General features: G+C 40.2%; 5 protein-coding genes across 8 annotated transcripts in view; 4 read left to right on the top strand and 1 right to left on the bottom strand.

Moving 5' to 3' along the window:
• The window catches only part of LOC139659353 (stress-associated endoplasmic reticulum protein 1), a 6,278-nt gene extending 3,462 nt beyond the window's left edge, over positions 1-2,816 (top strand). Inside the window, exon 3 of the mRNA XM_071537591.1 lies at positions 1,701-2,816. Coding sequence (XP_071393692.1) covers positions 1,701-1,741 — 41 coding nt within the window. The 3' untranslated portion in view covers positions 1,742-2,816. The remainder of the gene's footprint in view (positions 1-1,700) is intronic.
• A 3,073-nt stretch (positions 2,817-5,889) lies between these two features.
• LOC139659352 (dnaJ homolog subfamily B member 6-like) lies at positions 5,890-27,346 on the top strand. Its single transcript, XM_071537590.1, has 10 exons — positions 5,890-6,021; positions 9,872-9,978; positions 13,234-13,343; positions 17,001-17,066; positions 17,217-17,327; positions 18,141-18,287; positions 18,486-18,681; positions 21,592-21,662; positions 25,195-25,347; positions 25,798-27,346. Exons 2-10 carry the CDS (start codon positions 9,914-9,916, stop codon positions 25,863-25,865), a joined length of 987 nt encoding a protein of 328 aa, XP_071393691.1. The 5' UTR covers positions 5,890-6,021; positions 9,872-9,913; the 3' UTR covers positions 25,866-27,346.
• A 14,857-nt stretch (positions 27,347-42,203) lies between these two features.
• LOC139659359 (potassium voltage-gated channel subfamily B member 2-like) lies at positions 42,204-78,266 on the top strand. The gene is made up of 2 exons (XM_071537602.1): positions 42,204-42,788; positions 76,221-78,266. Exons 1-2 carry the CDS (start codon positions 42,204-42,206, stop codon positions 78,264-78,266), a joined length of 2,631 nt encoding a protein of 876 aa, XP_071393703.1.
• A 6,459-nt stretch (positions 78,267-84,725) lies between these two features.
• blvra (biliverdin reductase A) lies at positions 84,726-108,286 on the bottom strand. 3 transcript variants are annotated; one of them, XM_071537598.1, is made up of 8 exons: positions 108,165-108,286; positions 107,832-107,906; positions 99,663-99,782; positions 97,702-97,821; positions 96,400-96,497; positions 94,407-94,514; positions 90,772-90,940; positions 84,726-86,220 (listed from the first exon to the last, which is right to left on the bottom strand). In XM_071537598.1, the coding sequence occupies exons 3-8, from the start codon at positions 99,779-99,781 to the stop codon at positions 85,965-85,967; spliced, it is 870 nt and encodes a 289-aa protein (XP_071393699.1). In that variant the 5' UTR covers position 99,782; positions 107,832-107,906; positions 108,165-108,286; the 3' UTR covers positions 84,726-85,964. The 3 variants fall into 3 exon arrangements, with proteins under 3 accessions (XP_071393699.1, XP_071393700.1, XP_071393701.1); XM_071537599.1 differs by having other exon boundaries at positions 107,832-107,903; positions 108,165-108,276; XM_071537600.1 differs by lacking the exon at positions 107,832-107,906 and having other exon boundaries at positions 108,165-108,237.
• A 119-nt stretch (positions 108,287-108,405) lies between these two features.
• Positions 108,406-130,911, top strand: coa1 (cytochrome C oxidase assembly factor 1). Of its 2 annotated transcripts, none has more exons than XM_071537604.1 (5): positions 108,406-108,524; positions 122,311-122,416; positions 128,020-128,171; positions 128,517-128,593; positions 129,575-130,910. In XM_071537604.1, the coding sequence occupies exons 2-5, from the start codon at positions 122,323-122,325 to the stop codon at positions 129,741-129,743; spliced, it is 492 nt and encodes a 163-aa protein (XP_071393705.1). In that variant the 5' UTR covers positions 108,406-108,524; positions 122,311-122,322; the 3' UTR covers positions 129,744-130,910. The 2 variants fall into 2 exon arrangements, with proteins under 2 accessions (XP_071393705.1, XP_071393704.1); XM_071537603.1 differs by lacking the exon at positions 108,406-108,524 and adding an exon at positions 111,723-111,842 and having other exon boundaries at positions 129,575-130,911.
• Positions 130,912-144,179: the final 13,268 nt, after the last annotated feature.

The following is a 144,179-nucleotide window of genomic DNA, read 5'->3' as shown; positions in this document are numbered from 1 at the left end:
CATTTTCAGAATTGGAGCCACTGCAAAAACAGTTGGCCATGGCAGCCATGCCTCTCCTCCATTACCAGCAAATGGGTTTTCCTGTATATGGAAGTGAAAAATACAATATGTCTCCACCTATTTTAAGGTGGCCGAGGAATACAGTAGTACTGAGGAAAACCTCATAAACAGGTCATCATGTAATGGTAAACTCAGTGTTATTGTGTAAAGAAATACAATGAAATTGCTAATTTAGGAGAACTGAGAACATTGCCATTTTACTATGTATGATGATAAGACATATAAAGTATATATAAAGTGCCGTTGTCGTATTTCTGCATCATTGTATTACTTTACATAATATTGAATGCACCATTCAATGATGATCTGAACAGTTAATGACGTTTTTCTTAACACTTGTTGTATTCCTTGGCCATAAAGTAGGTGTAGACATTTTTTCAGTCCTATAATGGTCAGTTCAGCAAATAAACAGAAAACCCATTTGCTGGTAATGAAAATAAAAACAATAAGAAAATAAAATTGTGGCCACAGCTGATCAACACCATTTTTGTGATGTGTTGTGCTTTTACGCAAATCTGAAAGAATTGGCCTATTTCTGGCCTATTTGGCCTGACATGGGCCCATTTTCAAAGTGAGGACCAACCAAAATGCTCCAGAACCGAAGCACTAGTCCTCACAAATGTACTAATGCAACTTTTCTCTGTTTGTCTGTCTAGTTGGTGGCTAGGCAGTGTGGTAGAATGTGGCCCACTTGTTAGTTTTTTCCTGCGTTGATATACTTAATCTGCCAAGGTACACGTGTATTTTCTGCCTCTGTGTTTACTTTTCACCACATGTGACCAGCTTAGCTCAGTCTGGGTAAGGACAGGTTATGAAAAGTGTGGTGTACTTGCGACAGCTTGGAACATTTAAAGGTTGTTATTGGCTTACCAGCTGTGGTCAGATGTTGAATGAGATTTTTGTTTGGCTTTCATCTTGGGTCAGATCATCTCTTTGGCTTTATTTATTGTGTGTGGTCTACTTTGACATGTTGGCACTTTACCCCAGCCATCTGGTCCTCCACTGCTCTCCTTTGACCCAGCAGAAGGTTTTGGTCGGAGGATGTCAAGTCATGGTGGTCAGGCAACAATATAAAGCTAATTAAGCTTCCTAATCAAGTACAGCAGTTCAAATTTTTCACATTAGTATACATTAGTGAATAGAGCTCTCTGTAAAAGAGTAATCTACAACAGTGATTCTCGACCATTTTCATATCAAGGACCCCTAATTTAGTCCACATTAGAGCCACGGACCCCCATTTGACCAGATTTTGTCTCTCAGACCCAAATCTAAGAATATCTTTATTGTTAGATATGATTTTGTCCAGAATCTCATGACTATCTGTATTGTAGGTAGAGAGATAACAGTGAAACTATGATCAAAATAGTCATTCTTCAGCATTCTCTAATTGTGTTAACTTCTTGTAAATTAAATAATGGTGATTTTTAACAATTAATGAATTTGCTGGGGACCCCCTGGAACCCCCCCCCCCCCAGTCACCTGTTGGTTGTATGTGTGTGTATTTTCCCAGGAATGCATTGAGGTTGTTCTCGCATTGGCCTTCTAGTAAAATGTCCCTTCATTTGGATTCCTGGAATTTTTGGTGTGTAGTGCATATCTCTTTATCCCTCCTCCTAACATTATTTTGTTTCTCTACACAGCCATCTTCCAGATCATCCAGAGTATCCGGATGGGCATGTAGTATGAAGGCCATCCATTCCGCTGAGTATCCGGTCATCCTTCTGTCTGTCTGACCCATGCTGAATCTCCTCCCTCCTGGATCAAGACGCCTCCTTCCCAACTTCACATTCCGGGCCAAGGACAACCAGCCACTGGCTTGCACTTTTCATCTTGTTTTTTTGTTTTTTTTTCTGCTGTGACCTTCATTTTATTCTTTCTATGGTATCTTGTTTTTCTTTTTTTTTTAAACAAATTCTTTAACCTCCAGGCTATTCCTACTCTGTGCCTTAAATGATCCAGGTAACGCCTCATCCCAGCACTAAAGACCAAGCCATACACACTACATTCCAATAACTGTTCTATCCATCTTTAGCTCAGCCACCTTGTGAAATCATTCCTTGGCTTTATTTTTTGCCTTAATTTTATTTAGTTGCACTCTTGTTAAGTACCATTACATTTGCCATAGCTGTACAATTTCCTCATTTTCCCTACCAGATTGATTCAATATTGATTTTTGCCTTTCTTTTTTTTTTTTTGCAAAGAAGCCAAACCAAAAGCATTTAGTGATAATTTGACGAGAATGTGGTTCAGAAACAACACAGCTGTCTTTGTGCAATTCACAGCCAGACACAATTGTCATGCCAAGATAATGAGGCAAAAGCCGAGCATATTGGGATGTTGTAGGAAGTATCTTATTTATTAATTTTGTGTTGTTGTTTAATTACGTACTGTCAATCTATTTCTTATTTTTCTTTTATGGCAGATCAACTTCTTACTGATTCTTTTCACTGTCAATAACCATTTGGTTCATGCTCTATAGGAAATGTATTCAATAGATCATATGTCATGGTCATCATGGTCATCATGGTTAAGAAATGATCTAAAGTTGTCCCTTCTTAAATTGCAAGCCACGATGACTTGTGATATTTGAATAACACCCACTCTTTGTGCCCTCACCCTGTTTTAGGGTTACTCAGAGGATGCATATATATTTTTCTTTATTTAAAGAACAAAATGGATGGTAATGACTTAGTGTAATCTATGTACAAAATCTGCTGGCAATGCAATGGAAACAAATAAAAAAAATTGTCTTTCAATACATAGTTAACTCGTGAAGATATCTGTGGGTTGGGAAAACTTGCAGTGCAGTGCGGCACATGCAAGCAGGCCTCTTCACCAATACACAAGATATGATACTGTCACCCCAATGTAAGACAAGTGTTGTGGAATCCTGCCTCCCGTACAACGCTGCCCCCTGTTGTAGTATCATATTGTAGCCGGCAAGTGTCATCTGTACACAAAGACACACAAAGGCACCAGTGAGTATACTGCAGGCTTGCTGCACAAAGATGTACCCCATGGACACAGCGGCCGTAAAGAATATAACCAGTAAAAGTATGTTAGGCAAGGCAAAGCAGCTTTATTTGTATAGCATATTTCATACACTGAGGCAATTCAAAGTGCTTTACAGAGTAATAAAAAATACAGTAAAGGTAAAAAAAATGTGCAATTAAAAAGTGCAAAAGAAGTAAACTAGTACAGTTCAAATCAAGTGAAATCGAAAGATAAAACAAGACAGTGCAAGAGGATTAGAAAAGTGAAAAGTGCATTAAAATCACATTTAAAAGAAAAATAAAAAAAATATAAATAAATATTACAGTAAGTCTGTAAGTCTGTATAAGCTATTTAAAGGTAAAGAGTCCAAAAGTGTATTTTGAATTACAGTTCAAAAACAAAATTCCATTTCATATGATTAATGTGATAGATTGTCCTAAATATAACAGGTTGTAGAAATGGGTTCATGTTTATTAATACAAAAAATTGAATAATATACAATCTTTAGACAATACATGACTTTACAAATAAGTAGGCCATTATATACATGAGGCAAAACTGGGTAACCTAAATGTAATTCAGTTTAATCAGTATCATTCAGCAACAGCATTATACTTTCTATGCCTGTTCATTATTTATGAATTTATTGATAACTGGAGGCCTTGCATTCCTGTATGATTTCACTGAAACAGTCAACATATACACTCCAATCCTCAAGCAGAGCATATCAGTGCTGTGTGTATCACATTAAGCACTGACAATAAAGATGAACAAATTTACTTAGCCAACCAAATATAGTGAGAATAGAAAATCACAAAAAAAGAAGTAAATAGTGTAATCAAATATATGATTCTTCATATGGTGATTTCATTGAGCTGTAAGTGTTTTCTACAAAGCTGAATCCAGAGCTGACGTTTTTCTAAATGACTTACTGGTTTGGATAATGGTAAAATATAGGCAATATTCCCCTCTAAAAACTCCAGTTGCTTGATGTGCCCCAAGCAGATATTTTAGCCATAGACAAGGCTACTCAAAACTTTGTGTTATGCGGTTACCCAGCCCACACACCTGCCCACGTGGGGTGACATGTTCACTTGTGATTGGTGGAGATTACCCCCCCTGCTCTAGTCATGAGCCTATGAAGACGCTTTTAGTTTGTTAAATCAACAAATACCCACTGGAGGAAGTATCGGCAGGGCTAGAATTAGTGGATTATCATATTTTCCAATTTCCATGACCGGAAATTGAAACGATCCTTCTGGCCAGACCCGAACAATGCATCTGAAAACCAGACAGTCCGGTCGAAAACCGGGCCTCTGGCGACCTAGTGCCAGTTTGACCTTCAATAAATTTTTGTAAAGATTATTTTTCACACAGTTTGCTTTATTGAGCAGCATGAGACCAGGACTTTCCCTTAACTTCACTTGTAAATCCCAATATGTGTTTACATCTTTGTGTTTTGTTCCCTTCCATGACTTTCCCCATCTAAACGTCACTGCTTTCTCCTTATATCGGGTTAATGAAAGTATTTTGCCAGTCCACTCCCCTTAGTTAGTTAAAATTCTTGAGACAATAGGAAAGCTGAGAGGGGTACAGAGTAGGGGAGACCATCAGAGAAGGTTCTGGTGGGACTGAAGCCTAGACCAGCAGCAGTAGGCCTGCATGTAGTCTCAAAGATGGGGCCTTAACCACTGGTGGCCCACCGCTATCTCTGGACATGAAAATGTTTGTCTACCCTGAATGATAATGGGTTCAATCCACTCTCTACGCTGCAGGGACAATCACAGAGGGTGAAACTATGTAAGGGGCAGCCCTAATGGCCACTGAACAGATATAGTGCTGATATGCCATGTGGTGTTGTGATAATTGCCTAAATGCTTAAACCTGCAATAACCAGCTAGAGTTCCCAGCAGGTACGTTTAGCTTAGCTATTAGCATTTATCCTTCTATTTGTCCTTCATAGGCCTCCATAGTGCAGTGGCTTTGCTGTGTGTTACTTAATGTGTTGCCGTTTCTGTCACCCTCTAGTGGTCAGAAAACTGAAACTGACTATAATTTGATGTCCAGTCATGAAAATGTGTGTATCTCCTGATGTGAAACAAGTTGGTAATGTGGCATGGAAGAAATTAACTTTTGGTGAAAATCTGACATGTGGAACTGGCATGTATTGACAGTTGCATAGCGCTGGCAGAAGTATGCACTCTACTGAGTGCTATCTAGTTAGGAATTGTGAAGCCAGCTACTACAAACATACCCTATGTTGAACTTGCTTCATGACATAAGGCAGTAATTAAAATATCATTTTATTGGATTTACCAAAGAATTTTACTATTTCACAATAAAGTGGGATGCAGTGCATGCATTCCAAATTTCCTTGCAATTTGCCTTTAATTTGCCAGACCTCTAACTCTCTATTGAAAGGCGGAAATATTCTCAAGGTATGCATTATGAACGGCAGTAAACAAACGTGTAAAGGCTGGATGGGAGAGTGATGATAGCTGACTCAGTCCATAATCCACTGGAACAGTAAAATTATTACCTAGCCTACGAGGTGGGATAAAACTGCTTCACAGGCGTTCATTTCTTTGGAATTTGCAGTTCCCAGTTTGGCATACAGGGACACATTATAAATTAGGCTGGTAATGTCACTACTGTAACATTGTGTTGTTTTGGGAGAACATATCTAAAAAAAAAAAACTAAAAAAAAAAGTCCTGTATTGACCGGCATTGACATCAGACATCTACCGTCCCGTCCCTGTCCAATGAGGTTTTATCCCTGCGCCAGCCGGTGGACCAGGGAAGAGGAACTCACTGTAACAGGACGTTGCGTCAAATCTACAACAACCTCCAGACGGCTGAGCATAAACACAACTGATTAGCATCTTTAGCTTCTTCCTCAGCCTAAAAAACGGAGTTTTGTCTATCCTAAATATCACACCAGACCACGGGAAATTGGACTGCAATCGGGTAAGAGTATTTGACAGCATTGCTGGTGTCATGGTGTTTACTGCTGTGCGAAGCTAACGCTCCTTATCGAGGTTGGCGAGCCAGCTATTTTCGTTAGCTAAGTTAGCAAGCTAACATTAGCTACCGTCTTACAAACAAAAACAACGACATCATATTTGACTTAGCTAGCCTGTGTTACTTCTTTGGACTTGTCAGCCTGACCAGCAACATCGCTGGATCGAGATATGTCAGTTGTAAGATTAGTCTCTGTCTGACTAACGTTACTCAGTGTATGAATGGAGAACACATTAACGGTAGCTGCTTAGCAGCAGGCATTCAGGATCACTCAGACCCAAGTTGGCAAACTAGCCAGCTATATAATCAGGTAAGCTTGATACTAAAAATACGGAAATGATTATCAGAAGCAGTACCACACATTAAAACGTGGTATACTCCAGTGGTTTGCAGTTATGGTCCATAGAGGCCCAACAGTCTGCAGGTTTTCATTCCAACCAAACCCTTCAGCAGCTGATTTCACTGATTAGTTCTTCCTCTCTGGTAGAAGGTGTATTAATAAGTTAAATGAGCTGTTGTAGTGTTTGTTTGTAATAAAAACCCACGGACTCTTGGGCCTCGTGGCACATGGCTGATAACCCCTGGTATAGGCATATAGGCCTACTGGTTGGACAAGATAAAAAAAAAAGTCTGAAAGCGTCGCTGTGTATAGAGAGATGAACCTATTGTCCACGGTCGGTCATGTGTTCTGCTGTTCCTTTGCACTGCATGTGAGGTCCTCCTGTACTACTAGCCTACATGGGTCAGTACTGTGCTTCTGTGTCAGTCTGTTAGAGGTCTGTTCTGCAGCATGTGTGTCGGTATGTACTGTACTACTTTGTTAATCTGTTAGAGGTCTGTTGTCCTGTGTCAGTATACTGTATTACTATGTTAGAGGACAAAACGCGCACTGTCCAAAACAGTTTTTTAAACACTGAATGTTAGATATTTAGTATTAGACAAAAAGGCTCCTAAGGAAACAGATGTTGATCATTAATTTATTAAAGTCACAATTAAATGAAAAATAATTTGTTCACCTAATTTTCCACCTATTTAACAATAGGCATATTTTTTTGATATCAAAATCCCATTACTTGTTCTACTTTTAGTGGTACCAGTAGGCGTACATAAGAAATTCCAACCAATAAAACCATCACAGATTTTTGAACATCATTATTTGATTCAAAAGTGGGCTGGCCGATGGTGTAAACCAATGGGATATTTGTTAGGGAGAGAAAGGCAGTTAATAAAACTAGTATTTTACCGATTCCAGTGGCATTTTCGATTCTTCTTATCAATCCGATTCTTAATCGATTCCCCTGTCGATTCCTACTGCACAAATTGTCAGGGGTAAAAGACTTAAGTGGAGTTAACTTTGTTTTATTACTCAATAAAGACATTGCTGTGTAGAGTTAGTTTTGTCTCAGAATATTTGGCATAGTGCCTTAGCTGAAAGAACACAATACAAGAAGTGAAAATAAATTCAAGTAATTGAATTCCCATTTGTATTTACCATTTTATTGGGTTGTAGCGTGCTCTTCTGGTAATAACAATACTTTGAAGGCAGCGTCAACTTGCTACTGGTGTGACGGTTGGCGCAGTGCAGAAAATCTAGGAAATAATGAGGTAAATATTGGACTTTTCAACCCACTGTGCAATTTGGCTTCAGAACACTTAGTTATACTGCACAAGCTGTTTGGATTAAGTTTATGGTCCTTTTTTTTGTCATTTTTGTAACTGTAAAGAAGCAGTATCTATTATTGTTTGCGATTGACAGCATACAGAAATGGTCAGAAAAGTTGTTACACAGCTATTCAAGCAGCATCCAGCTGCTCAACATTCTTAATGATTGATAAGAGGTAGAGATGCACCAATACCATTTTTTGAGAACCAATCTGAGTACCGAGTACTTGAACAATGACAGGCCTAAATTACAAAAAAAAAAAAAATAGCACAGCATATGGTAGGCTCGAGGATAGCCTTTCATTAAGGACTAAACAGAGAACGGATAAAGAATAATGCCAATATGCCTTATAAAACTGCCTATAGCCAAGACATCTTCTAAAAAAGGTACTACTAATAATATTAAATGTTGTAGGCTAATAAAACAAGTTATGGGCCGTGAGCTACTTGAGTGTGAGGAAACGGTTCTTCACGAACAGCAGCATTTCACATTTCACACAGCTACTTGGCTGCGCCCCTTTCGAAAATAATAATGATAATCAAAAAAATAATAGCCGGAATAACATAGGCTAGAGGTTATAGTGTCTCTCTTTACAGCGCATACAAACAGGCTGAATAATGCGGTAGCCTATGCCTCAGAGTGACTGACTAAGTAGGGCTGGTTCACGATACCCAGCCCTACCTATTTCACTGTAGAGGTTTACATAATTTCCTGAATTTCCCTAAGGGGATCAATCAAGTGCTGTCTTATACCTCCAGGTTAGCGGGAGCGCTGCTCAATACACAAATACAGGGCCAAAGCCGTAAGCTCCAACAGTGGAATCCAAAAAGCGAACTGCCATTCTCTCCCTAATGGATATCCCATTGGTTTACATCACTGGCTAGTCTTGAATGATCCCTCCCCCATGTTATGTCCCGCCCCAACATCCTGTTGCAACCAGATCACTGAAGCAAGATGCTCTTAAAATGCCATTTCATTGTGAAAGAAAGTTATGCAACACCCAATCCCATGGCAAAAGTGTAATTGCCCCCTCAGGCATTAACAACTTTTTTCTGAAGGTCCTCAGGAGTTACTTTTGAATGTGTCTCTAGAACCAAGTGAGATGACTAAGAAAGAACATGCTTACTTACAGCAGTAGTTGCAGGGGACAGTAAGGGATTAAGTTCTTTGACTGGTTGAGGGACGTATTACCAGGATTTATTTTGTGTCTTCTAGTGCACAGGTGTTTTTTAAACCCTTATTTAACCCCTTGCACCATGACTTCCCCTGAAATAGCTTAGAATAAACAAATTTTCCCCATACTGTAATAGCACATGCATATTCTGTATCTACTCGTTTTGTTTCTTTGAAGCTATAGCACACTTGTATTGAGTCAAATTTTCAATCTCAAGACAGCATTTTTTTTATGGCTGTGCCATTAAATGGAAAAAACAAGGGTCAATAATCTGACTAGCAGCCGGGGCTTGTGGACAACACAAAGTTGTGTAAGAAAGAACACACTCTGAGTTACAGGAACATCCTAACAGAGTAGTTGCAGTGGAGTTACTTACATACATTCCCACCTGGGAGCTGCCCATCACAACCAGTTATGTGCCCATACATTTTCACTTTCCAAAGGGTTTTCCTGGATTAAAATGTCTCATTGGAGGACCAGATAATGTCATACACTAATTGGTTGCATTTTGGTCTTGTTGGTGTCATCTAATTGGTTGCATATTGGTGGTGGTGGTGTAATCGTTTATATTTACAAAAGAAAAGAAAAATAAAGCTATTTTTATGGTACGGAGTACCCATTGGGTCCTATTAGGGTGACTGGAAGCCTGTATGTAGGCTTTTCTTGCTAAATGTTTTTGGAGTCAATATTAACATTTTTCCCCATGGTCCCAAAAAGTCACAGTGAGAAGTTCTATATGAGGCATCTGCTGCTGATTTTTCTGCTTAGCCAATTACCCAGTTATGGTGTTGATGCACACTGTTTTTTGGTTTTAAACCCATGATACTAACCTGGCTGGTAGAATTGGCAGACCTGCAAGCCACATCCAGTCCATCTGCAATATTGTCTTTTGGCTGCTGGCTGTTTGTAATTTCAAGCTGTGCGTAAGCCTAATAATTTGCTCTGTCTATTCCTTTCAGGTTTACCAGGCTCATTGAAGTTTTCCCCCTCATCCACTCATCATGGTGGAGTACTACCAGATATTAGGTGTGCAACGAGATGCGTCTGCAGAAGACATAAAGAAAGCGTGAGTAGCAAGACACTTCACTTCAAGACCCCATCACTTTTCAGCTGGTGCTTCATCTAGTGATCTAAATCTTTCCCTTTCTGTTGATAAACTGTTCCCTTCTTTTAAAATTCTAACACATTGTTTTGGTGTTCTGAAACTATTTAGCACAAAGCTGGGACTATTTAGCTGGGAATAGGAGTTATGCCCAACTTAGTTTCGCATTCTGTTAAAACAGATTTAATAGTTTCCGGTTCAGTTTCGCTTTACCGAAAGCTGTGTGGATATAGCATTGTTGTATTCATGGTGTCTTCGGGAGCTGCTAAGATGAGCATTTCTGATGTACATCGTATATGCAGGTTGATCTTCAAGACTCCCACGACCAAACTGCCTCTGCAACTATGAGGGTAGCTGTCTACTAGCTAGCCGCCTAGCTATCTCGCCAGGTCACTACCTAACACTGTTGTTAAGAGAGTCTCACCCCCTACAAGTTTATGATTAATTATTGCTACTAGTCCATACCCGGGGATGCACGTGCCACAACTCCGCGCAGACTTGCCAAAAATGTGATTATGTAGGCATACATAGCAATAATTAATCAGAAACTTGCTGGGGTGAGACTGTGATGCCCTAGGTTATCCAGGTGTGCATGAATACATTTTCAACCATGTTGCCTTTAAAATATCTTCTTCCATTCTCTTTAACTCCATTTCCGGCCGTTCAAACCCATCCCATTTCCTTATATGGTGGACACACCTTACCTTAATGGCGTCATCCAGTGAGGAAGTGGCAAGACCGGCCTCGGCGTCTGTATTGTACTGGAGGATCTGATTGTGCTTTCACAAGCAGGAAAAATTGTAATCTGTGTTTCCAAGTGCGAGGACTTTATCCGAGAGGAAATTGACTTTGGTATCGCAGATTCTAGCGTTAACGCTGTCTGCCCGTCCCGGGCCGGATCACGGCACTCTGACTGTCTGACTGTTCCTGCGAGTTTGTGAGTAGGCCAACTCTCTCTTTTCCATTTGTTCCTTGTGCAACAGGCTATATATATTGGAACCCGCGGGAGGCTACCGGAACAAGGAACTGTGTTTTGTTTTTTGATACAGTGATTACCTTTTGTGTGGAGTAAGGGAAAACCCGTTCAGGATTGTTTTGCTGGGAAGAACTGAACTGAATTACAAGCTGAACAGAGAAATGTACTTGGTGTTTTGGAATCCCGGAGTTATTTCTTTTTGTGTGGAGTGTGGGAAATCCTGTTCTGCATTATTTTGTGGGGATGAATTGTATTATAAACTGAACCAAGAACAGTTTTTCTTAAATGCTGGAATTAATTCTTTCGTTTGGAATGTGGAAAATCCCGTTCTGGATTTTGCTGGGATGAAATGAAATATTAACTGGGGTTTCAGTGTTTCCCACAGAATTCAAATCTATTTGTGGTGGTAGGTGGGTTGGCAGGGGCGTGGCTATTATCAATAAAGCCAGTTACTGCCGTTACCTGGATGGCTGAAAAATTATCTGATGTACTTCATTTTAAATAGTTCCATTTGTCAAACAAATAAGTACTTTGTGGCAAAGATAACATAACTTAAAAATATAAACAGTGCTACACTGTTCTGTTTGTTGCTTGCTTTTGTCTACAAGGTACAGAAGAATAGAAATGAGGCCCCTTTTACAGAGAAATCTGCTTTTCTGCCCCTCTGCCCTGCTACATCTCTCTGTGCTGTCAGTTTCACCTGTATCTTTGCATCTTAAATTACTAGCCTTTGACATTATTAGCTACTCTGTTTTACAGTTTAGCAGCTCCTCTGATCCAGACTGTCCTGCTCAGGACGAGTCCTTTTCCTTCTTTGAAATTATTTTTCAACATTAATCTGGATTGAGGGAGCAAACATTCAGTCAGAATTAAAAAGTTAATATTAACGTTATCAGTCCTCTCAGTGGATACTGACTAGCAGCTATACGGCGTGCTAATCTCAGAAACCCAGCTATATTCTGAGTAATGTTAACTGTTAGTTCTTCTTTTCAGGAATTCAGCCGGCTGTCTTAGCATGGAAAAAAAAAAGATCCCTCAAGCCCGCGTGTGCAATAGGAGGCGCAGGGAGAGAGAGACAATTAGGGGCTGAGCGAATCAATGCACTACACAGAGTTCTACAATTAAATAGTGAAAAAAAACAAAAAAACATTGTGGCGGTCAGTGCTGATATTGTGGCAGGCTGCCACAAAGTTGTCTATGTATGGGAAACCCTGGGTTTTGTTTTCTTTGTATATATTCTTGCTGACCGGAGGGTGGAAAAACCTGTGTTGGATTATTTTTGTTCAAAGGACCTGGACTGAACTAAATACGGTGTTGTGCACATTTTTTGTCGACAATGTAATTCCCTGGCTGAAACTTAGTCTCATTGTACTGTGTTTTCTTTATTCTGTTTTGGTGTATCAAGTGGTTGTCTGAAAAAGTGTTCATTATCCAAATTTTTTACCCAGTACTCATTAGTGTACATGAATGTTGTGTTGCTGATGTCTATTCATGTGCCCTGTGTAGGATTTGACTTTTTCTTTTTCCCTTTTTTACTTCGAGTGAATCAAACAAACTTTGTCAGGCTGAGGCCTGGCTGGCACCCCAAACAAACCAGTCAAACCGCTACAAGATTCTCTTAACAAAAGTGTTAGGTAGTGAGCCGGCTAGCTAGTAGACAGCTACCTTCATAGCCGCAGATGTATGATGAATCGTATAGCTTAGTTTAAGGGTTAGGGTTAGGGACCGTTTGGTCGTGGGAGTCACCTGCATATATACATCGGAAATACTCATCTTTGGCAGCTCCCGAAGACACTGTGAATAAAACGATGCCATATCCACACATAGCTGGTACATTGTACAACTACTTTTCCTTAGATTTCAACAGTTAGCAAATCACTGTTTACACTCTTTCCGTTTCCTTTTAGTTGCTTTTGAGTATAACTAATTCTGACTCATGTAGTCACTCGCAGCTGGTACATGCATCAAGCAAGTCATGTGACGCTAGGGATGTCACGAGAACTGATACTTCGGTACCAAGTCGATGCCAAAATTCGGAAAATGTGAAGGTACTTGTTTTTTGGTACTGGAGATGTGATTCTTCCGGAACTGACAGGGGCAGCATATACGCCTGCAAGTGTTCTAGTCTGACGTTAACCGCAAAAGGAAGAAGAAGGAACGCCTACCGTTTTAAGCACACCTTTTTAATTTTCACAGTAGAGCCTTTCTGAAACTGCCCTTCCCTTCCCTCTTTTCCCCTCTAGGTACAGAAAACTAGCGCTGAAGTGGCACCCGGACAAAAATCCAGAGAACAAGGAGGAGGCTGAGAAGAAATTCAAGGAGCTGTCAGAGGCTTATGAAGTCCTGTCGGATGGTTGGTATTACGACATAATGAGTACTAGAAGGCAGGGCTGGAAATCAACACAAGCCACCAGCAAAATATTACAAAATTTTACACTGATAGTAACGCTTAAATGGGGGCTTAAAGTACTCGTCAGGAGTATGGCTACAGTATTTTGGACAAGCTATAATCTGGATTTATGCTGCTGGGTAAAACAGCTGTACAGTAGGGTTGGGCGATTGAACAAATTAGGCATGGGACGATATGAAAATTTCATGTCACAATTATCCTGGCCAAAATAATTGAGATTCACGATATTATCCCGATAATCATCAAAATATGCTTAAAACTCTTAAAATGGCACTAAAACATACTGGAATCACTTACCTTACATTTTGTTAAGAAACAAATATTTTTATTGCATCATAGGACACATCTTTTTTTTTGTGAACATCCCATTTCGCCCACACTTATCCCTGCATTCACGCACATCATAAACTCCTCACTTACCACGGGTGTGTTCCCTACTGCTTTTAAGCAAGCTCGGGTTACCCCGCTGCTAAAGAAACCTACTCTCAACCCATCTCAGGTTGAAAATTACAGGCCGGTTTCACTCCTCACCTTCCTTTCCAAGACACTTGAGCGCACAGTCTTTAATCAAGTCTCTGAATTCCTTTCTGAGAACTATCTGTATGATCATAACCAGTCTGGCTTCAAACGCGGACACTCTACCGAGACTGCGCTCTTGTCTGTAGTGGAAACACTGCGATCAGCTAGAGCTGCTGTCAGTCCTCTGTTCTAATATTGCTAGACCTTTCGGCCGCCTTTGACAGAGTTAACCACCAAATCCTCCTCTCCACACTTGCTGAGCTTGGCTTCTCAGGATTTGCTCTCTGCTGGTTTGAATCCTACCTCTCAGGGAGATCTTTTAGAGTGTCTTGGAGAGGGGAAGTGTCTAAATCCCACTGCTTGTCCACAGGGGTACCTCAAGGTAGAGGTCTTCACGGGTCTACCCTAGGATCCGAGACCCGACCCGGGACCCGTACGGGTTCGGGTCCACGTTTTATTATGGTCAATCGGGTCCGGGTCGGGTCCCATTCTATTACCGCGGGTCCCGGGTCTGTTTATCATTATGTGTAATACCCGAGTGGATCCGAGAAGACCCGTGATCAGCGCTGATCACGTGACGAGACGAGAAACGCATAGAAGTGCTGTGTAACTTGCGTGAGTTGTAGGCTATTGTAGGCTACGTAGCTGCTAGATTCCATTATGGAGTCTCACTGTCATCTACTGGACAAACTGTAGAACGGCACAACTTGGCAAGTTTTTCTGTTATTTTGATCTCCTTTTATTAGGCTACCATATGTTGTAGGCTATCCGACATGATAAACGTTTTTAGCAGTAGAACAGCATTTTTACCGGGTTTGTTGGGTCCATAAAATAGACCCGAGACCCCCGGGTCTATGTTGTCTCTCTCCTCTCGGACATGCACCGGGTCGGGTCTGTAATATCTCGGGCAAAAACGGGTCGGTGTATATATATATATTTATAAAAATTATCGGGTCCAAACGGATCTCGGAACGAATTTCCCAGGTCCATTAGGGTTTGAAGACCTCTACCTCAAGGGTCAGTGCTTGGACCCCTTCTCTTTTCAATATACACCACTTCACTTGGTGCAGTCATCTGCTCACATGGTTTCTCATACCATTCATATGCTGACGACACCCAGCTCTTCTTATCGTTCCCGCCAGACGACCCCACAGTCTCGGCACGGATATCGGCACGCCTCGTCGATATCTCGGTATGGATGAAGGAACGCCACCTTCAGCTTAACCTGTCAAAGACTGAGCTCCTTGTCATCCCAGCCAGTCCCTCTGTACAACAACAGATCAGTATCCAGCTCGAATCAGCTCAGCTCATTCCCACAAAGTCTGCCAGAAACTTGGGTGTCATGATTGATGACCAACTAACCTTTAAGGAGCATGTTGCTTCTGTTGCTTGGTCATGTCGATTTGCCCTGTGTCTGGACCATAGACTGTAAAAAAAAAAAAAGATGGACGTAGTGCAGGGCTTCTCAAACTCCGGACCAAGGTCCAGATCTGGACAGGCGACGTGTCAATCACTCGGAAAACAACCCCGTTTTATAACCATTACATCCCGTTAATGACGCAATTATTTTGAAAATCGCCATATGGACACATTAGAAGACGTGAAATTAGCTACTGAGACCATAACCTCTTGAAAATTAAAAAAAATTGATTGACTTTATATTTTGAGTGAGAAGTTGGGTTGTGGTCCCATTGACTTGCATGAAGTTGGGCTGGATTTTGAGTCTTTTTGGAGCCAGCATCTAGCAGATGATAGAGGAATTGCAGCTTTCAGCCACTTCCTTATTGGCTTCAAAATTCAGAGGTTTTGGCCGCTTGGTCTGGGCACAAGCCTATCCACGACTGATTCACTGACGTAATTAATTTCTCACACCAACCGATCGGTTGGTGTTAGTTGTCAGTTATCAAAATCTTTGACCAATCACAGTAGCAAAGCAGATTGATGTAATCTGGAAACGCCTCAGAGCTAACAACAATCATGGCGGCTTTCAGTTCCAAGCTTTTACCTGTTTTAACTCAATGCCATTATGTTTTTTTTTTAAGTCTCTGTAGGCCTTAAAAAACTCTGCTTCAGATCCGTCTGGGCCATTCGCCTTGACTGTTGGGAATGTTTTTATAGCTTCATTAATTTCTTCTATAGCAAAACTGGAATCTAAATCAGCCTTAGCGGTGTCACGTAGCTTTGGCATGTCAGTGGAATCTGGGAAGTGATCTATTTCGACGTCAGAAACCTTACATTTAGATATATACAGATGTGCATAAAACTCCCTAAAGCAGTCATTAATATCTTTAGGGTTGCTTAAAATTTCGCCAGAGGGAGACTGAATTTTGAATATATTAACCTGGTTGATCAGAATAGTATTGTATTCATTATTTAGTTTAAAAATACAGTGTAGGTCTTTCATGGACAGGGAGGATATGTCGGACTCCTCCAGTGCTGGAAGCTGTAGCTCTATCTCACCCACGTTTATGCCTTTCCCTCTTCGGGAAAGGTTGTGTTGGGAAGGTCTAGAGAGGATTCATACATGCTCAGCTAGAATGCAACTGATTCAGTTTAAGGTCATGCATAGACTTCACTATTGCTAAAGCTAAACTTAAAATGTATCCCTAGGTATCCAAAGTATGTGATAGATGCACATACTTTGGAACATTAGCACGTACATTCTGGTTTTGCACAAAGATTTCTGCATTTTGGACTGATATTTTAATTGGTAGGCTCAAATTGATGATATAGAGAAATTTCAGAAGATCAGGGGCCCAATTATTGATCACATAAATAGTGCAGACTAATAGGTCCCTCCCTGCTCCATGGAATTTTTACAGGCCTGAAATTACTGAATACAATTCATCAATACATTTCTGTATTATCAACACCTAAGACAATATTATTCTATCAAAACATACAAATTATACATTATTGTAGATTAATTCTAAGGACACAAATACTTGTTGCATCTCCTGTGGCTGTTGTGGCTTTGACCCTTGCACTTCTTACTCCTTACTAATCCTTGTATTTCTTACTGGTAAGTTGTATTATTTATATTTTTCTTCTGCATTAACCTTTCTCACCTTTCTCTTCCAGCCAGCAAAAGGAGTATATATGACCGCTATGGAAAAGAAGGATTGACAGGGGGAAATGGAGGAAGAGGTAAATTGTTGCTTTATGTTCAAAACTGGCCAAAACATTCAGCCCCTTAAATAATTTCTTAGGAAAGCCATATTTTTGAGCATTCATGTTTTCAATTCATGAAGCGGATTTACAGTACAGGTTTTCACTGACATGGTGTTAATATTTCAGGAAGCCATTTCCACAATGGAGACCACTTCCATGAAACATTCACATTCCGCAACCCAGAAGACGTGTTCAGGGAGTTCTTCGGCGGCAGAGACCCATTTGCAGATTTCTTTGGTAAGTTTTTTCCTTTCCAACTGGTAGTCATTTTTGTTCATTATTCTTCCATCCTCAATCAAGAGTGGTCCTATGTAGCTCAGCTGATGCGTGGCAGTGGCCTGCCAGTGTTCAGGGTTTGATTGTCCATCTGTCACGCACAATATCTCGGTTGCCACTGATTGGATTTTGAGGAAACTTCAGGGAATGTTGCGAGTCATTGTTTTGTTCTGGCATTTTCAAAATTACACTGATTGGCCTAAGGGGGGCACTACAGTGTTTTTGTACTTGTTGGATTTTGCCAAACCTTGGGAAATGATGCATCTCACCATTACATTATCACATTTTCAAAATTACACTGATTAGCTCAAGGGGGACACTGCATCATTTTTTTTGCTCATCAATGTCCGGTACAATATCTCAAGACACCACTCATCTGATTTTGACAAAACTTTGGGAAATGATCCATCTCACTGCTGCATTCCAGCAGTCAAAATTACATTGACTGGCCTAATGAGGAACTACAATCACAGCTCAAAACAAGGTGACATATTTGTTACTGATAGGCCCAGAAGGGGACTTCAATATTCGTGGGGGACCACATGTTTACTGTTGTCTTGTTTTATTAAGGGACCATCCATACAAAAAATGTTATGCGTTCACAGTACTAGAGTTTCTGTCCAGAGTGCAGATTTGAAAAATTTCCACTTCATGCATACTCTTCCCCATTTCCCCCTCTATCTATTTCCTCTTACTTTCTCTGTCTCTCTCTCTTACTCTCTCTCTTTTCCTCCCCCCTCCATTCCTTCCCTATTTCTTTCCCCTCTCTTCCAGGTGGAGATCCGTTTGGTGATGATCCATTTTTCGGTGGTGGCCGGCGGCACCAAAGTCGAGTCAGTCGCAGCCGGACAGGCGGCCCATTCTTTGGGGGCTTTGGTGGTTTCCCTCCCTTTGGTGCTGGCTTCTCACCTTTTGACCAAGGTAAGAAATACACCAGTGAATAAATGAAACTTACAAAAACTTGGTCCCATTTGCAAATCACACAAGCTGAAAGAAATGTCACATTGACCACATATACATTGTTGCAAACGATCACCACCTTTCTGAATTATTGTCTTATTACAACTTCTCTGTATTCTCTCTTCCTCCCTTCCTCTCTGTCTGTCTTCTTCATCTCAGGCTTTGGTTCTTTTGGTCCCATGAGCTCCATGGGTCATATGGGCCATATGACGACCATGGGTAGCCTGGGAGGTGGGGGCTTCACCTCCTTCTCCTCCTCCTCATTTGGGGGAGGCGGTGGAGGGAGCATGGGCAACTTCCGCTCTGTGTCCACCTCCACCAAGTTCATCAACGGCAGGAAGATCACCACAAAAAGGTAGCTGTTCAGGAACTCAAAAGGCAGGAAATCAGCCATCTCTCATTAGAAATGAATGGGATGTACGGGTGTGTATCTCTCCCTCTGAGACGATTTGATATGCATCTCGATTTGTGTTCAACGATTTGATGCATGAAAGTCACATTTTAAGCACCAACGTTCCGTTACTTTTAAATTCAGCCCAGTTTTGATACGATGCAATGCGATATGATGCAATGTGATTCAGTATAATGCAAACAGTTCCATTTTTAAATCAACAGAATCAACAACAAGGAACAACAACACAAGGGAGAGAGAGAAAGCTCTACATTCAAATGGGTCCTTTTAATGACCTGATAACATCCTACTTGGAATCTAATTTGTTGTTGATACTAAAAATGTGAAAATCAGTCAACTCAAAATTTCAATTTCAGTTTCAAACTGGCCATGGTGTTTATTAATAATGAATTGCTGTATTATTACATACACTAAAACAATCTAATCATATACTGTATAATTGTTTTAAAAAAAGAAAATTAATAAAGCTGACTGCTAATCTATGCTGGGGCAACCTATGTAGGCCCTAGTACTACTGGGACTTAAAAATATTATAAAATGTAATAAAACTTGTTGCTGTTCTAGGCAAGGGAGTAGGCTATTTCAGGAGCACCTGTGGCAATTTGTAATTGCATTGCAAACTAAAGATATGCCCCTCTAAAATAGTATTTTTTTTTAGATAACTTTCTGTAATAGCTCATGCTAATCACTGTGACTACCTTCAGACGAAGAGGGTGAAGCAGGTAGGCTGCACAGACAGCAAATTAGGGCTGAACAATTAATCAAAATTTTATCGAAATCACACTATGGCCTACTGCAAATTTTCAAATCGCAGGAGGCGCAATATTTGTTAAAGGCGAAATGTGTGTCAAAATACCATTTTAAATTAAATATTGTCATGCTGCAGAGATGTCCTGGCCTACACATCATATTCTACATCTTTGTTTGGTACAGATCCCTGCAAAAATCACACCATAATCATTTTTAATACGTTTTTCAATGAAAATGAGAATAATGATGTAAAAATGATCATTCCCTCTAATATTACAAATCATATCGCAATTGCAATATCAGTCAAAATAATCGCAATTAGATATTTTTTCAAAATCGTTCAGCCCTACAGCAAATCCACGGTGTCGTTTGGTGTGGATCTCAAAATTTGTAGTACTACCTGTGTACAGCATTTCATGGCTGCTCAGCAGTTGGTCCACACGTAGATTTATAGATGTTTGATGTTGTATCATGTATTTGTTTTTCTCAGTTGTTCGACATTCCCTGGTATTTCACATCCTCCATTCGACCGCAATGAGGGAAAACGTTTTTCTCTCTCTCTGCCTAATCGAGGGTTGAGAGAACATGCCTTCCACATCACAGACTGACAGGCAGCAGGCAGGGAGAAGCAAGCCTAGATGGGGAGAGAAAGAAACGCACAGTGCAAAACAAAATTAATTCAGGGGTCGTCCTGGTGTCTGTGTCTACTTTTGAGCTGTCAAATAAAGGTTTAAAAAAAAAGCCACAAAATTAATTCTATAGCCTATTGAAGTAATATTTTATGATATACACGTGTCGTATTGGGTTTTGTTATCGGTTGTGGTACCAGCTGCCAAAACATAAACCAATCACATTCCACTATAATGCGTGACTTCTCGCCTAGACAATACAAGACAACCAAAGCCACACTAACAGTGGCTGAAAATTTCCCCGGTTTTGCCACAAAAAAAATTGGACCACCTCACTTCAGCGAAGAAGTCCAAGTTTGTGATCCGAAAATCAGATAAGCGCTCACAATAATTTTCATAAGTTGCCGCTTATGACTACAATACAATAGTATGCCAACATTACCTCACTGACAGCTTTCGGCTGTGACTGTTTTGTCTGTCATTTTGCATAAATACTTACAAATATAGAGCTGCAACGTTTAGTTTTAGTTTAGCTATGTTGCATTTTATGTTCAGTGTGTCCAATCTGCCAACCTCCTTAATGACTTACTCTTAGCTAATCACTTTCTTACAGTTCAATTTGATCTATTTAGAACATATTGAGCACTTGTAAGGGGGTTGGGGTGCGTGTAGGAGTGACTGGAACAGCACAATACAGGAATTCCGAAGCACTACACTCAGAATGATTAGTAGAACACACAGACCTTAGCTTTCCTCCCAATTCCTGCCAATGGAAAAAAAACTTCACTCCTGTCCTTGTGTGATTATGTAGAGAAGATAGAGAACTAGACAGTTAATGTTTAATTGATGATAATGATAATGTTATCATGCTGGCGAGCAAGAAGTCACGGATAAATAGTTTACAAAATTTTGCTGATGAAAAAACAGAAGAGAAAAACAAAATATTTAATTGTATTCCAGCTTTGGCAATCGAATCTCATACCTCAGGTCTGTGCAGATTTTCGCTTTTTTCAAGGTTTTGTGTATAAGTATTGTGAGAAATTATAGCCTGTTTCTATGCTGATAACCTACTGGCCTACTGTATTTCCTTTGGATGTATACATAGTTCATATGTTCATATATATCTGTTTTATTTCGTCTTAAATTGCTGGGAGTTGGCAATGCTAAGGCAGCATCAAATAGGCATTAGGAACATGCATAATAGCCGCAGTTCCAGAATAATTTATGCAAGTTTTTTAATATTTCACTGACCAAACTATAGGTCCTGGAAAAAACTGCGCCAAGGTATTACAGTATGCAGCAATACCCAACCCCCTCTTCGCCCCCCCACCAAAATCACCTGTGCTGCCTGAAATGAAAGGGGATAAACTTTTCTCCTAACTAAAATTTTAGCAGTACTGACACTTCTTTATGTCTCCTTGCCTCATTCTCGCAATCTTTTTTTTTTTTTTTTTTTTTTGTTCCTTTCTTCCAGAATCGTGGAGAATGGGCAGGAGCGGGTTGAGGTGGAGGAAGACGGACAGTTGCGGTCATTAACCATCAACGGTAAGGAACAGCTACTGCGACTGGATAACAAGTAAAGAAACATCCTTCGCTGGAGAACCTTTACTTCCTCTCCTACCCTCAGCACAAACATACCAACAAACTTGAGCTCAAAACAAACAAAAAAGCAACAAAAAAAAATGCTATAATAGTGCTATACTATTGTTTCAGATGTACATACTTCTTTTTTTTTTAACCTTTTATTTTCCTTGCCTCCTTTCCCAACTAGCTTTTGTTTCTCAACTAACAGATCAAATCTGCTGATTTAGATGCAAATTTTTCTATGCATTTTGTTAATTAATGTATTTATGAATTTAGAGTTGTGGTTATATTTTGGCTCAGGGTGGTGGTGTTGTTTAAAAAAAATAGTGTTTGGGACCACAATGTTGTTATTATTATGTATAGAACAAGAGATCTTTCCCTCTTTGAGTACTCTGTATGCACTCTGTTGCAGTCTCTCTATTGTCCTCTCTCATATATGTCTGTCTTGCTCTCTTGCTCTTTCCATCCATGGGCACATTGCCTTCAAATAGTGTATGGACAACAGACACATTGCATTCAGAAAACAAAGCATGACTTTGCTTTTTCATCTGGATATTAAAATTGAGTGTTGAACTGTATTTTCTTTTTTAAAAAGCTATGGGTAGTAATAACTTACCATTTTTGCTTTGACTAAATTTTCCCCTCTGTTTACGGCTTGTCTAACCTCCCATAGTAACAATTAATTTTTTGTATTAAAAAAAAAATAGAATGTGTTATGCAATTTTATATGTTCTAATACAAGTGTGTTTTTTGTTTATTTAATAAGCATGTACGCCAGTTAATGTTGAGTCTTAATGTTAAAGCTGCATAATGATGCACAAATTAAGGAAGTCATTCTATAAATGATATATGAATATACAAGGAATTTTGTGTACTTTGTAAACCAATAAATATGAATTTCATCCTGTTTTCGGGATGTTGAAGTCTGAGGTGGCTTGTGCTGTTTTTTTTTTATCTGCCTTCATCCCAAATCAACTGCTCTTAACATGTAGAAACCTGAGCTGATTGGATAAATCCAGTCATCCAGAATCTTTTTTTTTTTTCCAATTATCTTAGATTTCAGTTAACCTTTTTATTGTTAAGTGTAGTAGTTAATTTGGGATTTGAACTGCTTTGCTAACCAGGATTCCTTTCCTTTCTCTCTTCCACCTGTACTAGATGTGCTACATTAACACTAACCACGTCGGTGATTACCCAAAAATAATTTCCTGCATGATCTGTGCATCTTTCTGCCATGGTGTAGTTTAATTTGGTTTTGTCTTCTATTTTCAATATGTTGTCATGCAATATACTTCTTAATTATAGGCCTTTTCTGCTTTTCTTGTTGAAGATTGGACATTTTAATTGCTTACTAAAACAGAGACAGTTTGCCTTTTTGCAGTATAATTATTGTGCATGCATGCACACCCTTGGCAAACCATCTGGTGTTTTTCAACTTCAACCATCCCAAGGCATATTTTGTATTCTGAAACACAGAGTTACAAGTAATCAATTTAGAAAGCTTGGGCCCAGTTTCAGTGAATCATTGATTTCATCATAGCACACACTATATGGAGGGAGCACTAATATCACCACAATCACAATAGCGTAATAGCGTAACTACATACACTTTTCCAGCTGAAAATCACAAAAACCCTGTCTAAAATCCTCATATCACCGTACATAATATATAAGATGATACATAATTAAAATTTTGTCATTTTGAAGAAAAGTACAGCTTGGTGTTGCACGTCAAATCTCTAGATCTTGAGAAGAGCCCAAACTGAAGATGGCAACACATTTTAAAATTCTGCTTCTTTTCAGCTTGTGTGATGATACTACAGCAATGAGCAATATAACTTAATCTGTATTTAGCCAGGACCAGCTGGAGGTTAAATGCCTTGCTCAAGGGAATTTCAGTGGTAATTGTTGAGAGAGAGGATAGTGTTTGTTGTTGTCTTCCTCCTCTGTTTTTTAACCTTCCAGTCACCAGCTTTACTCTTTAACCTTTAGGCTACTGCAGGCAAAATATGAATGATAGGACATGTAAGAGAATGTGCTGATGATGTGCTTTTATGAAGTGTTGAATGTCCCTTTAAAATTATTGATTGTCTCATACGAAACAATGGTAATCTTTAAAAATGCTTTATTAAGCATCATAAGCATAAATGTACAGGCATGATTCTTAGATTATGAGTTCAGAAAATTACATGCATTAGACTGCATTTTGACAACAAATTATAAATGAATTTTGAAATCTGGTATGACTATGTTAAGATAAAAATATTAACTATACAGTTTCCCCAAAAGGTGTTCTTTAGTATTGCCTTAGTTTTAGCATATTGTGTGTATTATAGCCTATTGTTTTGATTACAAGGCAAATGGTATGTTGGTATGGTAACAAATTCATTCAGCATGGTGGCATAAAACGCTTTCAGAGTCTCATGCACTATTTCAAATGTTCAGCAGCTGTCTCATGTCCTAGCCAATCAGCCATTCAAGACTATTGATATGAATGTGAATGCCCATTCTATTCATTTACGCTCTGTGCATAGGATACACACTACAACATTGTGACCAATTTTACTAAAATAATCTGGTCACCAGTGGTGGAAAGTAACATTTACTCAAGTACTGTACTTAAGTAGAATTTTGAGGTACTTGTACTTTACTTGAGTATTTCCATTTTATGCTACTTTGTACTTATACTCCACTACATTTTAGAGGGAAATATTGTACTTTTTACTCCATTACATTTATTTCACAGCTATAGTTACTAGTTACTTTTCAGATCAATATTTTATATTTAAAACATTTGATCATCTTTATAAAATAACTATAAAATAGCATTGTTATAGATTAGACTACCCAAAAGTATAGCTAAATTGTTAGCTAAAGATTAGCTTCACGTTGACAACTTTAAAATGCTGCTTACATGTACATGTACGTCAATAAATCAGTATTAATATTCCAATAATTTATGAAAAATATAACTCTAAATGGGGACAGTTTGCATAATGAGTACATTTACTTTGATACTCTAAGTACATTTTGCTGCCAATACTCATGTACTTTTACTTCAGTAAGATTTTGAATGCAGGACTTTTACTTGTAATGGAGTATCTTTACATTGTTGTATTGCTACTTTACTTAAGTAAAAGATCTCAGTACTTCTTCCACCACTGCTGGTCACACTGGATGACAGTACCAATATAGTTACAGCATCAAATACCCAAAGGTAAACTAGTAGCACACACATATGTTCTGATGAAGGCTGCTAGGCGGAAACGTCAGCATGTTTGTTGACATGGCCAAAATAAATTGGTGAAATTGAAGATCTACGTGTGTGCTACCTGATTACCATTGGGTATTTGATGCTGGAACTATATGACTTTGGTTTAGCACTACAAACAAACAGTGGATAGACTCATCCTTTCATCGATACAGACACCTATATAGTCTGACCAGATCCAGTGTACTAGTAAATGTCAAGTTGCGTTCTACTTTCTCTTAGGTAAACCCAGTGACCTCCATGCCGCCGTTGCAGAGACGAGAGACAGGCACCCCCCACACACCACCTCCCTCCCCCAATTACAACACATTAAGCCTTCGCCTTCTTCCAAACGATCCAATCAGCACAGAGAAGAGGCACGTAGCTCACATACAGGTAAGCCATCCTCGCTTCCATGGTGTTGTGGTTCAGTTTGTTGAGGTTGTCACTTTCCGGTTAAACTACTGAGCTGGAACTCCATCCACTTTCAGCTTGAATATAACCCTAACACTAATCTTACTCATTGGAATCCTTATGCCTAATGCTGATCTTAGGCACTGAAATTGTTTTTTATGGTCTCAATTATTTAAGACAATTTTTGACTTTGCAGCTTAGCCATGGAGATCATTAAAGGCTCATCTAACTTTATCTCATCCTAAAAGTTTGTTTAAAAAATACATTTTATAAACCCTTTGTGGCACAGATTTGATTATTTCATGTCTAATTGGGTAAAAACTGATTCCATGCTTGTCCAAGTTTACACAGCCATGAAAAGATCAAATATGGATCTTAAGGAAATCTAGCCATACTGAAGTGATGGTCATGCTCAGATTTGTTTATCTCCAGGTGACACTGACTTGAAGAGGAAAAGGCCCTTAATCCCAGAGGATGATGCCAGAAAGAGGAAGATATGAAACACCTTCACAGCGAACACTTCAATAACACAAACTCGGAACTGGAGAGGTGCATGCATGAATACATACGTGAATGTTCACTGCAGTATATCGGAGGAGGGTTATTGAGGATGTTTAAAGGACACTTTGGTGTTAGTCAAGGGGCTCTCTGTCCATTTATGTAATAGTTGGAATAGTGAGCACTGAGCAGTACACAGTAGGGACACTCCCATGCAGTTATTAGGTTATGTTTTCGCCCCTGTAAGTTTGTCTGTCAGCAGGATATCCCAAAAACTGGATTTTCATGGAATCTGGTGGACAGATAGGCCTTAGAACAATTGATTAGATTTTGATGGTGATCCAGATCTGGGATTTCCGCTATTAGATGATTATCATTTTTTAGCCATAACTGAAACCAACTGAGATAGAGACTTGATTCCAAATTCTAAGGGTATGTTTTCACTGTCACAAAATGAATTTAACTTAAATTTTCAGTGATAACAATGATGTCTTCAGGTGTTAACAGGAAGTTAGAAAATTGTTCAGCGTTGGTGGTAGTTTGCTTTCTACCGTGTGCCTTCTGGTTGGATATAGTCAATATAGCCACACATAGAAGTGGGGCTACTTACAGACTTATTTCCCACTTGTAGCTTCCTGTCCAAATCATGTATTTTAATATTGTCAGTGACCCAAATCTGGTACAAGTTAAAGTTTCATCTTTATTTGTCCCACTGGTTTACTGGTTAATATTAATTTAAATATGTATTTGGTATTTTTGTGGGTGTCAGCTATGTCTAGCTATGACTTTTTTGCATTTGTCCATCTCAACAGAATGTAAAATGGTAAATTGATAATTTGGGTATCTATAAAAGGCTCTAAGTGTATGAGTGTGCACATCCAACTGCTAGATAAAAGAATCAAGTACTTTGCAAAATACATTTTTTTCACATGTAGAAGGAAGTTCTATATCTCTTGGAATGGAATAGACCATCTCCCCATCATTTCTGTCCAGTGACTGAAAACTAATAATCTAACTCTATTGTTAATATCAGATCAATACTTGGGACCTTAAGTTTAGTATTTGGAATTGGTATTGGCAGGTGTGTACTATCGATGCACAATACCACATTTTCCCTAAAATCTATGAGAATACATGAAAAATGTGCGAGGGGGTCTCGATGGCAATAAGCAGTGTACAGAACTGGATAACCATTAACCCCACACCTCAGACCCCTTGCTTCCACAGCTCTGATATACACGGCTCAATATCCAACAGTCATCATGCAACACCTAAATACAATGTTCAATTGGTGGTTGAAAAGAGCAGGGCTTTTGAATAATTCTATAATGCTAATTCTATAATTCTTATTAATCCAGCACATATTTTGTCATTTCTTTGTCATCTTTGTCTTTCAGCTTTTCTATTATTTTTTGTGTTATCGTATGCAAGAGAGCATTATGTTGTGGATGAAAGCGAATAAAGAGCCCCGAGTGGCATTATATTGGCATTTGTGGTTTGTGTTACTCTGAGTACTTTTTATGCGTGCCAGAAGAGCAAGCATCACCATGTGCTGATCTGCCTAAGAGCATATTTTCATGATGTCCTTATTGAACTGCGAATGTCTGAAATGCCTGTGGTAGTAAGCTTTCTACACCGGTTGATGGCCAGTATGTTACTGCTCCTGCTGATGCTAGTTTTCACAGCAGTTGCACTGGAAGATTGATTTTTCCATTTCACATTTCTCTACAATTCACATTGTTAGTAGATGATTCATTTCAGTTCCCTGGTTTCCATAGAAGGTAAGTCATGTGATTTTACAACATGAGATTATTTGATTTTGGTTTGCATATTGTTTGCTGGACTGCTTTGTTTGTAAGTGGGCTTATGTTGGAAGTTGGAAATTCACAGTTGGTAGGTTGTAATTATAACCTCTGTGCGTTCCAGTGGTTCAGCTCGGAACAACTAGTGAATAGACATGGACATGTGTGACATTTAATTTGACCGATGCAGAATACTGTTCCCCATGCAAAAGCTAATGTTATGTCAATGATATTTGGCAACATTAGTTAGCTAGTTAGCATAGAATGTTAGAACTGTGCAACTTTACATTTCAAATGTATACAGTATGATTAACCATTTACTATACAGATGTTTTGTTTGATGAATTTAAGGTCATGTAATGCTGAAAATCTAGCAGTGTATTGTGCACTGCAAAAAATATTAAGGCAGTTCGACTTAAAAACATAAGTTTCCTTGCTGCCTTAAAATTGTGAGTTGACTGAAGTAGTACTGAATAGTTAGGTCAAAGATCATTAGTTAGTTGTTCTAATGTAGAAAAGCTAACTGAGTGAACTTAAGACAATAAGTTCAATCAACAAATGTCTAGTCATGCTGATTCGCGTTTCCAAGTTGAATGCATTAATTGATGAACTGAAATCCAGTGTAGTTTTTTCACAAGGTTTGCCAGGTTTAAGTTTGAGTTCCTCTTGTATCACATGATTAATACACAGTTCAGCATATAGTATGCAGCTGCAATACACTTACTTGTAGTGGATTGTACTTGCCATGTGCATCAGAGACAAACTTACTTGATTGTGAATTCCCAGATACATAGATAGTAGATTTTATCATGTTTTGTTTTTTGTTTTTTTTCTTTATCATAAATTGACCTATTATTCACCAAACATTCATACATAACAAGTCTCTATCCTGTAACTTCATTCAAACCAGAAGAAGGAAGAGTTTCTGGAGAGTTAAACCGAATGCAATGCATACTGGGAAGTCTGCTAATAAACTAACAGTGTTGAGTTAAGTGAATGCTTTATAAGGTGTTCTTTCAACACTTGATTTTAAGTCACAAGATGCAAACTCATGATTTTAAGTCATGAAGCTCATAACTAGCACCTTTAAGTTGAAATTGACAAACACATCTATATGTATTGTGTTAATGGATAAAGATGAGTTGATTTCACTAAATTGCACTATGAGATTTTACAGCGTGCTAAGAGTAATGCTGTGTAGTGTGTGCAGTGTGTGCCCCCATGCTGATGTCAGATAACTGTGTAAAAGCGGGCACAGGATTGCCCCGGTAGCTCGATTGGTGGAGCGCGTGCCATTGGGGCGAAGTCCTCCCCACAGCGGCAGTCCCTTGCCCTTTGCTGCATGCCATCCTCCCTCTCTCTGCCCTCACTTTCCTGTCAATCTCTACTACTGATCTTTCAAATAGGATCTTTCAAATCTGTCAATCTCTACTACTGATCTTTCAAATAGGATCTTTCAAATAGGATGCAACACTACCAGGAGGTAGTGTTGCATCTGAGCCACGTGAGCACGTCCTGTGGAATGGGGTCAACAGAGCATGTTGAGTCCACCCCTATGCTTAGGGGTGGACTCATTTTCATTCAAGTCAAACTTAACTTTAGGAGGAGGTGTTGAGGTCACAACATCCTGTGGTTCTCCACTCAGTTCAGCACAAGTAGCCAGCACCTTCTGAATTAACTGCTCAACATCTTCCTCATGAGCAGAGGCCAATTTTGTGATCTGTTCTTGAAAATCCTCCATCATATTCAGAATTATACTACAAAGCAGATTATCGGTATCAGCCTTGTTGCTCTCACTTGACTCTGGCATGATGCATCTCTTGTATGTTTAGTATAGCCCAGCATTTACCAGATTTTCTATCAATGTGATTGGGATCCAAAAGCATCACTGTCTCCACTTCAAACTCACATGTTGTTCTAGGTGGGAAATGATCCTCAGTTCTTTGGATTTTTTAAATTGTCCCAAAGAAAGGCATCGACAAGATCAGGGTAACAGTGTCACATTTTTTTAAGACTGACCTCTCACTATCTGCACTACCTCTCACAATCTGCATCAATCCATTGATATTTTACTTCTCTTATTAATTCAGAGACCCACAGGACCCACATTTGGACGCCAGGAAAATTCTATGTAACCCTATCTCTATAGGAATAGATTTTGTTTTTCTCTCAATGTAATAATCACTAAATTCACTTGGGCTGTGTATCTGTGGATCAATTAGGCAGCTTCATAAAAAAAACAATACAATCTTTATTGTTGTGACTCTGTATTATAAACTGGTCCAAAACCCAAAGTAATCAAACAATATTACAGATAACAGAATGCTGGAGCCTATTTCCCTGGTTGTGCACAACACCCCAAATAAAATAATAAATAAAAAAAAGTCAAAATAAATCTGTTGGGGCCCTTTTATTCAGAACAGTCTTACTTATTTTCTACATCATTTTTTTTGGGTTTTTTGGTGTTTTTATTGGATAGTCACAGTGAAGACAGACAGAAATGATTGTATATTATATATACAATATTGGAAAAGAGGGTCGGGATGACGTGACAAAAGTCTCAGGCAGGACTCAAACCCAGGACATTGCAGTAACACGGCACATGTCTTAGCCAGCCAACCATAAGGACATCCAGAACAGTCTTACTTGAAGAGCACATGGGAATTGCTTGTCCTGTCAATCAGTCCTGTTGCGTCTCCAGAATTCGTCCAGCAGATGGCAAAGTTGACACAAGGAGCATGTGATTCGGTTTCCCTCATTAGTGATGGATTATGATGGCAACAACAGGCAAGCCACACAGCCGTTTGCTGTCTCTCTCTCGCTCTGTCCTCCCCTTCTGAATTCTTCTCTTGCCTCCTTATTTCTCTCCTCCCCTCATCTCTTTGTCTTTGTCCTCTTCTCCTCTCTCTTGTTCAGTTCAGATTGTGCAAAATATAAACACTGTGACACAGTTGTCAATGAATATATGAGACTTATCTGGCACCTGCAGCTTGTGCTGTGCCATCAACCCATAAAAAAAACATGCATTCTATCCAAGGGCGTCACTTTGTGTTGAAAAGTGGTGGGGACATAAGGGCTCATGTGAAAAAACATTTTTTAAACGGTCTTCTGCGATTTTAGGGAATGTAATGGGGGGATCGGTATGAGGTCAGAGTAGATAATTATGGCGAGAAAAAAATTGCATAACGGTGCATCAAAAGGGCATAGCCTAGGCTACTACAGAGTCGACAATATGAAAATACTCAGCATACAACATGTCGACCGCACAAGTACAGTCATCCATATGCATGACATCCACAGCTGCAACACCATGTCAAGTATTTGTTAAAGTTACTGATCGGCGCATGCACGTTTTTGGGTCATTTTAGAATCAGTAGGCTAGGGGGGATTTTTTTTGTTTTAGCTTCTGTTACTTTTTTTGGACAATGCGCATTTGTTTCTTCTATATTTACATTGCATTGTATGTTTTCTTATTGTGCAAATAAACCTTTCTCAAAGCGTTCTCATTTGTTAGTTAACATTTCTTAGTGCAAGCTATTTTTCAGAACATTTTTAACAAATTATGCTTTTAAAAAGTGATGAGGACAAAATCGACCATTTCAAAAAGTGGTGGGGACATGTCCCCAGCGTCCCCAGTGTAAATGACACCTATGATTCTATCAATGCAGGTGCGTGTGCTCTCCCGCCCTCGGTTTTGGAAAATAGTTTCAAGAGTGTAATTGTCATTATTCAGTCACTAGATGGCGACAGTGTAAATCAAGTTGAGTCGCTTGGCCCTTTGCCTTGAAAGTTGACACATGAACCAAAATGGAAATATGTCAGATGTTTTTTAGTGTGTTATTGTTTTTAAAATAATGTATTGTATCTTCATGAACCTCATATTTGGTAGCTATCAAACAAAAAAGACAAAGCTGCATCATCTCATATTTATCATTCATCAAATCATTTATCTGTAGCAAGCAGGTTGTTCATTCATTCACCAAGTCATGTCCTCACCTTTAGGACCTCAGCAGACCTCAGGTTCTTCACTCAATAGTGAGATGAGGGATGTCTGCAGCCAGACTTGTCTTGGATGTTCAAACTGACTTCTTGAACAAATTACTATGGGTGTCTTCAAATCCTGACACAGGCCCACAACGGAGCCCTGTCATAGAACTCCTCTAGTAATGTCGCCCTCAGGAACTGTTGGCTAAGAAATTGAAAGAGACCATGAGGTTGCAGTTTCCTGGATTAACATTAACATAACATTAGCCTTTTAAAAATAAATATTTATAACTAATGTTCTGTCATTGAATTTTGATTTTTATTCTAGTTTTATGATTTTATTATGTGCCTGTGTTTGGCACATGTCGTCATGATTTTTGAGACTTTTGGAGAATTTAATATGAATCACTTGTGTAGCTGCCTTTGTAATTGCGATTTTAATTAATTGCGACAATTACAAAGGCAAGTACCCAAGCCACTCATATTCACTTGAATACCAATTAGTAGTATGTGTCAGCTTTAAAAGAGCTCTGACAACCAGCCGTTGGTTGCTTCCTGACCCCCCCACAATACAGGAGTGGATAGACTTGATAAATGAAATATATCTAATGGAAAAAATTACTTTTTCACTTTTATTAAATTCTGGTTGAAATGGGTCCCTTATGTGCGGCCTTTACGGCCAGATTTTGTGGAATTGACAAATGAATAATCTGTTTTTGTTGTTTTATTTTTATTAACAAAACCCATCATTGTTTTTTCTGGTCTCCTACCTCCCTCTTTTGTCTCTCCCCATATTTGATTTTGTCAAAACCTCTCCCAACTCTATATAGACACACCTACCTTTCTCAGTCTGTGCAAAGTTCTAGAAACCGACAATTGTTGCAATAAATAAAATTTTTTAGAAGGATTTCAGGAAGGAAAGAGGAAAATTGTACATGTGCATAATGATACAATTCAACTGTGTAAAACCTCTGCTTATCAATATCTCTACTGTACTGATGTATGTCTCTGGTAATTTAAATCCCTGTTATCCCTAAATAAAGACTCTGACAATCACCATTTTGAGTGATTGTGTGAGGTGAGTTTTCAAGGCAACATAAGGCAACTTACAGAGGTACAAAGAGGCCAGACTTGTTGCTGCCAGAATTGCTGGTGCATCAGTCGCAAACACAAAACTATGTAATGTACCAAGGGGAAATGTCTGAAAAATCTTGATGCCATGTGCCAAACACAGGCAAACTGTATTAGCAAAGAGGAGAGCGGTCACCCTCAGCAACATTGACTGAAGGACACTTAAAGGGATATTCGCTAAACAACACCACAATCTACGGCCTCAAAAATGACCATAGAGTTGAATCAACACTTCCGAGACACAGTCTAAACAAAAGCATTATGAGCCTCACAAAGCTGGTATTTATTGCAGGGCTATTGTATTGTGTTTCAGCACCTCTTCAGCACCTCTTCAGTCTCTCTCTGAGGCCGAAGAAGATGCCCCAGCTGTGGAAGACCCCCTGCATTGTCCCGGTACCCAAGAAAGGATGTCCCAGCACTCTCAATGACATGTCATGAAGACCTTTGAGAGACTGGTTCTGCAGCACCTCAGGCCCCTGATGGGCAGTTCCCTGGACTCTCACAGTGCCCTCTCACTGCACTGTGAGAGTCATGTTCTTTGACTTCTACGGTTCCTTCATCACTACTAAAAACTACTATATTATTTTGTTAAGAAGCAACAAACTGGAACATGGCCATTCATACAGAGAGATATTTAAAAGAACCTTAGAATAGAACAAGCTTTGTAGAAATGAAATAATGTAAAAAATATTTGAAATACAAAAAATTGTTTTCACGTTCTCTTTCTTTCTCTCTCTCTTTCTCTCTCTCTCTTGCACCGTGCAGCAGGAATTCATGACCTTTTGCTTTTGATTTCCCCATCTCTGATCATGAAATTTAATCGCAAGTGGGGACGCGCTTTCCCCCACACTCTGGCATGTTTTATTTTGTCAGTGAATGAAATACATGTATTTCTCCAATACGACAGTACATGGCGTAAACAACTTCCAAAAAAAAACAAAAAAAACAAAACTTTTTCACGCACTGATTATGAGCTTTATGAGCTCTCCAGCTCCATCGCTATATATTGTGAGCCATAATCACACCAGTAGGTCTAATTTATTATCTGATCCGCATTATTCCTATTCCCACATTACTGTACGATATAGTGACAATATATAAACCTAATTACTCCACTAGAAACAAATATTTTTTTCCAATTTGCACACATATAATTGTATTCACATATGCGAAAAAAATGTCTCACTGTAGAACCCTGCCTATATTTACAGTTAAGTACTGGGATGGCAAATTGGTTGTTTTTCCTCTGTACTAATCATATTTTCAGTCAGGACACCTCACGTATTGATATTAATACGTTTAATGGTTATGACATAGCAAGAAGTTTGACGAAATAGAACTGCATGTATTGCTCACTGCTACACATGCATTAGACCTTAGGGAGTACATAACCCCCCATACAGTACATGAAAGCAGTAGGAGGTCTAAGTAGGTAGAGTTCCAGAAATAAAGCCACTGAGCCAACTTACCCATGTGATAACTTGCCCTGCTCTCCCCTACACAAGAAATACAAAAATTATCAACATCCTGTCAGTGGGAAGACCTACGGAAGAGGATTAGGGCCACATGTGAAAAATTTATTTGAGTTCTGAGTTTAAAGTCAGAATTCTGACTTTAAAGTCAGAAGTCAGAATTCTGACTTTAATGTCAGAATTCTGACTTTAAACTCAGAACTCAAATAAATTTTTCACATGTGGTCCTAATCCTCTTCCGTAGAAGACTGTGGAAAATACCTGTAAAAGTAAAGTAAATATATATAATAATATAGATCATTTCATGCCCATATGGAAAAATATATCAGGAATCTGGTTTATTTTCGCCAGGTACATTTTCACATACTAGGAATTTGACTTGGTAAGGTTGGTGCAGTGCAATATACAGAAATTTAGACAGACAAACAAGCAGCAATCAAGTTTTACAAATTGAATTTAAATATCAAATGTCAGAGACAAAGAAGTAAAGAGAGAAGAGATTCCTGAAAATATATACAGTATATATAATACAATAAGTGGGGCTTTTTACAAGGGCTCAGTAGTAAGTTGCATTTAGTGTTTGACAAAGTACCAAATATGAATATGAATAAATAGTGTCACTATACAGGGAATACAAATGTGATAGATATGACTATGTATTTACAGATGTACAATTTGTGTGGAATTGTGCTCAGAGAGTCAGTGAAAGACGGGGATTATTTGTAAGCCCCACTGCCATGGGGAAAAAACTGTTGTGGTGTCGTGAGGTTCTGGTCTTGATAGACCGCAGCTGCCAGAGGGGAATCTCTCAAAGATGAGATGACCGGGGTGAGAAGGGTCAGCCATGATCTTCTTTGGCCGCTTCCTGGTCCTGGAGGTGTACAGGTCCTGGAGAGAAGACAGGTTGCAGCCGATCACCTTCTCTGCAGAGCGGATGATCCGCTGCAGCCTGGACTTGTCCCTGGCAGTAGAAGCAACAAACCAGATGGTGATGGAGGATGTGAGGATGGACTCAATGATGGCTGTGTAGAACTGCACCATCATTTTCTGCAGCAGGTTGAATTTCTTCAGTTGCCATAGAAAGTACATCCTCTGCTGGGCTTTCTTCATGATGGAGCTGATGTTCTGCTGATGTTCTGGTGTCCAGGAATCTGAATGACCAAGATGAGGGGGGTGATTGGGGCTGAAGTCCACTATCATCTCCACTGTCTTTAAAGCATTGAGCTTCAGGTATATATAGGTGAAACTGTTTTTTACAAAACCGAGTTACTGAACACAAGAGCATTAAGAGAGGAGGTCAAAAATCCTGAAGCACACCAGTTTTAATATTAAAGATTTGTCAAATTGTTCCCCAAGTGTAGCTGAATTATTTTGGTTTAGTGTTAAATGCTGAATTCTAAATGTAAGAAAATTTACAGGAGAGGTTAATCTTGATTCAAGACTTGTGCAGTTCAGCACTCCCATTATCACTAACTCACTTGCTCACATTTTTACTCCAACATTTTTATCTGGTAATATCACAACAGTATGAAAAGCAGCACAAGTTCTTCCTTTACACTAGGTTGGTAATATCAGTAACTGTCAATTTCAAATCCCTCCTGCCTGGCAAAATGCTAATTCTTAACTACATGCCTTTCTAGAAGTGAATAGTATCCTACAGCCACAGCAATCAGGGTTCAGACCATGCCATAATGCAGTAACTCCTGCAAGCCTTGTGATTAATTATATTCTCAACTCCCTTAATAAAAACAAACATTGTCTTGCCCTTTTCATTGACTTATCAAAGGCATTTGCTGTTCTCTATCCGTTTGGATTATTTTACCAATAGTTGGTAGCCTAGCGAGCAAGAGCTCAGTCTACACAGTCTAGAAACCTGACACTGAGCTGAGCAATGTACGCTAATTAGAATGCACTCAACATTTGAGCATTAAGTTTTATTGGCTGCCATGATGTCCATCATTTGGACCAAGCAGTGCATGTAGCTGTAAACCAGCTTGGCCTTGATTTTTCTTCTTCCACAAGCTGGCAGTAGTTTAAAATCATTAAATGGTTTTAGTTCACCAATAACTTTGCTGCATTTGAACGTTCTTAATGAATCGTTGATGAAGATAACAATACATTTTCATTAAATGGCAGACCACAGTGTTTGCAGTGCAATCCCTTTCAATATTTGAATAGTTCACCCCATTGAAATGACTCATGCTTCTGATGGTGATATAGAATATATCTGCTTTGCTGTGGCCATTCTGAGAGTCCCCTTTTTAACTACAGCGTAACTACAGCATGGGACTGCTCAATAATATTAGTGTTACAGCACTTATTCAATTGATCAACAATATGAATAGTTATCTTGGCCAGAGCTTCTTATTTGTGGAAAATTGGGCCTCATTCACAAAAAATATCAAAATTTTTTCTTGCTTTTGTAAACATGCCTATGAAAAAACAATGTGGGATCAGGTGTATCTGATGATGAATGCCACTGTTTGTAAATTGGATTTGCGTGCCTGTTGCTGATGTGCAGGCATATCCAACAGCCTTCCAGCTCAGTATGGTGCACTCTGTGGTGGAGCGAGTCTGGGAAAGATAATTATATGATGCTGCTGAGGGGTCTGATGGTTGATCAGGGGTGTCATCAGCCTTGTGGTCAAGGCATAACCTCTATCACCAACAGACAAACTAGTTAGAGAAACAAACAAAAAAGAAACAATGAATATGTACATAACGCACACCATGTTCAGTTCGCTCTGATTCAGCAGGCAAATGGTGGAGGGAATGAAGCTGGCCCTGGCTCTGTTAGTTTTGTCATTGCTCGCTGGTCGTACAGCCCTTGCAGACCTGAGCACTGCTGCTCATAAAGCTTGGTCCCCTGAGAGGTCACGCGCCGCAGCTTGCTCTTGTTGATCACAGAGGTTCCCCCATTCCAAATCTGATTTTTTTGCTCATATGTGACTCAGATCTGTTTTTTTCATAACAGTGTGAACAGCACAAATCACATGGAATCTGATCTTTTCAATTATGATTTGGGCCACTTTCATATGTGGTCCTAAATCAGATACAGGTCTGATTTTTTGCAATGCGACCTCAGTCTGAACAGTCATATCGGAATTCATGCGACTTTTATGTCACTCTAGATCGTCACTATTGTGCGCTGGTGGGAGTCACTCGGTGAATACAAACATGGAAGACAGCTGCGATGGAGGTATTCAGTGGAGGGACAGTGAGGTGTTAGACCTCATAAGTATTTGGGGTGACACTTCTGTACAAGCAAAACTTGAGAGGTGTCATAACCATTCTGTGTTTGAAAGCATATCGAAACAAATGGCCGAACGGGGCCACAGAAGAACATCAACTTATAAATGAAACCGTAAACGCTGACTTTGGCCTCCATGTTTACTTCTGTATGACAGTGTGTGACGTCTTTCAGTTCAGGGCCGTGACCAGTTCACACTGGAACCTGATATTGGCCACATATAAAAAATAATGTGAACAGCCAAACAAAAAAATCGGATCTGAGCAATAAATCCAAATTGAGCACTAAGGCTTGCAGTGTGAACGTAGCTGGCCCCTTTGGAGGAGGAAGTCCATTATCCACGGAATAAGGTCCAGCTGGAGCTCATGCAGCTTGGTGCAGAGAATGTGGGGCTGCATACAGTTGAAAGCTGAGGCGAAATCCAGGATCCAGGAGTTCTGGTGTATGAACGTGGCTTCTCCAAATGAGTGTATGTGGTGTGCAACACATCACTGCATCCTCCACATAGCAGTTCTGTCTGTATGCAAACTGCAATGGGTCAAGGGAAGGGCCCACCTGTGTTAGCCTGAGATAGCACCAGGCGCTCCAGGCATTTCATCATGACCGATGTTAGAGCCACAGGCTGATAGTCATTCATCTTCAAAGGGTTATTTGTTTTGGGAATGGGCCGTATTTCGGAGCTCCTATACCTATCGTAGATTACTATATTAGGTCTCAATATTATATATATACATATATTATACAAATGTCACTCAGTTCACACTACATTTTGCAGATGTGCAAAATGTACTGTTACTTTGCACATCCTATATAGTCTATAGGTTCATGCCACTTTACTTCTGTTTTAGTTGCACAAAGCTGGAAGCTATACAACTTTCGTAACTATGGCAAATATTTTGCTTGAATATTGTTACTTTATATTTGTGTTCTATGTTTACTATCTCCTTTTTTCTCTCTGTCGCTTTGGATAAAAGCGTCTGCCAAATGGGAAATTGTAATTTTCTTTGCTATTCTCTTTTTACTGTCTTTTTAAGGCTATTGTCGAGTAGGGCTGCAAGTAAGCATTTCATTGCAATGGCTGTGCTATGTATAGACTATGTACATGACAAATAAACTTGAACTTGAACTTGATGTGATCAAATAAATTCCAGATTGTACCTTGGCATGACATTTCTTTTAAGTTAGTCAAAGTAAAATTGCATTATCAGCTATCTAACACTTGGCAATGCATCTCAATTATTGTTATACTCCTTGGCACTGAATGAATTCATTCACTTAGTGAGAATAGACATGGAGTTTAGACACTCACAGGGCACGGGGGGTGGGGGGCAGCAAAATCCACTTTCTGTGTTCGTTAGTCAAATGTCTCATCATCATGAGAGTGGGAATCAGCAGCACAGGCTTCTCTACAGGTAAGATGTGAATTCTACACAGTGGTAGAAGGATTACACCAGAATCATTTAAGCTACCATAGCAAACAGTTGCCAAAACATGATGAGATAGTAGCCCCTCTGATAAAAGTACTCAGCCTAACTAAAAGTACACCTTGTTGAATTGTACAGATGCCATTTTAGTGCTACAACAAAGGGTTCCATCTTGATGCAGAGTTAGAGTTTGAGGTAATGCTGACTGCTTCCTCTCATAGTTAGCAGGTTTGAAGTTTAAGCATGTGTCATTTCCATGAACTCATCATGTATTTGTGTTTTTGAACTACAGCTTTTTGATTGATGTAATGGAATAGAGCCTCGACCTATAACGATTAAAATGCAATAGAGTAAAAATATAAAGTTTTCCACAGTCAAAATACTCAAAGAACAGGCTCTTCAAAAAATGTATTGAAGTTGTGTAGATGTCCTCTCCACCCACACAGTTGGGAGGAAATTAAATGAGTCCAGGAGGTGGATTTAATTCCAGGTTCTGTTGGGAAACTCTGGGTATGAGAAGTTCGTCATATCAGACATACTGGAGAGGGAGCGCCTCTGTAGTTAATAATCAGATTCCATCCATGTATGGTAATTGAAATTAAATTAAATGTACAAACAGGATATTGACCGTCAGCCTTGCCACACGGAGTTCATGGATTGGAGAAACTGAGCGCTTGATCTGGAGCTGTCCTTGGTGATGAACTGCTCAATCCAATTAGCCCCCCTCCCCCCGTCTCTCTCTCTCTCTCTCTCTCTCTCTCTCTCTCTCTCTCTCTCTCTCTCTGTCCTCCGTTTATTTTTACATGCTGGACCGGTAGCCGTTTCGCCGGGGCAGCCGGTTCATACTTCTTCTATCTGTGCGTCGTTGTTTCCCCATGGCGCTCGATGTTTTGGCTACAGTTTGCTGGATGTCTCCTTTACAGCAGAGAACCTTCCACTGAGTTTACTTCTGCTGGAATTTTCTCCCAAAAATGTGAAGATCCACCAGTCTGTCTGCTCTCAGGAGGCTTGCAACCGGAGTCGAATGGGAGGCGAAGCCTAACAAGCAGGGATAACTGGATGCTGTGGTGAGACCTCCTGGAAAAGACAGCGTTTGGGGTTTAGAATTCCAAAGAGGTAAAAAGCGATTTATTTCCTTTTACGTTAGACCTTTATTTGGATTGAAGTGGTACTTCAGGACATCTTGCCTGTGCCTTTTAGGCACGTGAGTTAACACAACACAACAGAAGTTAAGTGAACTAAACTGAACTGAACTTAATTGATTTTTTTTATACTTTCTACCTGCAAATATGACTATTGTACCTTTTTAACACTGAGGTGGAGACGGGTAGATTTTCTCGAGTTAAATGTACTGCCTCTTCTTAATCTCTTGACAACTAATTAGGAATTAATGCTCTTACTTTAGGCTGTAGGAATTGGTGGGTTCATTCGTCAAGATTCAACCTGTCTCTGTATTTGGTCCTGAAGTGCCTTTACAGTCTGAGTAGGCTACATAATGCAAAAGAAAGTGAAAATACAGCCTAGCCTATGTTTACACCATTATTACACAATAATTTGTGACAATACACTTAATCAGTGTTTAATCAATGCAGACTGCTAAGTCCAAAAATATTTTTATATAAATATTTTATGTAACATAAGTTAATTATAAGTCTAATCATTGTTTTTGAGGATGGCTGATTTAGGCCCATTTCTTCCTTATTAGTGACGTAGCCGCTTGGTTCCTGACGTAGTTGGGTGTCCTATGGGTGTCCCAGGAGTAGATAGACAGTCTATAATTAACTAAGGTAGGCTAGAGCCAGGGGAGAGGAAGCCTAATACCACTACTGGGATTTGCGGAACTCTTATTATACAACTAGATAAAGGCCCTGCAGCCGGAGGACTTCTAATGGCAATATAAGCCTTTATAGCCCAACAAGAGAAATGGGTCCTCCAAAAAAAAAATCTCAGTTCATGCATAGTGGCATTGTTGGGCTTAGTGCAGTTTAGATTACATTAATTTTGTGAAAGTTAATTGAAATTAGTGAGTGACAGACTAATCAGTTTTACAATATGCAATTTCATGATAGTTTTATTTAATAAGGTAAATCTTTCTAGGACAATGTTGTTGATTGAATATACTAAAGTTACATTTTTCCTCGATTTTGATGAGGTACTGGAGACTGTAGGAGTTAGGAAGGATAAGAGGTAGGGCTACCTGATATGGACAATGTATCACATATCCATTATTTTCATACATAATGTGATTGGGGTATGGCTTTGCAATATAAATACTCTCATTTTTCATTATGATTTGGTCTGAAACCCTTTCAGTAGTCCTGTGTTGTGCAAGCCTGCTGTTCTAGCATTACTACATGGCATTACATTGTCACCCATTTGGTTTCTTCCTAATGACCAATCCAGGGATGTCTGCTAGACATAAAAAATAAGGCCATATTAGATATTGTGTTCTTTCATATTGTGATATCAAATTGAATCAAATGTTGTCCATTCATAATTGTACAGTAAACTTACTGTACAATTATGAATGCATTGCAGAGTGATGACGCTCCTTTTAACTAAAAGGAGCGTCATCACTCTGCAATGCAAATTGTGACAGGCATGCCCATTAGGGAACATTTATAGTGTAGTCCTGACTGAATAACATTACTCTTAACTGGAATATGTAGAAGTGGCACTGCCATTCATGTCAATAATCTGCATTCCAGTTGATGCCAACATTCTGAGTCCCATTAAGAAGTAGAAACCTATTGGTAGTGTCTTATTGCTGTCAACACAAGACTCAATGTCCAGTTCCATGACTATATTTATTACAAAGTCTATTTTAGGAGATTATGTTTTGATACCTGAATTAGTGTCATATCTAACATTTTGAGAGTTCAGTGTTACTGTTTTCTGTTTCTTTCATGTAATTGCACATTGCCAATGCGAAGAATATGCAGTATATATATATAAGTTGTGCCAGCATTTTGGCTGACCTGACATGTGGTAATAGCACATGTTTAATACCTTTATAAAACAGTGTGTAACTTGTAAGCATGTTGAAATTTAACACAATATTCAAACTTGTACAATGTGTGATGCCCTGTTTCCCCAGCCATGGACCTAACCAGCTGGATAGCGGTCTGAGCAGAGCTAGGTGAGCTTGGCGGGCCTCAGCACCTTCCCTGGGTGTGGTGTGGAGACAGTCCATCACCTGTCCCCCACACACAACACCACAACCTCTGCAGTTTGAGGCGACCCCCCAACTAGGACACCACCAGCACACAGAGCAACCATGGCAGACAGGGTGACCTTCAGTACGCCCAAAATCAACCCGCGGACCACGGCGGCTCCTGTGCTTCCTCCTGAGCCCATCGATATCATCCGCATGAAGGCCCGGTCCCGGCGGGTGAGGCTCAATGTCGGAGGCCTAATCCATGAGGTTCTGTGGAGAACGCTGGACCGGCTGCCCAGAACCCGTCTGGGAAGGCTAAGAGACTGCAACACCCATGAGTCACTACTGGAGATCTGCGATGACTACAGCCTCACTGACAATGAGTACTTCTTTGACCGGCACCCAGGCGCCTTCTCCTCCATCCTGAACTTCTACCGCACAGGAAAGTTACACATGATGGAGGAGATGTGCGCCCTGTCGTTCGGCCAGGAGCTGGACTACTGGGGCATCGATGAGATCTACCTGGAGTCGTGCTGCCAGGCTCGGTATCACCAGAAGAAGGAGCAGATGAACGAGGAGCTGAGGAGGGAGGCCGAGACGCTGAGGGAGAAAGACGGGGAGGAAGAGGACCGTGGCTGCTGTCCTGACAAGAGGCAGAAACTCTGGGATCTGCTGGAGAAACCAAGCTCATCAGTGGCTGCAAAGGTAAAAAAAAAAATGTTTTGCACACTTTGTAAAGGAAAATTCCACTCTAAAATAGAACCCCGATTTTATGGTCTTTGTTAAGTCAGTCTTGATTTGTAAACATGAGCCCAGTATCTCTCAGAGCTAGAAACAAGAAACTGAGCTCATCAGGAGGCTGCCAAGGTAAAAATATACTGAAAGGGAAAAATCCATAGATAAAATAGATTTTGCATATGTCACTCTACTGACCCTGGACAGTTTAGCATGGTTTGTAAACCACGAACAAGCCTCAGTCAGGTTGGAAACAAGAGAGCGAAGGATTTCTCATTGCTATCAAGAGAGCAGTCCAGAGACACTGTCCAGACTGATTTTAAAGGCTGATTAAGGACATTTTCTGGTTCATGCCCCTTGCACTGCAGTGACATAAAGCTCATTTGACATAAGGCTCATTTTAGAGTCCACAAAGTCCGTTTCTAATTTGTTGTCAGTGAATCAGCTCCATGTTATGTCTCCTGATGACATCCCAGATTTGAGCTTTACAAGAGAGTCATTGATGTTTACATATTGACTGAACTAAATTCACAGGAATAACATAAAGTTCTGTTCAGTTTTACAGGTAAATTTCCCAATTACTGTAAATGTGTACAAACACTCTTATCATATAAAAAGGGGATAGTCACAAACACATTAGGATATTATGCACCAAGTACCTCTATTCTATTCTATTCTATTCTATTCTATTCTATTCTATTCTATTCTATTCTATGCTACACTGTTCTGTATTGTTCTGCTCAGCTCAGTTCTGTTCTGTTCTGTTCTGTTCTGTTCTGTTCTGTTCTGTTCTATGATTAGCAACATTATGCAAATCCATAAAATGTTTTTCAAGTAACACCTCCTAATGAAAATACCAGAGGCCATTAGAGTGCCATCAGGACCCTAATCCTCTTTCACCTATGAAGTAATCGGGGAGAGAGAGAGAGAGAGAGAGAGAGAGAGAGAGAGAGAGAGAGAGAGAGAGAGAGAGAGAGAGAGAGAAAGGGGATGGATTACTGCTACATATGCTCCTTCTCTGCATTTGTTTGTGGGCACTGTGTTGTATAGGCCTCATTAGTGGAAAGCTAAAGTGAGGGTTTATTAATTGTGAATTCTGATAATATTCTGTTCCAGTCTAGGCCTAGAACAAAGAATGACAAACAGGGAACCAAGATACTTATTGTCAATTATATTTACATCAATGAATTTAACCAGGAGACTGATTTGTACCAGTTTTTAGTCTTGGATACAATTTACAATTTGATATCAGTTATTAGACAATGACAAATTCCTCAGTAATGGAATATACCCTGGCCTACACGTTACACACATATAAGAAATTTTGTCACATTGATAGTAACCACAGTTTTACACAGAATCTGATCTCCCTTGCTCCATAATCTAGGTGAACATTTATGTCCAAAACTTGCTTTGATGTAAGATGAAAAGTTTGACTGTGAAGATGTCATTGAGGATACAATAAAATGTACACTGGCCTTTATCCAATACACACAATACATTATGACATGGTTTAATCTTAAGCTATTGCCATTCAATTGTGTGTGTGTGTGTGTGTGTGTGTGTACACAGTGTGCACTGCGAGTCTAGCTTAGTAAAACGTCATTTGACAGCAGTTGCCTCTGCTTGTTTACTGCAGTAAGTGTACTGTACATCTTTTATTGAATGCTGTACGGCAGCCCGCCAACAAATAGCCAGCTTCCCAGAACGCAATGAAAGCACACCATTTGTCCATTACTAAATTTGTCCATTTGTCTATCACCAAATGTGTGACGGCATTGGACTTTGGTCCATTACTACTAAATGGACAACTTCATGTAAATCCTTTCATCTGATAAATATAGTTCAAGATGCATTGGATGAAGTGGACTAAAGATGTTGCTGCCAAGATGAAAGGTTAGATAAGATGAGAAATAGGAGAGGAGAGGACATGACTTGGCATGACATTGACATAAATTGAGATGAGATGAGATTGAGATGAGATGAGATGAGATGAGATGAGATGAGATGAGATGAGATGAGATGAGATGAGATGAGATGAGATGAGATGAGATGAGTCAAGCCAAGGAAAGATGAGATAAGACAAAATGAGACAAGATGAGAATCATAGCTCTTGTTTAGGAATAGCATTTCATTTTCTGTGGTATTAAAGAGAGGGAATATAAACCTGTCAATCCTATGGACTATTCATTATTCTTCATTCTTTCATTGTTTTTTTGCCTCGAAAATTTACTACCATTATACACTAATATAAAAACCCCTGTACAAACATGTATATGAAAGCAAATGTTTTCTGATGCCACAGAATCAATTTGGGTTGAGCAAAAATGTGCCCAGATGAAACCATGACTACTCAGTACAACTGTATAACTAGTTTGTTGTGTGGTCAGCTGTATCAGACAGGTTGACGTGGTGATTCCTCATCTCTACATGATGGCAACATACTCAAGACAAAAGAACAGGAGAGAGGGAAGAATAAGAGAGAGAACGGAAGGACAGAAGGGACAGACACAAGGAATGAGAGAAAAAGGGAGACAAAGACAGAGAGGTCATATTGCGAAGTGATTTCCTGTTTCCAGTTGATTGACCAGAAACCCGACCAGCATCATAAAGAGAATGTTCAGAGCTTTTGTTTAAACACGCTGGATTCACACATGCACAAAAGATCCAATTTTAACTCTTTACGGTGTAGATCTGGTTTTCTCATGGCTGCATCAACAGGGATAACCTACATGGAATCTGATTTTTAAATCTGTGCCACAGAATATGACCTAATCGCCATCTAAACAGGAAAAAACACACAATCTGATTTCTAACTCTGTAGTTACCATTACATCATGCATGTTACCTTTTATTTCTACAGCAGATAGATGCCCTTTACACTTGGTATTAACCTCAGTGTTGTGTCCTCAGTGATTAGATTGTTTTTAGACAGAGAAAAAAATGCATCAAATCCAGCTGTAAAAACACCCAAGACATATTGAATCACCTCCAGAGGTGGCCAGAGATGCATATGGTTACATTAACAACAAAGCTTAATATGTAAGTATGTAATAAGTTTAATGTAATCAGATTAACATTTTTGTATGCATCCAACCAGAAAGCACACAGGTGACAGGCAGCTCACATAGTAACATATTTGTCAAAAATGGATTGTCAGGATAGGCTACTGGTGGATCAGAAACAAGAGAAACAAGTTGTTTTTTGCTGTGAATTTTAAAGGATGTAAATATTACCAGAGTAAGTGACATATAGGCCTATGGAAACTTGTGTTTTGAAATCCAATTTCAATGTGTATAACAAAGTTAATGTCAGGTGTCAATGGAGCCATAGCATTATAGACTTATCCATAATTCATTTAACCTGGCATTAATAATGCATCTTACCTGTCAACACAGAATCAGCTTGCCGGCCTGGCAACTTTCTCTCCCAGTAGAAAAAAATTTGCGGACGAGGGGGTAACACTGGATCCATTATTTCACTTTGAATTTTGTCTACTAATTAGAATAGACTGACGGTGGACACCAACTGGTTTTTGCACATTTCACTGCTGTTAAGCAAGTTGTCAATCACCTGAGCCCATTATTTTTGTCCTTACTCAAGTCCAAATATTTTTTGATAACGGAGACAAAATATCAGGCAATACAGCCAAACAACAACAATAGCACCTACTTACATGAAAGTTCATTTCCACTTACGTAGTTATAATATGAGCACTATTCACACATTTTTATCAGTGTAGCCAAATCTAAATCCATCTCCTCAGGTGTTTAGGTGATCAGATCACTCCATTTTCAATGTGCCTTTGGTGCATTACACTGGATTTTTATGCTCTTTATTGATGAAATGGGAATGGCAAACATACTGTAAATTTTGTACTGTCTGTGAACACAGGACCTCATGCTCCCCAAGCAATAACACTACCATTATGCTAACAGTAATATTCCCATAGGCACAGTGGTAGTGTTTTTGCATGAGGTCCTGGGTTCATGCCTGGTCCCTGCTGGATGCTGCAATTGTAATGCCAAATGTAAAGGGTTGTTGTGGTACACATCAGATCTGTCAAATAGATTTTTGTACTTTAATACCAGGTGTCAAAGACTTTTTAAGTCTTTGACACCTGGTATTAAAGTACAAAAATCTATAAAATATATGTGTACGTACCAAAGACGTATTGAAGATCTGATCACCCAGACCACCTCTGGAAACGGAGATGCAGATTTGGCCACGTTAACACCAAAGTGTGATTGCATTTGCATCTGCATCTACAATCCATCTAAAACTACAACTACAAACTATGGAAATAAATATTTATGTATGGACCCAGCTAGAAAGCAAGAGGTGGCTGGCAGCTCTGATACTAACTTAAAACAAAGTATTGAGATTATAATAAAGTATAAAGATTACCTTGACCTTGATCTTGACCGTGAATGTTGAGCAAGTGAGACCACGTCTGCTGTAAATTTGGTCTGATGAAACTATCACTAGTCATGACAACAGCTGCATTAAATTGCCTCCTTGTCAGCCTATATTGCCTATTCCTAAAAAGACTTCTTCCTCGGTTTTGAAACATAAGAAAATGTGAACATACCAATGGATACACCAAAGTTCTTGCCACCTTTCTAAAGGATGTAAATATTAAGAGGCTAATTGATGTGTACAGCAATTTGTGTTTTGCAAGGGAAAAGGCAATCCAGTTTTAATATGGACATGACACATTTTAATGCCAGGTGTAAATGTATTCCGGCTAAGTCATATCTAGATCAAATCTGGTTACAAGACACATTTTAATCCTATGTGTAAATGGGGCCTTTATGATACAGATGTGATCTTCACATGCTGTTTAAACAGCAAGGAACCATGTGGAATCAGATTTTTTGTTATATGCATAGTCATTGTGTTAAATTAAGCAATAACCCATGACAGGCTGTTGACAGGCTGTTGTCTGCCGTCTTATAACCAGTCCAAGTATGGATAAGTCAATATTTCTGAGTCTTATGCACTGTTGACACTGAAAATTATTCTATGAAAATTCCATGAGTGATTGCCAAAATTCACCAGGACGGTCCACCTCCATCCATTCTAATTATTATTATAATTCCAGCTGAATAAACTACAGCAGGTTGAAGCTAGCAAACCCAGCATTTGTATGGGAATACAAATATTACTTCCACAGGCTCAAATCTTGTTATTGGTTAAAATCCTGAAAGCTCCAATAGTAATCCAGGCATATATTTGATTCAGCTAAAATGACCAGGTTCTTATTAGAAACCGTCTGACCGATGACATGAAACAGGATTTCATGTCATCTGCATGTAAAACCAAGCTTCTACAACAATCAATACTATCAATACCAATTTATGGCAAAAATAGTCTAATTGAATTCATTCAAAGTCCTCTATTTGAACATTAAGATCTGCACTACTCCAAAAGGATACAGCAATAACATTATGGCTGCATGTGTCTGTGGTAGCACAAGCAATTTTATCACTGACAATATTAATCACTCGACAGTTGGGTTCACATTTGCAAAAGCATGAGGATCTCTCTCAGGCTGCTCCAAGATACAGGCTGTGTTTATTAGAAATGTTACAATACTCTATAGATAGCTGTGAGAGCAGAACATTGTTGATCAGTGGCTTCAATGCCCTGTGCTTCATGGTTAACCTCTCTTCCAGAGATGTATATTATTTTGTTACAGAAAAAGACATGCTTTCAGTTTTTGGTTTTCTTGAAAATATGTCCTCAACTACATTGTGAAACATGAAATCATGCAGCATTGTTTGTAATAAATTATAAGCTGGGAAATGGGCTGTAGAGCTTTACATACCTCCAGGTTGCCAGGAGCACTGCTGTCCAACACACAAACACAGGGCCAACGGCAAACTCCAACAGTTGAATCCAAAAAACGATTAAAACATGTCCTGTCAACACAATAACACTCACACTGCAATGGGACCTGCCTACTTCCAGTGTCTGATTATCCATTGTCTGAAAATTGCATATATTGTGCTATAAGTTATGTTATTTTAACTTGCATGAGCTTATGGCAACTTGACCATTGATACTGCATTTATTGGATGTTCAGTTAATACAAACTGATGATTGTGAAAAAGTGTTCACATCAACCTCCTAGTAGTAATTATGAGTAGGATATGTGGAAATTTTGGTAGGCTCTATCACAAATTGTGGAAATGTAAACATAGCAGCAAATCTACCAATGCTGGCAATCCAAGGTATGAAAAATCACAATTATCAGTTATATTCACACTAATACAATCAACAGTTCAGATATTACTGAAGTGTGTCAGCAGTAGGGGGACCATACTGTGCCACTGGTTTGGCCAGACTGCACTGAAGTCAGTCATATGTTTGAGTCAGCAGTGGTAGCAGTGATGCAGCTCAGGTCTTAGCCAATGGGATGGCCTCTTTCTGATGACATCAGCAGCTCATGACTACTTACCTGGCCATTGGCACCAACATGGAACTGCACCAAAAAAACACAAAGTCTGTACACTACACACACATACACCCACACACACACACACACACACACGCAAGCACACAGCAGTCCAGACTCCAGATGGACTGCCATTCATAACAGTTGTTATTTTTAGAAGATAATGTCAGTATTAAATACTGAGAGAAATAAGAGAGATTAGTTTCATACACTTTGTTTTTAATCTGTGTAATCTTCTTTTTTCTCTCTGAATATATATTTTTTTAATGTTTTGCTCCCTTTGCAGTGACTTATGCAGCACGTACATTTTAGGTGTACACACACACACACACACACACACACACACACACACACACACACACACACACACACACACACATACATATACACTTTTAAACTGTAAATTTTCATTTTAATTTCAATGACAAAAATTGAATTACAGTGCAAGAGCAATTGACAAATGGTCAAAACAATATCAAACAGGACTAAGAAACGTATCAAAATTCTGTAAAAAAAAAAAAAAATATTCTAGAGAGAAATATGCATAGAAAATGTGGGTTAGATATACAGTATTCTTGTAGCAGAAATCCACATATTGATCGTTTGGGTGGCTGATCATGACCGCACATAGGCAGACCAAGAGAGAGAGAGAGTCAGAGACAGAGACAGAGGTAGGAGTGTGACTTAATCTCCTTTGGGGCTTTTACCAGGACAGCTGCTGCAAATAGACTAACTGTTACCAGGTTGAATAGTCTGTGCACTATCTGACCTGGAGGGAGGGAGGGATGGAGGGAATATGAGCAAGATAAGTAAGGTGGCAGGAAAAAGGCTGTAGGCTCAGACTGGCTATTGTACATTAGGGCTGAAACTATTGATTATTTTCATTTTAAAATAATCTATCAAATTTGACCTTGAATATTCCAATAATCTCGAATCAAGAACACACTGCAACAAAATGTATTATCACATCAAAATGTCACTTTTCCAAGTAAAGCAACTTACATAAGCTCCTTCCAATTTTGTTGGTGGAGGTAATAAAAACAACAACAAACAACATGCATATGTGCATGTAAGCGTCAGACCAGTGTTCATGATTCTGACCACCTGAGAATAAAAACTGTCTCTGAAGGGGCTGGTACCAGTGCTTTGACAGCACTTGAATAGACCATGAGCTGCATGACTGGAGTCCTCACTGATGTTTATGGCCTTCCTTACAGCGAATGGTATAAATACCCTGGAGCTGGGGTAGTTCTATACCTATCATTTTTGATCAACAAATGTCAAGTGGAGAGTAGCTCGTATATGTGTGTCTCATTATAAGGTTACCGGGTATGACCTTCAACATTACATTACAAATGAATGAAGCAAATCTAGTTCAGGCAGACAACTCAAGTGGAGCTGTGCTCTGGATCAGCTGATGTGTCAGCTGAGCTTGCATATTGCCATCACCGGGCCGGTCTTCTTAAGCTGTCAAAATCATTTGCTAATTCTCTGCTGCTGCTTGTACCTATGCATCTTCCACTTCACCTGCTAGTCTCGCCATCATCACGTCCTTCAATGTTTCTGAATCGGAGGATGATGTAGGCTTATTAAGGGTCAATATGGATCCTGCTCCTGATTAATTCCACTGGTGATCCATCCGATCAAACTGAGGAGGAGCTGATGCCTTACGCCAGTCGTGCCTCCCATTTGATATAAATGAATCCCTGACTGGCCAGTGACTAGTATTTTCTTTTTTTTTTTTTTTTACAATTTTATTTTCCTTTTTTTCAACAACATAACAACTTTGTAATACATTCAGTGTGAAATACCAAAATACAAAAGTTTGCATGTTGTCCATTTTTATATCCTCCCCGACGTACATAAACAAAAGGCAAAATAGATCAAAGATGTAAACATAAATACACATACATTCATACAAACAAATAGACGTATATATTAGTCACGGTTGTCTATAGCCAATCTACATTGTAATTTGGTTTGAATAAGAATCAGTTATGGAAGAGTACACAGTTTTAGCGTTTTCATATATGCAGGGGTGGTCTTACCATTAGACAAAGGTAGGCGACTGCCTTGGGCCCCGGCAGCCAGAGGGCCCCCAAAAAAGACAAGAATAGAACTAATGTAAACTTATTTTTAATCAATATAAAATAAATGTACTTTTTGTTACAATAAATTATTTCAATCTTCAGTCATGGTCACCCACCCTAATCAGTCAGGCTATAGTGGGTTATTCCACTTCTAGTGCGATTTTGCTACTTGTCTACTATTTTGTTACTATTTCGGTACTTAAGCAAATTTTTCTTGCCACTGCATCAGTAGCTGAGAGAGAAGTAACACCCAAAACAAAAAAAGCAAGCTACACAAATGGGGCAGAAAAACAACAAAAAGTGCCCTTGCATGCATAGTTTTCTCAGCCCCAACTTGATGAAAATATGTAGAAAGGATGGATTAAAAGGGGAGAGGGTTGGGATTCAGGGGGTCCCATGCTTGCCTTTGCCTCGAACCCCAAATCACTAAGTCCGCCCCTGCATATATGTCAGAAATGGTTGCCATGTCTAAAAAATTTACTTGTAGAGCCACCCAATGTACACTTTATTTTCTCCATGTGTAAAAACCTCATAAGTTCTCCAGCCCACTGGACATGTGTGGGAGAGGCCTCCTGCTTCCACTTCATAAGTATAAGGCGTCTAGCAATTAAGGAAGCAAAAGCAATAGCATTCGTGACTAGTATTTTCGTAGCTCTGTATTCCCCTAACGTTACAGCTCCAGCAGGTTGAGCCATGAGAACTGTTCAAATTTTTTAGGGTCTTTACCCAGCCACGAATAACGTCACTACTCTGCTAAAAACGCGGGGAAGTGCAGTCCCTGCTGCCCTCTCCTCCTGCTGCTACAATTTCACAGCATTAATGTTTAATGGATTCATTCCACCATTACACATAGTATAATTGGTGTCTGACTCTCTTCTCCTGCTCTCGCTTTTGGCTGGCTTTGAACTATGGTTACAAAACTAAGCTTTTGAAAACCTCTTTGAAAACTTTTAGATAGGTGGGAAAAGTCGACATCCAATAGAGGCTGAGATCAAGACAAGCCCGAGTCAAAATAGGCACATGACTGAGACAAGTCCAACATGTCAGAGAAGTCTGGAGACCGGACTCAAGACCGAGACAAGACTCAAGCACTACATCACTTTTTTATAGTATGTAGTTCAGGACATATGGGGCTGAGATGGAAAGATCTAAAACAAACATCATGGCAAGTGCATTGTATGTAACCACTAGGATGTCCTTAAAGGAATAATCACCCAAAAATGAAAATTCTGTCATCATCTACTCACCCTCATGCCAGCTGAAACACAGGTGAAGTTTGTCCATATAACACACCCGGAGGTTGCCAGCACAATTTCGTAGCAGCGTTCTCCAAAAAAACAGAAGTCTTTGGGGACCGATCTTTAGTGTTCCGAAAAGAGCAGAAAAAGAACAACAAATACCCATAAAATTACTCCATACAGCTCTTGTAGCATAATCCAAGTCTCCTGAAGCCGACGGTCGCACAGTGAGAGGAAAAGACCGATATTTACACCATTATTTAGCGCAAATCTTCACTACAGCCAGTTGCTTTTTGAAAAAAATGGTTGCGCGTGCTATGCAGTCATGTGAATCTCTTCCACTTCCGTGTTTACACTCCTAGTCACACAAACTGAAAACCTCTGCTGAAAGTGACTTATAATGCTATCTTGTAAAATTGTAAATTATTTCACGTACGTCCGGTCTTTGTAGAGACACGGCCGGCACAGCAGTCGGCTTCAGAAGCGGTAATTCTGTTTTTCTTCCCCAGACTCTGAGGAGAAAGGACGACACGGAAGCATTTAGCTGAGAAATTGACATCCAGCGATTAGCCGGAGCCTTGTGAATAGTCATAGTTGTATTCCGCAATGACGCCCAGTCACAGAGTCTCACAGGCTTCTCTCTGCTGAACCATCCGGGAAGACCTCTCATTCGCGTCATTTTTTAAATATCAGCACTGGGGACAGAAGCTACAACAGCTAGGAAACTGACTAAAGGCTGAAAAGGTAACGTTAGGACAGAGTGAAACTTTTTCAGTTTGTGTGACGTAGCCCTATGACTATCAGAATCAGAATCAGAAATACTTCATTGATCCCCGAGGGGAAATTGGGTTACATTGCAGTTGCTCACATTCTAGAAGAGAAATATACATAAGCATAGAAATATGTAAAATGTGCATTATACTATAATACATAACAATAATAATATAGAAATAAGAGAAATAAGAATTATGTACAAATATGTGCATCATACTACAATATATACAACAGCGTAAATAATTAAATAATTAAATAATTATTACACAGTTGAATTATTGCACAAAATTACTACTAGAATCAGTATTGCACAGTTTAAAATATAAATTATAAATTATAAATTATAAATTAGGCTAGACTAGGAGTGTAAACACAGAAGTGGAGGAGATTCACGACTGCACACGCAACCGTTTTTGAAAACAACTAGCTGTAGTGAAGTTTTGCGCTAAATAAATGTAAATATCGGTCTTTTCCACTCACTGTGCGATCATTAGCTTCAGGAGACTTACATTATGCTGCACAAGCTATATGGAGTAATTTTATGGATATTTCTTTTTCTGCTCTTTTCGGAACTCAAAAGATCATTCCTCAAAGACTTAAGTTGTTTTGGGGAAAGCTGCTACAAAGTTGTGCTGGCAACCTCCGGGTGTGTCATATGGACTAACAAACATGTGTGTTTCAACTGGCATGAGGGTGAGTCGATAATGACTCATCTTTCAATTTAGGGGCTCCTAAAAAAAAGTAAGCATAGAGCCCTGTATTATATCACATATTGCCTGATATCTCCTCACAATCAACAGCACAAAGATTGAATAGTAACATGCAGTGCCTCCTAAGTAACAAATTGCCTTTGCATCATTTGTCAGCCTAAACTGACCTTCAGTATGAGCTAATTATGATTGTGTCACAGATGTTATGGTGTTATTTATATACAGGGTCAATTAAACCACTCTGGCAAGGAAACAACATCTCTTCTCTTCTTTCATCTCTTCTTCTGTCCATTCCCTCATCAATAAATCCTGTTTAGGGGCCCTTAAGCAAGGCATTCAACCCACAACTGCTGTAATGGAGCGGCTCAGTGGCTACCAGTAGAATATATTGTGGTTGTGGTTAAACTCTCAGGTGTGAGTATGTTTCAACAACTCATCCAGGTAGTTACTGTGAGAATTAATGTGTTCTCAACTTGTCTGGGTAAGAAAAGGTTAAAAAAATATTTTTTGTCTCAGCTGATCTACATATAACCTTCTTCGAACCATTTAACATGAAGTGTCTTTTACACTCTACCTTAAAGCCATAATTCACAGTTGGCAAAAGCACCCTGGCCATTTCAAGTATTTTCCTATAGGAACTTATGCATTTAAATGACAGCAAGTTGTTAACAAAGTCCATTTACTGCATGAGCACTTCTGGTCACATTTTTTTCCCTTCACAGTGAAACACATTCATTTTTCAAAGACCTTGTTTCATCAATTTGGAAATGTAGCTTTACATGTGTAGGCTGTAAAGAGATTCAAGTAATAAATGTCAATTTCTCTTTTTTTCTTTTTATAAACTGCAGGTTAAACCTGTCAAATAATGGCTCCCCTTCTAGCCAGATTTATGGCAACATTGAGTGAATTTCATTCCATTATGGCATTGCCTCCCCTGGAATAAGGAAACCTAAATCTTCTGGCTAACATTGTGGGATGATGTTGCACAGTTTGTTTCCTGGAGCCTTTAACGTCTCACTGATTTGTCGTACAGGTGTGTTGTTTGATTAACTGTAAATATGAACATTCAATTTCAATTTCAATTTTACAGTATGTGCAGTTTGAACAAGTTACTCCCGCTTTGATGAGTAATTCCAACTAAATTCCAAGGAAATTGTTTTTCTGTTCTCTGAGGATTGCTCATTCATGCATGCACACATTAATGCTTTCCAGAATATGTAAATATTGCATTTGTCATTTATATTGGTACAGTGGGCTGCGCCAAAACATTGAGTCAGAGGTTATGCCAGCTTTTAACTTGTTATGTAATGGGAATTTCACGAAACCTCATAGCAGCATTTGACAACTAAAAGTCTATAATAAAAATGTAATTCTAATAATTCTAATAAATGGATACCTTGACATTTTGAATACTGGTCAAGCAAAATAGATGTTGTCACCATTGTTAGCATATGTCATTGAAATGAATGTCACTTAATCAGAGCATTCTTATGGTCCTATAAAGAGCTATGTGGTTTTGAATGTAGAAGATTATTTATTATTATGTATATGTATTTGCATTTTATGTATTTAACTGGCACCTTTTATCCATAGTGTTAATAGGTACCTTCCAACATTGAATAACACCTCTAGCCTGCCTGTGGAGATAAAACAATTTCAACTGGATCAAGTTCAGCAGTTAAATTTGAACATAAAACCGCTCCATTGTTGGACACAATCAAGTGAAATTTAGGATAGTATCTACTGAAGCACTATAAGTTGGCCTGCAGCTAGTTGTTACCCCAAGTTTTTTTTTTTGATCAGGGTCTTTTTATTGTAATTTTTCACATTTCACATTTTTCATATATCATAGATCCAAACAGGTCCAACAGAAAAAGAAAAAGAAACTTAATCGAATCCCCCACCCACCACCCCCCAAATACCAGACAAACACATATAAACTTGTTACCCCAAGTTTGAATGAGAATAATACTAACAAGACATTTTTCTTTCCACACTGAGTAAAGTGGGATAGTAGCAGGACATCTCTGCTACAAAGCTGGCTGGTGAATAGAAAGCCAATGAGTCTGGCTAATCATCCCTCTGTGTGAACATAAACTACTCTATAAGCTACTGTATCTCACTCTGATGCAGTGTTTCCTAATTTAGCTGGACCATAAATGCAGCCATTTGACTCATAACTTTCTGTCCATAAATGGTACTGGATCCTCTTTTTATTTAGTTTCCATAAGATAGCCTACCTCCTCCCTATTGTCAATGAGACACAGGGCAACATTTTCAGGCTCTTGGGCAATGCCCTGTGCCATAAAACAAGGGCAAGAAAAGAATACAAAACACTTGCTATATCATTGTTGATATTATATATTGTTGTTCTTGTTCATTATAGTGTTACTTTAATTCTCACATTTCTTTAAACAGTGGTAGTAAACTTCTAGCTGCTGTGGATCAGAAGCACTGTATCCATATACTCATATAGAGTGAACTTTTTTCTCTGGGAATACTTGCCACAGTAACCATCTAGCCCACCTGCTGTACTGGAATAACAGTGGAACCTGTCTTGGTGCTACATTAAAGGGGCATTAAGTAATCTATCACTTGTATCAACTTCTGTTGGCCTTTTAAAAAAGTCACATTTTCATAGAGGAGTAACCATCTCCACTTCCTGCTTCCTTCCTTGAGGAAAGCAAAACTCCTTCCCCCATCCTCACTATGTTCTACAGAGGCACCATCGATAGCATTACTGTCTGGTTTGGAAATTGCAACGCCTTGGACTGCAGAATCCTGCAGAGGATAGTGAAAACAGCAGAAAAAATCATAACCCTAACCTTAACCCAAAAATAGTTCTATATATCACCAGAAATGTGTTAAAAACTGGTTCTATGAAGCACCAAAAAAGATTACCTTGTGATTACTGCTGAAGAACCTTTGAAGAGCCTTCAACGTTTACAGTTCACCAAATGATCCACGCTAGAGGAGGTTCTCATCTGGTTTGGTATGGGGGGTGTAGTGATCGCGTTGCCTTGATGGCTGATTACACACCATGTTTAGCTAATTACAGCCATATGTGTCACACTGACCAATCAAGGGGTCGTTTTTGACTAATTACTATAATCATGACTCTAGCTATCTTTCTGTCTTCATGCTCTCTCCCTCCCTTCCCTCTCTCTCTATCGCTATGTGTGTATGTGTATGTTGGTGTATGTGTGTTTGTGAGCAGAGATCAAGGAACACCATATGAACACCAGAGTAATGAAAGCCCTGTTGAGGGCTAATGATACAGATAAGAGATTGTCTTGTTAAACAGACATCGACTCAGTAGGGTCTCAACATTTCTCTTATAGTCCTTGTTTGCCTCAGTACAAGTGAAATCACTGAGTTTAAATGTGTACAGTATTCTGGACAATAGTTATATCCTTAGTCAGACACTTGCTATTATATGACATTCTATTGTTTGGTGAATAGCTAGACATACCAGTACACAATACCCTGTTGTTAGTAGTTTATCATTGTACATGGGTGGATGGATGGATGGATGGATGGATGGATGGATGGATGATGGATGAGCTTTTAGGTGATGTAATGCACCATCTGGTGACCATGTTGGAGGTCCTTAGCTCTTGACAACAAAAACTGAAAAGGGCTGGTTGCATTTCTAAACTTATGACATGCCATTTCAGCAGATTGTGTAGACATGGTTAATTACCTCTGCTGATGAAGTTGGAAGGAGGTTATGTTTTCACCGTTGTCTGTTTACCTGTTTGTCAGCAAGATATCTAAAAAAGTTACTGTAGCTGTGTGTATCAAATCCACTGATTCAAAATGTTTGGTCCATACTTATAACGTTACTGAATGGGCCTACAGCCACACCCATCTTTTCAGGTCAAAGAAGGATGTTTTAAGCCATATATATAGTGCAAAAGGGGGTGCAAGTCACCATTAGCAATATGATCCTAATGTTTAGTACAATCAGTGTAGATATAAGGCTTGTCTGAATTACTGAATGGATGTCAGAATAAGCTAACCCTACAAGGCAGTCAGTCCAGTAATAAATGGAAACAACAGGGACAGTGAAAGCAGCTTGATAAATGTGGTGTGTTGGCCTCTGCAGAAACACCAACAGTCCAATGGATCCCATGTCTGTTGTTCCAGAAATACCTCCACATATTGATCAAGGCTTGGGTTTCTCTGCTGAGTTGGTTACCCACTCTTTGTCATTCTCTCTTCCTCTCCCTTCCAAGTTAGACAATGTATAGGAGGAGGAAGATTTAGTAGGAGTAGTGCCAGGTGTGCTTAGCATGAACTTGATCATATGTTTCAGTTTTGATACTGTGGGTGATGTTTTTATATGATAAGAGGACCAACCACCCCACTATTCAAGGCGTAATAGACCAGAAATAGGCCAAATTGTACAGATTTGCATAAAAGCACCAAAATTGATATACATGTACAGTCCAATTCTCTGAGCTTTTTCAAAAATTTTACAGAAATGGTACCATTTGGCCATCTTTCTTGTCACCATTCCCAGGAAATGGGTTTTCCTCCATGTCTGTATGTCCATATTCATGATTTTGTAATGAGATGTTTGATTAGCAGGTGTCCACATACTTTTGGCCATGTACTGTATGTTTAGATGGCCAAGGAATACAGTCATGCTAAGGAAAACACCATAAACTGTTCAGATCAATGTGCAATGGAGAATTTAACGTTACTGTGTCCAAAAAAATACAATGAAATTGAACTGACAACATTGCCATCTTCCCATATGCCATTGATAGCAAAATCAAAGGAAGACAGATGGGCAAGCAGACAGACAGGCTGCATTAATTAATTAGAGTCATAAAATAGTTCCTTATTACATGGACTTAGTGGTAGTAGCATACTTAAATAAAATATGCTCCCAGATAGATCTAAATGATGGATTCTTTTGGTTAGGCTCTCCACTGTTGAATAACATGCTGGCCAAATCACCTGTCTGAGTGTCACCCACTAAACCAGTGCTCATATCCACACAACAGCTCAAAAGGCTAAACATGACTGACTGAAAAGGCTTGTGTATAGTCCAAAAGGTCCAACAGGACCTTATTATTCTTTGTTTAAATTTTTGTCCTGACAATGATTTTATGTTCATAAAACATAAAAATCATTGTCAGGACAAAATAAGAGTTTATGTAAAACTGCAGCCGTCTTATCAGCCTAAATCAGGAAGTGGGATAGCAGTGCAATAGCTGAGAGCATCCCACTATTTGCCCAAATTGAAAAAAAAAAAATTCTGGTGTCAGTATGGTCACTGGTGGGAAATCTCCACCAGCCATTTGGGGCCATTAACATGGACATTTTCAGAGTGCAGCTTTAAGAAAGGATAACACCCTCTTTACTAACACATTTTCAGGTGCAGGACTGCCCATTTTTGTCTTATGCACTGTCCTGGCATGGTGCTAGCCTAGTGGTTTTCTAGTGGTAGGCTGTGACCAGAGCTTTTTCCGCTATCTGCTTAATGAGAGCTTTGGCAGTGCTCTCCATAAAGGACTTTTCATCACCCTGTCAGCAGAACTGCTCAATCGACTGTGTGTGTGTGTGTGTGTGTGTGTGTGTGTGTGTGTGTGTGTGTGTGTGTGTGTGTGTGTGTGTGTGACATGAAACGTAGGGCAAACGTAAGAATTTATGCTGATGCAACAGAGAAATGCCATCATGACGTGTTTGGCTCACCATCAGCCCTATAGCACCTGATAATGTAATAACTATCAGATGATGTAATAACTTGTTAAAAAGTAATAAAATGTCCTTCTAATGTCTTCTAATAAAACTTATTGTACTGAATTCCCAGATAATGTAACAACATTTTCAGATAATTAGAAATAGGGTAACACTGAATTGTTGGTTATAACACATTATATGTCATCATGCGTCATCAGCACTGCATTGCAAAATCTCGTAATACACTATAATGCATCATGAAGCTGGCATGAGCATGTTATGAGTTATAAGTAATATATTTACCACTGGGGCCTATTTATAGATTTTTTAGAACATATCATAAGCACATTAGAATTACTTCAAAGTGACATGTCCCCCAGCAAATTGCACTCTGTTAGTTAACATGATGGCATCCATATTAATTATTTTTTTTAATATGGATTGTAATCTTAATTGTAAGATAATATTGTGATGCCAATAAAGTTTTAAAAAAAAAAACATGTTAGAGCCCACTGTCTGTTGTCACCTTAAGTTGGCCTAAAGCTGTCACACTAACCACTATTAATAGCATTACATTATACATACGCCTTTTTTTTGTGTCTATTTTTGTATCTGTGTGTTTTATTAGGTGTGTTTCAGTGTTGGTGATATTCAGTTGCTGTGTAGGGTAATGGTGTTAAACTCCTACTCAAAGGATGCGGAGTGTGGAGCAAAGGAAAAAAGGCAACAGCAGTCCAAATGTTTGATTCAGAGCTCTGGGTTTTTGCTTTATTGTCATTCAAAACTATGTACGCTGTACACAGGTGAGTTTAGCCAAAAACACACACAAAAAAGGTGACAGAGAACTTACAGACAGCATTTCCCCCAGCCCACAGCCAGTCACACCCTGAAGAAATCAAAGCACTGGTCAGTATCATCCCCCCTTAGCAGCAGGGGTGCTACTAAAAGTAGAAATGGCTATCTACCATTTTGACATATAAGCCAGTCGTTAAGTCTTTACATTTATACAAGATGATACTCGCAATAAGCTATATATAGAACTGCAGGGCTGTCAGGATAAGAAAAATAAATATACACATATCCAAAACCCATTGCTCCCCCCCCTCTCATCCACACACTTGTCATTTGCATTAATCGACTAAACTGGATCCTGGTTTAGCAGATGAATACATAACTTAAGAAATCACTAGAATATAACTAAGGATGAATTGTGAGTGAGTGTAGGGGGCTGTTCACCTGATTACTGGGGGAGTGCATATAGCTCCCTCACATGCTGCCAACAGTGTGTCCATTGCCACCACAATAGATCATTTCATTTTCAATAGATCAATCTGCTTAAACCTGCAATAAGCGATTTCAGACCCTGTAACCAATCCTGAAATGAACGTGTGGTACGTGGAGATTTCCGTGAGACGTAATGATACAAACAAATAACCAGACACGCGGACCAGCTGTGTTGTTTTCACCTCTTTCCTAAAGCTTGTTGTCAAATTTGGCCCGAGTCGTAGCTCCTCCCCACCCATTCCGTAAGCTTTTCCTTTTTTTAAAAACTAGCTCGTCTCCTCCCTCGCTGTTTGAAAGCGGTACTCACCCCCTCACCATCCCTGAAAAAAATTCTGGTAATGGCGGAATCCATGAAGTGAGCGAGTAAACTTGTTCAACTAGTAAACTTGCTACCTACCTCTTCACTTGTCATTGTGGGACATGTAACCTTCAGCGGGAGGAAAATCTGGCAAAGCGAGTCTGGTAACCTGCGACATTCCCCTAAGCACTGTGCATTGCAAAAAGGGTTACAAACTATCAAATCAACACAAATGAACAAACAAATGAACAACGCACAGAGCCCAGCTCTTATTGAGGTGCTCCTGAGCACCTAATAACCAGGCTAGAAAAAGAGAGAGATGTGAAAAAGATGGTGGTGGTGTGGGTGTAGATCTATTTAGTGAACCAGCTCCTTTAGCCCCAGCTTCTAGTCCAAACCACTCCAAGTTGACTCATGTAGCTGTGTGTATCAAAGCCACTGATTCAAAATGTTTGGTCCATAATCCTGCTGCATTTCCTGGCTAGTTGTCTTGTAATTATATTCCAGCTGATCTTTTAAATATCAAATCTAGCTGTCCCTACCTCCACCTCAGACTCTTCTCATTTAGTAATACACAAATTCATCTTTTTCCTTGGATTTTCTGTTGATGAAGTTTGAGTTTCTGTAGGTAGTGCTCTTTTCTCTGTCTGTTCACTGGTCATGACCACAAACATAAAATGCATCACTTCCTGTGCACCAGAGGATTTTCCCCAGGAAAGACCTACCAAACACGGGCTGTTTAGAACAGCAAATGGAAAAACCTTTATAAACTGGGCACAGATTGAAACTTTATTGTGTTATATCAGTCAGATAGAGAGGAACAAAATGGACATTTATTTATATGAAAATGGTAAGGATTATTACTTGAATTGAAATGGAATCTAAAAACCAATTATTAGACATCATATTATAACATTATGAAGGTTTGAAAGTTTGGTGAATTTGGTGGTTAGTGGGAGACCTTATTTTAATCAACCTAATTGTCTATAATAATTTCAATATGAAACTAATAATAATAATCTACTATATTCAACTTTAATGGTACATATGTGATGTTTGGGGCTGAGGGAGCTGGCTTTCTGTAGGGCTAGATGGGATACACGCTTTATTATCATATTTTCGGTAACGCTTTATTTTCTGGATCCGCAATTTCCAAATAATTTCCTAGAAAGGAACTGTTAATTTCTTAGGAATTTTCCTGGAAAGAATCATCAAATTATGTACTAAATATAGGGAAAATAGAAAAATAATTCAATGGTAGTTCAACTCTTTCTTTTTATATATATAATTAGTACCTCCAATGTCTTGTGTTGTTGCCAAGAGAAAACCATGAAATTATGTAGTAGTTATAGAAAATTTGAAATTAGAGGAAGGAATTCAACAAATAACTATATTTTATCATTATATGAATAATGACTTGGGTTACCAGATTGACCTCTGCCTATTATTTTTCCAATAAATAGTTTATAGTTTTGCAGTTCTTTCCAGGAAACTATTTTAGAAATTGTGGTCCTGGAAAATAAAGTGTTTGAGACAGTTTCTTTAGAGATCCACACATGGCAAATTAAAAGGCCATAAAATTACTCCATACAGCTCATGCAGCATAATCCAAGTGATTGCATTGTGGGTCCAAAAGTCCAGTATTTACCTCATTATCTCCTAGATTTGCCATAGTTGTTCTGCACCGCAATAGCCATCACTACAGTACCAAGTAGATGCTGCCTTCAAGTGCTGTTGGAAATACTGGAATTATGGGTAGAGCGAGCTTGTACAACTCAATAAAGTGGTAAATACATTCAGTCAATATTTTGTTTTTGTTCCATGATGTTGACCTCCAATTACTTGATTTTTTTTCACTTGTTCTCTAAAGCAAGACATTTGGTCCCCCAGTGGCTCAACCGGTAGAGCGCATACAATTAAGGCTAAGTCCTAATCGCAGCGGCATCGGTTTGAATCTGGCCCTTGCCCTTTGCTCTGTGTCATCCCCCCATCTCTCTGCCCTCACTTTTCAAATCAAATAAAGCCACAAAAAATTATTTAAAGTGAGGCATTATGGCAAATGTGCCTTAGCTGTTTTGAAAAGTAATTCTGAGACAGGAGTAAGATAAAATAAGATATACCTTAATGTCCCCGTAGGGAAATTTGTTTTGGACTCCGTCCTGCAGTTTCACAGAAGATAAAATCATACATACTACATAGTAAAAGACATCAACATCTTAACAACACATGGCTTCCGTACACATACACAGTTTGCACATACACATATTCAGCAGTTTATACACATATACACATACACACCTGCTGACAATGGCGACATATTGCACAACCCTCATGGCCAACATCTACATTACATGTTAGTGTTGAGAAGCTTAATGGACATAGGCAGGAATGAGCGTTTATAACGGTAAGTAACTCTGCACAGCAATGTCTGTCTTGAGTAATAAAACAAAGTTAACTCTACTAAAGCTGTATGTAGTCTTTTACCCCTGAAAATGTATGCAGCAGGAATTGATAAGGGAATTGATAAGAATCGAAAATGGCACTGGAATTGATAAAATCATAACGCCGCCCAACCCTATTATACAGTACATGGTACATAAGACAAAATTACCCATTCCTGCATTGCAACAGTTAAAATTGGTAGATAAGTCTGCATAAGTAACTGCATTGTATTAGTATTTTTGTAAAGCTATTTTGGCAGCCTATTTACTTTATTATGAGTATATCCATTATGTAGAACAAAGAAGAAAATCAGAGAGTGCTACCAAAATGGTGCAAAGTGCTAGCCTGATATTCAGACTGAATGGTCACTTCGTTCCCACCCCATTATTCAGCCTGAGATTGTCTCCTTTTTAGCCATTTTCTGTGTGTGTGTGTGTGTGGGGGGGGACATATCCAGCCGCTTTGACGTTTTTTTCAGTGACCCTTTAATAACATGTTCTCAGGTATCCATGTACCCACCACTGAACACAATTTCTGCCTTTGTGTTCTTGCACCCATGATTTAGCAAGTACTACTCTAGTACACTGGGTCCTCACTCCCACCCTTAGAGAACATGGTAGTCCTGCATAGAAGTGTGTGTGTGGAGGGATCATACGTTCATCACGGCTCGAGTCCATCTTTCTTTGTGGTGGGCCATTTTGGGTCAAATTCGAGGGTCGTTTTTTTTTTTATCGCAGTCTGCTACTGAACCCACCCTACCCCGACCGTGCCTTGCTGTGATGGTATTCAGCCCAGCACCGACAGACTCAGAAACAATTTCTACCCTTCACCATAAGGATGCTGAACAGGCCTCACAGAAAAACACCTCAGTGAACTTAACTGAGCATTACCCCCTACCAGCAACACCATTTCAATCTGACACACCTGTCACTTTAAACTTTACTGTTTACCAGTCACTCTAGTAACTGTGACTCTGTTAAAGTTGCAAAACTTGAAATCCATGCACCAATCACTTTATACCTAGATCCTGTACTTCCAAGCATCTCGTCATCCCTGCTGAATTATAACTAAATGCTGTGATCCTGCTAATGCTGGAATAATTTATTTACTATGCATCAGTCACTTATACTACTACTGTTAATATTGCATTGCGCTGTTGGCACTGCTTTTTATCTTGTTTGCAATAAGTTGTGACTATGATGTTTTTTGTTTAACTATGCACTTGTCACGTTGAACTGAATTGCACTGAATTGACATTAACTGTGCAGATGGGTGGTTGATGTAGGCTTGAATGGAATGCACTGTCATATACTGTATATTGACTTTCCTCAGCTTTTATTCATTTGGAGTACTGTTTCAGTGTAATGGAATGCTTCATACTGGATTGCCTTGATTTCTTTATCAGTGACACACCATGCTACTTCCTAACTCTTTTCTTTTGCTATCTATCAGCTATTTCTTTAAGGTGAAGCTCCCATTACTTTTCTCTCCACCATGTAGCTAAAGCAGCTTGTGCGTTCCTGGTACTGATTTAAATCTGGCCTGGGTGCCAAGGTCATAGCATTTGGCAGCCATTAAGCCATTAAGACGTTGCAGGGTGGACACTGTGTAACTTTCAGACACCTGCCCTCTCCTTTCCTATGTCCTTTCTCTTTTTTGCTCTCTGTCTCTCTTTTCTCTCTCCCTCTTTCTCTCCCTCTTCACACTTATTCTCTCTCTCTTTCACTCTGTCTCAATTTTCCTTTTTCAGCTTTTCCTATGCAGGCAGGTGGCAGCTCTTCTTTGTCTAAAACTTGCATAGTATACAAAGTCATGAAACCCGGATGGGGGTTGTTAACCAGTGGAAATGCTGTAATGCTTGGTGACCTTTGACACGACCCCGGCAGGCCAGACGGTTCTTTATCTTGAAGTGGCCGAGACAATCCTTCCATCACGTGATGGATCCAGCATGGCAGCTCAGGCACAGGGCTGCTGTTAGAAGGTGGAAAGAGGTTTTACATGGACAGGGGAAGCTCATACTGTACAGAAAAAAATAGATTTATGCTAAATTTACATCAGTTGTTGCAGCAGCATAAGTAATGGGATTCAGCAAGGAAAACAGGATCAAATATAAGCACACAAATAATATAAAATGGACATTAAAGCAGTAGAAATAAAAATAATGAAACAATAAAAGCAATCAAATAGAATATAAACAATTGTAGGGTTATGTAAGAATAGGCTGCTGACAATTTCAACACGTTAGGTAGACTGTAAATAGGAATTACAGGAAAGAAATGGAGTATTTACATGTATGGATCTACAAATAGATGATACTTACAGTCTTGATTTCCTTTATGGAAAGCATTATATTATATGGGTGTACATAATGTTTATAGTAACTAAGGAGACATCAAGCAGCAGCAAAGAGTATGCTCTTTCCAATAGAAACAAATTCATTGGACTATTGGAGGGTAACGCATTTTCCAGGTCCGCAATTTCCTAATAATTTTCCTAGAAAGGAACTGTTAATTTCTAATTATAGAGAAAATAGAGAAAGAGTTCAGTGGTAGTCGGTAGTTGGTAAGTTCCTCCAATTTCTTCTGTTGTTTCCAAGACAGAACCATGAAATTATGTAGTAGTTATATAGAAAATTTGAAATTAACTAAAATGATTAAGGATTCAACAAATAACTATATTATATAATTATATGAATAATGACTTGGGTTACCAAATTGACCTCTACCTATTATTTTTCTTTTTATAGTTTTGCAGTTCTTTCCAGGAAATTCTTTTAGAGATTGCTACTATCTCATCGACTCCACCAGACTGTTTACATTTTCTGTATAACTACTACATCATTTCATGGTTCTTTCCAGGAAACTTCCTGAGAAATTAACAGTTCCTTTCATGGAAATTATTAGGAAATCGTGGAACAGGAAAATAAAGCGTTAGGAGATTAACACTGGGAACTAACGCTAGCAGTTAAATAATAAAGTGACTGTAGATGTCGATGATGGTCATGAAATAGTTGGACTGCCTGGACGTAAACTAACTAGTTTATTTTATTTGACCTGTATTTACCCAGATTGGTCATACTGAGATGAAGGATCTCTTTTATAAAGTAGCTGTAGATAAAGTAAGATGTATATAAAGTAAGAAAGCAGCAGCACATTTAGTTCTAGAAAGAAAGAAAAAACATTGTACTACACGTAATAGTCAATTCTCGATAAGATATAGAGGATCATAACTGTGGAATAATTTCATGCACATTGTTAATGAAGATACATCTTTCAACAATAAAACATGTAGAAAATATAGAATAGAATAGAGTAATATAAAAATACAGGCTTATGACCTGTCTGATGAAACCAAAGTGCTTAAATGGGCATTAATAAGTAATCTGTGACTTTTATTGACCTCTATCAGCAAGGAATTACAACAACATCAACAGGACTCTGGCGCAGTCTGTAATGGATACAAATAATAAAGTCACTATCACATAGTGAACGCATTTTCACATAGATTAAGCTAGCAGAGATCCAACAGAAAGGTCCATAAAAGGTAACGTATCACCATGTAAATCACAGGAATTTATACCAGAACTCATACTGCTTTGTCATTTGCTTTTCTGTAGAATGAGGCTTTATGGTCTTAAATGCTGCTGAAATCCTAAACTAGTTTTTACATTTTTTCACTGCAGCTTCAAAACTGGTCCACACCGCCTTAACAAATAAAGAAATCCATACTAAATCCAAAGATGCTACGCAAAATAGTCAGTGTTGGTGTCGGACAGAGGTAGAGGTAATAATTTTACACCCCTTTTCACTTTCCCATTAGTCTGACAGGGTGGGAGAACCGGAATTAATTATGGCCAGAAAATTGTATGAGTATGAGGAGGAGTTTCTGTTCCAAAACAGAGTATGGGCCTGAAAGTGAGTTTTGAAAACCAGAAGTCTCAGCACCTGACCAAGTAATTGTTGAATCATTGGTAATGACCCACAACCCTATCAACCACCCACAAATATATCATGTGTTTTTGTTTGTTTGTTTATCACGTATGTTTGTGTTTGGGGCAGTACAAATCTATTGCACCTTTAAACAAGGTATGTACTGTGCACACTGCTGCTGACATTATAATGCTTCATGAGAGCTGTGCAGTGGGTATGGCATTAAGTCTTGAGTAGCATGCAGACGGCTCATTATTGTGTCTTACAAGCAGCTAAGCTGCAGTTTAACAGTGCTTAAAGTTATGGTGAGGACTATCAGGGTTAACTGAGGTAGCTCTTTCTCTTCCTCCTAAATGTATTAGAGAGTTAATGCTCTATCTTTGACAAATTGTTTGAAATGAACTGAATTGAATTGAATTGAAGGTGAACTACCACAGCCCTATCTTTCACTTAATACAATACTTAAAAATTAAGTAACTGACCAAATACTATGACAAAGAATATCACCATATCACCATCACCACCTTTTAATTCTAAAAAAGTAGGTAAAACAATCACAGCTAAATTGCCATGACTACTAAATTTATCACACAATCAGCTAACATATTAAAGTGACGGTAATGATGAATGTTAAGTCATGCTAGATTGTTCCAACACACATCTAGATTAAACCAGTATGGGGCCATCATTTATAACAAGCATTCACACCTAAAGCAGTACTTGAACTCCTGGTGGTGTATTTAGTTTGCCCTTGCATATGTTAATGCATGTTTGTATCTATGCATACAGTATGTGTTTTTGGTGTGTGTGTGCGTGTGTGTGTGTGTGTGTGTATGTGCGCGCGCGCATTTGCAAGCCTGTTTTAATGCACAGTGACAGTTGTTGACGAACCATTTTCTGCTGATGACTTGTTGGTTTAACAACTGCAAACAATTATATTCAATTATTACAGATTAGAAAGACCTACTAGTACTACAAGATTGTATTAAAAGCCAAAGAGGGTCTGAGGCCCTCTGTGATAGCAAAAGTTAAAATCCTTTATATCACACTGGCAAAAAAAAGTGAAAACTGAAAAGTTAAAACTGAAAGCAACATTTCAGGTCCAATGAGCCTTTGTCATCTGGTGCATCCTGGTGGTGTACTGATCTGCATGCCATGTTGGAGTGGCGTCCTGGGCTCAGGTCCAGACCAGGACCTTTTTCTTCAACTGCTGGCTGTGTGGTGCCAACATTTTCTACTGCTTCAGGCTGTTTTCTGTTCCAAACCATTCCATTTCCCCCCCAGAACACACTGGAAAGAATCCCCATGTCATAAATTCCCATAAATCATGATGGCCTGACTATTTGCCAACTTAATGAATAAAATGTGAACAGAAATGTGAAAGGGGCCATTTTTTCCTACAGTAGTGGTACTTTTCACAGCAAGGTTCATTCAGAAAACAGAATCAGGGACATACAGTCAAATTCAACATCTCTTCCTACAACAACTGATCATACTGTGAGGGAACTCCTGTTGTCCAAGCCTAGTGTAGGAGGTAAAGCATGTGCAGTCTGAGTCCTCTCACAGCAGCCCTTGGTAGGACATTTCGGGATAATTGTAATAGGATTGTGTTACTATCTATAGGAAGGATAGAGAGAGGTTAGAAGTGGTTACTCATTCTTTCCTCCCCCAACAGGAAGAATCAAGCAATAATCGGATACTTTCAACACCACCCTGTGGAACACTTTATATTGAAAGAAAAAAACCCTGTCAGGAAAGGGTGCTCTCTTTAGAAAGGCTGACAGTGCATAATCAGAAATGCTTTTTCTATATATAGAAAGACCATGGTGGTGCCTCCTCTATGTGTGTTGGTAAATCAGACACTTCCATTAGAGCAGAGAGCAATATTCATATATAATATATATTCAGCGATTTCTGAATAGTGAAAACAGATGGTACAAAAGGAACTATTGACAGTTTCATCATCAAGATAATAATCCCTCCTGCAAGCATGTAGTTAGGTTCAAAATGTATGAACCCTTTGTGACATTCAGTGACAAAAATGCAATTATTTAGATTTTTTGTGTTTGGGATCTACACAAAATATTATTCTATCAAAATAAAAATCTACAGCACACAAATGGATACACAACCATGTAGAATTCTGGACTGAATGGTGTCAGAGGCAAATATGAATTCTGAGGGGGCTGAAAATGTTCCAATATCATCAAAGGGGGGACAGAAAACGTTTGGGACCCACTTATTAAATAATGCTCTATAATTGTATGTAACCTTGATATTTCCTTCTTTTTTCTCTCTCTCTTAAGAAAAGCCTAACTAGGGACAGGAGTTGGAAACTAGCAATAGCTATAATCTCTGTATGCAGAACATCAGTTCATCAACTTGTTTGTAAGCAGTTGAAGTGGCACCATGTTAATTTGCATTGTCCATATCAAATAAACTATATAAATAAAATAAAATAAAATCAGGCAAGGTCCTAGCACCAAAGCAGCTGTTGCATCATTACGTACAGCCTATATACTGTATATAGTCTGTATATTGTGAGTCATAGTAGCCTAGTGATTGATAACACATGAGTAGGTCTAATTTATGATCTGATGTGCATTTATCTTTTTCCCACATTACTGTATTGTACTGTGTGACAACGTTTTCACATTAGAAAAAAAGGATGCTAGCACACATATCTATAAATGCAACTCTACTGAGACCAAATAGGCTACTGTGGTGTACTGAAAAGGCACACCACATTTTCACGGCATGTTCTTTTTGGAAATACCAATTACTGTGTGGAAAGTGCAGTATTCATTATTTTTGTGTGCACGCATCATTTATATTTATCTGGTCCCTGGTCTCCTGAAATTTTGTGAAATAAGCACGATATTTTAAAATGCAAATAATGTACTCTGTACTTGAAAATGAGGGAAATGCATTTCCTCACCAGGAAAGAATTAGGGAGGAGACACAACTAGAAATAAGTAGTCTGATATTTAAATAGCGGGTTGGAGAGTAAGGGTGTAGAGGTCAGGGGGGCAGATACATTTACCACAACTCCCACGACCCGGGATCAATTTATAGATTGTGAAGTTTTCATTTTCTTTCTTATTTAACCATGACCAAAATCTTAAACTAACCTTAGTTAGTTTAAGATTAACCTAGATCAACAGTTATGAGATGGGCCCATGGAGGTATGGGGAAGGTCAGGCATTTTCTAATTTCGTCTGGGGGAGGGTTAGGCTTTTAAAAAATACAGTCATGGGGAGGGCTGTGCATTTTATATTTTACTTATTTTGAAAATATGTGCTTCAGAAATTAATGTTTAAATGTTCATTGTGCTTTTTTCGGTTTTCTCCCCGTGGTCTACACCTACACATCTAGCTGGTATGTAGGGCTTCATCCTGACCAGTGACTTGCTAGCTGTTCTGTAAACAAAGGAGAGTGAAGTTGGTGGCGCAAAATGTGGGAAGAAAAATAGTGTAAGAGTGTCCAAGTTAAGAGTATCTTTACAACCTCTATCAAAGAGACACTGGAAAAATGCAAATATGCATTGGAGTTGGCACAGGAGGGTCCATTCCACTGAAAAATCACAGTTTAAACCTTGTTTTGGAGGAAACTGTTTTACCAGGGTTTCAGAATGAAACCCAACTATGTGGATTTCTGGGGCCAGATGTGATAATGGTGCATACACACAAAAATAAAGAATGCACCACTTTCCTCACAGAAATTGGAATTTGAGAAAAAGAATGTGCCGAAAGATGCACGCAAGCTGTAAACCATGCAGTCAGCTGAGCTGAGTGTGACATAGTAATGTGGGATAATATCAAAGAGGCAATTTGGGAGACAGTTTATGTGGAGATTTAATCTTTTCAGCACACCTAGTACATAGTAGACTAATTAAGTCTCAGTAGAGTTTCATTAAGATGTGTGACATTATAGATGCTCTACAATCATGACTTTTATTGTAGTATTTAAAAAAGGGTAAAGCAATTACAACACAAGTAATATGAATAACCAACATAAAAATTCAACAGTGAACAGCAATTATTATTATCCACTGTAGGTGCACATACATTCATATATCATTTATTGTAATTATTATTATTTTATTTTAGAGATCCACTCGATAAGCCCTCTTGGGCTTTTTTGGTCTTTCTTGCACTTCTTGTATATAATTACTTTACTTTATATATTTGTAATAAATAAATACATTCTAGTTCAAGTAAATAGGTTTACATATTGTCACTATATCATACAGTAATGTGGGAATAAGGCACATATTGGATCATAAATTAGACATACTCGTGTGATCTATCAATAGGCTATTATGGCTCATAATATATAGCGGTGCACAATGGCTGTGTGTTATGATGGCTGCTTTAGAGCTGTTACCAATGTAACACTAAGGATAAAACAAGCCTGATTTTTTGACCCATGATTGCCGTTTATGATTGCTGTTTGTGTCCAGACCAGGCAGGGGGATCAGGCACCCAGTGAGTTCAGAACTCGTACATTGTGCGATTGATTCAATGGTGAATGAGTATGACCGAAAAATTACCACTGCCTTGCTCTGTGCCTAACTCCAACCAACTTGTATTGAGATCACTATGTGAACTTACTGTTTTGGGGTTTTGAATTCAATTTTTACAACAAATCGTTGTTATCACAACAAAGAAGGCACAAAGTCTTGGCACTGCACTCCTACACTGTCAATTCTCTGTTTTTAATATTTTAAAGTCTGGTTGCATACACATCAAAAAGAGCTTGTGGGTTAGTGAGCATTAAAATGTGGTAGGTGTAGGCGTATTTGTTCCTTGTATAGATATAAATCTCTCAGTGTACAGTTCTGCTGTCTTCTGTCTTTAAAGGATACGCTGGTGTTTTTTAATAATCACTAACTGTTACCATGAAAAGTCAGGCTGTTGTAGTTATTACCAAATCAAATTCAAATGGGAAAAAATTCTTCATTACGCCGGGGACTATTTTCGGACTATTTTAAAGTTGAATATGCTGCCCAGAGCAGTGGCATGGCTCTGTGACGTGTTTTTAATCGTTTTTTTAATACAATGGAGTTCTATGGCTACTGAAACATGGCTTCATTGGGCATCGGCTACATGGGCGAGACTTGTTGGCAAAACAAAATCATTGCTGATTTTGTTATTTTCATAGAATTTGTTGACGGTAAGAAATGCATTAAAAAACACCAGCCTTATCCTTTAAGTTTTGCAGGGAGAGGGTTTTCCGTTTTTTTCAGTGTCCAAGGAGGTCCATGTGATATATTTTTGTGCTGGAGGGAGGGTTGACTATTTTAGTGTTGAAGGGGTCAGAAAATCTCCATATGCCCCTCATCATAAATATTGAACAGTCCCTAACCTTAACCAAAGTTTTAGTTGCCTTGCCCTAAACCCAAGTTTAACACTAACCAGTGTTATTTTAGTTGCCTAAACTTTGTGCCTAAACTGTTAGCTGACCTGTTCATGAGACACGTGAAAATGGCGTGCCCACTTTGTGCTATTGTCACATTATCTTTTCATAGTGGAGGAACATAATTTGTTAATTTGTTTGAGTTTGTGCACATTTCGCACACTTTTATGAGACTGTGTTGGAGCAGTAGTGTAGAATAGATCAAGAAAAGGATGGAGTCAAGTAGATTAGAGTAGGAATAAAGTAGTAGAGTACAGTAGAGTAAGAATAGAGTAAGAGTAGATTAGAAAAACGGCTTAACTATACCGGTTGCGTTTCTGTTCCATCCGTTTGTGTCAGAAGAGTCGGATCAGATGCGTAGCCATTTACTTCATTGCAACCTGCTGCACTGGCTGCACACGCAGCATGTTAACAGATCTGCAGATGGAGCCGCAACTCTGGAGATATGCATGGCTTTTATTTTTAATGCCATCTGTCTGTTCCGTATTTGAGCCATATAAATATATATAAATGCTAATATTTTGCTTACTGTAGTCATTTATCACCATGTCAGTTAACAAAATAGAGGATACATAAACCATGTCACTTAAATAAATGTTGGAGTTGAGTTTATCTATGGATAGCTGCTGAGAAGCCTTGTATTTGGCAACAGTATGCCTACACTCTCAAAAAACATACATACAAAGACATAAATATGCCTATATGGTACATTAATGTTCCTCATGGTACAACTTGAGTTGTTTATGGAACAATAGGCAAAACTTCATAACTGTGGTCACTTACCCATAGGTAAAATGTAGATAGGCGCAACAATAACAAGAACAAGAACAATAACGGACCTGGTGTAGCTTAACATTCCATGCAGCAACTGGACCGCAAACAAGTTTGGATACGCAAACATTATACATGCTGTGTAGTTCAGCCATTTGAGTAGAATAGGAGTAGAGATAGAGTATAGTAGAGTAGAATAGGAGTAGAATACAGTAGAGTAGAACAGAGTAGAGTTGAGTAGACATTAGGTTAGAGTTTGGTGTAGTTTTGTGTGGTAGCAGTTGAGGTAACGTAAAGGTCAGTGTGTTGTGATAAAGAGACAGGAAGAACCAAATCACTACCAGAAGACCAGAGACAGAAAGAGCGAGAGAAAGATAGAGGCGCAGATAGAGAGCGGCAGATAGAGGCAGAGATGGAAAGATGGAACCAAAGATGGAAACAAAGACAGAGAGAGACAGATAAGAGACAGAGACAGATGGAGACAGATAGAGAAAGACAGAGACAGATACTGATAGAGTGAAAGAAAAGGAAAGACAGAAAAAAGTGAAAACTAGCACTAGTCACATTTGCCAGCTGTGAGTGTCTTGGCCAATAATGTAACAAAATCAGATCACCAATAATAGTTCTTCGCTACAACTTGACAACTAACTGTTAACTTACTGCTGCTTATACACTTAACAAGGTCTAGTATGCTAACATTACATCTTCAACAAAGGATTAAGCCCACTTACATCGAAGAAGTCCGACAAACATGCAAAACTTAAATTAAACAACCTAATGTGAAATGACAACTTCATCAGGAAACCATGGAACATGAAATGAATCTTATACTAGCTAGACCTATAAAGGTTACTACCACGGGCATTTGTGACTTCTTTGCAAGTTCTTTGCAAGGATCCAGTGGCTCAAATGTATTAAGATGAAACTAGAGCCTGGGTAGAATTATGCTTTTACGACATTAATTTTCATTACAACTTTGATTCACTAATGAAATATTTTCATCATGAAACAATCACTGAGAACACGTTAAGACATCAGTCCATTTAAAAAGCGCATGTATCATCAGCAAATTAGTATAATAAATGGTCAACCACTTACATGGAAACGCAATTCATCTGCAATGCAGCAGAAACAGCTTCTCATTCAAAATGAATAAACTTACATGGCAGAGGTTCCCATTCAACACTTCAAGATGATCAAAGGTTTAGAGAGCAAGTGAAAAGCTGGTTAGACACATTAGCTTAGCTGGTAATGTTAACTAACTCTCTAGGAGTCCAACAAATGCTGTGCGATAGCAAATAGTTGTTCGGATTCGGAACAGTTGGGCAAAGGCTAAGAACAGCGATTCAAACCACTGCTGGCTTTGCTGATTACCAATATCCATGGACATAGCCAACCAAGAACAGCAGTAGCCTCATCTGATTCATAATGAATGTTTATTTCACTGTTTAGTCCTTAGTGCCCCCCCTTGTTTGATTGATAATATGTCAGCTTCTTTTTGCATCATTGTCAATTGTTATAATCATTGAATGATTTTCACCTAGTCTAAAAATTTTACTTCCAACACAAATGCAAACAAGCTCTATCCAGGTAATATTTCTCTACCCAGGTAATATTTCTCTTTGTCTCGGATACTTTTCCAATAGTAATTTCAATTGTTTACAATTATCGAATTGCAACCTCGGGAAAAGGTCGGAATGCTGGTTTTGACAGCGGATCAGGGCAGCTCATGGTGGAGTCTGGATGCTCCTTAACACCTATGGAAGTGTGCATGCTGAAAAGATAAAATGTTCTATCAAAGTGACATATCCCTTTTAACACCAAATATTTCCTCAGCTAATATTAGATTAGTCATGTCGATGCACAGTCCAGATGTTGGCATTGGTGGCACGCTTCTTAGCTGTTTCTTTTGTTTGTTGAACTATCTGCTGACCTTGTTTTGTTTTCCATACAATGTATTATGCCAAGTCATGAAGTAAACACCACACAGACAAACACACACACAGAGCAAGGTAATTCTCATCTGATTACGTTGTTATTTTCATCTTTTGACTACACATATCATAAATTATAATATCTCTACATACATTATGTTGTAATACAGCAAAAGGCTCCCAAAAAATATTTTATTACAACAATAATTGGGCCATCTTGTTACTGGGTTTGCACAATGATTACAGCCTTTGTAGAATGATATCAAACTCTATATCAAAACAGATATATAGGTATACCAAAATCTTTTAAAAATTAAAAATGATTTGCAAATAAGAATCTTTTCTTTCTCTGTCTCTCAGGTCCTGGCCATGATCTCCATCCTGTTCATCATTATGTCCACCATCTCATTGTCCCTCAACACCCTGCCAGAGCTGCAGGTGGTGGACGAATTTGGCCAGTTCAATGACAATCCCAGCCTAGCCCATGTGGAAGCTGTCTGCATCGCCTGGTTCACCATGGAATATGTGCTGCGCCTGCTCTCAGCACCCAACAAGTGGAATTTCATCAAAGCCCCACTGAACGTCATTGATCTGCTGGCTATACTGCCTTACTATGTAACCCTCTTCCTAACTGAGTCCAACAAAAGTGTGCTGCAGTTCCAGAACGTACGTCGTGTGGTCCAAATCTTCCGCATCATGAGAATCCTGAGGATCCTGAAGCTGGCCAGACACTCTACAGGACTCCAGTCTCTGGGTTTCACTTTGAGGAGGAGCTATAATGAGTTGGGGCTGCTGATCCTCTTCTTGGCCATGGGTATTATGATCTTCTCCAGCTTGGTGTTCTTCGCTGAGAAGGACGAGGACGCCACCAAATTCACCAGCATCCCTGCCTCCTTCTGGTGGGCTACCATTACCATGACCACTGTTGGTTATGGAGACATCTACCCACAGACCTTGCTGGGGAAAATTGTGGGAGGACTCTGCTGCATTGCAGGTGTGCTGGTCATTGCCCTACCCATCCCCATCATTGTGAACAATTTCTCTGAGTTCTACCGTGAGCAGAAGAGGCAGGAGAAGGCCATCAAGAGGAGAGAAGCTCTTGAAAGAGCAAAGAGGAATGGTAGTATTGTTTCCATGAATCTAAAGGACGCTTTTGCCCGCAGTATGGAGCTGACAGACGTACTGGTGGAAAAGGGAGAGGACAGCAAGTGTCCTGTGGACAACCACCTATCACCCAGCCGCTGGAGCTACCACAAACACTATTCTAATACAGAGGTGGGTAGCCCAGCCCGTTCCCAGCACAGCATGTACCAGCAAGTGACCCAGCTGGGCTCCCCTGACCGAGTCAAGCCCCTTCATAGCAGAACTAGCCCACAGCACCTTAATGCACAGCGCCTGGAAGACACTTACAATAAAATGACAATCAGCCAGGAGCAGCATGGGAAAAGGATAGAGGAACAGATGGAAATGAAGGTGGTGGCCTCCACATGTGCCAAGCATCCTCAAGGTAAAGAACAAGCAATCCCCGAGGTCAGCCCTGCCGGCAATTTCTCCAGTGGGGTCACGGATTTATCTGGGGAGGAAGGAGAGAGAAGCTCCTTGCTCCCTAGTGTTGGAGTAGGTCAAGCTGGTCCTAGACACCAGCGTATCCCCCCTCCCTTGGATCTCAGTCAGATCAGTTCCATGGAGGTGAGCAGAGGTCCTGACAGCATCCAGACAGCGACCATCATCAAAGAGGGGCTGTATGAGTTTGTCTCCAGCCACCCAGACAGCAGTGGCAGTGGAGATATGGGTGTAGCATCACAGAGTGTGGAAAGCTTTGGGATGACCTGTGAGAGCATCCGCAGCTCCCTGCGAGGCAATAGCACCCCTCAGAAGATGAAAGCCCTCAAAGTCAACTTCATTGGATCCCAGGAGGAGACGCTTATGGCAGTGATGACACCTGTGGCGATTCCAGCCACTACTGTCTCAGCCAAGCTGCCTCAGGCACTGTCCGATGACACGGTTTCCCGATCTTCTTCCACTCTCGGCACAACCATGCAGGAAACAAAATCTCCACTAGGGCTTCTGCAACCTCCATCCCCTGCCCAGCAATCTGTCAGTCCAAGCAGCTCCCAGGGGGGAGGAGAAGGCACCGTGGCCAGGAGCTTAGAAGGTGAAGGGCAGCTCACAGGCTTAAGCCACCAGGGGAGGAATCACATGGAGAGGTCTGCTGTCGGCTCAGGCAGCAGTGCCAGCCCACTGTCACCTAAACCCAGCCCTCTCAACTGCACCCAGGAGTCGGAGGTGGAGGGAGGAGAAGGAGAAGGAGGAGGGGGAGAGGGAGCAGCAGAGAGTGGAGAGAAAGTGGAAAACCACGTTGCTCTGGATGGAAGCCTTACACCACCCTGTGAAACAAGCATGTGACCCTGACACGTAGAGAGAGATTCAGTGTAAGGGACTCCAAATGGCAGGGTCAAGGTCTGACAGTGAGGAAAGACAGAAGCACATGTTGATAAAGCTAAAACTACTTGAAACCTGGAAAACAGTGGCTGTCTGCATGGCTAAGAAAAGCACTGTCCCATGTCAATGTCACTGCTTTGCTACAGTGGACCAGTGACAGTGGATTTTATTCACAAAAGGCTCAGATGTGCGCAAAAATGAAGCTTTGTGTGAATGACAAAAATGTACTGAACAGTTTTTTTGTCCAGTTCTTTTTATGGGCTATAGCCAGATGTCAGTTACAATTTCTTATTGGTTGCTGTTTTTTTTTTCCTGCGTTACTATGGACTATTTACACCAAGAATGGAAAGAAGGTGGAATGAAACAATTTGGATATTATTCTATTTTTTTTATATATAGGTCTAAACGATTTTTGAAGCATTATCCTCCCTAAGACTTGAAAACAATGGTTAGTCATTGTTCAGTGTTATGGATCCTTCTTTACCCTTAAAACTTTACCATTTTACATTCATTCACAGAGAGGGTCACTTCCAGATGTCTTCATCATTCGATCAGTCCAGATATTACTTTCTTTCATTGTGTATAAACGGAACCCAGACAGAATGTTCTGTAAAATGATACCTGAAACTCAAGCAAATGATACAGGAAAGACAGTGACATATTATGTAGCAAATCTTCTCTTATCACTTGTCAGTACCAAATAGCATCCTGTAGACCAAGAAAAACATATTTATCCTCTGTAGACTGTACATCAATATCTGTGTTAGCTCTTCAACAATGTATGTTTTGTTTTGTATTTTTGCTGTTCATGTAAATGAGCTTGTGAACCTTTTTCTGTTTTAGCTAAAACCAGGTTCCTACAAAGGTGAAGGGGAATAGGAATATACAGGGCATTGTATTTAATGCTAGGGCACTGCTTGTACTCACTCATTTTTAGAAAAACTCATACTACAAAATGTAACTGGTAGGTTAGGAAACAGCACCATATTTTCATAGAGACAGGCAACATGGATAGATAAATCAGGTTGATCGTTTTTATGCGAGGCATCATTCAGATTCACTGATCAATCAAGTCTGGGTGATCACACACTGACTCCACAGACTGTATGTACTGACGTTATCGTACTGCCTTTTGCTAAGGGACCTATTAACAATTTGTTGATGACAGTCATACGGAACCTGGGAATGACCAGGATTTACTATAATGCGCACACGATGTGCAATTCGAACCCTTGTTTTGGTTTATTAGTGCGCACAAGATACAATTTGTTCCCTCAATTTGTGCTCGACAAGCACTCGTTATGTAAAACATGCATATGAGTTGCCAATAACGTTCCCTCAAAATAGTGAAATCGTGCTCTTGATATATAAAACATGTCCACGTCACGAGCTTATAAAGTGTCAATGCACATACTGGTGATTTCTTTTGAAATGTGGCGTTCCCCTGGGTAAAGCAACATGTTCTTAAGAGTTGGTTGAAATCAATGGCTCGGCTTGGAATAACTGGTGTGCCATTTTAATTTTGGGAATGTCATTATTTTTTGCGCACAAATTATGAATTTGTGGGAATGAAAAAAACAAATTGAGGGAATGAAATGTATTCTGTGCGCACAAATTAAGCCAAACCATGGGCACACCTTTGCCTGGGAAATATGAAATGTGGCCATGCCCGGGTTTCATATAGTCAGAACATTTTTTATGTATATCTGACGTCTGAAGAAAGAGAGAGAGGGAAGGAGTGCGTCTGTGTGTGTGTGTCTATGTGTAATTTATATTGCATGGGGGGATTGCATTCTGTTCAACATGAAAGGGTACTGAACGTCAAAGTAATGTGAGAGTGCCCTCTACAGGCATTGTACAGGCACTTTAATGAAAAGACTTGATGCCTATCTGTAGCGCTCTCCTTATGTGTAATCTTATTTAATGGACATATTTTTATTAGATTAATTGTGTGTTAATTTTATTTCATGGCTGACACATCCAAACACAGACACCTAATTGTGTGTACACAATGGATCACTCACTCACAGGTAAAGTGAATCATAGGAATTACACAAACTGTGCTCCTAAGAATACTTACCCAACTCTTCCTAGATTAAGATGATACATTTTTTATTGGCTAATTCTGTTATAACTGATTGACTGCATTTTGGAATTTGGCGGTGCGCATTGATATTAATGTTAACGTCTAACTAACTATTTAAGAAATGTGTGCCTTTTCATAAATAGATAATTTATGAGAAGGCGAAAAAACCTATACAATTTGGCTGGATCCTCCAGAGATCTTTAATGACTTCTTTGTTTATTATTTTCTTATTTTCTCTCTTTCTTATGTTTTGTGGAGACACTAGGTGTCAATATGCAAGTGCTGAGTTCTCAGGTTTTGTATAACTTGAAAGCTTTGTGATGTCTCTCCTGACTCTTTCACGCAATCCAGTTTGATGTCAGTCATCTACTTTTCACACTACGTAGCCTGCCAACCTAACCGTACTGCACCCCAATGCTGTTGGGTTACAGTAAATGAAATGAATGAAATGAAAAGTTCTCACAGAAAGCAGTTGCTTCAGTTCAGTTCAGTTCAGTTCAGTTCATTACAGCTCTTGTCAGTCCAGTTTGGACCACTTCGGTGGAACGATGAATAGTTCATAACTAGTTCACTGCAGCACTGTATTGTTTTGCCAGTAGACATTCAGTAGTAGCTGGTTAACCACAGCTAAAAAAAAATTGCCACCACTGCAAGAGAAAAAGTTAGAAAAAGTATCAAAACAAAGAGTGTGTTGGCACAATGAGTGGACCTGTGGTAGAACCAAAATTAACAAAATAGGGATATCTGGAACCAAGGCCAGCCACCATCACAGCACAGTACTGTTCCGGTAGGTTCAGTGCACTTCAGGTGAATGAACCACTATTTTTTTCTTTTGTACAGTTAGAAACAGCCTGAAAGTGAAATGTGCAGTGATATGCAATTGGGTGTAAAAAACGCTATTCTAAATATGGTAGTTGTAGTGGTGGGGAGCTAATTTCTAACCTCACTGTTCCTAGGACCCAATATTTCAAATGGGGAGACTTAGGCCGTGATGAGATAGGAGCATTTTTCTCCTGCTCAGACACACAACTCAGCTGTGAGCGTTGCTAGTAACACATCAAGAGGTTAAAGGGCACAAGGAGCATTGCTTCATTCTCATTGCTATGCGACACAAAGTTTGACAACAACTTGCAAACTATTTAACTACCGAGAGCAGCAGGCTAACCTGTATAAAAAGGGGATAAGGGGATCCATAATATCCCTCAAACTCATTTCGGGGATATAATGATTCTTAAAAGTTGGTTCAATTTATTTTGCTTTCCAAAGCTACATACTGCAGCTTGAGAACAGTTCAGTTTGGCCTTGCTCAGCTCAAATGAGAATGGTTTATTGGTGGAATAAAACAACTATATTCCTAATTCACCTCTACTCATATCTGTAAGGATCTTCTATACCAGAACAGTACAGCTGTGCTTGGTTTGGTTTGACCTGGTTTGGGCCAGTGGTGTGAAAAAGGTTTGTTTTTTCTTGTTGGTGCAGTCGTGGCGATCAGGGAGCATATGGACACTGCTTTGATTCTCCTATGCACAACCTTGCATCCACACAATCATCTGTAAAATGTCACACAGTGTCCATTTGTATTTTTTGTTGTAACAATTACATTTTTTGTACAGTTAGTCAGTTCAATACTCAAATTGTCAAACCAATCATACAACCAAGATATATAAGTCTCTACTTAACTCTTCTTCATGTATCCTGCCTGCTTTCCCTCTTTTACTTTTCTTTTATGTTCCACTCCTTCCATCCCTCCTCACTTTGGTTGTTTAACAGTATGTGACCATTAGTCAACTTCTTTAATTGTTAAGTCAACAGGACTTGTTAGTGAATGACCTAGGGGCTTTATTGTTTCAAATGAGTCAGTTACCATTATGCAAGACAAATAAATGTGTTTATGTGAGCTGTTTTTGTCTTTGTGCATTTTTGTATTTTGTGGTGTGTATTTGTGTGTGTGTGTGTTGGGGGGGTGGGGGGGTGTAGTGATCAACACATCTCAGGGAAAATTAAATTAAAATCAAAAGGATGATGAAGTGGGATGTCACTGTTGCTATCAACTGTCATTGTCTAAGGGCTCCAACTGTGTGCAGTTATGTAGGTCTAATGGATTGAGATCCACATGTTGGAACTGCGCTGACGTGTGACACATTCAGGAGACATGGGGGAGAAAAAAACACTAGATGAAAAAAAACAATAGTAGGGGGAGAAAAAAATTGATGGAGGAGAAAAAAGTAAATACCAATTCAGAATGCACTTTTACGTACCGCACCCATCTCACCTTTTCTGTAGCCCAGTGGTTCTCAACCTTTTTCATATCAAGGACCCCTTATTTAGTCCACATTAGAGCCACGGACCCCTATTTGATGAGATTTAGTCAAATATGAGAATATTTTTATTGTCAGATATGATTTTGTCCAGAATTCCATGACTATCTGTATTGTAGGTAGAGAGATAACAGAGAAACTATGATCAAAACAGTAATTCTTCTACATTCTCTAATTGTATTAACTTCTTGTAAATGAAATAATGCTGAAGTTTAACAATTCATCAATTTGCTGGGGACCCCCTGGAACCCCCTCGAGGACCCCTGGTGGTCCCCGGACCCCACGTTGAGAACCACTGCTGTAGCCTACCTTAGTGTTATATAAAATAATAGGAAATAACCAGTATGAATAACATTTGCTAAATGCCATATATTTATACACATAATCCTTTTCTCCTCTGACCCACAACGTTGGGGGGTGGGGGTAAGCCTAAATTCGTAATATTTAAGGACCTAGTACACTGACTGACAAGCATCTAGATGTAGTAGGTAGGTAGGTACGTACATACATACATAGTTTAGTGATTCATTCAAAGCTTTGGGGCAACTACTGCTTCACAAATGATCAGCAATGGCTCACTGCAGCAAGTGAATAACCCAGCCCCCCATACCCCTTCTCATGGGCTCAATAACACCAGCTCCTCAAGTAAAAGCTGAAGTAAACCTGATAGTAAAGTCAGATATTAAAGAGTCACCCACTTTCAATGGTGTATATATGAATGGATTGAAATGATGATCACTTATCTGAACAAGAAGCAAGTAGAAGCAAGGCAGTGCTTCCAAGAGATAATGGAGAGGCTCATGGGCAGGGCAAAGGAAATAGTAAAAGTGTCAGTAAGGAACAGCTTACAACTTTGAGTATGACCCAGAAGGAGTGTGCAATATTCTGAATTAACACTTTGAGGCTTTGGCACTCTGAAGCAATATAAAAGCTTCTCCCACAGGATGATGCTGCCACCACCATGCTTCACGGTAGGCGTACTGTAAGATGGTTTCCACCAGACATAGTGCTTACAGCTGAAGAGTTCAGTTTTGGTTTCATCAGATCACAAAATGTTTGCCTCATGAGACTCTCACTGCCTTTTTACAAACTCCAGGCTGCTGTCATGTGCCGTTTTTCAGGTATGGCTTCCTTCTGGCCACTCTGCGATACAGCTCAGATTAGTGAAGTGCTGCATTCACTGTTGTCCTTCTGACAGGATCTTGCTTCACAGCCAAGGAAATCTGTAGTTGTGGTACACTGTGGTACTTGGCATCTTGGTCTCCTCCCACCTGCAATGTACTTTCTGCCTGGTTGGTCAGTTTGGTCAGATGACCACCTCTAGGAAGACTCTGGCTGGTTCATATTTTTTTCCATTTCCTAATGATGGAGCCTCCTGTACTCTTGTGAACTCATTTTACACCCTTGCAGTGCAGATGTATGCCTCCTCACAATTCTACACTACAAAGGGGTTGAATATTTATTGCAGAAACATATTTCAGCTTTTCGTTTTTAATTAATTGGTAAAAATAAAATGGATTGGTTTAGCCTGAAATCATGAAACATGCTATCAATTACAGCAACTAGAGCTTTCATTTTGTCAGTTATAATTTTCTGCAATCTGCCTTCAAACATGACATTATGCATGTACAATTCTACATAAAATATATAGGAATATTATACAACAGGTTTATAGACATCAAACAAAAGTTATACACGCTTGTTTTAAGAGAAACCTACACTATGTATCTCATGCCCTCTACACTCTTCCACATTGCATGTATTGAATGAACTATAAATTGTCTCAATAATGCTGTATCATTGTGATTTAACAGCAGAGGAGCACAACAACTTACAGATTTAGAGTTGTAGGGCAGTGAAAAGATGTCTTTTTTAAGTCAGGCCATTGTTTCACATTTCATCTTGATTAGGCCATTGGAAGTTGATTTTTCAAAACCAATGACAGGAGCAAAAGGTTAAAGAAAGTGTTCCCATTAACAAAATACACAAAACAAAGCATTCCATTCTCAAACAGCAGTTTATTGTTAATAAAGTTATGTTTCATCATCAAATAACTCACAACATTTATGTGGCAAAGTAAAGCAAACCAAAGTTCATCCATATTTGGGAAAGTAGAGATGAATGTGGGCTTACTTAAACAGGCTCAGCTGGTGGAACTGATGACTGTTCAGTGCAAGTAACTTCCTGTAAACAATCATTTTGGTGCTATAACTTGGTTTCGCAAATATTTTGACAGTGTAGTGGGGGGCATGTTTTATGTTCATTTCATATGGTGTCCAGTCATGAATTTTAAGTATCTTTATATCCAGCAGTCCGGTGCTTGAGACAACTGTTCCTCTTGTATTGCATTTTATGTGTTACAGTAAATGTGGGGGAATTGGAAATATATATACACTTCCTATTGTCACTCCCTGCTCTCTTAGGCTAGCTAGGTGTATGCTCGTAGGGAGTGACAGGATCAGAGCCTAGACGCAATACTAAACTCTGTTCCATTCATTCTCAATAATCTGTTTATGAGTTGGCAGACTGAACTATCAAACTGTCCCAATCTAGAGGGATTTTCAGGAGACAGGTCAGGGCTTATCTTTGGGGTAAAGTGAACAGTTTTTTTTAAATTTATTTTTATTACTGACTATTTGTAATATGGTTTGTGTACAAAATGCATTATTACATTTACATTCATTTGTATAGCAAAAGGCAGATAAAAGATAATATAAAAGTAATATAAAAGAACAAGCAAAATGCATTGCATTAAAATAATCAAATCAAGTAAAATATTAAGATATTTTTACCCCCCTTAAAGGAAACACAGAATCAAGCGGCGTTACTTCTTGGTATTGAGTAGTCACTCTCACATTGTATGTAGTATGTTTTTTGTGTATCGTTTTGTTCTGATATTGTATACCATCGAGGATCCCATTGGAAACAAGTGTTTAAGTATGCTTTTTTATGTGTTAGCCTCAAGGTTGTATTGTTTGCACCTTTTTATACCCAATCAATCAATCAATCAATCAGTGACTTGTTAGCTTGGAGTGAAAAAGACCAATTTTATTTTTCCAGTCGACAGACATCTCAGTACAGAAACTGTTACCACAATGGGTTAAGTGAAGATAAATAAACCAAAATTCAAGTTTATTAATAATAATAATAATAATAATAATAACAATAATAATAATAACAATAATAATAATAATAATAATGACAACATTATTATTATTATTATAAATCCTTTGTTTGTGAAAATTTGAGTATTCCTGTCTAACCTTGGCAAAGTTGCTGTATCCTCTCAGCAAGTTCCAGGCAGTGTAGAATCCTCCATTTCTCTCTTTGGAGCTTGTCAGGGGACACTTGGCCTGCTAGTTTCCCGGAGAAGAGCACCAGGTCCTGCATGAAGAGGCCCACAGGCTGCTTAGGTGCTGGAGGTATCTGGGTCATGGTGCTGGAGCGAAAGACAAAGTTGATGTTCTTGGCCCTTGGGAGGCCTGGTCCCCGTTCCTCGATCCATGTCAGAGGTCTGGTATGGATACACATTAAATTATTCTTCATTTTCCTGAGTGTCCCCTTAGAAGGATAGGTACATTAAAAGTTTTTCCACAAATCAAATAGTGACATTTTAGAGTAAAACCATATAGTCTTGCAATGTGAGCAAGTTATCCGCTTCCCATGACAGGTCCATCTGAATTAGCAAACGACTAACAGTTACAGAAAATCTCAACAAGCATTATGCCAGTAGGCCCAGATTTAAAAGAAATAGCAAAACATCTCAAACGTAACCAACAAAGTTTGAGGCTAGTCCTAGTGACAGAAAACAAGCATATTCTGGGGCAAGGTGTGTAAATGTTGAAATCACTTCTGAATGTAATATATCATGTAATAGCAATTTCCCAATAGAGGTTGACTGAGGATGGACTAATTACAGACTTATAAATTGGTAACTGGTGGATGTGAGCATCATTTATGGCCGGTTACACTCTCTGGTGTTGAAACAGTGTTAAATCAGCTGCCTCAATAATTTGTGGGAGTGCCTTTATAGTATCAGCAGCACATGTTAAGTTTTGACTATCAATTTGTGAATTCTGCACATACGTTTTGGTGACATTCAGGGCCGCCGTGTATCTTGCCCATGCCCAGAACAAAATGATCCCAAATGATCATCACAGAGTTCCCCACAAGTCTAAAACCTCTGAGGGTTTTAGTCGGCTTTTAGCTTTGATCAGTGGCTATGGTCTGTAGCCACTGATCTGCTCGCCACCAGTTATGACTTCATTAGTCATTTTGACTCCTGGAATAGAAAGGATCTGTATAGGAGAGACACTCTTCATCCCAATGCAAAAGGTACTAGACTGGCTCACTGCCAATTTCTCTTCTTACATAAATGGTTTGTTTAGACTGAGTTGCATAAATGGTCCCCTACAGTCTAGCCCAAGCCCCACTCATTACTTAGAGATATTGAGCATTATAACCTTGAGACCAGATTTGCGTGCTCTGTAAATGATTCTAACCTGATCACTATCCCTTGCCTGTTTAGTTCTTCTGTACCTTCTCCTAAAGTGCTTAAGGGATACGGCTGGTATTTTTAAATACATTGCTTAGCATCAACAAATCCTATGAAAATAACAAAATCAACAATGCGTTTGCTCTACTCCCATTACTTTCCGACTTCCTACGTACCGTTTTTAGCCGTCAACCCGAAAGTCATTGGCTCCAATTGTAAGCTAAAAACCTTTAAATACAGCTCACAAAGATGGTTTCAATTTTAAAAATCGCTAACTGTAACCACAAAAAGTCAGGCTGTTGTGGTTATTACCAAATCAAATGGGAAAAAAATCTTCATTATGACAGGGACTATTTTTGGTGGTACAGAACTACTTTCCTGGGATTGAAAATGTGTTTACAGCTGGCTTATTAAGTTGTTTGAGGAAAAAGTCGGCTGGCCTGGTGCATCGCAATGATGAAATATGCTGCCCAGAGCAACGGTATGGCTCTTTGACATGTTTTTAATACAATGGAGTACTATGGCTACTGACACATGGCTTTATTGGGCATCGGCTACATGGACGAGACTTGTTAGCAAAACAAATTCATTGGTAATTTTGTTATTTTCATAGGATTTGTTGACGGTAACAAATGCATAAAAAAAACCCACCAGCCTTATCCTTCAAGCTTGGGTTACTCAATGTCAGATCCCTTAACAAATCTTTTATCTGCAATGATTATATTTTATCTAATGACGTGGCTATTTTAAGTGGATAAGTTGGTGCCATGCAAGTATTACCCTGCCTCTGTCACAATACTAGCAAATTAGCATGCCCTGCCCTCTACTGGGCAAAAAGGTGTAAAGCACTTAATGCATAAAAAACACAGGATGTTGCCTGGAAGTTGTGAAGACTGATTCTCAATCTAAGGAAAAAAAACAAAAGTTGTATTCATTTTGAAGTACTGGTTCAAAATGACTGAATCACCAAAAAGACTCAAATTGCCTAACAGTACAAGATAGAGGACCTGAAATTAGGGATGTCCAAATCTGGATCCATTCATTTATATGTTTAATTTTTCTCCCTACGCACCATTTATGTCAAATGTGGTAAAAAATGTGTGTGCCGGTATTAACCACCACCACCGCAGTAAGGAGGGGCTTTTTGTATGTTAAGCCCCTTTCAGATGGAGAAGCTGGCGAAAAGGCGTTATTGGAAATGCTAGTTCAAAACCCATTCACACTGCCTTCAGCAAGCCATCAATCTGCCAGCTTGTACCCTTTACACAGAATCACTAGTGCACAACCACTAAGCAATGCAAGATATGCATAATTGTTTGTTTACACTGATCAGCTGTTAAAGATGGCGCTGACAAAGTTTTATATATCTTTTTCAATATTGTTTTTGTTTGAAAGCACATTAAGGCAATGGAGTATACTTACAGCTACTAATAATGCAGACCAGTTTTCTAAAATATTTGACTGCAGCCAGGAGATGATATCACGGAAAAAGGAGTCTTCAACGGCACTGGGATCTACAGGCATGGGCTAGTAAGTAAGCATAGGCTGCGTGATGGAATATAGTTAGTGTAATGGAAAGGTTTTTATACTTAGTTTTTGAACATAATAGCATGACAAAGACTATCCATGCTGTAGGCTAATTATTCTTAATGCAGATATGTAACTGAGTATTAAAGGTTAAATGTGTAATATTCCTGCTTTACTAAAGCATGTCATTAGTAAATAGCAGCAGAGGTTCCCGAATGGTAGCGAGTGAAACAAAAAGAAATAGCCACAGTGCACGAGCTGCAGAGATTTCTGCATTCAAAAACACAGAAGCGGGCTGAGGCTAATGTTTTTGTTGTTTGAAAGCCCTCCTACCACACCAAGGGCCGTTCAAAAATCTGGCAATATAATTTGCAACTCTTCATGTCCGGCAACGGTCCGGATGATTTATACGCTGGACTATAAGGCCAGCATTGGACCAGAAATTACACATAGACCCTTTAAGCTTATCTTTCCTAACTTGGCTTGATTTTAATGAAGTGAAGCCTGCAAAGCTAGTTCAGGCAGACAACTCGAGTCATGCTGCTAGACTCGTGATGCAGACTACTCATTGCAACTCATATCCAACTCATATCGATTCCTTGCAACAAAGGGGGGCTACCAAATGCGCCTTGCTCACTCTCTCACATTGCCTATGCTGCTGCTACGCTGCTGAGACTGCTGATCACTGTTGCTGCTCACCATACCAACATTTCATCACCCCCACCTCCACCCCAGTATCCAACTGTAGGCTCTGATTTCGAGGTTGCTTTCTCATTTGGCTAGCTTAGGTGTATGCTTGCAGGGAGTGACAAGATCAAAATGAAGTCTTTATATGTTATTTTATGCGAGTTGTCTGACTGAACTGATTTTAAATTGATCAGAGTGATGTGTGTAGTTCACAGCTGTTTAAAAAAAATGAATGACAAAAATATCAATACTCGATGATGATGAAAAAAAAGTTGATCGGGACATTCGTAATGAAATGCATTGGAATAGAACAAGTGTGGCTAAATCACAGAGGGGGTGATATTGAACAGACTTACTCCATTTCTGGATACACACCTTAAAAACATTATTGGAATGAATGAGGAATGCAATTTGGTGATGTTTCGCTAAGCCATCGTGTTGAAACTCAGAATTTGAATATCATTGACTATTTACGAACAGTCCAATGCCTAATGTCTTGCGGCCAATATTCTAGGTTTATGATTTGTAATTTTCCAGTGTATTTTCTACTTTTCACAATGTTTCTGTGGTGTTGGATTAAATATGAAATATGTATACAGCACTGGAATTAAAGGAATTGAAAGAAATTCAAAGGGAATTGAAACCGCTGTCAAGTTGGTCAGGTATATACAGAGCTGTTTGATGTCTACTTTAGTCTCCTTTCTGTATGCATTCTGTACAGTGTAATACATGCAGCGTTTATAGTTGAAAATGGCACATTTTATGGCATTTTTCATTTTTATTATGACATCAAACATTAATATGGGTGCTCACTTATTCAATTCACAGATTAAATACAAAGTAATTGGTATTAATTTTTTTTTTTTTAAATCTCACGCTTTTGTTTTGAAGGCTAAACGGCCAAACCGGAAGTCTTGCTTCTGCTAATTCGAGCTAGTCTTACCTATCGAGGCTGAGGTGCGCGCAAACATGACGCATTTTGAAATCAACAGCTAGAGAGGCGATTGCTAAATAACGGTGTAAATGTCGGTCTTTTCAAGTCACTTTGGCATCTGTTGGCTTCAAGAGACTTGGAGTATGCTGTAAGAGTTGCATGGAGCCATTTTATGGTTATTTTCCGTTATGTTTTGAAGTCTGAAACAGGTCTCCAGCAACTTCCGGGGATCTCCGGGACTGTTGTATGGACTAACAAACTTTACCCGATTTTCTACTGGCATGGGGTTGAGTAGATAATGACTGAATTTTCATGTTTGGGTGAACTATTCCTTTAACTCTCTGACATAATGATAGTTGATGCCATTAAGTTACATGCATGTAAACATGCATGCATGCCCACACAGACAGATTATTTTTTACCTGTTATCAGCAGTTACCAGCTTTGCAGTCATCTTGATGTAGTTACCATTGGAGTGCTCCTCCATGGTTGCTGTGGTTACTGACAGGTCACCGAACAAATCAACCAACCAGGTGAGACGAGCAATGCCATTGAATGCTAGGAAACCAAATCCAGGCTTCAGAACACCACCTAGAACACACACAAACACACAGCTATTATTGTGTATATAGTTAATTAAAACTAAGACTACAGGGTTTCCCACACATAGAAACTTTGTGGCGGCCCGCCACAATATCAGCACTGACCGCCACAATGTTTTTTTTTTCACCATTTAATTGTAGAACTGCGTGTAGCGCATTGATTTGCTCAGCCCCTAACTGCTCCGCGCTCTCTCTCTCGCTCCCTTTCTCTGTCTCTCGCTCTCTCTCGGTTGCGCGCTCTCTCTCTCTCTTTCGCTCACTCCCTCTCTCTCTGTCTCTTTCTCTGTTGCTCGCTCTCTGTCTCTCTCACGCGCACTCGCTCTCACCGGACCCGTCTGTGCACCTCCCATTGCGGGTGTGAGGGATATTTTTTTTCCATGCCAAGAAGACCTCCAGCTGAATTCCCAAAAAGAAGAACTACTGCTTAACGTTATTCGGAATACAGCTGGGTTTCCAAGATTAGCACGCTGTAGAGGTCTTCACGGGTCTACCCGGACCCTAGGATCCGAGACCCGACCCGGGACCCGTACGGGTTCGGGTCCACGTTTTATTATGGTCAATCGGGTCCGGGTCGGGTCCCATTCTATTACCGCGGGTCCCGGGTCTGTTTATCATTATGTGTAATACACGAGTGGATCCGAGAAGACCCGTGATCAGCGGCGATCACGTGACGAGACGAGAAACGTATGGAAGCGCTGTGTAACTTGCGTGATGATTAGGCTGACCTAGGATCAGATTACAAGAGCAAAAATAAGGTGAAAAAAACTTTGAGCAGCGCCAGCGAGTTGGAGCCGAGGAAAGGCGCAAGATGGATACCTTCTTCACTGAGGTGAAAAATAAGCTAAAAGAAAATGAATATAAAGAGGTCAAACCAGCTGCTAGATTCCATTATGGAGTCTCACTGTCATCTACTGGACAAACTGTAGAACGGCACAACTTGGCAAGTCTTTCTATTATTTTGATCTCCTTTTATTAGGCTACCATATGTTGTATCCGACATGATAAACGTTTTTAGCAGTTGAACGGCATTTTTAGTAGCAATTTTCTAACTCTGAATGTTTGCTACCTCAATCCAGATTAATATTGAAAAATATTTTCAAGGAAGGAAAAGGACTCGTCCTGAGGAGGAGTAGGACAGTCTGGACCAGAGGAGCTGCTGAGCAGTAAAACAGAGTAGATAGTAGAATGTAACATGTTAAAGGCTGTAATGTAACGATGTAAAGATACAGGTGAAACTGACAGCACAGAGAGATGTAGCAGGGCAGAGGGGCAGAAAAGCAGATTTCTCTGTAAAAGGGGCCTCCTCCTTCTGTACCTTGTAGACAAAAGCAAGCAACAAACAGAACAGTGTAGCACTGTTTAGCCTTTCTTGAAGCAATTCTGATGTTGAACAGCTATTTCAAGATTTGACCAAGTTAGTTAGTTAGTGAGTTAGAACTCACTTCCTGTTACCACTATGTGGTGCTATAGTTAATAAATTATAATAATTAATACAAGTAAATTGGATCTTCTGCTCAGTCTTTTCAAAACAGAAAATCCAAAGGATTCATACAGCATTTTAAAGGAAGACAACACCACAAAACAACATGCATCTAATTTAGCAGCGAACACAGGAGTGTCAGTGCATACCAACTCTGCTCAGGTATTACTGTTTTCACAAGGACTTTGCTATGCCAAAATTGGATGATCCACTGAGGAAATAAATCTCACTTCCTGCTGTCACAAGCTGGCACTATAGCATTCATTGACCGAAGTTAATCATGATCTTAAAGCTGCCGTTAAGTATATCAATGTTACCACTAGGTGGCACTAAATTGCATAGAGGGATCAATAAAATTCAGAGAGTGTGATTCTGAGTGGACTAATAACGTTAATATTAACTTTTTAACTCTGACTCTGAATGTTTGCTCCCTCAATCCAGATTAATATTGAAAAATATTTTCAAAGAAGGAAAAGGACTGGACCAGAGGAGCTGCTGAGCAGTAAAACAGAGTAGATAATAATGTCAAAGGCTAGTAATGTAACGATGTAAAGATACAGGTGAAACTGACAGCACAGAGAGATGCAGAGAGAGCAGGGCAGAGGGGCAGAAAAGCAGATTTGTCTGTAAAAGGAGCCTCATTTCTATTCTTCTGTACCTTGTAGACAAAAGCAAGCAAGCAACAAACAGAACACTGTAGTACTGTTTATATTTTTAAGTTATGTTATCTTTGACACAAAGTACTTGAAAGGGAGCACTTTAGATACAGGTTAGTTATTTGTTTGACAAATGGAACTATTTAAAATGGAGTACATTATTGGAGTACATAAATGGAGTAGATAATTTTTCAGTCATCCAGGTAATGGGATCCTTCACTGAAAATAGCCTATATATAGCCTATATGTCACCAACTCACCTACCACCACAAATATATTCGAATTCTGGGGGAAACACTGTATAAAGAATATCAAGTTTTGTCAAAATTGGATAAACCATGTGTTCGCCAGTAACTTTGTTAGCACGTGGTGCCCAAACCATACCCAAAACAAAAAATATTTTTATACCCCAAGGTAACTTAGCCCCAGGGTTCAGAATATAAATTTTGCTGAAATTGGACCAACGATGTAAGAGGAATTCTGACTTTAAACTCAGAATTCTGTACTTTGTGTAGTAATTTTGGTGTCAAGAGTTAATTAGGTTTACACTTCATGTAAAAAACAGTGATGGACTTAATAAGTGACTACATGTTGAAGTGTGGCATACGGCAGATTTGTTTTTACAAATCTTTAAAACTTAGAATAAAATTTAGTAGGCATTATTTATTTACAATTATTTTGAAAATATTTTTAGCATGGCATGTCAAGATCATGCCATGGCGGCCGGCCACAGTAGAATATATACAGAGGAAAGTGGAGTGGGAGTGGAGCCACAGGGGGAAAGACACAGCGGGAAGAAAGCCGTGTGTGTGTGCAGGGAGTTTACAAGCAGCAGCTGTGGGAGTGTGGTGAGATCAGTCTCTGGTGTGACAGAGAACATAATGTGATGCACAGTGTTACAGATTGCTTTAGATCAATTTCTATATACTGACCAACTTTTGATTTTGTGGCGGCTTGTACCAATATTGTGGCAGTGTGCCACAAATAAACCTATGACATGGGAAACAAGTGTGCCGCCATTTCGTTTGAACAGACAACAGGAAATACACACTTTTGTCTCTGACCTATGACTAGTTCCTGTTATTACCCTGCCCCCTTGCTTGACAGACAGCCTGCAGCACCTCCTACATGTCGTAATGTTCTGAAAAACCATGAAGGTTCAGGGCTTACAGAGGTTCGTTTCAGGTGGTTCTCAGAAGCAGTTCGGATGAAGCATATCCAAGCCTTCACATCTTTGAACTGCATTGCCCCCTCCGACCTTGAGAACACATCGGAAACCCTCTCAGAACAGAGTAGAAAACAAACTTCATGTCTCTTACCAGTAAAATGAAGGGTGCCTTCCTGCAGTTGTTTCCCTTCTACCTCTCTCTTCAGTGATTTGTATTCTGCGGACAGCAGCTCTATATGCTCCACATGAAGAATCACTCCTGGACACACACACACACACACACACACACACACACATCTTACTGAGCGGATCTAGGAAAAATGGTTCAACAGTCATGGACTGCAGGAACATGGCTGGATTATGTCATCAGGGGGCCTCTGGCATTTATTTAACTTTTTACAGTCACAATGTAACCAGTAACCCAGTGGATTCAAACCAGCAATCTTGTGATCACAAACCCAGTGCTCTATGCACTGCACCAAAAGCACAATGGAATACAATGGAGTAGTGTGGGCACACCAAATTGATATACCAAATTTCATGTCATTCTGACTTGTGGTTCATGAATTCAAGATTTCTAAAAGGTTTTTCAAAAAATTCAAAATGGCAGCTAAAAATTACAGGCAGACATTATGGGTCCTAAAGGCAAAAATGTTCAGCATATCCAGATATATACACTACCAGTCAAAAGTGTGGACACACCTGATAGAATGTACTATGTTTTTCATTATCTTAAAGCCATTTTGATAAGCCATAGGCTTATGCTTACATGCTTGTATTAGACAAATATAAATAGTGAAGTGCCTATGTACGAATGTCTTTCCAAAGCTTTTGCCTTTCAAGGCAAAGGGTGGCTACTTTAAAGAATCTAAAATGTTTTAACACTTTCTTGGTTACTGCATTATTCCGTTTGTGTTATTTCATAGGTTTGATTATTTACTATTATTCTAAAATGTGAAAAATAGTAAAAATAAAGAAAAATGCGGGTGTCTAAACTTTTGACTGGTAGTGTATATGTGCCAAGTTTCACAGTTCTGCGACTAACGCCTTGGCGGGGTTGAGCTTAAGACTTTGAGGGTTTACAACAGCGCCCCCTATCGGCCAATCAGTACCATACCAATACCGGGACGGCTGTGGCTCAGGAGGTAGAGCGGGTGGTCCACTAATCAGAAGGTTGGTGGTTCGATCCCCAGCTCCTCCAGTCCACATGTCGAAGTGTCCTTGGGCAAGATACTGAACCCCAAATTGCTCCCGATGGTGGCGCCAGCACCCTGCGTGGTAGCTTGCCGCCATCGGTGTATGAATGTGTGTGTGTGTGAATGTAGGCATTGTTGTAAAGCGCTTTGAGTGGTCGGTAGACTAGAAAAGCGCTATATAAATGCAGTCCATTTACCATTTACCATTCTTTGTGTCCAAGGAGCAAATGACCAGGATTGTGCATGTGCCAAATTAGAAAATGTTACCAATGTATGGCCGAGTTATTGGACCAAATAGCAGAGAAAAGGAATAAGTAAGGGATAATGCCTGACGAGGTGTCCATAATCAGGAATTAATGGATGACGAGGCGGAGTCCAGCTATACTCTAAAGAACAGGTCCCCACTGAATTCAGTTGTTTTGAGAAGGCTGCTATGAAGTTGTGCTGGCAACCTTCCTGTGTGTTATATGGACAAAGTTCACTTGTGTTTCAACTGACATGAGGGTAGATGAGTAGATGATGACAAAATTTACATTTTTGGGTGAACTATTCCTTTAATAGTGACTAAGAGGTAGTAAGTAGCAAACTAATATATCAATTTGTGGTTAATCAGTGATTAACTACATAATTAAACATTAAGTAGTGAAACTGATGTTACCTTCTATAGAGTACAATAATTGGTGGCATCACCTGGTACCAAAGATCAACCAATAGCAGATGGCAATTTCAGTATTATGCTTTTTACCTTAAGATGTCAGGCTTTACAAAGATTCGGGTTTGGCGTTAAGTTACTCTTGCCTGGTGTCCAGCCCCCATGAATTGCAGTATAGCATATTTTGATAACTGACAACTAACACCAACCAATCTGTTGGGGCGAGAAAAGTGCTAAAGACTGCGATTCGTGGGGGCTGGACACCAGGAAACGGTTGCTCTTCAAATCAATATCACCTTTTTCCTGGGCCAAATCCCAGAGCTCCACAGCAGCCTTGTAGTTCATGGTCATGGGATACTCCACGCAGACATGCTTCCCTGCCTGCAGGAAAGTTCTGAAGAGGATAGGGGAAACAGATGTTATGATAGGCATTCCAGTTGTCTAGGTGTATGTAGGCTTAAGAGGCAGGGTCAGAACTGACGTCACACATGGGGGTCTTATTGGAGGTCAGTTTGATACAACGCTGGCTGGCGGCAAGTTTGAAAAACGCACCACTGAGAGAGACGACGCTGAAGGCCTGCCGGATTCTGGAGACAACAGTGACTCTTCGCCATCTACACATCCTCCACCTTTCCACCATATATCTGAACTACTAACAAACGAACGGGTTGGCCCAGCCAAGCCTACCAGGCTGTGCCAGGCGAGCAGGCCGAGTGTGCTGGTCGCTGGTAACAGAGTCGAGACCTGCATGGCGGTGAGTTGAGCTAACCCTACCCCAGAAGGTAGGGATAGCACACATACACAGGGCAGAAACACCTGTCACGTAACTGCAACACGCAGGGGTAGACTCCAGGTTGCGGGCTTGCTAGGCTGGAGGTAGGCATTTATCTAACGAGCTAACTTGCTAGGTCTAGCGAGCCCCGTAATACAGGTCAAATAGGCAAAATTAGGAAAACAGCAATTTGATTAGAAATTAATGTGAGTTGTGCATTCAAAAAAAACAATTTATACTCTGATCACAGGACACTGGTTACCTAGAAACAAGAAAAAAGTGGCAGTGGATGCGAGTGCTGCCCTAGCCTCTGTGGACGTTGCCACTGGCCGAAGTCTCATTTCCAACAAAGTGTTTCTACCTTGCAGTGGACACGAGTCCACTGCAAGGTAGTTGTGATTATCCATACTGGATAATCACAGTTGTGATTTGTGATTATCCATACTGTCCACTTTGTCTGTACACTATTGTTGTGTCACGGCACCTATTGCATGCTCAGCTGTCCTGGTGGGGGATGGCCCAGCAAAAGTTTCTTTCAGGTTTCTTCCATTTTTTCTTAATAAGGTTTTCCCTAAAGGTTATAGTGCAGTAGCAGATAAAACTCAGCCCTGTACACACTGAAGTCAGAGAGGGAGAGAGAGACAGGCAAGGAAACGAAAGGTGCACTGCTGAACAGTTATTTATCTTCTCTCTTACAAACCTGAAACACACACATACTGCATACTGTGAGTCAGCTCTGGATAAAACCATTTCTCAAATCAGTTGCCACAGTACTTTTTTAGCACTACATGCAACCCTGATATAGCATTACCTGACTCAGCATTACCTGATATTGTCCTCATGCGACATGTTCTCTGTGCAGATGAAAGCCACACGGATGTCCTCTCTGCTCACAGCCTCTTCCACTGAGATCTGACTCACACCATGCTGAGCCTCCAAGCTTCTCCTAATGAGCAAAATCATCATCATCATCATGACAGGTTAACCCATTATGGATTTTTGGAAATGAGGAAAGGAAACTGTCAAAAACATGATGATTAAAGTTAATCAGCCTTCCTTTTTCATGCATAGGCTTACCTGACCATGTTGTTTATCTCACAAATAAGCACTAATTTTTGTTTTCATTCAACTGTAGGATTGCTGTCCCCTTTTACAATCAGTTGTCTTTCAGACTCTGAGTTTGTGTTTGACTGAATGATTTTTTAATTTCTCTGCCAGCCCACTCTCTTTCTATACAACACCTAAAGCTTGTCAAAAATAAAAGGTTTAAAGGGCTGTATCTCCGACACCGTTTGTCCGATTTACATGAAACTTGGTACATAAGTCCACCTAACTACTCTACAAATTTGCCAGAAGGACCCTCAAGGTTCACCTGGAATTTGTTTTTTGATATTTTTAATTATTTAAAAAATACATTTTTAACATTTCCTCCGACACCGTTTGACCGATTACCACCAAAATCGATCAATCGCATCTGTGGTCCTACGCTCTTTAAGTTTTGTTTATAGCTACTGTAGTTTTGAAGATATTAACTCTTAAAGTTGTGAAGGAGGCGTGGCCTATAAGCTAAATTGTGATAACTTTGTGATAGATGGTCCAATCATCATGAAACTTGGATTTCATGTTCATATATAATGAATGAACATGTGTGCAAAGCCATTCAAATATTGACCAATAGGGGGCGCCACAAAGGCCAGAAAACTGTATCTCCTAATCCAATTGGTGAAATTGCACACAATTTGATACACATGCTCTAGGACCATGTCCTAATCAAAATCTGAAGTTTGGTCGTCATTAGTGAAAGTGGGTGTGGCCTGTGACATTTTGGCTTAGAACTCAAACAGAGTTTCACCAATCGCTATGAAACTTGGTCATCATGTTCCAACCTTGATGTGGAACATGCACACCAATTTCCATACAGATCCGACCAAATTTTTTCCAACAGCAGCATTTTGAGTGTACAGCTAAACACAGTAAAGCCAATACGAAGTTAGAAAGTTAAAAGTAATGATTTTATTATAAACTTTTTTAGAACTTGAATCATAACTTAGACCCAAACAGCAACATATATGGGACAAAATCTCAACAACATTTTGGACACAGTATATGGACTTCCTAGAAAATGGCTATTACCTTGAGTTTTGTAAATTCAAACAGTTTGGCTGTGGTGCACAACACGAAGATTACAGTGAAGACACGCAATCAGGAATTGAAGCATAATTCCCTAAATGCTTGATGCTAGAACAGCCAAACTTAAAAAAAAAGATTAGTGGTGCCAATTTGAGAATGGAAAAATTAAAAATGTTATGTTTTATCCCCCCATGCACCACAGCTGCATCCAATTACAGAGGAAACACTGCTATGTTTTCATCATTATTGGATCTCGGTTCTCCAGAAAATATGCACTTTAGTTATCATTTTAATGAGCAAATACTTTACTCAGAAGAGAGAACCAGTCTTGCTCAAAAAATGTAAAAAAGAATAGCGGCTGATATATTGGTTATCAGAAATTTAATCTCCCAATTATCAACATCAGTATCAGACCCAAAAATCTCAAATCGGTCGAGCCATAATAGGAAGCAACATATAAAATAAACCAATTTTCACAGTGATGGGCTTGTTTTTCTACAGCGATTACACTATGCTATCTAAATTAATTTGAGAATGATATATTAAGGTAAATATTGTACACGTATGGTTTTAAAGTTCTGAGCTGCTGCAAAGTCCAGTTGAGGCGTTTCCCTGGTTGTGTTTAACTGTGCATGCTAGAGAGTGTGCATGTGTTACCTGGATACGAATCCTTTGATAGTGAGTGTCTCTGCAGTACTGCCAGGCAGCGGTGTCAATATGTCTCGGATCCTCACCCAGCCTGCCGTGCCAATGCCAACCACCACTGCACCAAACATACTGACCAGAGAAAAAGGAAGATGTTACTAGACCTTGCAAGTTACTGTGTGTGTAGGTGTGTGTGAGTGTCAGCCGTATTGACTGGTGTGTCCACCGATACCAATACCCACCACATCCCCTTACATACTGATAAAAGGCAACAGTTACAGTTACAGACCTTGTGTGTGTGTGTGATAAAAGAGAGATGAGGTCCCTTCCCTTCATTCTGTGGAGAGTGGTGCATTCAGTACATGATGCAATACTGTTGGAGCTGTAGACAAACTATATATGGACAATATACAGTATGTGCATTATGGATCATTTGTTTCCTGGAAATGTTTTGGACAAATATTTGTGTTTGTTTGAGTAACTGATATGATAGCGACCATAATTTAACTGACAAAATGTTTTTACCTCTAGCAACAGATTGGACAGGGGTTATGTTATTACACCGTTCCATCTGTCTGTCTGTCTGTCTGTCAGCAGGATAACTATAATAATAACTAAGTTATTAATGGTTTTGCTTGAAACTTTGCTGAAACTTTGGTCATGGGACAAGGAACAACTGATTAATTTATACAGTTGTATATGGTGTAAAAGACTGTACTCTTGAGGATGCTCCCCAAATGAATCCAAGCAGCATGCAAGAGATTCTGCGGGGAGCGCAATAAACCCTGCAAGGCATGCAAAACATAAGTCGGAGATAGCTTGCACAATTATCCTGTAAACAGATAATAGCAGGAGGAGGTTGGGGTGGTGGAGGGAGTTTGCATTGACTTGGGTCAACAGCAGCAGTGGCATGAATGATCAGCCGTGTGAGCTGGCCAGTGGTGAAGTGGTGCCTGGAGAAGTGAGTATGCTCTTAATTTATGCCCCAAATTTAGGATAACGCCCTGTGTTATAAACAGTGACATGTAAGACTACTCTTGCATATTTAGTTCACCCAAAAATGGGCCAGCAGTATTTGCACATTGTCACTTAACTTCTGCTGCTTGACTTCAGGGAGTAAGGATCATTATGAAATTAACATTAGCCACAGAAGAGGTGCAGATTTTGCAATCAATACTGGCCCACAGACTATAGGGTGAGACAACTACATAATTATGCATTTTGAGTGAACTATTCCTTATTCCTTAGTCCATCCACACATGAAAATTGGACAACTACTCTCTCACCTTGCAAGTAGTCTATGGGCCAGTAGTTTCTTTTGTAAACTGTCTCTTGGAACAACTGATTTGCAACAGATAGTGTAGGCCAGAGTGTGCCACCATTATAAAATTAACATTATTTGTCAAGGGGGTATTACTGGTCCTACACAGGCCTAATGCATGAATATAATACATATTCAAGATGAGGCAAACATGGTATTTCAGTCAGAGATTAGTTTATTTTTAACAAACATTCAGAATGACACAGCCGATTTAAAAAAAAATATATTTCAAAACTGAATTTGACAATTCTCAATACATGTTCACAAATCAACTTTAGGGAAGCAAAGATTGCCCAGGTGCTGGTAACAGATTACTGACGGGCAAATTCACAAAAGAATTGCGGGCTTTTGCTGACGCTAAACCTGTGCAAATAAGACAAAAAGAAACCATGTAATTCACAAAGCACTCGCAAAGGGTGAAATGTACCGCTGACTGCGCTGCCACGCAAATAGCGTCTCGGTGCTCTGTGCTATTTGCACGTATTTAAATTAGGTAATATGCATACATTTGGACGCAAAAGTGGCCCCTTTCTATGCAAATGAGCCTCATTGCAAAAACAGTCCAATTCACAAAGATCGGCGCTAATTGCCACACGCAGTTACAGTGAAATTATTAGCGTCTTCAGAGAGTTGGTGGTAATTGAAGCGCATTTATAAGGACTTTCCAGTGATCATGGCAGCAGTGATTGTAGCCAGGCGAAGGCATCGTAATGCCATCACTTGTTGATTTAACTGAGAATTGAATTGAACTGACCTTGCAAATGTCTCTGCAACAATTCCACCTTTGTGTGACCTAAAAAAATTAAATTGTCTGCAAATACAGTCTGTAGATAATATTTTGACATTATTAGGGGTCCAAGCACATAGTGCTGGGAACCCTATTGTTTTGGTTCGGATTCTTCTTCTGCCCTAAAAGCAGAAGAATTATCTGGATCGCAGAAACCGTAAGAGCTACAGCGACCAAACTTGGCAGATAGGTCCAAAGTCTCAGCCACTACTCAGGTTATGAAATCCACGTCAATTGGCGTCATGGTGGCGCTATAGCAAGCAACTTTACGTTTTGGGCTATAACTTCTGAACCGTATGGGCCACAATCAAAATTCCACTTTCCCTGGATTCCTTGGTTCATTCTGCATCCATCCATACAGGCCTCGCCCATTTCCGCCGAACTAGATTTTCTGCCATTTTGAATTTTGTCCAAAACTTTTTTCACTACTCCTCCTACAAATTTTGTCCAATCGTCACCAAATTTGCAACACAGCATGTCTGGACTGTCCTGCACAAAAGTTATCAAGCAGTTTTTTGATATTCCACACCGTTTTCATATAATCAACAAAGTTTGGTCAACTGTTGTGGGTGGGGCCTATTTCACTAAAATCGCCATAACTCAGGAACGCATTGTCCTATGGTAACCAAACTTGGTACACATGTGCAGGTATGTACTCTAAGCCAATATACAAAAAATTGTGTCATTTCACCTATAGGGGGCGCTATAGTAACATTTCACATTTTAAAAGGCCATAACTAGGTGACTGTCGATCATAGGAACAAAATTCCTTGATTGCTGGATTCCTTGGGCCAAGTCGCATCTATCCATATAAGCCACTCCCATTTCAGCCCACAAGGTTTTCCACCATGTTGAATTTTGTCCAAAACAGTTTTTTTCGCTTCTTCTCCTACATATTTTGTCCAATCTTCACCAATTTTCGCTCACAGCATGTCTGGACTGTCCTGCACAAAAGTTATTGAGCAGTTTTTTGATAGTCCATACCGTTTTGCTACAACTGGCTTTCAAAATTTGTAGGCAAGGCCTAATATACAAAAATTGCCCTAAGTCAGGAAGTTGTTGGCCTACCTTAAACAAATTTGGTACATATGTGCACAGGTCAACTCTGAGGTAGCATGCAACATTTGGTGGTATTGTAACCATAGTTGACCATAGTTAAAATACTCTAAGGCTCTAAATAGCCTATAGCTTGGACAGTCTCATAACTTGGCCCTATTTTTTGGTGTTCCCTCGATGGCCATCCTGCGGACTCAGTAGTCTAATGGTTAATGCATAGGTCTGCAATGCAAACGATCACCGGTTCAAGTCCCGTGGGTAAAACTATCACCTCACACTGCTAAGCTTGTGATAACTAAGCCTAATGTCTTAAGTTTCTAATCTTTGGACAAATGACCATATGAAAAGATTACCTTGACAGAAGTCACGGGCCAACACAAAAGCCGGTGTTAGACTGCATGTCCAAACTTCACAACATGTCAGTTTTTGTGTGTGTCTTTCTACCTTCTGTAATGTTTTGTCTATCTGTCTGTCTTATCAAATTGTGCTTGGACCCCTCAATCACCGCTTGCGGCTAGATTTATTATTATTATTATTATTATTATTACTGTAGAACTTTAACACAAATTGCTTCACAAACAAAAGCAAATAAATCAGTACAACCAAACAATCAATACAACTCAATTTCTCACTCTGAAAATATTTTCACTTATCTCACTAGACAGCACAGTGGGCCTTATTTTGGCCTAAAGATTCAACACCATGGACAACTCCGCTCAAACTTATTTATTTTGGGATGCAGTGAGATGCAATGACAAACTCTCCTGTGTCAATTCCCTCCTCCAGGCCAAGAACTTGTTTGTTCTGGAGAGTTTGTTGCACAATTTCTTCAATGCTGTTTAAAGGCTGTTCTTGAGGTGGACCTCCGCCCGTTTGTGAAGCTTGTGAGGCATTGAATGATATTTTCTCCTTTGTTCTCCGCTTCAAATCATGCCATCTTCTTTTGCAGTCTGAAGGTGTGCATTTGGAAACACCAACAGGACTGACAGACTGGGATATTAAATCCCAAATATGGTTTCTTGCGGTCCCGGTTAAATTTATTGCCTGAAGTTTTGAGGAATGCCTCTGCAACTCGTACGTCAGGACTTGCAGCTCGTGTCTAAAAATGTTTCTCTTTCTCTCTGCCAGTGTCCTGCCTGTGTTCTTGGCGCAAAGGCAACATTTATATTTTGCCACATTGATACACAAAACATGGGCAAATTGCACTCAGTTGCAACACGTTATGGCCGTGTTTGCGCTGGCATATCATTAGCGCAATATCTTTCGTGAATCGGTCCTTGAGACGGAGCAAATAGCAAATGATATGCAATTCATGGTGCTATTAGCAGCCGCAATCCATTCTTTGTGAATTCGCCCCTGAGTGTTTGTTGCTTTATTATTTGAGGTAAACCAACACCCTAAAGCTAACCAACCCCACCAACGAAGGCAACGAGTACTAGCCAATCAGAGGCAGAGTAGGGCGGGTCATGCCTTCGCCATCCTAGGAAAAAAATTAGCAGCACACAACTGAACTAGAAGGGCACTCGGAGAGCGCAGACCTCCGCCAAGGTTTGTGCTATTATTGCTTGTTCGTGAGTCGGATCCGGATCAGCTCCAAAATTTAATGGGTTCTTCCTTGGCCCATGCTACACCCACGAAGTTTCATGAAAATCAGGCCAGTAGTTTTTCCGTAATCCTGCTGACAGACAAACGGCACCAAAAACATAACCTCCTTGGCAGAGGTAATGATGCGCATCAGAGGGGATATGCAATGCCGACTGAAAAATAAGTAGGTATATGCCGTATACCTGCGTATACCCTGCACTACACCACTGGAGCTGGCACATTATAAAGACCGCCTCATTGACTTTTGAATGTGATTGGTGATGAGAGTCAGCTGTTGGATTGGATAGCTGATAGCCGATCAGCTGATGGTGTGCTTCAGTGTTCTGCCTGAACGAATGCAATGCTCCATTTCCTCCCACTTCGAGTTTCCATCAAAGGTCACTGAATAAGTCCGACTAGCCTAATTGCCTTTCTCCCCACCCACTCTCTTTCAAGCCTATGCACTAAGACAAAGGGTAGGGTAAGTTTTCTACCCTTAAAAATGTTAACACTTGCATGAAAAAAAAAAGGTACAGCAGTGGAGGTGTGATATTTATATTCAGTAAGTCACTCAATGCTGGATCCATAGAGTAGATAACTACAAACCATTGTAATGAATATCTCTGGCTTTGGAAAACCACATGAATTTTGTTTTTTGAGCACTTATTTGACCGGCTGATATAAAGTGCTTGTTAAAACCTAAACAGATCTCTCTTTGTTCAGAGATTAGGCATTCATCAGACATGAGTAGGTACACAGGTGATATTACCCATTTTGATGGAATTTACAGCCTTCCAAAGATTTCCAGGATTAGAATGAGAGTTTGCAATTCGCTCCGATATTAATCTGATTTGGCTTTCCTGATAGCGGATGTACACTACTGTGCAAAAGTCTTAGGCCACTCTGAAAATTCTCATTAATGCCATTTATCTGAGCAGTAAGTGTTAATTAGTTAAAACACTTTAGAACATTGAACTAAACACAAAGATACAAAGAAAAGTAGCTTATTATTGTTTCTTTCTAGAACCACACACGTTAAATCTGCAATACCTGGAAACAGTCCAGCAGAAAATAAAGGAGATAAACACTTTCAACTGTGCATTCTTATGAATACTCCACATTGATCACACCAACAAGTAACCAGGATTGTTAATGAGTACTACACACTTCATAATACTACTACTAATAATGTTACTACTGCTACTACCACCACCACCATTACAAATACTGCTTTTAGTAATACTAATACTACCACTGCTACTGCTACTGTTACTAGTTCCTTACTAAATCCTGACAGTAGTCACTACTAGTCCCCCAACCCCCCACCCCAAACATACATATTCGACATATTAAAGACACTTCCACAAAAGCTAGCGCAGCCTTTGTCATTTCTGCATCTGAAATGTCTACGTCTTTTTGGCTGGACCACAACAGCGGGGCCAGCCCTACAAACGCGAATGTCTGTCACTGACTGACTGACTGACTGACTGAGTGACTGAGTGATCAAGTTACACCATTGGTCGGCCGTGGCACGTGGCACATCATAGCGTCACAGAGCCAGAAATTTAAGTTTTGTTTTCTCCGCCGTCTAGTTTCTCCGCTGAGATCGGGAGCCCGTTTCTCCCACACAGTAAGCAGGCTGACCAATATCATGCATGTAAGCTGAAGCTAAAGTAGAATCTATACAATTATATCATATCACCGTTTATGTCAATGCATATGCGCGAGCTCAGTCCACCTGAAATCCTCTGTTCTGTTGGGGGAGAGAGACACACAAACAAGCATGGAGGTTTCATCACGCCGAGAGCTTATTGCCGACCTTCCCGAAGTTTCCCGGGGCCACGGTTCCGGCCGGTGCCGCTAGCTGGGCGCCGATTTGTTCCCGATGATCCGGCCAAGATTTCGGCCGGGGTCCCGACGACGATGCGCCCCCGGTGTCCAGCGAACAGCGTTTTCGGCACCGACGGGTAACAGAGCACCTGGCGCTTGGATCGGCAGGATCAATGCGGGCCGTGGGTGGAGACGACAGCGGTGGAGAGAGAGACGGGACGCGCTGGAACGATCAGTATGGATGTATGGACTATTATTCTGTATTAGCAGTCTACAGCCAGGGGTTAAAGTGGGCCGGAACAATCCGGAACGGCGTTCCGGCACCTTCGATTAATAAATAAATAAATCTGATTGGCAGTTTCATACATAATAATGACAAGCGAGTTCACAGGGCTGCCAACTCTCACGCATTGACCGAGAGACTCACGCAATTGACATTTTTCACACGCTCTCACGCCACAAGTCTGAGAGCGTGAAAAACAAATTCATAACTGATAACGTCGCGACGTGAAAAAAGGAAACTGACAGCAGGACAGACGAGACAGAGCAGCACAGCAGCGAGTTATTCAGACCATCTGAATAGCGAGAAATACACACAAATTATTATATATATTATATTATTATTATATTATTATTATATTGTAATTTATTCCCATGCATGCTGCTCAGAGTAATCTCAGTCAGCAGCTCTTCAGCGTCTCTCCCTCTCCTCTCGCGCTGTGCGCACGCAGGCAGGAGTGAGAGTAAGTTGCTATGGTTACGGGGACGCTCTGTGTCTGTCGCTCTGAAACTTTCTCATGATTCCCAATAATAGGTTTTTTAGGTTAGTATGCCTATGCAAGATCATGAATGTAAGCACCTCAATGCTGTTTCTTGACTTAATCCAAGAGGTTAGGTGGTGTAGAAATGCAGGAAATTTGTTTTAAATTACTATTTTTTTCTGACCCCCCCCCCCCCCCTCCGAAACAGGGTTCCCCCACCTGCCAAATCCCACTTTAACCCCTGTCAACAGCGGAGTTAGTTACACCATTGGTCGGCCGTGGCACGTGGCACACTCATACACGGTCCAGCCATATACTAGGTTTTTGACCTAGTCTTGTTTTACGTCAAAATGTCCTGAGAACACAGGAATAATATTCTATGACTTACTATGTTTCCTATTATGCATGGTCTTTGTAAACAGTTGATCCTCTTTTATATGCATGTTTGGTAACTTTTGGTAAAAGTTTTGAAATTCAAGAAATGTGTAGACCATACACCACATCAATGTTGTTCTACTGTTCTACAAGTAGGGACAACAACAGTAGGGAAGATGCTACCTGAAGGAAATGCTGAGACTTTAATCAAAATAAATTTAGAATTTTGTCTACTAAATGTTTTGTGTCAAATTGTGCAAATTGCACTTATTGTAAGTCGCTTTGGACAAAAGCGTCTGCTAAATTACATAATGTAAAATTGAAATTATTTGTTAGGGTTTAGAATCTAATCTTAAATTGTATTAACAGGGCTTCCTCCCATAAGCATTGCTTAGCTTAAAGGAATAGTTCACCCAAAAATGAAAATTCGGTCATTCGGGTGAGTGTTTTTTCTTCATACAACTTACCTGAAGTTCTCCAGGCTCGCTGCTGTAGGAGCTTCTTCCAGTGAATGGGAAATGAATGGGGAGCCGGACGTTCTGCTTCAAAAAGGCCAATAAATGTCCATAAAATTACTCCATAAAGCTCGTGTAGTATATTTAAAGTCTTCTGACGCCTGACAATCGCTCTATGAGTCGAAAAAACGTAATTTGATCCATTATTTCATGAAAATCCGAGTCGATCGCTATTGCATGTACTTCTGCATTACCAAACCTCACGAGATTGAGGTCGCGCACAAACGCACACACAAACCTTGCCGGCCACGGTGGCTTCGCGAGGTTTGGTAATGCTTCCCTTACCTGTCTGTGTTCAGCTCCTCGGCGACCTGCACGAAATTAGTATGACTAGATATTATTATGACCACTACGAAGGTATCTTGACATATATATAAACGAGTGCACCCTATCGTAAGTCACGTAAGACACATCCACGCAGTGACGTGTCAGTCCAAACAGGGCTACCAGCGGTATAGTAAACGAGTGCACCCTATCGTAAGTCACACGCCTCATTGGCGAGCGTCTGTGTGACGTAAGCGGAAGTAAATAAGTCACGTTTCTCCTTGAATGTTTCTACCTTAATACCAAGGAGGTTCTATATTAACTTAATACATGTAAAACCATGCGAGGACCTTTTATTGCCCAAAAGTGTTAGAGTCTAAGGTCAGTGTATCTAATTTCGTGCTTGTGTCATTTATTCAGCATAAAGTGCAAAAGACGTGCCAATAAAAGCGAATGGCATTGTGCGATACATCACACAGCTGAAAGAAAATTGGATTATAAAACGATGAGCTGCACTGCATGTATCATTTCAAGACATCAAGATCATTTCATTTCTTTCCGGTGCTTTGAAAACATGTTATTTGTTGCCATAATTAGTAACGTTAATCATGCCATGTCTTAGAATTAAAGTGATAATAAGTGAATGGATAAATAGCATAATTTTATAATCCTAACATAGACTAGTGTACCTGCTGACGGTGCCGGTGTAATGCCGGGGCAGGCAGGGCAATTGCTCAGGGCGCCCCATCATCAACAAGCAAATAGTAAACATGTTGTCCCCCACCAGTGATGTAGTTCCACCCTTGGGTCAGTCAGTGATTGCTGAGTGTACTTGAAATTTGAGTGAAATTGTATAAGCATTTTCGTATGGGACAATGAAAGGACAGATTGACCATATATTTCTGTTGCCTACTCTCCTCAGAATTAGGCTTACAAGTTATATCTTGAAATGTAGTAACTGTAATTGTCCTGTTTTTACTCAATACAGTACAAAGTATAAGAACTACAATATGCAATAAATACAATCCGTACATTACACAATGTACACTACAATACAATTTAGAATACAATATACAGTATAACATACAACACTAGGAGCGTGAGTGTTATGAATAATATAAATGCTAAATGATAAGTGATATATGGTATTGCACAGTAGGTAAGTGGTAATATGATATAAGTAGTCAACACTGATGGCACAGTGGTAGTGCAGTGATGATGCAATAACAGAACAACAGTCCAACAACTGTACAATAACTACAGTGTCTTGTGGTTAGAGGTTTGCCCAAAAATTCTCCATTGACTCTCACTTCAACACATCAACCCAGTCTGATGTCTCCAAGTGTGTAGCGTGTGTAGACTATTATGTTACCTATGATAACTTTAACTGTATTGCTTTACCACTGAGTCGCCATTCATTGTCCCCCACATTGTATGATAACTTTAACTGTATGACCTGCTTTACCACTGAGTCCCCATTCATTGTCCATGCCACCCCCTAGCGGCACAAAGTCAACGTTAAAGTGTGACTAACTAACGAACTAACTAACGGAGGGAGACCGATCCATTTGGTGGGGGACAACCAGCTGCAGCCACGGAGGTGGAGACCAACCGCAGTTTTAGACCAGGCCTGCGTTCAGCCCCGACAAAAGGTAGCAAAATGTTTATTTAAACGGAAACAGTGGTGCGTTGAACACCCTGTTGTGTTACGCAAGCGATGCAACTATGGCAGCTGAGGCGGCCATTCTTTGCGTTCTTTTCGAAGAATTTTCGGAGCCTGATGAAATCGGTTTAAATACGTGTTTAATACTACAAAATACGCTCGATGTTACAGTCACTGCCCTTGCCGTCCAGAATAGCAGAGAACATCCCAGAGTGAAGGGGTTTGTGGAAACTGTGCTTCCTAATTATAGTGATCCAACATTTGCCTCATTTGCATTTCAGGATGACAAGGCAAACATTTCAGGTGAAGGATAATCCACTTCTTACCTTCGAGACTGTGTTACGATCTATATGAGCTAAATATTTTGTTATCAGTATTAGGCATATCATTATTGCTGATCACTGTTGTTGTGATATGATATTGTAATATTTACCATTATATATTTAGAGGAGTAGAGTGGAGTAGGAAAGTTTATGAAAGTGTCACTCCACAATGGTACATACAATAGCAAAAGATACAAACATGTCTTCTAATTAGTTCAATTGTTGCAGACACCAAGCTGCAGTGGACACATTTGTAAAGGACTTTTGTTGAATCCATTGTGCACACTGCCTTTTTAATACGGCGGGGTTTATATACACGTCGCTGCTGATTAGGTAACACCTCTGACAAACCCACCAAACGAGAGACAACGTACCTCAAAGCCCGTTTCACACCATTTCGAGGAAACATGACGCTCAACCCGGAAACCGTAGCAAAACGGTGCACACTGTTTTCAGATTGAACGCGCCCCTGCAGTGTTAGACGACACATGCGCAGAGCTCCGTGAAGTACGGCAACGCTGGAGGGGAAATATTCGTGAAGCAGCGAGCTGCAGCCAGGGAGCGGAACTAGTATCAAAAACGCTCCTCATTAAAAGTTGTTTTTAAAAATAAATAATTGTTCGTTATTAAAAACTATGTAGAAAATATGTAAACTATTTTTTTTGCATTTTTTTTTTCTCCAATACATTGTGTGCTAAACTGATGGACTGGGTAAATGGGTAAATTACCAGTAAAGGCATCAAACAAAAGATCTTTTTCATGTTTTCCTTTAACACAAACAACAACAAAAACTGTTTAATGGGTTTCTGAATTTATTTCTGGTTATTGTGGGATGATGTGCTGGGAAAGCCACCGGGAGTTCTTTTTCTGTGAGAAGAAATAACAGAAAACAGAAACAAAAGTTTACAACCATAGAATAGAAAAACTAAAAACTGAATGCAAACTTAGGTAACTGCAAATGTGACAGATAACAGATATTACTGTCTAAGCAAGTTACAGCTTTAAAAACATTTTACATATATTTACTAGCGAATATTACAACACTGCATTCCCAAATTGATATTGAATAATGCTGCTCTTTGTCATTTTAAACTCATAACATAAGTAACGTCACTTACTGTCCGCTTCGACACCATTTTCACTTCTGAGTCCGATATCTAAAACTGCCACGGTTCTCTAGCTCTTCGCTGCTGCAGCTCGTGCACATGCGTCATCAAACTGCAGGTCTAGAACTGCTGGTCTAAATCTGCGGTTGGTCTCCGTGGCAATTTGCCCACACTTGTCTTAATTTGACTTTATTTGAGTGACACTGGGTGACACAGCACAAATATAAAATACATTTATCACGATCTACAAAGAAAGATATACCTACTATGCTTTTGGAACATTGTTAGTTGCAGTAACAGATTACATCACTGGGTGGTGCTCCTTGTTTTACTGAGACTGAGTAACAGCAACAGGTATTGCGTTCTACTAGTTTATCTCCCGACGAGTAGCTTTGATAACCTTTAAGTCTCTTAAGTAACGACTTGATACGTGTTACACTATATTAATCGGGCCAAACCAGGTATTGTATGGACGGTTGACAAGTATAGTTGAATAAAGCGGCATTTGTGAGAATCCAAATCCTGATGTCGTCTGGCTCTCTCAAGCTAACCAGGAGCATTTAAGCTAAAACACGACCAAACACGTTACTAGAGTCCACTTCTAATGGTGAGTCAGTCAACATTTATTTATCTTGGCTATTTGGTTGATTCAGGCTACATGTTGGCATTGCGTGCTTCTTTTGCTATTTGTTTGGCTTTGTGTGGATTGGTGGGCAGCAGTTTTATAATTTGATGGTGGTATCATGGCATGATGAAATAGGCTAGTTGGTGAAAATGCAGCATTTTCTTCATTTTATATTAATATTGTGATGTTAATATGGTGTTGATATGGTATCATGTGAAATTAGTGTTGCCAGCCCTCCTGGATTGGCAGGGAGACTCCGGTAATGGAAAAATGAGACAGAACAAAAACAAGTGCTTCCACCCGTATTTCAGGATGCTGATTTTCAAATGAACTGGTATTGCAGCTAAATGAAATAAGAATGAAAATACAACTTCTGCTCAATTTGCCCCAGAGTTGGGGTAAGTTGATCCTAGCAAGTGTGTAAAATGAGCCGCTTGGGAGCAAACTGAGCCACTGAATTACTCATGTTGGAGTCTGGATAAAATACAAATAACTATGTAATAATTTCTATGTCAAAATACAAATAGGCTTTGTGTTAGGGGTGTAATGATACATTGATCTGGATCGATAGATTGAATTAAAGGTAAAGATCTAACTTAATCGATGCAAAGGACAGATACCGATTTATTTAATAAATCATAATATAAATCAATGTATAATTGGTATTGGTGTCGTTGGTCCCTTCCGACCCACCATAATCAAATCTCGCTCGCTTGTGTCTTCCACCTGGTCCGTACCCGCCCCCACTCTGTAAACACGCACATCTCTCGGCTTCCGTCGGCTACACAGACACAGTGAGCCTCGAACAATTCTCACAGTTTTACTAATCATTTCGGAAATTTGTGTTTGGTAGATTATTTCTCTGTTGTAACAATGCTTCTTGGCAGTACATTTTATACCGTTGGAAAGCCTGTTTATTTCCCTTTTAAATGGTGCCCCATTTGTAAGGAACATGCATTTGTGGGATGAGCAGCACAGCTGAGTATGTGGGTTGCGCTCATGTAAAATTTGCCAAATCTTCTCTGCCAATGCCAAACAGCTTATTCTGCTGTTGCTATTGACTCTTGTTTTGAGCTTCCGGTACCCCCAGGTGCTGACAATCAGGTACCTGATTGGCACCTGATTGGCAGCACCTGTGAGCATGATCTCGATAAGGCCTGTGCGATAGGGCGACTTCAAGCTGGTGTTCCACAAAAGCAAGTTGCGGCATTATTTGGAGTGAGCCATAGTACCATCTCCATACTAAAGGCCAAGTTCCATGAAACGGGGGATGTCAGAGACAGACCGTGAAGTGGGCGTCCCAAGAAGACGACACCCCAAGAAGACCGGTTCCTCACCCTTTCAGCACTTAGGAACCGTAGGCTGTCTTCTACAGATTTGCAGTCAAGGTTTGCAGGACGATATGGCACGCGGCTCTCGGCCCAGACGATCCGGAACAGACTGCACGCAGCCAATCTCCGGGCTCATAGAGCTGCCAGGAGGCCTGCCATGACTGCCCTTCACCGTCAGGCCCGTTTGCGCTGGTGTCGGCAACACCTGCACTGGAACCTGAACATGTGGAGGAACGTTATGTTCAGCGATGAGTCCAGATTCTGCCTACGGAAGTTGGATCGTAGGGTCAAAGTGTGGAGAAGACGGGGAGAATGCTATGCTGATTGCTGCACCGATAGAGTAACACCTTTTGGTGGAGGCAATGTGACGGTGTGGGGCGGCATCTCCATCACTGGAAAAACGAGGCTTGTCATCATTGGAGGCAATCTCAATGCAGAGAGATATCGAGATGAGATTCTGCAACCAGTGGCGATCCCATATCTCCACAGTCTGGGACCGAACTCCATCCTCCAAGATGACAACGCTCGCCCCCACAGAGCGGGGTTTATCAGAGACTACCTCCAGAATTTGGGAGTAGAGAGAATGGAATGGCCTGCCAACAGTCCTGACCTCAACCCAACTGAACACTTATGGGATCAGCTTGGGCGTGCTGTTCGTGCTAGAGTGACCAACACAACCACGTTGGCTGACTTGCGACAAATCCTGGTCGAGGAGTGGAATGCCATCCCACAGCAGTGTGTGACCAGGCTGGTGACCAGCATGAGGAGGAGGTGCCAGGCTGTTGTGGCTGTGTATGGTTCTTCCACACGCTACTGAGGCTCCTGACTGTTTGTTAAATGAATAAATTGTAAAATTGCCAATATGTCTTGTTTCTTCCTTGTTACTGATAGACTTCAATCATCCAATCCACCAAACAACACCAAACAAGAGTCAATAGCAACAGCAGAATAAGCTGTTTGGCATTGGCAGAGAAGATTTGGCAAATTTGACATGAGCGCAACCCACATACTCAGCTGTGCTGCTCATGCCACAAATGCATGTTCCTTACAAATGAGGCACCATTTAAAAGGGAAATAAACAGGCTTTCCAATGGTATAAAATGTATTGCCAAGAAGCATTGTTACAACAGAGAAATAATCTACCAAACACAAATTTCCGAACTTTTTGTTCGATGTTTATATATTTGTCATTAATTATTTTACCGATCCTTTGGTTTTTAGTTGTTTTTAACAGAGCTTTTACCCGCTGAGGAAATCTTAGCGATCAGACATTCTCAAGAAGAAAAGTTTTAGCAACAGTTCGCTACTGGTGTCCTGCCTGTCAGCTTAGCTAGGCTTGTTTTGACAGCTGTTTCTACTGCTGGTTATGCTGCTTTATTTATTTAACGTTAACTTTACCTGGACTATCAGGCACTATCATCACTAGCATCATCATGGCTGTGTGTGGACTTTGCCAGCCGGCATACTTACTGCTAAAAGACGACATCAGACGGCTGAAACAGGATCTTAAGAGCAAGGATGAGTTAATCCTGGGCTTTTCGTCTGTTGCTGCTGCACAGGCCAAACATCTCTCCGTGGTGAGCTCCTCCTGCTGCGCCGGTCCGTCCACCGAGTGCTCAGCTGCTGTCGCGCAGGGTGATACCACTCTTCCCTGGTTCGGCTCTGCCACCACCGGAGGGGAGCTGATCCTTTCAACTGATGCCCTGGCCCTGAATGATGACATCTGGCCCATCCTCAGGGCTAAACCCAAGTCCCAAGCCTGCTCCTCTCCCCACAACTCGGAGCCGTGGGTCATGGTCAGGAGCAGCAAGGGTCGGGCTAAACGTTCCCTCCAGCCGCGCGCATCTGACACTCTGCAGCTGAGTAATAAATTCCAAGTCCTGGACAGTGGGGATGGACCGTGTTCTCCAGTGAGGCTCCAGCAGGACGACCATCCATCTTCTGACCGGGCCTCCGCTCCCGAGCCGGTTGGTGGCTCCTCTGCTTGCCTGCTGTCGCCTGGGTCCAGCCCCCAGGTGGTCAGGCATGCACACTCAGGCACGTTGCCCACCCTCGGTGCTTGTTGTTGGCACCTCTGTGGTCCGGCAAGTGGCGGTGCGCGGTGGCCAGACTTTCTGCTATCCTGGTGCCTGCGTAAAGGACATTACACTAACCGCTCTGCAGCTGACTGAACAGCATAACTCTGCCTCTGCAGTCGTTGTCCAGACCGGCACCAACAACATCAAAAATAAACAGTCAGAGACTCTCAAAGAGGAGTTTGTGTGCCTTGTGGACAGTCTGCTGGACACCGGGACGCAGGTAATTATTTCCGGCCTGCAAACTTTAAACTAGCTAAAAGTAGGATTGTACTGTCGCCGAAATGCCGAACCGATTTGCGAGTCAACGTTAGCTAACTTTGCCAATCAAACATGTTTAATATTATCGGAAGGTAGGTGCGCTCTCTCCAGCACCAAGCACCCATGTACAGTATTCCTGTTAGGATTATGCCTAGATTTAACCACTATCCTATGCGTTCTGTGTTTTCAACTGCTAGGCCAGATAATTTGATTACAGTCTGCTGTAGTACTTCCAGTTCAGCTAAAGCCCCTTATTCCAGTTGTCTTTGCTCTTTTAAACTCTCAGTCCGTGTCTAATAAATCTTTCATTCTCAATGATCTAATTACATCTCATAATTTTCTGAATACACCTAGGTTAACAGGCCGTAGTGCGGGTATTGCAGCTGTTTTTAAGAATCATCTCACTTGTACTCCATTCAGTTTTGGTTCTTTTAACAGTTTTGAAATCTTAACTTTTAAAATTGTGTGTGATAACCCAATTTGCTGTGTAATCATTTATCAACCCCCCAATTCAAACATGGGCTTTCTCAATGAATTCTCTGAGTTACTGGCCTCTCTGGTGCTTAAATTTGATAGGGCCATTATAGTTGGTGACTTTAAAATTCATGTTGACAATATTTTTAACTAATTTGCTCACTCTGATTTTTTAAACATTTCTAAATCTTTTAACCTTGTGCAGCATGTCTCTGGCCCCACACATAACCGCGGGCATACTCTTGATTTAGTTTTTACTCTGAACATGTCTCTTAAAGTCAAGATGAAATGAAAAATGCATTTTTAACCCTTTTAGATCACATCCCCGGTCATATTGTGCACCTATTTAACAATATATGGCAAAAAAATACAAAAAATTCATGTCTTTGTATTCTTATATCAAAATCCAATCATGTTTTCTTCCTGTAAAACAAAATATGCCGTGTGCTTACGTAAGCATGAACCAACCAATTGCAACCAATAATATCATGACATCCACCCATCAATCATTCTTCAACCTTTAGCTAGCCACACCGGTCATATAAAACCGCACTTCACCGTTTCTGGGTCGTAGTAGCTGACAGGGCAATATGGAGAGAGATAGGAAGAGATGTTTGGATATCAGTGGGCAAAAACTTTGTTTTCATTTCCAAAACAATGTCGCTGAGGTCTAATTCATTCATCTCTCCCTTGTCCTCCTGATCTAACAACAGGTGAGGGAGGTGTGTGTGGAGCCAACAGTCCTCTGTAGCTCTGTTTCTCTTTGTAGCTCCTTATCGCGCTAAACTCTAAGCCCTGCCCACTGTTTAGCGGTCCAATCAAATGCAAAGGATTTGATTTAAATCCCTCATGTAACTGTACACCGCTCAAATATTCCGCTTCACTGGGAAATACGTCACAGTACAGAAGCTAAAGACACTCTAACTTTCGTTTCAGTGGGACTTTAATTCCCTGAATAAGTTTGATTTTGTCTCTGACCATAAAGGTTTTACCTTCGATGCATCCCTAATAACTCAGAAACGTATTATCCACTCTCGCATCTTTAATGAGCAGTCCGCAGCCACATTCTTCAGCTACTTTTCTAGTCTGGCCAATTGCCCTCCTCATTTCGCCAATATTAATGACCTAGTTAGCTGGTTTAATGAATTGTGTACATCAGCCCTTGACTTTTCCACTCCATACACTTCCAGGGCTGTCCCAGTTATTAATACAACCCCTTGGATCAACGACAACATCAGACTGCAAAGAAGGCAATATAGGAAAGCCGAACGTAGTTGGAAAAAGTCTAAACTTGAAGGTCACCACCTCCATATGAAGGAGTTATTGATTAAACTGAACCAAACCATTAAAGATGCGCGAGCTGCCTATTTTTCTGGGTTGATTAATAGTAATAAACTCAACCCAAGGTTTCTGTTTAGTACTATCAACCAGCTTATAAATCCCTCTCTTCCTGCCATTCCCGCCTCATCTTCCAATGACTGTGAAAACTTTTTATCCTTTTTTGTTGGCAAGATCGATGGTCTGAATTTGCTCCTATTTCCCTGCAGTTCCTTTTAAACACTGTAGCTCATATATGCGTCCCTCATCCAGTCCCTGTGATACGGTTCCAGGGCTGTCCCGAATACCATTTTTTGGGCTTCGGAGCTTCGGTAGTAATCAACAGCGAGGGGGGGGGGGGTCACGCACCTTCAAACTGCTTGGCTTTCCATACACGGGTAACAGTTCACCCGACAAAGTTCACACATAGACACAGTTCCTCCTCAAAAACACAGCGCTGAAAACATACTTAACATACATATAACTTCAATTAATAGCCTGAGAGAGAGAGAGGGAGAGAGAGAGATGGTCGGGCGAGCTAGAAAGTGAATGAAGAGAGGGAGCGGTAGTAGCGAGAAAACCGGTGAATCAGAGAAATAAAACGTTATTTTCTGATTGTTTCACAGCGGTTACGTTCTAAAGCGCAGAGAGAGAGGGGGAGAGCCCCGTATCAAAATACCGGTAGCCTACCTTAGAAAAAAGATTTTTAAAAAAAGATCAACGGAGAAATGTCTTGCTGCTGCTTCTCCTGAGTTTTGTTCAGCAAATTTGACAACTGACAGCTTGAATTTCAGGTCGTACTTTTTTCTCTGTGCCACCATTGCGATCAGCAAATGTGACTGACGTTTGAATGCAAGTAAAAAAAAAAAAGAAACTGCTTCGCAGCGTCAATGGCAACCGGCTTACGGATTACATATAAAATTACATTTAAAAAAACGAATATCCGAATCCCAAAATTGAAAACCGAATACCTACCCAATGAACGAATATCCGAATAGTCGAATATTCGGGTCCAGCCCTATACGGTTCCCACAAAATTTCTAAAATCCATCCTTCCTGTCTTAGCCAGGTCCTAGCGTGCTCTCTATTATCAATTACTCTTTCACATCCGGGTCCGTACCTGGCTATTTTAAAATTGCCAGTGTTCAGCCACTCCTTAAAAAACCCACGCTCGACCCTTCCCAGTTAGAGAATTATAGGCCAATCTCCAAGCTACCTTTTTTATCCAAAATCCTAGAAAAAGTCGTTACAGACCAACTCCTGAAGTTGGTTGAGGGTCATAACATCTTTGACAAATTTCAATCCGGCTTTCGCCACAAGCATAGTACTGAGACTGCATTACTAAGAGTGACCAATGACATTCTTATGCATGCAGACAAAGGTGAATATTCCATCCTTATTTTACTCGATTTAACTGCTGCCTTTGATACCATTTTACTTTGATAAAATAACTGGGTTGGCATTTCTGGTACAGCTTTAAACTGGTTTAATTCTTATTTGATTAATAGATATATTAATGTTTGTATCAATAATCATGTGTCCTCCTCGGCTCCCCTGCTGTGTGGAGTCCCTCAGGGGTCGGTCCTTGGACCAATCCTCTTCTCATTCTACATGCTTCCTCTGGGTCATTTGTTCAGCCGCTTTCAAGACGCGTCATACCACTGTTATGCCGATGATACACAGATCTATTTCTCTGCCAAATCCAATAACTTGAATCAACTGTCCTCCCTCCATGATTGCGTAGCCGCCACCAAAGATTGGATGTCTCTTAATTTCCTCCACCTAAACCCTGACAAAACAGAAGTTCTTTTAATTGGACCTGATAACTTTGCCACTGCAGTTGATCAGTTTATTGGTCCATTTCACTCAAATATCAATTCTACCGCTAAGAATCTTGGTATCATCTTTGACCAGTATATGACTTTTGACCATCATGTTACTAAGCTCATCCAGTCTTGTTTTCTTCAGCTAAGAAATATTGCAAAAATCAGATGTGTCTTGTCTTCTACGGATTTTGAACTATTAATTCACACTTTCATTTTCTCCCGTCTAGATTATTGCAATTCCCTCTACTCGTGCCTCAGTCAAGCTGCTCTAAGTCATTTACAGTTGGTTCAAAATGCAGCTGCCAGGCTATTAACTAGAACTAGCCGTAAGTCCCATATTACCCCTGTTCTTGCATCACTCCACTGGCTTCCCGTAAAATACAGAAACTACAAGATCCTGTTGATAACATATAAGGCCCTGCATGACCTTGCCCCCAGTTACATTTCTGATCTCCTCGTTCCTCATTCTATTTCTCGACCACTTCGTTCCTCAAATCTCAGCCTTTTATCCATCCCCCGCTCCAACTGCAAGACAAAAGCTGACCACGCCTTTGCAGTTTGAGCCCCAACCCTCTGGAATCAATTTCCCCAATCTGTCCGATTTGCTGAATCTTTGGACTGTTTTAAGCGGCTTCTAAAAACCCATCTTTATAGGCAAGCCTTTGTATAGATCTCTATCCCTGTCATATGTTTTTGTTTGTTTTATTTTGGTCTATTTCTCATTGTGCTGTGTTGTGCTGTGTCGTATGTTTTTGTTCGTTCTACTTTGGTCTGTTTCTCATTGTGCTGTGTTTTATATTGTAATTCATTTTGCTTTATTTATTTATTCGTTTATATGTGTGTGTGAAGCACTTTGTAACTGTGTGTTTTAAAAAGTGCTATATAAATAAAGCCTTACTTACTTACATGACACAGCACCATGCAGACCTGGGGCATGTTCAATTTCCCCAAAACATAACAAACCTCATTGCGTTCAACGCACTACCGTTTCCTTCTGTTATTTCCTGTTTGTTACGTTTTGGGGCAATTGAATGTGCCCCTGCAGTCTGGGGAAAGTGAAGAAATTAACTCGCCTCTGGGAAATAAATCCGCAGTATGGAAATATTCCAGATTCCATAAGAAAGAAGGAAAGACAGTGAAAACGCATGCAGTATGCAAACAGTGTCAATTCAAAGTCAAATATGCTGGCAATACTACGAACCTCACTGGTCTCCTCAAAAGAAAACATGGCATCTACCCTCAAAACACTGCTATGCCTGACAAGGTATATTTTTTATATATATTTTTTTTTTGTTTGCTTTTTTGTAGTCAAAATTGAAAGATAGTGGTGCTTACCTCAGGGTTCTCTATGTGAAGCTAAAGTTCATGCCTGTTGCACTTTACCTTGAGAGAAATTTAGCACTTTGAATGCATTGCAAAATGTTTTTTTTTAAGTGATTTCCAGATTCAAAGAATTGTGCCTTTGTTTTTTTATTTTGGTTTTTCACCTCTTTTCTAAAGAAACAACAGAACACAGCTGGCCCACATGTGTTGCTATTTGTTTATATCATTACGTCTCACAGAAATCTCCATGTAGCACAGTTAGTTTCAGGATTGGTTACAGGGTTTGAAATTGCTTATTGTAGTAAAGCCTGAGGTAGTAAAGCCTGAGGTTTACACCCCTACTTTGTGTACAGTCTAGGCTATTAAATTAAACATGTTAAAATCACACACAGGCAACACAAACTGGAGTTATGAAAACACAGGGACTGTGATGGAATGTTTACAACCTCATGTCTACTTAATTCTTGCACAGCCCCTGGCTGTGAAGCCACACCTACTCAATATTGCATCTATCCAGGCTGTAGGGAAATACAAAATCCAACTCTACTCTGTCACACCTGGCTCCAAACAAATATGTTCAGACACTGATTTTCTAACCTAGGAGGACATGTTTTATTTTTGCACCTTTGACAGTTAGCTACGTACAATGTGGTGGAGGTAGGAAGAAAATGAGGAGGGAAAAAATTTAATAAGGTTAATAAATGTTATTTTGAATGTTTTATTGCCAATATTGCACAACATTTAATGCTTGTCGCCCTCTGAATCCATGATTAATCCTTTTTCAGCCCTCGATTGAGGATGGCTTTATAACTTCACCGTGAACGTGCATAGTTCAGTCTCAACCTATGTGGAGTTGATCAAGCCTGATCACTGAAATTGGAATCAGCTTTTGTGGAACCGAAAATTCCCGCTATGCCGTGTCTGGCTCACTCAAGTCAGAATTTAGGATTTAGTTTAGGATTTCTTAAACCGTCTTTCTGGAATACCGCCCAGGGGGAACATTCAATGAAGTCACTGTACTGCACTCATTTTAACTTTCTGAGTGTTGAGCAGTGTTAGAAATCTCAGATTAAAAAGTATCAAGTTACTCTTTACAAATACCGTAACGAAAACATGCAAATTTGGAGAAAATTGTGGAATTTTATTTTTTTTCACTTTAATTTTCACGACAGGAGACTGTCAGATTAAGTACAATGCTAGTGGACTGTGCATCACCAAATTACATTATGTACACATTAGGCACATTACAGAGCGATTTATATCAATTTCTATTCATTGACTAACTTTATTTTGTGCCAGCCGTGCCGATATTGTGGCGCTGCACCACAGTTTATGTATTGGAAACAATGGCACCATAATCTACTGGTTTATTTAAGAATAAGAGCATATCTACATGGTCATGGATGAGTCCAGTGTGCAGCCTCTTGACAGTAAGTCCAGCCGCTGAAACACACGCTCCAATGGAACAGATGTCCCGGGGTCAGGAGGCAGAAATAGTGTTACGCCAACTTCGCAACTTTCATTGTGCTTGTAGACGTGCCGTATTTCAACTTTGTATTATAATGTTTACGATGAACACTGTTTTCTGTCCGGGTGTAATTCTCCTACACTAGACTATGCTTCGCCCGCTTGCTTGGCTTTCCTCTTTCTCTGTATAAGGGGTGAAGTTAAACTGCGCCCGCGTGGTGGTAAATCATTTCAGCACAAAATGAGAAATAGCACATAGCCTACATTGTCGGTTAATCAGTTAATATATGCTTGATCAATCAAAATCTTAACGGTGATTAATCAATCGTCGATTAATCATTAACATCCCTATGTCCGATCTATCCATCCTTCCTAGGAAGCAGCAGTGATGAGGGTTTCCACCAGTAAACTGCAGCAGCTCGCCATTTTCACCACTGTGCTGACTGGTGGAGGGATCGGCACCATGTACTACCTGATGCAGAGTGAGTATAAATATTTTGTGTGTGTGGGTTTCGGAGTGTTCATGTACTTGTACTTTGGGTTTATACCTTCAGAGTGAGGACATTTTGGGTAGGCTAAGTGATGTAATTTTGGCTGATCTCTCAGGCTAGTTTAGGGTTAGGATTTAGGAGTTAATAGTAGGATTAGGTATAGGTAATACATTAGGGAATTTAAGATTAAACACTAATGATGTTGAGACATGCACAGGTACAAGTTAGTTCTATAGTAGTCTCGCTCACAGACCTTTGATAATATATAGCCTATTATCAAGGTATTATCAAGGTATCCAAATTCTGTGCGGAGGGGGCGTTGACCTGAAATCCACTGACACTGAAAACCACAAATCATGGTTGAGGGGGTGGGGAATTTAAGCCACAGCATCATCTCAGCATGTAAATAGAAATGTAGGAAGCATGCGGAAGTCTGCATTAGTCAGCATGGCTCATTTGCATAAAAAAAAGAAAATAAAATTTACACTGACACATCACAAAATAAGAAGTTGGTCAGTGTATAGAAATGTATCTAAATCAATCTCTAATGTGTCATGTACACATATCTGTCATTTGAAGATGCACAGGAGACCAGTAGCATAGTCTCCAATTGTGAAAACAAAAGTGAAACTTAAAATTCCACAATTTGTTGCAGACGTCTGCTGCTGCCCTACAAACTTTAACGGTAGGTAACGTTATTACCTTACCTGACTATTCACTGCAACAAAAGTGGAACTATAGGGCGTTTACTCACGAAGACCTCCCCGCGGCCTCGTTCTGTTTCCTGTACAGGATTTCTATCCGTTGCCCGCAGAAGCTTGTGCGACGCTCCCGCCTTGTGTCCCGAGAGCTTCTGGGTTTCTCAGATTAGTTCTACAGTGTTACTGTTGGTCCAACAAAAAGAAGGAATGGGAAAGAGAAACCCGGTGGTTGTCGCAGGAAAGGGCAGATGCTGGTTAAGGTTAGGCTAAATTACAGGTTTAAGCCTAACCTACAACTAGGATCCCCTATAGGTATGGATTATATATGACTGGGCCTAAGGATAGTCCTTAATATGTCCCAGTATTAACAAAGTTCAGGTAAGAAATTGGTCATAAAGAAGAAGGCTCCGGTAAAGGAGCAAACCACCAGTGTGATAGGACCCCTCCCTAAATATACCTAAATTAATTAACTTCATTTTAGGATGAAGTTAATTTAAATTAGTGCTAAAGTTATATTAAGATTAGGACTTGGGTTTAGGGTTAAGGTAAGAGGAGATAGTAACAGGGTAAGGTTTAGGGTAAGTAAAAAAAAAAAATTAAGTATTATTAAAAAGTAGGGCTGGGCAATAAACGATAACGATATCTATCACGATAGAACTTATAGTCAATATAAATGTAATACATGCGCTCTAGAAAGGTCGATAGAAATCATTGCTTGGTTGGTTAAGTAAGCAACTCCACACAGCAGAGAGAAAGCCTTGGAACAAAGTTAGGTTTCACCAAAGACCTGTGAAAGAAGCGCTGGCGCTGTTTCTTCATTATTTCCTATGGAAAAGTTGCACTTTCAGCGCTTACGACCCAAAACAGGGACCTCCTCACCTCTTTTTAGCGCTGAGCACCGTGATTCCAACTCATCAATGTCACTTAATCACTTAAAGTTTTACCAACCAATGAAGAAGAAGCAGGAGCGGGACCAAGAGCCGGCATCCTGCCATTTTGTAGCTAATGTTAGCTAGGCTAACCATGGATGTATAAAACTAGGTTTCCGTTTTATGGGGGGTGGAAAGTGCCAAAAATGAGGAGAGGCAGGTCAATGATTAGGACAAGCTCTCAACAATGTCTGCCTAATGCGTGTGTGATGCATGTGTGATGTCTGTGTGATGTGTCTGTGTGTGTGATGTTTGTGTGATGTGTCTGTGTGTGTGATGTTTGTGTGATGTGTCTGCCTGCCTAACTTTTTATTAACATATAGTTGCCATGACAGTAATAGGGTTATGTAACCAGCTGTGTACACCAAAATTTAACAGTATGACAATATTCTGAATGTGTTTTCTTATCCTCAGTTTTGTTTAATTGACAAAGCCTAAATTCCTGATGAATTTGATATCTATTTTTGCTGCCAAACTAATAATTTAGGCCATGTCTCTGTCATTTTATTTATGCTGGTAGTAATATATAAAAACTGTGTAAAAGATAGCATGAAGTGAGGATTCGTATTTATCATATGTATTGAGTGTATCTAATGACCACAGTATGGTAAGTGACAAGCAACATGGTTAGAAAGTTGGAGTTAATAGCTGATAAATGGGTTAACCCGGTGATTTTACGGTGAATGCATAAGAGCAGCATTATGCCAAAAAAAGAAAACTATTCAATTTAATTTAATTCAGTTTAAATATTCAAAAATATTTAATCAGGAACTGATAGTAATGGCATACCACAAGTACAGTTTATAGTGTCCTAATCATATTTTATGACAATTTTAATGCATATCCGTATGGTATCAATATAGGCTACTATTGCTATATGGTCTTATGTGTAATGTAGCCTAGCCAAAGTAACGGCGTATAGAATCATAAATAATTAGTAAAGATCTAAATTATTTTTTATGTTTATAAAAATATAATCTATTATTGATTTTCATCTGTGTTTTATAGTGTGGCCTGTTCCTGTGATGTACTGCTTGAGCAAGATTAACATTAGCTCAATCACCAAGAGATCGTCTTTTAATGGAAATAGCTTTTTGATGATCTTAAGCAGGTTGCAACTTGGGGGTGTGGGTGGGGGGTCCCTACTTCTGCTATTCATTTCCCTAACTCTGATCATTACATTTAATCGCTGGTGGGGACATGCCTTCTCCCCCTCTGCGGTAGTTTTTTCTCCCTTTTCACACACAGATTATAGAAGTTGCCTTCTCTCCAGCTCATATGAAGAGATATGTGGATAAAAGCAGGGCGACTTTGCCCATCCATCTATCCATCTACAGGGAGAAGTGTAGAAAAAGGAAATTATCAGATCAAAACCACATTCAAAAACAAAGCAGACTGTACAAAATAACATAATAATAGAAGCAAAGTTATAGTGGGGCTGCGGCAAAACGAACCATATTGGAACTAACTTCCGGGTTGGCCTATAAAAAACATCACCTATGAGTGGAAAAAATTGTTTCGGCATATAAACTATAATACTTTCACGGTGGAAACACAGCACTTACTGATTTGACATCAGGAAGTTCCCTTTCATTTACTTGTAAAGCCCTTTTTAATGTGGTTTGAGAGATGAGAAGGACATCTACAGGACAAAGGCAGACTTGCATGACAACGACCATTCTTGCATCCACCAAACCAATACATGTGCCAGCAAACCAGTGTATACAAGCCAGTATATATTCATTAAAACCAGTGTACAAATTAGCCAAACAATGTATATAAACCAATGCATGTAACGTAAGGTCGTCATGCATGGTCATCATGCAAGTCTACATTTGTCCTGTAGATGTCCTTCTCATCTCTCAAACCACATTAAAAGGGCTTTACAAGTAAATGAAAGGGAACTTCCTGATGTCAAATCAGTAAGTGCTGTGTTTACACCATGAAAGTATTATAGTTTACATGCCAAAATAATTTTTTCCACTCATAGGAAGTTAGTTCTGATATGGTTCCTTTTTGCCGCAGCCCCACTATAACTTTGCTTTCATTATTATGTTATTTTTTACAGTCTGCTTTGTTTTTGGTTTTGGTTTTGATCTGATAATTTCCTTTTTCTACACTTCTCCCTGTAGATGGATAGATGGATGGGCAAAGTCGCCCTGCTTTTATCCACATATCTCTTCATATGAGCTGGAGAGAAGGCAACTTCTATAATCTGTGTGTGAAAAGGGAGAAAAAACTACCGCAGAGGGGGAGAAGGCATGTCCCCACCGATTAAATGTAATGATCAGAGTTAGGGAAATGAATAGCAGAGGTAGGGACCCCCCACCCACACCCCCAAGTTGCAGCCTGCTTAAGATTATCAAAAAGCTATTTCCATTAAAAGATGATCTCTTGGTGTTTGAGCTAATGTTAATCTTGCTCAAGCAGTACATCACAGGAACAGGCCACACTATAAAACACAGATGAAAATCAATAATAGATTATATTTTTATAAACATAAAAGATCATTTAGATCTTCACTAATTATTTATGATTCTATAATCTCTTACTTTGGCTAGGCTACATTACACATAAGACCACATAGGAATTGATACCATACGGATATGCATTAAAATTGTCATAAAATATGATTAGGACACTATAAACTGTACTTGTGGTATGCCATTACTATCAGTTCCTGATTAAATATTTTTGAATATTTAAATTGAATTAAATTGAATAGTTTTCTTTTTTTGGCATAATGCTGCTCTTATGCATTCATTCATTCACCGTGAAATCACCGGGTTAACCCATTTATCAGCTATTAACTTTCTAACCATGTTGCTTGTCACTTATCATATTGTGGTCATTAGATACAGCACAGATACAAATCCTCACTTCATGCTATCTTTCACACAGTTTTTATATATTACTGCCAGGATAAATAAAATGACAGGGACATGGCCTAAATTATTACTTTGGCAGCAAAAATAGATATCAAATTCATCAGGAATTTAGGCTTTGTCAATTAAACAAAACTGAGGGTAAGCGCTCAGCGCTCACCTGGCGCTGCCAAAGTGCTCAGCACCAGTGCTTCAAGCGCAGTCCTGCCTCGCATTGCGGTACAAATCCTACACGTGCTTTCTGTTTTGGATGCTGAAGTTGAGAAGAGTGGTGCAAGGAAGGCAAAGAAAGAAATGAGTGTACTGTCAGAGATAGGTTTTTTAGCACTCGACCGAGGAGTTGGCAGATTTTAGATTTCAGGCATTCAATATTTTAATGATTTGGTAAATTCTGTATTTTGCACAAAGGATATGCTGACCGGAAATGACAGTTTTTTTCTGAATGTTCTACCTCAGTTCTTAAATTGTACTTGCTACCTTGCATTTGTTTTTTTGGCAGTAGACCTCATTTTCATGTTCTCCTCTGATTGAAAATAAAAAAGCCTCCAAATAACATTGGTATCTTCAGCTTTCATTCAAAAGGTAATTTTTAAGCCTGACAAAAATGACTTGTAATAATAATAATAATAAAATAAAATATGTTAAAAAAAAATAAAAAAAATAAAAAATTATATTGTGATAAAGATTTTTGCCATATTGCCCAGCCCTATTAAAATGTAAATTCATGTTTAGCTTCTGCTGGGTATTGTCAGTCCTCATATCAAAAAGTTGATCAGTTTGAGGGTAAAAAAGGGCCATACGATCGCTCTGTGAGTGAAAATGAACAAAATTCCATCCATTATTTCATGCAAATCGAGTCTTTCTCCATTATATTTAGCAAGGTTTGTGTGTGCGATAGTGCACAACCTCCATCTCGTGAGGTCTGATCATGCGGAAGCTAAATACAATGGAGAACTGGCATGGGGGTGAATAGATAATGACTGAATTTTCATTTTTGGATGAGCTATTCCTTTAATCTTGTTCAACCTCCTTCCTTTTCTTCTACTGTTTTTGTCCTTTTCTCTCTACTGTCCAATCAGAGAAATTCATCATGTCAGACTACTCCACATTGGCTCTGGAGAAGTTGGAAACATGTCCCTTTGCCATGGAAAGTCTGGGGGCCCCGCCTTTAAAAGTCCACAACATCCACCTGTCTGACAGAAACAACCGCATAGACCAGTACACTGCTCAGGTACTGTATAGCACAGCAGAGGATGTTGTTGTTTTTTTCCTATTTCTATGATTTGTTTAGGATTTTGTTGTTTGTTTCGGGGTTTTTTTTTATAATTATTAATATTAATAATTTTAACCTAAAATGCTTGATATTACTGTTGCTTTCCTTGTCACATTTTCAGAATGTGTCACATTTTCACAGTTGTTCCCAGTGTCATAGAAAGTCATTTAGAAAAGTTTTGATAATGTTTTTGATGAATGTAAAAAAATAAAAATATTGAGTGATGCTGACAACCATCCACCTCAACACCAAAACATGATTTTCACACATTTCTAAGTGACATGGCTGTTTCCTGTGTTGCAGTTAAAGATCCCAGTGACTGGGTCTAAAACAGGAGGTTATCTGTATACTTCTTCAGTTAGAGACCCTACTACACACAGGTTAGTACATTCTATTTTATTCTATTCTAGATTGTATTTACTGGCTCTAGTAGTGGGCTGGGCTCTGTTCAGTCCTTACAATCCATCCAGGATGCTGGAGCCCGTCTTATCTTCAACCTCCCCAGTTTCCCCATGCCAGATTCTAAACCTGTGTTTACAAGGACACATACTTTGTTCTGCCTGTCCTCTGATGACCTGGCTATAGCTCCACCTTGTCTCAATTCTTCTTATTCCTGGCTCCTCAATGCTGGAATGATATTCAGAGCCCAGTCTGGACCGCTGACTCGTTCCCTATCTTCTGGTGAAAACTGAAAAATAATCTCATCACTTTCTCCTTTATTTACACCTGATCTTGCTCCTGTCTTGCTACCCTTTCTCTGCCTGACTCGTGCCTCTTTACATAGCACTTGTTTATTGTACATGACTATTGTGGGGACACACTCTATTGTCTATTGTTGTGTCTATTGTCGGAGCGCAGTCGCTTTTAATCTTGCACTCCTCCTTAGTACTGGCAGTTTGTGATGTTTGTGGTGTAGAGCCATTTTCTGCTGTTGGGCTTATTGTAAGATGTTCTGGATAAGAGCAGCAGCTAAATGCCTTAAGTGTAAATGTGAAGGCATGACTGTGTCTGTACAGTTCTTCTGTCAGAAACTTTGTTATTAACAGGATTGAAAAGAATACAGAAAAACAAGTAAACAAGACAAGAGTACAGGCAAGTTCTTGTTTAAGACTGTAAATATCTTCAATTAAAGACCATCAACAGACCAATCTGATTATATATTATACATAAAATCCAGTGGAAAAACAGTGTGTCTCCAATCCCTCTCTTCTCTACTCTCCTCTTTGTTTTCTTTCTCCCTACTTATGGGAAGCTCAGTTACAAATGTACTTAATTTTCAATGCATGAATATAAAATGTGCAGTGCATTTTATCAATGCTTTGTAAGCAACATTTTTGACCTCTTTTTGTCCCTCCCTGCAGATGGAGTCTGAAGCAGGCAGTACTTCAGCTTAGGGAAGGACAGACCATTGACCTGTTGAATCCTCCTCTAACGCCATCACCATCATTATCATCATCATCATCATCGTCAGCAGAGCAACCATACTCAGCAGAGCACATAGGAGGGCTGGATACAGGCCGCTGGCACTGACAACTCAAAATGCAATTCAAAAAGCATGCACTTTTAAGTACAATCGTTTAAAATATCAATAAGATTTCCAAAGCAATCCCTTCCAAATAGTTTGTTACTTTATGTAGGTAGTCCAATGTTGATACTTAACTATCAGGTGACCAAGAGTAGATATAGAAGTGTCACATGACTGTTTGCTGCATCTCTACAGACTATGTAACTATAACCCTGATTTTACCCTAATCCCAATCCCAATCCTAACCCTATTTCTAACCCTAACTGTAACCCAGAGATTATTAAAATTAACCCTAACGGAGACATTGAATATCTAATATCTAATCTAGACAAATTTTCACACTATTGTGAGAAACTCATTACACTTTTTATTGACACATTATTGTAAATTCATAGTTGAGTATCAGTGCTATCCAAATAAAGTGACCAATAGTTTTCTTTCTTTTTGTAATGGAACAAGTTCAGCAATAGCCTGGTTTCAGACTCCTGAATCGCCGCTCACTTTTCAGATTTTGTCAGATTCAGAGAGTCTGGTGTTGCTCTAGTTCCGAGAAACAATCGCAGGTGGTAGTAAAGTTTGAGTAATAACAAACTGGCCATTCAGTCTGAACATCAGGCTAGTTCAGCAAAATATTTCAAAAATATTTGAAAGCATGTCAAGTACCATTTTGAGCTATATATATAATTTTGTATAACTCGGTATGTGAACTACAACTGCTGATGCTGGAAACTATTAGATGAGATATTCTATGTTTCTATTGTATTCTATGTTCATTGTCTCTGATTTACAAGAGATTAAAAAGAGACTGGTGGTAAATGTGGTTTATCAACAACTTTATCAACAATGCATGACACCCACCCATTTCCAACTGACCAGACCAGGACGACTGAATTATATCAATTCAAATGCTGGCATACTTCACTGCTGTTGTTGGATTGTTTGGTTTGTGGTTGTTACAAAAGGAAGTAACTGTGATTTGTTACTGTAAAGACGCTGATCAGATTACAGATGTTATAAAAATACCAGGGATTACCATTTAGATTTGGATTTTTCAAATGGCTAAACGGGCGCTGGGCGCTGTAGGGCGCTGTGTAGCCTATTTAATTGTACTGGACTCCAGAGTAGCAGTAGTATGCAGAACAAGAATATATTGATAAAATACAGTTTCAATTCAAATGATCAGTGGAACCATTGGGGTAAATATAGACTGAAAATGTAGCCGGAAGATGGATGATTAAAAGATATTACATTATTGAACAATGGTATTGCCTGATGAAAGAGTGCCTTATGGATGGGTATTTCATAAGGCTAAAAATGTTTCAATTCAATTCTAAAACTTTATTTAGGCTTGCACAGTAGGACATAAAATACAACCACACAGACAACAACAATAATAAAGTGCAATGTGCAAAATGTGCAAATAAATATCATAGCAAGGAGGGGATGCATAAGTGTCAAGTTGATGATCCAGCATGAGGTTGGCTCATAAGTGGGGTGGGCTAGGAAGTAGTCAGAGTTCAGAAGGCGGACAACCTCTTCTGAGTCCTGCATCCAGGGCAGCGTAGGCGCCAGCCTGATGGCAGCCACTTGAATGCTACAGACAGAATGTGTGTGGGGTCATGTATAATTTGATTCGCTATCCGCATGATTTGCTGACAACAGTGAGAAGACAGAGATCTCAGGGGGTGCCCAATAATTTTTGAGCATATGTTCACAACACTGTAGCCGTTTTCTGTTCTGAATGGCCAGGGAATGGAGCCAGCAGGTAAAGGAGAAGGTTAATACACTTTCTATGTAGGAGTAGTAGAAAGTAGTGAGGATGTTCTTGTTGACACCAAAGGAGTTGGGCTTCCTCAGAAAGTGTTGATGCTGCTGGCACTTCTACTTTTCCTTCCTCTCACCATTTCTCCTTCCCCATCTCTTGCTCTCTCTGTTTCTCACAGTGTATGTGTGTGTGCAGGTGTGTGAGTGTGTGCGTGTTGACGATTCTTTGTAGAGCTCTTGTGGCCTTGGCATCATCTGTCTCTACTAATTCCCCCCTGTCTCTGGCCCATGGGTAGCGAGCAATAATAAAACTCACCGTGTGTGTGTGTGTGTGTGTGTGTGTGTGTAGCAATAAAATCTCTGTCTCCCTATCTCCCTCCCTCACCCTTATGCTTCCTCATCTCTCCTTCCCTCTCTCCTTTCCTGTCTCCTCTCCTCACATCCTTCTGTCCATCCTTCCTTTTTTACTTTTCCCAGCCTGCCTTCCATCCATCCATCCATCCTCCATCCTTCTGCCTCCCATCATCCAACCTCCTTCTTTCCTCCCTCTCCATCCCTCTGTTTCCATCCTTCCCTTTTCATTTCTCCACTCAATCCCTTCATCATCCCTGTACATTCCATGTCTCCTCTATATCCTTCCACCCTCCCTTCCCTCCTTCCTCCATTCCTCCTTCCATCCATTCATCCCCCCACTGTGTAATTCTCCTTTTCCTCATCTATTATCCTGCTTTCCTCCCTTTCTCTCTTTTCTCGCTTCCCTTACATTCCTCCTTCCTCTATTCCCCTATATCCTCCAACCAACTCTCCATCCCTGCATCCCTTTCTCTCCATATCCCTCCTCCCCTCTCTACCTCCCTCCTTCCCTCCTTTCCCTCCCTTCCTTCTCTCCATCTCCAGGCTTACGGCAGTCATGGTGATTTAGGGAAAACACTCAGGTAGGCAAAGCAAATGTCACAGCAAATAGTCGGCCCCTCGGGAGGGAGGGGAAAGGGATCCTTCTCCTTTTTTTTTTACTTCCCTCTTTTTCATTTTATTATCACCTCACACACTGTCAGAAAAAAAGATGCATCTACACACAAAAGGTACCATAAACCGACAAAAGATAATGGAATCCCTTTTTTTCTGACAGTGCAGCTTCATACAAGTACACTGAAGGACATAATTCAGGCAAAATCATGTGTGTTTAAGTGTGTTTATTTATGGAATGTGAATAAATATATTTCTAACCTACTTTCCAGTTTTGTTTTGTTTTGTTTTTTTTTGCTTTGCTTTCTTCTGCTTCCGCTATTCAATATTCTGCACCTTATCTTCCTCCCTTGCTTTTCCTCTAAAGTCGCGTTCACATCATAAGGGATTTAACCTCTGCCGGATGGGAAAAAACATACACATCAGCCTCCTAGTGAGAATTCCCACAACTAGGACTTTCGGGAATTCTTTGCACACTCTGATATCACAAATTGCAAAATGATCAGTTGTATTCTCGGATACTTCTTCTTTACTCTTATATCTCAGAACGTCTACTCCCCTACTCGACCCCTAAGACCCTAAGATCATCTAATAGAAATCTCCTGGTTGTTCCAAGCTCTAAATTAAACCACAAAGGTGATCCGGCCCCAATATGATCCTATCTGCCCCCTCTATCTCCACTTTTAAAAAACACAAGTGTGTGTGCAAGAGTTGTTTGAATTATTGTGTGTTCTACTTTTGTATTTTTAATTGCATTGAATTGCCTCTGTTGCTTTTTATTACTATTATTTAGTCTCCTTCTTCAATACTTGTACATCACTTTGGTCAACCCTGGTTGTTTTAAATGTGCTCTATAAATAAACTTGACTTGACTAATGTGATTGACAGAAAGTTTACAGAAAGTGAGCAATACCTGCTGCAGCTTGTTTATGGTTGATGTTAAGGCCACAACAACTGACCATAATATGGTTGCCATCTTGGATGTGGGCGTTCTAATGAATTGAACATGTCAGCGCTTCCAATCTGTAGAAATGAGATGTCATCCCATTCTTCCACTTCTTCCGATGTGACGTGAATGCATCATACAGTCTAGGTAAATCTCTAGTCTCTCTCTCTCTGTCTCGCTCTCTCTCTCTCTCTCTAACTGATTGCTCCCAGAGGGTCTGTACTTGCTGAAACAGTTGTTCTCACCCATAAGGCAACATCATTAATGGTGCATGCACAACCAACAGCTATCATAATATTATGATCCATAACTACAGAGGCCGATAGAGAGAGAGAGAGAGAGAGAGAGAGAGAGAGAGGGACATTATGGCAGTAGACCTCACTTAATTACAATTACATCTCTCCACTTTCCGCAGCTCTATTCATCCGGGGGTGATCTAAAATGCCGCGCTTCCTATGAATTATAGAAACGAGCCCATAATAAAGCGAGCTAACCCTAACCCAAGGAGAGCCGCTGAGGCATTAGCATAGGCTGCGTCTGCTCTCTATCTAACACTGTGATTAACTAACAGTGTGTGTGTGTGTGTGTGTGCGCATGCGTGCGTGCGTGCATGGGTCTTACAGTATGGTACGTGTGGGTAAGTAAGAGGAAGAGGGTGGGTGTGTGTGTGTGTGCATGCGTGTGTGTGTTTTGGGTGAGAGAGTGAATGAGGATATGTGTGTGTATGTGTGTCTGTGTGTGTGTGTGTGTGTGTGTCGGGGGGTGAGTGATTGTAATTGTGTGCCTTTGTGTGTGTGTGTGTTTGTGTAAGCGTGAGAGTGACAAAGTGAGGGAGTGAGTGTGTGTGTATGTGTGTGCATGCATGAGAGTGTGTGTGTGTGTGTGTGTTTTCTGGTGTGTGCTTGCGTTGTGTGTGTATGAGTAAGGGAGTGGGTGTTCATGTGTGCATGTGTGTGTGTGTCTTATGATGTGCGTGTGTGTGTGTGTTCGTGCATGTGTGTGTGTGTGTGTGTGAGAGACAGAGAGTGAGAGCGACACAGACTGAGTATGTATGTACAGTATGTGTTTGTATGCAAATGTGTGTGCTTGTGTGTATTGTGTGCACATACGCATTTGTGTGTGTTAAATACAAGGTAGAGAAAGAAAGCCCCCCCCCTTTCACAGAAACCTAGTGCCATTTAAATGCATGTTGATACAGAATTAAGTCTGCTTGTCTCCTCCGTGCAAACATATTTATCCCCAATAACAATGCAAATAAGACATTTATACCTGGAGAACAATGTAAACAACCGGGATGATCTTATGAGTTTTTCCTCAAGTCCAGTAAATAAAACCTCCTCATTAGCATACAGCACCCACTGTATGCTAATAACACTTAACTCCTGCGTGGGGTGTCATCATTTACAGCAACATTTACACAGGCGGCCATAGACTATCATTATCTCCTGTTATCCTGTGTGAGTATGTGTGTAATTTGTGGATATGTGGAGGTATAGACTTTAGTTATTGTGCCTATGTGTGTGTGTGTGTGTGTGCGTGTGTGTGTGCGTGTGTGTAGGTGTGTTTATGAGTCATTAATGCACTCTCCCCCACCTTAAATAATTCCGCTGCTTAGTAGGAGAGGAGTGATAATGAATTATAATGTTTCTTAGGCTGGATCAGAGGAAAAACACCTGAATCTGGGTTTGCATTAATTTTCCCCTTATGTGTTATGATAACAATAATGAATTCTATTGTTTCCTATATGATGTTCTGACTACCCTTGAGGCAAACTGTTGATTAAGGTGTCTAAGATCACAGGAAAAACATGTTTTGCTTTTAAGGAAATCCTTTTTTGAGTCATCGACACATGATTTGCTCTCGTCTTATTATGAAAGCATAAAAAAAAGCATGAAAACCCCCTAACGAACCTATTGTTTTTCAGGTTTTATTAACTTGAAGCACAAGTGAAGACAGCCTAGTCTCCAGAATGGCCAAATATCAGAAAATATGCCTGATTTTTTCCTGAGAAGCTGACTTTTTACACAAGGTTTCATCTGAAAGCAGTGATGCAGATGCATGTATTCATTGAACTCCTAATGATGGCGTATAGCCACTTCTCTCCCTCCCTGGAATGTTAATTAAAGAAACTGCACTGAGAGTGACCACCCATCTAATACAGGACATTTCCTTGAGCTACTGCATGTTTTTCGTATGACCAAAAAGTGACCAACAATCCATCAAGTATCAAATACAGCCATCATAACATTCAAGATGAGATTTTTTTGTGACTGCAAACAAGAAAAGAAATTACTGATGACATGAGGAAGGCAGAACATTTCGCAACTATAGTGGACAAGAGTAAAGATGTCAGCAAACAAGAGTAGATTAATCATCAATGACGTGAGGAAAGCAGAAAATGATGCAATTATGGTGAACAACAGTAAAGATGTCAGCAAAAAAGAGCAAACTCCAGTCTCACCATCCGTCTAGACTCCTCTAAATGATGGGGAGGAATGGAAGTCTCCCCATCATTTCCTTCTTTCCTCTCCTTCCTCCTTTTTTCCATTTACAAGCCGTCCTTATTAGCCCTGCAGCTCAATGTCCTCACTAGATGAAGACCCAGTCGTTTTTATGTGTTTGTCTGTAAATGCGTGTGTGTGTGTGTGTGTGTGTGTGTGTGTGTGTGTGTGTGTGTGTGCGTGTGTGTGAGTGCAGCGGAAGCCGGTTCACCTCCCCATCAACTTGTGTCAACGCTGAACATCTCTCCCCGGTTTGTTTCTAATGAGCGATGAGCGCAGCACATCAAAACACTTGCGTATGTGAGTGTTTTGCGTCTGTGTGTGCTTGGGCGAGTGTGTACGTTCTGTGTTTTTGCGCGTAATGGCGAGATAAGATTACCTTTATTGTCCCTGCATAGAAGTTTGTCTTGGACATGGAGGGAAAACACTACATGAAAACAGCAGTTTGTACATGTCTGCTTGTCCTGTAGATGTGTGTTCTGAGTGTGTGTGTGTGTGTGTGTGTGTGTGTGTGTGTGTGGCGCAGCCTTTTTAATTGCAAAGTCTAAAGAGCCCTTATGATCTCCTCTCTTTGCCCAGACACAGAAAAAAAAAATAAAAACAGGCAAACTATCTTGCAGAAGCCTTGCCTCTCCAACAAGTCACCATTTTAGCCAATAAAACAGACTGATTTCTCCACTGGCCATGCTGGTGTAGGCCTGCATGTTGGTGTATGGTGCCATGGAGCAGGATTAGGCATAATCACACTGGTCGTTGTTTCCATTGCCTGGTCACAGTGGGGAAGAACAGGCACCTTGACCTTGGATTTTAGATGCAGCCTATGAAAATGCTTCATAGTCATTCCTCTGCAAACCACTTGCCACCAATCTGTTGATACGTGAATAGTCAACAATGCCCATTTGCACATTCTGCACATATGCTTTTACGCAGCACTCTTGCTGGTAACATCTGTAAATGTGTAAATCTGTAAACTGATTTTACTCTTATTTCAGCCATCGAGGAGAAACCACTTCTTAGCATCACAGAGACACTCTTAATGTTCTTCTTATATTGTTTGTGAGCTTTTTACTCTTTCCTCACCTGTCTATTCCTCTAGTCTAGCCCCTCTGGACATTGTGCTGCTGTAAAAACGTAGCTCTATCCACAAGGGTAAGTAGGCCCTGTCTCACTTAATTAGCGATTCTATGTCCCAGGCTGACATTGCATTGTAACAGTTAATTACAGGGCTAACTAGGGAAAGCGGGGCCAAACAATAGACCTGTACAAAGCACAGGAGGCAGCGATAGAGACATCAAATCCAGAGTAGAGGAAGCAAACAGAACCTGAAGTCTTCAGAATGAACGAACCCCTACAGGATCACTGTTAGGCCAAAAAGGAACCAGTCCAGGGAAAGAGAGTGGCTTGGCTGTCTGGGTCTAAAGCACAACCACTTACTCGCATTGATAATGATATATTACAGTGTAAAATAATACCATCACTCCTCACAGTATATCAATGTACATTACTGGAGGGATTTGGCCTTTCAATTTTCCAGCTGTACATTTTGCTTAGCCAACCGCTGCCGTCCTTATTTTGAAAAATGACATTAATATTCACTATTCACAGCTCATCTTCCTATCATTAGTCTCTATGTTCATAGTTTATTTTTGTTCACTTTTCAGTCTTTCATCTGGTTATTTTTGGGCAGTTTGTGTGTGATGTACTGTATGTGTGCCTGTGTGTGTGTGTGCGTGTGCATGTTTGTGTGGTCGTGCATACATGTCTGTGTGTTGTGCGCATGTATATGTGTGTGTGTTTGTGTGTGTGTGTGTGTGTGTGTGTGTCTCTGAATATAGTGTCTTGGTGTGGGTGTCATCAGGAAAGCACAATTTGGAATGAGATGAGTTTTGGTGCTCGCATATCAGTTTTCAGCACCATTTGATGTGTGTGATGAGGTATTGAACTGGGCAGAACGAGGCAGCTTCTCGCTGGGCTCGTTTCACCTGTCATAAAACATACTCCCTTTATTGGCCTGGCCAGCCGGCCATCCGCACGCGCGCGCGCACACACACACACACACACACACACACACACACACACACAAACACACACACACACAGCACTTTGTGTCCTGTCCCTCTTTAATCCACTTCTAACAGAGCAATCTCCTGGGTTTTGACATCTACTACTCCGTATGGGTGTGTGTGTGTGTGTGTATGTGTAAGCTGGCCAGGATCAATGCCTTGTTGTCAGGAAAGTGTGTATTTAAACTACAGGGTAGTCCAGGGACCGAGAAGATGGAGAGGGGATGGGAGGAGGTGGAGAGGAAGGGAGGGAGGGATGAGAAATTGAATGTCTTTGCTCTACTTGCTGTTAAGTAATGATTCCCATATCCACCATACACCTTGAGGGGAAAGTTGCTCATGTTCACAAATCAAGACTGAACTGTCCAAAAGCATAGGAATAACAAATGCAAAATTTGTTTTAGTGTATGTTTTCCCTAAAGTTTATGCAGCAAGGCATGGTAAAAGAAAGCCATTGTCTTGTTTCTCAACTTATATACTGGAGGTTCCAATGAGGTTGTAAAGGTCCCACTTTCGCCATGCTTGCTATGCTGCTGCTGCACTGTGGCTGAGGAACAGGGTGGGTAGGGAGGTGAATAGGTAAGAAGGAAGGAAGCAAGGAAGGTACATAGTTTTCAGGGTAGGTAGGAATATAGGTAGTTTGGTAGGTAGGTAGGTAGGAAGGTAGGTAGGTACATAGGTAGGTACAGGTAAGAAGGATGGTATTTTGGTTGGTAGGTAGTTTGGTAGGTAGGTAAGAAGGTAGATAGGCTGATAGGCAGGTTTGTAAGTAGGTAGGTAGATGGGTAGATATAGGAAGTTTGATGGGTAGGGAAGTAGGGGGGTAGTTTGGTTGGTAGATAGGTATCTGGGTTGGTAGGAAAGTAAGCAGGTGGGTAGGGAAGTAGGAAGGTATAGGTTTGATGGGTTGGTAGGTAGGTAGGTAGGTAGATTGTTAATTTTGTAGGTAAGCAGTTTGGTGGGCAGGTAGTTTGGTAGGAAGGTAGGTAATTTGGTGGGTAGGTAGGAGGGTAGCTAGGTAGGTTGGCAGGAAGGTAGGTAGTTTGGTAGAACGGAAGGTATTTTTGTTGGTAGGTAGGTAATTTGGCAGGTAGGTAGGTAGTTTGGTGGGTAAGTAGGTAGGTAGGTGGTTTGTTAGTAGGTGGGTAGGAAGGGATCTTGTTAAGTATAGGTAGGTAGGTAAATTGGTAGTTTGGTGGGTAGGTATAAAGGTGACAGAGTTGTTGCGTATATCAATGTACTATATACTATATATATGACACATTTGACCAAAGAATGATTCCACTACAAAAAAAAAGGATCAGAATGGATTCAAAAAGTCTTTGTAGCGTATTGCCACCTCTAATAGAGTCAGCCAACAAAGAAGCTTCAATAAAAGCTGGTTGAATCAGTATGCCTGGCAGGCATCCGTAGCATCTCTTTCACCTGTAGGTCATAGATTTAATCCAGAGCCACCTTTTACCATCTCTGGCTTCCACAACTGGTGAAGCCTCACATCACTCAAGGATCGTCATTAAAGTGAAGGAGTTCTCTATGGAGGCATGGATTGAATTCAAAATAACAAAGGAAAGTGTCTCAAGTGGCAAATCTGCTTGGAAGGGATTGGTGTGGGAAACTTGACAGTACATGAAGGCTGTGGCTTATGTTCAGCTTGCAATGCCTTGCACTGAGAGTGACCACCCATCTAATACAGGACATTTCCTTGAGCTACTGCATGTTTTTCGTATGACCAAAAAGTGACCAACAATCCATCAAGTATCAAATACAGCCATCATAACATTCAAGATTTTTTGTGACTGCAGACAAGAAAAGAAATTACTGATGACATGAGGAAGGCAGAACATTTCGCAACTATAGTGGACAAGAGTAAAGATGTCAGCAAAAAAGAGTAGATTAATCATCAATGACGTGAGGAAAGCAGAAAATGTTGCAATTATGGTGAACAACAGTAAAGATGTCAGCAAAAAAGAGCAGATTTCAGTGATAGTGTGATACTTGCATAACGAGACAAGGAATTACTACATTTTGACCTCGACTGGCCACTATCAAGGGCACACTCAGTCAGTGCCACAGATTTTAGTGCATGTGAGTGTCCAAGTCCTACGATGGGGCATCTGTAATTTCTGGATAACAATGGATTGCAAGAAAAGTTTCTCACTTTGGTATAATTGCGTATGCTGTAGGTGATCCATGGCTGAGGCATAAAATAAGGGGAGGGATTTATGAAAATTGGCAGTGGACGTGATTTATCAAGAGGCGGTGGCCATTATCATCTGTTGATTGCACACAGAATTTAAGACCCAGGAAAAGCATTTCTTATTTTGCGCATAGGATGGCTCCACCTAGACGTTTTTTGGGCATTTTCACCTTAATTGACAGGGCAGTAGAGATTGACAGGACAGACAGGGCAAAGAGAGAGGATGACATGCAGCAGAGACACATTCAAACCCGTGCCGCTGCCTTAATGGTACGTGCTCCACCTGGGAACCACCGGGGCTCTGGCCCCTTCCATGCTCCATTCCATGTTTTTGTGCTAATGTCACACAAGAGGGGCACTGGATAAATACCCATCTGGTGTGACATTAGGAACTGAAAAGTGAAAATGAATTCTGTTTTTTTCTACTGTGGGGGCAACCTAGTAAAACATGAGACCCCCTTTTTTTTCATCCAAACAGACATTCTAATGGGACACTTCATTTTTTCCCCAAGGTCACAAGGAAACGTGTTTTTGTCGGGCCTCTGGGACTGGCCTAAAAGAGTGAAAGTAGCTAACTGACTCACTGACTGACTGACTACCCATTGTTGAAAGTCCCGCGAGAAGTGGCGTCAAGACACAGTTATGGTGGACGTATATGTGATATCGCTGTCATGGTTCTGCCATGGCCTGCCCTTGTGTTTTCCTTGTGTTTCTCTGTGTTCCCTGCCTCCCTTGTGTCTCCGCCTCTTGGTCTGTCTGTCAGTGTGTAGTGTGGGTGTGGCTCCCTCTCTCCCCCAGCTCCTGCTTCACCTACACACCTGAACCTCATCACTCATCACCACAGTATATTAACCCCGGTCCCTCATCCACTCTTTGTCAGTTCGTCTGTTTTGCTATCTGTTCTGATTCCTGTTTTGCTACCTGTTCTGTTACCTGTTCAGTTACCTGTTCAGTTCCTGCTCTGTTCCCCTGTGCTACCTGTCCTTGTGTTCCCTGCCTCGTCACCAGTTTGGACTTCCTTCTGCCTAGTTACTGGCCAGGTTTGGTTTTTATTTTGCCTTTTGCCTGTTGGCCTGTTTTGGTTTTTTCCCTTGATGGATATTCTTGATTTGTACTCTGCCTCAGTTGTTTGTTTATTAAATCTCGGTTACTTCAGTAAAGCCCTCTGCCTGCCTGTCTGCATTTGGGTCCTCACCACACCTCCCCCCTAACAGCACGAACTGACCAGTATGGACCCAGCAGACACACCCCCTCCCTCTGCAACTGGGTTAGAGATAATTTCCCTGTTCACCTATTTTGCCCGTCAAGCAGCCTTGTCTGCTAGCAACCGGCCAGCTAGCCACCAGCCCAAGCCTAGGCCGCAGCAGCAGCCTAGCTACCAGCCCAAGCCTAGGCCGCAGCAGCAGCCGAGCTCCCAGCCCAAGCCTAGGCCGCAGCAGCAGCCTAGCTACCAGTCCAAGCTCCAGCAGCAGCCAAGCTACCAGCCCAAGCCGCAGCAGCAGCCGAGCTACCAGCCCAAGTCCCAGTCTGCTAGCTTTGGGTCTGCTAGCCACCAGCCTGTCTCCCAGTCTGCTAGCTCCCAGTTTGCTAGCCTTCAGCCTGCACTCCAGTCGGTTAGGCTCGGGTTTTTGAGCCTACAACCTGCCTGTCCTGACCCAGCCTGTCCTGATCCGGCATTTCCTGAACCCCAGGAGTCTACTGTGGAGCAGCTGAGGAGCTACCATGACGTCCAGCAGTCACCGTATGAAGGGACTCGCTTAGCCATTTTCACAGGGAACCGCGGAGTCTCCAGAAGGAGGCGAGGTCCCCATGGCTCCCGACGCCACTGGCTCTCTCAGCAGTCCAGCGCCACAGAGTCTCCGCTGCCCAGCGCCACAGTCTCCGCTGCCCAGCGCCACTACTGGGGTCCAGTCAGTCCCTGTTCCCAAGCCGCGGCGGTTTCCTGTTCCTGCGCCGCGGCAATCTCCCGTTCCTGCCGGGCCGCGGCAATCTCCTGTTCCGCAACCTGAGAGAGAAACCGAATCGAGAAGTTGAATTAAAATCAGTGATAGACTATTACAGACTGAAATTATTACTATTAAACAACATAGAAACTGTTTGACCCAACTAAGCAATCACAATGCACAAAAACACTTTGGACTTGGTCGAAGTGTTTTGTTCAGTACTTTCATCCGGTCTGGTATGGAAAACAGGGCTACCTACAAACAGCATCTCATCAGGGCGGATCGCCAAAGAGGGGAACTACTTATCATTGCATTTAGCCTGCTTTTAGCAGGCGACATTCATCAATGCCCGGGCCCATTGTTTAGCCCCAAACTCGAAGCAGAATCTCCTACGATCTTCAAACCCACCACGGCGAGCGATTACTCTGCTCTACAGGTATATACTAACATCATCAATACTGCAAATACAGATTCTGATTACCCACCTAATCTCACTGTCTGCTCTTCGAGCGCCTTGGAGTCCATGTCGGCAGCAGCTGCCGCTCAACCGAGACCCAGGGGCCTGTCTGGCGAGGTGGTTACCCCGGCGGAGGGTGAGAGAGAACCGCCGACACCTGGACAGCGGGCAGCTACGCCGACACCCGAAGACAAGCAGCGACGGTTCCACCACACGGCGAACTTCCAAAACACCTTCAGAACGATCCAAAAGGCGGCCCCCATGAAGACGAACGTTGTTCACTCCCCAAACAACACACGGACAGCTGATCTCGAACCTACAAGCTCTATTCCTCCCGAACTACAAAACAACAACTTCCGTGGCTGGTCAGGTAAGCGTTGGCCTACCAACAACTTTTCCGGAGTTTCAACTGGCTATTCAAATACAACCCAATCCAGCGTCTCTAATGACAGCAGTACAGCTCAACCTAATCTGCTACGGAAAATCACAGGTCTAAACCCAGCAATTAAGAAACTACGAAAGCTGAACTTTCTTCAAACCGTTAATAATGCCAGAGTACTGTGGGATCCTCGCGCTAAACCCAAAGGTCTGCTAGGGGGCCACCTGAATATTCGCAGTATTATTCCAAAAAGTGATCAAATTAAACATCTTCTTGCTGACTCTAACTTAGATTTTCTATGTTTGTCAGAGACATGGCTCCATAAAAACTCCCCATCTTCTGCCTTACATGTCCCTGACTATAATGCCTTCAGGAAAGATAGAGCTGAGGGTAGAGGTGGGGGGTTGTTGTTTTATATTAAAGATCACATATCATGCAAAGATCCAATGTTCTGTTGAGAATGACCTAGAATGTATTTGTCTAAACGTCACACTGTCACCACAAATGTCCTTCATTCTCATTGGAGTGTACAGACCACCCTCTGCAAAATCTGTATTTCTTGAGAAATTATATGCTATACTTAGGGAATGCAGCCCAGGGAAGGAAGTAATTATTATGGGTGATTTCAATATCAACTGGGAAGACATGTCAGGTAAAAAGGCACTGAAACAACTCACAAATAAATTTGATCTCACACAGCTGGTAAAGGGTCCTACTAGGATAACTTCCTCATCTAGGACTCAAATTGACCTGGTATTCAGCAACAAACCTGAGAGAGTAATTAAATCGTTCAACATGGTCACAGGTCTGTCTGATCACAACCTAATCCTCATAGCCAGAAAGCTCACTAAAAATCGGTCCTTCTTGTCTTCTAACACAAAGCCTTGCCAACTCAGAATACCTAAGAGTGATGTATGTGTATTTGAAAACGCAATCAAGAACATCAACTGGAATGAACTACTATCTGGTACAAATGTGGATGCTGACACACATGTGTTTCTTTCCACAATTCAAAATACAAAACAATTTCTAAAGAAAAGTAAATTTAAAGGGGACAGTAAATATACTCTCCCCTGGGTTAATGGTGATATACGGAGACTAATGAAGGAGAGAGACCATGCCCTGCGAACCTTTCTTAAGACTAAGTTATTGACTGACAGACACATTTTCACTTCCCTAAGAAATGAAGCATCGCGTTAGTTCAGGCAGGGCACGGACGTCACGC

This window comes from Centroberyx affinis, unplaced genomic scaffold (genome assembly GCF_046629955.1).
Source record: "Centroberyx affinis isolate AG114_WGS23_722 - 3 ecotype Tasmania unplaced genomic scaffold, CSIRO-AGI_Caff_v1 ptg003073l_1, whole genome shotgun sequence".
NCBI classification, from domain to species: domain Eukaryota; kingdom Metazoa; phylum Chordata; class Actinopteri; order Beryciformes; family Berycidae; genus Centroberyx; species Centroberyx affinis.
Note: the sequence above shows the minus strand (reverse complement) of the source record. Positions and strands in the feature narration are given on the sequence as shown.

Excerpts from the sequence above, each read along its gene's own strand:
- LOC139659352 (XM_071537590.1), top strand. The coding sequence starts at position 9,914 with ATGGTGGAGTACTACCAGATATTAGGTGTGCAACGAGATGCGTCTGCA. Across the intron at positions 17,067-17,216 it reads AGGGGGAAATGGAGGAAGAG|GAAGCCATTTCCACAATGGA; the intron begins GTAAATTGTTGC and ends TTAATATTTCAG. Across the intron at positions 18,682-21,591 it reads AGGAAGATCACCACAAAAAG|AATCGTGGAGAATGGGCAGG; the intron begins GTAGCTGTTCAG and ends CCTTTCTTCCAG.
- LOC139659359 (XM_071537602.1), top strand. The coding sequence starts at position 42,204 with ATGGCAGACAGGGTGACCTTCAGTACGCCCAAAATCAACCCGCGGACC. Across the intron at positions 42,789-76,220 it reads GCTCATCAGTGGCTGCAAAG|GTCCTGGCCATGATCTCCAT; the intron begins GTAAAAAAAAAA and ends TCTGTCTCTCAG.
- blvra (XM_071537598.1), bottom strand. The coding sequence starts at position 99,781 with ATGTTTGGTGCAGTGGTGGTTGGCATTGGCACGGCAGGCTGGGTGAGG. Across the intron at positions 97,822-99,662 it reads ATCAAAGGATTCGTATCCAG|GAGAAGCTTGGAGGCTCAGC; the intron begins GTAACACATGCA and ends TTTGCTCATTAG. Across the intron at positions 86,221-90,771 it reads CTGGTAACTGCTGATAACAG|ACCTCTGACATGGATCGAGG; the intron begins GTAAAAAATAAT and ends TATCCATACCAG.
- coa1 (XM_071537603.1), top strand. Across the intron at positions 122,417-128,019 it reads CATGTACTACCTGATGCAGA|AGAAATTCATCATGTCAGAC; the intron begins GTGAGTATAAAT and ends CTGTCCAATCAG. Across the intron at positions 128,594-129,574 it reads AGAGACCCTACTACACACAG|ATGGAGTCTGAAGCAGGCAG; the intron begins GTTAGTACATTC and ends CCCTCCCTGCAG.